Source organism: Mustela nigripes, chromosome 1, assembly GCF_022355385.1.
Source record: "Mustela nigripes isolate SB6536 chromosome 1, MUSNIG.SB6536, whole genome shotgun sequence".
NCBI lineage: Eukaryota > Metazoa > Chordata > Mammalia > Carnivora > Mustelidae > Mustela > Mustela nigripes.
The window spans coordinates 261,844,665-261,988,843 of NC_081557.1; the positions used below are offsets into that span (position 1 = coordinate 261,844,665).

The 144,179-nt window shown below is 40.2% G+C and overlaps 4 protein-coding genes and 2 long non-coding RNA genes across 12 annotated transcripts; 5 read left to right on the plus strand and 1 right to left on the minus strand.

Annotated features, from left to right (window-relative positions):
- The first annotated feature begins 2,466 nt into the window (after positions 1-2,466).
- PPBP (pro-platelet basic protein) lies at positions 2,467-4,337 on the plus strand. The gene is made up of 3 exons (XM_059396856.1): positions 2,467-2,805; positions 3,128-3,263; positions 3,404-4,337. The coding sequence occupies exons 1-3, from the start codon at positions 2,688-2,690 to the stop codon at positions 3,504-3,506; spliced, it is 357 nt and encodes a 118-aa protein (XP_059252839.1). The 5' UTR covers positions 2,467-2,687; the 3' UTR covers positions 3,507-4,337.
- A 4,271-nt stretch (positions 4,338-8,608) lies between these two features.
- On the plus strand, positions 8,609-9,647 carry LOC132015953 (platelet factor 4-like). The gene is made up of 3 exons (XM_059396867.1): positions 8,609-8,776; positions 9,089-9,224; positions 9,424-9,647. Exons 1-3 carry the CDS (start codon positions 8,674-8,676, stop codon positions 9,509-9,511), a joined length of 327 nt encoding a protein of 108 aa, XP_059252850.1. The 5' UTR covers positions 8,609-8,673; the 3' UTR covers positions 9,512-9,647.
- A 15,154-nt stretch (positions 9,648-24,801) lies between these two features.
- Positions 24,802-27,172, plus strand: LOC132015959 (growth-regulated protein homolog gamma-like). The gene is made up of 4 exons (XM_059396881.1): positions 24,802-25,210; positions 25,319-25,442; positions 25,552-25,635; positions 26,432-27,172. Exons 1-4 carry the CDS (start codon positions 25,105-25,107, stop codon positions 26,460-26,462), a joined length of 345 nt encoding a protein of 114 aa, XP_059252864.1. The 5' UTR covers positions 24,802-25,104; the 3' UTR covers positions 26,463-27,172.
- Positions 27,173-42,432: 15,260 nt separating this feature from the next.
- On the plus strand, positions 42,433-50,864 carry LOC132015965 (uncharacterized). The gene is made up of 2 exons (XR_009403838.1): positions 42,433-42,516; positions 50,635-50,864. It is a non-coding gene; the product is annotated as an uncharacterized LOC132015965 (long non-coding RNA).
- A 22,539-nt stretch (positions 50,865-73,403) lies between these two features.
- Positions 73,404-94,659, minus strand: LOC132015968 (uncharacterized). Of its 7 annotated transcripts, XR_009403846.1 has the most exons (7): positions 94,530-94,659; positions 92,152-92,232; positions 84,580-84,642; positions 82,017-82,119; positions 81,323-81,387; positions 78,965-79,110; positions 73,404-73,825 (listed from the first exon to the last, which is right to left on the minus strand). It is a non-coding gene; the product is annotated as an uncharacterized LOC132015968 (long non-coding RNA). The 7 variants fall into 7 exon arrangements; XR_009403843.1 differs by lacking the exon at positions 81,323-81,387 and having other exon boundaries at positions 73,407-73,822; XR_009403840.1 differs by lacking the exon at positions 81,323-81,387 and having other exon boundaries at positions 73,407-73,825.
- A 25,610-nt stretch (positions 94,660-120,269) lies between these two features.
- On the plus strand, positions 120,270-122,364 carry LOC132015978 (growth-regulated alpha protein-like). The gene is made up of 4 exons (XM_059396937.1): positions 120,270-120,718; positions 120,827-120,950; positions 121,060-121,143; positions 121,588-122,364. Exons 1-4 carry the CDS (start codon positions 120,613-120,615, stop codon positions 121,601-121,603), a joined length of 330 nt encoding a protein of 109 aa, XP_059252920.1. The 5' UTR covers positions 120,270-120,612; the 3' UTR covers positions 121,604-122,364.
- The last annotated feature ends 21,815 nt before the right edge of the window (positions 122,365-144,179 follow it).

Here is a 144,179-nt window from a genome sequence, read left to right on the forward strand (position 1 = left end):
TTTTTTTTTTTTAAGATTTTCACTCATTTTTTTTTTTTAAGATTTTATTTATTTATTTGACAGAGAGGGTTCACAAGTAGGCAGAGAGGCAGGCGGAGAGAGAGACGGAGAAGCAGGCTCCCTGCTAAACAGAGAGCCTGATGCGGGGCTTGATCCCAGGACTCTGGGATCATGACCTGAGCTGAAGGCAGAAGCTTTAACCCACTGAGCCACCCAGGTGCCCCAAATAAATAAAATCTTTAAAAAATTTTGGAAAAAATAATTTACTGTATCCATTCTTTTGATTAAAAAATGTAATTTTGTACATTTGGATATTTTGAGAGTTTCTTCCAGAATTTTAAAGTTATAAAAATTAGGCCAAAAAATGGGAAGTTTAAAGAGTAATGTGTAAGATTCATACATATTTGTAATAGGAAGACAGCTTATGGCCCAAACTTTATCCTTTATTCGCAGCCTTCTAAATCACCTTTTTTATTTCGTAGGTACTTGGGACAACATGGAGTTTGGTTTGGGGATTGTGTCTGATTAAAAAGGAAAGAGAAACTTTCCTTCATGTGGTACACAGGCACTGATATACTCACTAACACTGTTCAGGACCCACTGTATATTGCATTATCCTACATCTCAAAGGATACTTACAGCATGCAAAGAAACCTAGGGCATGCCTTGGCTTTGGCAAGTCTGCACTCCAGCTGAGGAGGCAAGTCTTATAGAAGAAACAGAGATCCAGACAATAACACACACGAATGGGCATGTGATGCGTAGGTCCGCCCCGCGTCTCTGCAGGGCTTTGTCTGTATCCTGCAGGGTCTGAGATAGAGAACCATAATTAGGGTCTGAGAATCGAGGAATAGAGGTTTTATTATAATCTGTAATACTGCAAAACTGGAAACACCCTCAAGGTCACCAATAAGACAGAGGTTGGACAAAGGATTGCACATGTGATAGAAAGTCATGCAGCCATTAAAAAAGGATGTAACATTGTATATTAACTATACTCGGGTTAAAATTTTTAGAAGACTTTTTTTTAAAAATTATTTATTTATTTATTTGACAGGCAGAGATCACAAGTAGACAGAGAGACAGGCAGAGAGAGAGGAGAAGCAGGCTCTCTGCTGAGCAGAGAGCCCGATGTGGGGCTCGATTCCAGGACCCCGGGACCATGACCTGAGCTGAAGGCAGAGGTTTTAACCCACTGAGCCACTCAGGTGCCCCACTTTTTTTTTTTTTTTTAAACCTAGCATGTGATCCATCCTCGAGAAAGATTCATATGCATTTAAATAGAAGGTGTACTATGATGCACTTGGGGGCATATGTCTTTTAGGGCCATTTAGTCTACAATGTTAGTAAAGTTCTGTTTCGTTACTGAAAAAAACAAAAGGATGGGACAAAACTACATTGAGGATACTGAAGGCGTATGTTTGAAGGACAAAAAGTAAACTACATAATGACCCCATTTCTATGAAAAATTCTGCGTCTACCTCTATATATGCACTTCTCTACCTATGAGTGATGTGTGTTTGTCTCTGTGTATATGTATGTGTGTGTATATAAGTGCAGATAGAATAGAAAACTAAGGTCAGGGATGCCTGGGTGGCTCCATCGGTTAAGCATCTGCCTTTGGATCAGGTCATAATCCCAGAGTCCTGGGATCGAGCCCCTTATTGGCTCCTTGCTCAACGGGGAACCTGCTTTTCCCTCTACCTGCTGCTCCCTCTCCTTGTGCGCTCTCTCTCTCTCTCTCTCTTTCTGGCAAATAAATAAAATTTTTAAAAGAAAGAAAGAAAACTAAGGCCAGATTGTTACCGAAGTTACCCCTGAAGAAGGATGATATAGAATAAAGATGAAGAGAAAGTTATGACTTTTATTGTACGTACATCTGCAGTGTATGAGTCTTTTACAATAAATTATATTATGTATTTCCCTGTAATATTAGAAGTAAAAGAAAAAAGTAAATGTGCTGGGGCTTACTTTTTAGGGCAGGCTAAGGTGTCAGAAACAAGCAGTTTATTTTATAACACAAGGGGGGGAAGAATGAGTTTTTCTTCTACCTTCCGGATGAAATGGTAAATACTATATTTGGAAAACAGAAAGCCGCCTATAAACTAGTACACAGACTGAGCCTTTTATGGTTATTGGCTCATATTTTATCCACATACTAAAAACAAATCCTAACATTTGTCAACAATCAAGTCAGGAACAACTGCTTTCCTTGTCAACCAAAAAGGGCGGCATCTTTATGTTTTCAGATACTCATAAAGTGTCTTTTAAGCCTATTAATTGCCTTATCAGGGCATCATCACATAGTTCTACAGAGAAAATATGTACAATACTTCAGTCTTGTTCTTACCTCCCTAAGTGGGAGGTTATATTTGTCTAAAGGACATGGGGAATGAGGAAGGGAGGGGGTGGTGTGAAGGGAAGGAAAAATGAAATTTAGCAGGAGCCCTGCCCCGCCTGGTGTTTATCTGGGCTGGGCACAGCGTGACCACCCTTCCACTTGTGTGTCCCTCTATCCTCACCTCTCCTTCCCTATCTTTTTCCTCCTTACTGGCCTTGAGGTAGCTTGTATAAAAGGCATCAGGAGAGCAGGAAAAACCCCATTGCCGCAAACTTCTAGGCAACCCTACACTCTCACAGCGAGGTCTCCTGTCTCGAGGAACGACTCCAGCTTAGTCTTCTCCACCATGAGCTGCAGACGTAAGGCCACCTCCTCCTGTCCCGGCACCAGCCCCCTCCGGGTCCTACAGGGGCTGTTCCTGCTATCCCTGCTCCTGACGCTGTTTCCCTGGACTGCTGGAAAAAGTAAGAGAAACTCAGGGAAAACTGAGTCGAGTGTCTGCTGCCCTGCAGCAGTGTCTGGGGGAGAGTCTGCCCTGGTTCTCCTGGGGCTGGAGATGGGCATAATATTAATAGCTCGTAAGTGACGAGGGGATGTTGCAAGGACACTTAAGATGTGCCCCGGCACTCTGCTAAGGTACTTCACAGAAGGCTTGAAGATGATCGTAGACACAGTGGCTTTATGAGAGAGGTAGAGTTAACAAATAAAGGGACTAGGGAAACACGTCAAGAGATAAGATCTCCGCTATAATCGTGACCACTAACTGAGCCACACTTTCTACCCTAGCTCCCAGTGTGGACAAGAAGCGGTTCGTTGAACTTCGCTGCATGTGCTTGAATACCGTCTCTGGCATTCATCCAAGTAACATCCAAAGTTTAGAGGTGCTCAGAGCAGGACCCCATTGTGCCAACGTCGAAGTGATGTAAGTCCCTGCTTCTGTACCATCGCCTTATTGGGTTAGGGAAACTCTCCACTTCCACACCCACTGACACTATTGTTTCCAGCCCTGTGCGTCCCTTCTAATGCCCGGGCACTCACAGAAAATTCCATTCTCTCTTGCAGAGCCACACTGAGGAATGGGAAGGAAATCTGCTTGGACCCAGAAGCTCCCAAAATCAAGAAAATAGTCCAGAAAATTTTGGAAAGCAGTGGGTCAACAGCTTAATCGGTTCACTTTCTGTCCAACCTCTTTATCTCCCAAGAACAGTAAGAGTTTGAAGGCTTGACTTCCTGGAGTTCTTATTTATCCAAAATACCTCTTCATATTGTATTAAATTTTGGATGTGTTTTCCATTCTGCCCCCCAAAGTCATGACATTCTGAGAAGACCGGTTAATAGATGACAGAGAGAAGGTGACAATAAGCAAACTTACTTTCAACATATAATGTGGGGCTTGTTCTCTAACTCTTGGTTAAATGTGGCACTCTGTTTTGCATCCCTTTATCTAAAATTTTCTCTTCAAATACTTATATGTGCATTAAACCTATCTTGCTCTATACCTTTCTGTTAGACTAGCTATGCTCATGATGATTAATAGATTTCAGAATGGTTGATGATTTTCGGAATCACACAGATCCCAGAAAGGAGCACTTGCTCAAGAAATGTTTGTTAATTTATTTAGGCACTTAATAGAGTTTTTCAATGTCTTAGTCTTAGGATGTCTTGTTTCAAAGCATTTTCTGAAAGATTTTTCTAATGTTTATTTTAGGCTTCAAACTGTAAAAATAATAAAGTTGTAGAATGTGAGTCTTGTAAGCAGTGGTTACTTATTTTAAAGAGAATATATTTAATATGAGTAGAATAAAAAACACGATGAGGGGCGCCTGGTGGCTCAGTCCATTAAGTGGCTGCCTTTGGCTCAGGTCATTATCTCAAGGTCCTGGGATGGAGTCCCACATTGGGCTCCTTGCTCAGCAAGGAGTCTGCTTCTCCCTCTCCTTCTGCTGCTTTTCTCTTCCTGTCTCTGTCAAATAAATAAATAAATCTTTTAAAAATATGATGAAAAGCTCTAACGTTTTCTATTAAAAAACTCCAGCATTTTCAATATAATAATAATACAGGTTCTATATAGTGCTAAATGTTTTAACCTGACATGTTTGTATATATTTGCATTTACTTAATATCTCCATGGTTACAATTTTAGTATTAGAATCAACCTTGTAAATAAGTAAAATGAAAATGTAAACTTTATCACACTTCTAATTATTGCTTTATAATCAAGAGAACTTTCATTCTTTTAAAAATTGTTTTTATTTGAATATAGTTGACACCCAATGTGGCATTCATTTCAGCATAGTGATTAAACTTCCCGATACCTTATGCTATGTCCACCAAAAATGTAGGCGTCTCATTACAGCATTATTACAACATCGTTTCCTGTATTCCCTACGCGGAGCCTTTATCCCCATGACCTCCTCATGCCGTCACAGGAAGCCCGAGCTCTCTAGCCCTCTTCACCCATTTTGCCCTCTCTTCCCCTCCTTCTGGTATTTCTTAGACCCTGAAATGTACATCCACGCTCACCTTACACAGTGAACACGAAATCAAAATTGTTATTGCTTTGTTGTCATATATTACTAATTTTCACCAAACTGTTGGGGGGAAAATGCCTTCATTACCTTTTTATTATTATTTTTTTACACTTCAGTATTCCACAATCTAGCAAACAAAATATCTCATTGACAATTTATGACATTTTAATTTATTATAATAGCTAAACTTTATTGATAAATTTTAATACGCCAGACATATTGAGTGTTTTGTAGGCATGAATTATATAATTTTCACAAGATAGCTATGATCTGGTTAACACGACATCCTCTGCAGAGAGGATAATTGGGTTTAAATGGTTCTGTCAGGGGTGTCTGTGTGGCTCAGTGGGTTAAAGCCTCTGCCTTCAGCTCGGGTCATGATCTCAGGGTCCTGGGATTGAGCCCCGCATCGGGCTCTCTGCTCCTTGGAGAGCCTGCTTCCTCCTCTCTCTCTGCCTGCCTCTCTGCCTACTTGTAGTCTCTGTCTGTCAAATAAATAAATAAAATCTTTAAAAAAAATTTTTAAAAAATGGTTCTGTCATTTGCTAGTTGCATAATTTTGGGCAGGTTGCATAACCTCTCTGTGCCTTGGTTTCTTCGTCTCTAAAATGGTATAATAATATTGCTTATCTCCCAGAGTTGATGTGGAAGTTAAGAGTTAATAAATTCAAAGGCTAGAAGTAGTGCATGTCACACAAAGACGGGTATATAAATGTTAGCGACTATTTGTTATTGTTACTATTCGTATCCACAGCATTATAGAGAAGAAAACTGAAGTGCAAAGAAATTAGGAAATTTGCTCCAAGATCAGATAACTAAGTAAGTGACAGAGTGGGGATTTGAAACTCTGCTTTTAACCACCGCACTACTTTCCTTCATTCTTCTTTCTCTAATAAAGAGATTACTCTGTATATTATACAATGTTATTGGCACACAAAATACAATCTCATCATAAGTAGCATACTGTGATGGCTATAGGAGAAGAAGTAAGATCATTAACCCCAAAATGCACATGGACTTTGGAGAACACTCACGTATTAAGCATTCAGTTCATGAATTTTATATATTACAATCTTCTTTTATTATCTCCTCACCATAAGTTCAGTGCCTTAAAATAAAGGCATTTAATAAGTAATAGTTAACAGCAACAACAAATTTATGTGTATGTTTATATTTATATTTATATCAAAGCAGTAAGTGGAGATTACAGTCGTTTTCATTAGCTTTTCTCCAGTAATTCAAAATGGGGGCACTTGGGTGACTCAGTGGGTTAAAGCCTCTGCCTTCATTCAGCTCAGGTCATGATCCCAGGGTCCTTGGATCGAGCTCCGCACCGGGCTCTCTGCTCCCCGGGAAGTCTGCTTCCTCCTCTCTCTGCCAGCCTCTCTGCCTACTTGTGATCTCTGTCTGTCAAACAAATAAACAAAATCTTTAAAAAAAAAAATAATTCAAAATTGCTCAGACATCTTGTTTATTTCCCTAGTGGTTTGCTACTAAAAATCAACAGTGCCAGCTCCTGAGACATGACACAGTTTTTTCACTAAGCTATACCTCCTCAGAGGCAGATGTCTTTTATCTTTGTGCATGGATGTTGAACAATTTCATTTAATGCAGAGAAAGCATCATTTAATGGTCACTTACCACTTGCTGCAAATATTGAAATCCAGGGGTAAGGTCGCACAAAGCCAGGGTGCTGCCCCTTCATCCCCCAAACCATCCCTTTTATCTCTTCTCTTTGTCACTAACCCTATTTGGGATCTCAAGTTTTAAGGCAATACACTTGTCTAAGTCATAGCATATTCTGTATGAATCATTGCATTGGATGCTGGGTATTAAAAAAAAAAAAGTGTAAGTCACACAGAATTGTCCTTGAAGAGATCATTGTCCGGCAGAAGAGGCAGATAGCTTAACAAATCATTACACCATGTGGAACACACACTAATATAGAAACAAGCTCTAACTACATAAAGAAACAACTCATCAGTAAGTCAAAGCCTCAGAATCATTTTCAACATGTATTATCTTCTTGTTTGTAGTACGTTATATCAAGTCCCTACCCATGTGCTAGAATAAGGTTAAACGTTATGATGTCTTACCTCGTAGAGCTTTCCATTTAGGAAGAGAAAACATCTAAACACTTCCAAATAGACACACAGACACACAGACACATGCATATACATCTGGTACATGAGTGCAGGCTGCCTGGGTGACTGTCTGTTGAGCATCTTGATTGACTCTTGATTTTGCTCAGGTCATGATCTCAGGGTCTTGGGATGGAACCCCATGGTGGGGTCCATGCTCAGTGGTGAGTCTGCTTGAGATTCTCCCTCCCTCTGTCCTTCCCCCCACTCATGTGTGCTCTCTCTCTCTCTCTAAAATAAGGAAATAAAATCTTTACCCCAAAATGTACAGGTGTGCGTGTTTGGAAGATGTGTGAGAAGTTGCAAAGGCAGAAGGTGCTAAAATACCCAATGGGAAACACAATTAGCTGTAGCCATCAGGAAAGGCCTCTCTGAGGACATGATATTAGGCTAACACCAGAAATTTCAATAGGACTTAGTCAGTTGAAAGGCAAGGGGTGGGATCCTAAGAGAAAGAACACTGGAGGCCCAGAAAGTCAACTGCACACCCTGCAGAGGTGTGGTCCTGCTGAGCATTCGGAACCAGCTAGTTGCCCACAGGGGGCTATGATGCCCTTCACTGCTATTAATCAGCAGGAGGGAAAGCCTCTGGCTTTGAGATGAGGTTGTCCTTTGCTCTGATCAAGAGCCCAAGTCATCCTTTTTCAGGAAAGGGAGGATGTTCCATATTGACCTCTTGACCTTTCCTGCATACAATTATGTCGCCTGCCCTCCACCCGCTCTTCTGAATCTTCCCCACACTCCCCTCCAGGTGCTCTGTGTCCTCCTGAGAGCATCACTGCTCTGGCGACAGGACAGCCTGCCTTAAACGGCCTGGGCTGGGTCACAGGAGGCTCTGGGGAAAGTGGCCTGGAAACTCCTTCTCCACCTCATTCTGGGCCCAGCCCCATGGAGAAACATCTAGGCACCAAGTTTTTAAAGAAAGAACGCGTTCAAATATTACTTCTGCAATTTTTCTCAGAGGACCATTTTAGCTGAGAATAACAGACTTTGCTCCCTAGAGTATACAGGATGAAGGCTCCTAGCGTGGGAGAGATCAAGAGACTGAAGAAGACTTCCACATTCGGGCGAAATTCAAAACTGAGTCATCATCTAAAGATCAAAATACCACATTCAACTTTTTACCAGCAAGAAAACAATTACTAAGGACACACCTTGAACACCCACAGCCACCCAACTCAACTGTTAATCTATAACTGGAAATCTGTAGGAAAGGCAGGGGAGAGTATGCGGTGCTTGGAAAGTTGAGAGTTGAGAAGAAACAAAAACTGCCTCCAGTCGGAAGGTACTAGCCCTGTACACTGCAACATGGTGACCACGGAGAAGTCTACGGTAACAAGTGACAAAGGCAAGACATGTAAGCGTCAAGTACTGTTTCTACTGCACCCAGGAGCCTGTATATGAGTTCATGTTGGGGTTGTGGATCCTGCTTTCAGTGCCCAGCCAAGACAGATGACCTCAGGCTTCCTCCCCACCCCCACTAATCTTAGCTGGCCAGGGCCTAGCTCTTCCCAGAAGTATCCCAGCTTCCCCATCCTCCAACCCAAGCTTCCGGACCCTGGGGATAAAACAGGCCTGGAGAGTCTTGGGAGCCACTGGCCTGCAGAAGCCCCAGCCCCGACTGCCTTGCACTCTCCGCTTCTGCTTGTTTCTGCTGGACATGAGCGTCGGAGCACGTTCCCGTGCCCCCAGCCCCTGCCTGGGCCGGGGGCTGCTGCTCCTGGGACTGCTGCTCCCGCCAGCGGTGGTCGCCCTCCCCACAGGTGAGAGCTGAATAAGGCATTGTGGGGTCAGAGGGAAGCAGAGAGAGAGAGAGAGAGAGAGAGTCGGGGAACCCCTCGGGATGGGGCTGAATCTCTCACTCTTTGAGTTCTTTCCAGTGTGTGGGGGCTGTGCCAAGCGCTGCCAGGGGCACTTTACTATGCAGTCAATAGCGCTCCCCCGAGGGGGTATGAGTTGTGGGGGAGGACATGAAAGCCACTTTAGTACGGTTTCCCAAGAAAGAGCCCTAAGGTAAGTTTGGTGGTTCCCTGAGTCAACACTCTTCTCTTCTGCTGTCCTGTCCCTGACCCAAGCCCCAGTGGACCTGGAGGGAGGAGACGAGGACCTGCGCTGCGTGTGTCTGAAGACCACCTCCCTAGTCCGCCCCAAGCACATCAGCAGCCTGGAGGTCATCGGTGTGTCAAGCTACTGTCCCACCCCCCAGATGATGTGAGTCTCGCCGCCTGCTTCCTAGCGCCTGCCGGCCCTCTGCTCCTCTCCCTTCCCCTGCGCGCCTAGGAGCCCCCCTCGGGCCGCCCCTCCTCGCCGGCCTTCGCGGGGTCCTGCGTCCGCACCCTCCACCCCGCGTCTAATCACTCCCTCGTTCAAATCCAAGCCCTGAAAGGCGGGTCTCTTCTCTCCCTGGCAGAGCTTCGCTGAAGAATGGGAGGAAAATATGCCTGGACCCGAGTGCCCCTGTGCATAAGAAAATAATTAGGAAGCTTTTGAAGAGCTAGTTACTGGCTGCCTGACCCTGTACCTTTTCGACAGAGCATGTTTTTTATTTTAGTTTTTCCATGTTCAACCTAACTGTGGAAAAATCTTCTGAAGTTTTTATGATACTTCAAATTCTTAATAAACAAAATAAATCGACTTATGGTATAGTCAAGTTATTTCTTAATAGAACGAAGAAATAGCATCCACACATCATTTCATTAAAAAAAAAATCTCCTGGGGCGCCTGGGTGGCTCAGTGGGTTAAGCCGCTGCCTTTGGCTCAGGTCATGATCTCAGGGTCCTGGGATCGAGGCCTGCATCGGGCTCTCTGCTCAGCGGGGAGCCTGCTTCCCTCTCTCTCTCTCTGCCTGCCTCTCTGCCTACTTGTGATCTCTCTCTGCCAAATAAATAAATAAAATCTTTAAAAAAAAAAAAAGATTTCTTTAAAAAAAAAAATCTCCAAAATTTTAAGCAAAAATACATTTGAGGTAAAGTTTGGCTTAGTAAAGACTGGCTTCACTTGGTGTTATGCCTTGACAGATACAGATTTGCATATTTACGTACTGCATTACTTCATTCATTTACATATTAATGTTGTAATTAGATCTGCCAGTAAAAATTAATCACACTTAACTGTTATTGGCTTTTTAAATCAGAGAAAGGTAACTATCATAGGGTTTCACTCACGTGGAATGTAAGAAACAGCCCAGAGGATCATAGGGGAAGGGAGGGAAAACTGAATGGGAGGTCACCGGAGAGGGAGACAAGCCATGAGAGGCTCTTGACTCCCGGAAAACAAACTGAGGGCTGTGGAAGGGAGCTGGCTGGGGGGATGCGGTAGCCTGGGGGTGGGCATGACGGAGGGCACCTGATGCAATGCGCGGTGGGGGTTACACGCAACTGATGCATTGTTGAACACCGCCTCTGAAACTAATAATGCATGTTATGATGGCTAATTGAATTTAAATTAAAAAAAATGTTTGGTTAAAAAAATAAGTTACTAGGTTTTTTTTAAATCAATCAATCAATCAATCAATCAGATACTACTTTTATCCTCTTAAGATTTACACTCTACCCTAGTATTAGACAAATTAATAAAAATGAAACTAAGATTCTCTACTACTTAAGAGAAATATGTGTATACTTTCCAGAGAATTACATTAAAATATTTTACTCTTTATCCATGCTTTGATAACGTTGACATTTCACAAAAGTGAAATGCTAAAAAATGGTTCTTATACCCACATTACTACCTTTCGTGAATCCTATATCTGGCAGGCCTACAGAGTTGGCTTTTATTACGTTCTATTCATATACCATGAGTGTTGTTCTCAGACTGAAAATGTTTTGAATGGATTTTTTTTCCTTGGCATTCTCACGGTCAGTAACACTTTATTTGAAGTCATCCCCCATTCCATGAATCCCTTAACACTGGAGAAATCAAGATTGTATGTTAAACAGCTGTCAACGTAGGAGGAAAAAAAAAAGAAAGTAGGAGAGGTTCAAGTTTATACTTTCCATTCACGCTTCAGGAAGATACTACTACATTTTGGGGAGAAAGAAGGTTGCTGCAAGATGGGCTTGTTAGTTACCTATTGCTTCTATAACAAAGTACCACGAACATCATGGCTTCAACAACACAGATTTATTATCATCTGGTCCTGGAAGTCACAAGTCCAAAATGGGGCTTACAGTCTAAACTCAGGGTATCCTCAGAGCTGCGTTCCTCTGCAGGCTTTAGGGGAGAATCTGTCTCCTTGTCTTTCTTACCTTCTAGAGCCTATCTGCTGTCCAGGGCTGGTGGCTCCTTCCTCCATCTCCAAACGACATCACTCCAACCTCTGTCTCTGTTATCACATTTCCTCTCTCTCCTCTGACCCTTCCACTTCTTATACCCTGCCGGTCTCTTAAAAAAACAAACAAACAAACAAACAAACAAAAAAAACCCAAAACCTTTTGTGATGATATTGGGCCCACTTGAATAGTCCAGGAAAATTTCACCTCAAGATCCTTAACACATCTGCAAAGTCCTTTTTCCTCCCCTTGCCATATAAAGTAACATTTTCACACATTCAAGGGATTAGGGCATAGGAATTTCTGGGAAAGGGTGGCACTATTCAGCCTACCATTGTGGGCAGGGATGTAGAATCTAGTTGAGGCAGGAGAACACTACAGACCCTTACTCATGATTTCATGTCATTTCAACCTAGTCCAACCATATGTAGAGGTAGGATTGGTTTGCTGAGAAACAATTCATTCTCTTTGAGGGTGGTTGAGGGCCTCTGAGATGACCAGCTATTTAAATAAACACTATTTATAGAGGTTTTTAAAGTGCCAAAATATCATCTAAATTTCCACACCCACTTTGCATGATGGGAAATATTATTCCTATTGCAAAGTTGAGGTAAGTCTCAGAAATGTTCAGGAACCTCCCAAAGCCACAGCTGGGTAGAGGTTGAACAGATGCGTCTGACCCTCAGTTCCCTGTATGCTGCCTTTCACCCTGGCCATGGCCCTGTCTGCTCATTCTTCAGAGAAGAACTGTCCCGTGAACCACCCTTGGAGTTTACAAATGAAGTTTCCTCGCTCTTGGAGGAATACGAATGAACTCTGGGGGTAAAGGGAGGAATAGAACTGCCACAGGATTAAAAAAAAAAAATGAGTAGAAAGACACAAGACATTAGCTCCTTAGCACAACTGGAGGGTAGTTTGTCATTCTCGAGAGCTGATGTGTCTTTTGGGAGCAAACGATGTCTTCCCACTAGTTTTCACCCATTTGGTGTTTTTCACCTTCAGTCTACCACAAGAAGGTCACCTGAATTCTCATTCCAAAAGTACAGATACTTTCTTGCATAAAACCTTCAAGGTCCAAATCCTTAGCATGGCTCCCAATGATGGACACCGACTTCCTCTCTGTGCCTGAGTTTCTTCATTTCATTTGTGAAGTGAAATTGTATGAGCATCTACTTCATCAGTGACCACAAGGGCTTAAATAGATGACGCAGGCAAAACACTTCGCATTGTTCCTCCTGCAAAGGCTGTGCTTAAGAATTAGCACCCCATCCCAGCATCCCCATCCCAGCCAGTCCAGAGCGTGGACAAAGACATTTAACAGAGTGTCTCTTGGTGTGAAGTAGCAATAGGAGTAAAAGTTCCTTAAATCCATGAACTTTGGGAGGCAAAATATTGGAAGTGGAGTGTGGCTGGTAAGATTGTTTTTATCTTTGTTTATTTTCCTTTTAAGGCCCTCTTCAAACAACCTACTTACTTAGAGTCCATAATCTAAGTGTGACTCAAATGGCCCCAATGCTTTTTGCAAAAGTCACCCCATGCTAGTGCTTTGCAAATCTTTCCTTCAGAATTGCCAGAGATGACTTTCAAGTAGCTGCCTTTATCAACAATGGCATTGGGGGAAATTCCCTGCCAGGGGAAAGCCCAAATTAGAGAGCAACTTACTGCAGCTTCCTGCTCTTGGAACATTTATGGAGTGATAAAGTTTGAATGTACTTACTTTATGTTTTTTTGTTCCTGCAAAAAAGGTCCACACACTAGGCACTTACTGCACAGTCATGGACCTTATCAACCAAACAAAACCACCAAAGGATATTTTGCTCTTGGAAGGCATTCTGCATTTTTCTAAGTATTGTGTCTTTTTCTCCTGGAAAGGCCTTTGTTTTAAAAACAGTTTCCTCTTCATTGCATAGATCACCGAGGGTTTAATGGGCTTAAAAGATACATTCAAATGCTTTTTTTCTTATATAAGACAAGGAACACATTCTCATTATGGATGACGTTGAAAACATAGTGGAAAATATGAGGAAAAAATTTAAAATGAGTGTAATTTTGCCATTCAAAAATAATCTGTTTTTCAAAATACTAGTTATTGGATATTGGCTATAAAGTGAACTATTAATTTTCAATAAATCATCACTATAATTACAGGAAATTAAAGGAAAGAGTAATTACTTTATTGTTAGGGAACATTCCTGTCCCAATTTTGCAGGTAGGAAACCAAGTGCTGGGGTAATAAAATAAGTTATTCCTTGGTCAGAGAAAGAATGTCAGACTCAGATTCACTTTCATATTTATGGGTAATGTGTGTGTAGCTATTCACATTATGTGTGTTTACACACACCACTAGAACAAGTTCACAATACACTTATACTTGTTTCTTTCGGTGTGCTTTGTTATTTTATTTTCTATACTGTTCTATTTTTCCCACTTTTTAGAAATTGGTGGCCACATGCTCATGAAGTATTTCATAACCCACTAATGGACCATAATGTATAGCTTTAAAACCTTGCTGTAGTTCTCTGATTAAAGATGTGAGTTTTAACATGTCCTGTTGGAGGCCATATTCCAGTTGGCGCTTCTCAAGACACTCAGGTAGGGACAGGAGGTTCAGGACCAGCTGGATAGTCATGTCTCCTTGCTTGTGGTCCGTTTTCAATCTCAATCTGCAGGTGTGACCTGGGGTTGGAGTCTTTGGAAACCCCAAGAGGAGCCAGCTTTTGAGTAGCTATGACACCACACAGGGACTTGTCTCAACTGTTGAGATTCTCTGTCTTTTTTTCAGCTTGGGGCTTCCTCTTATACTTAGTGCTCACTGCCCATTCAGCTTCATTCATGCACATTCTGTGTGGGTCTTCATGTAAACTGAATCGAGGACAGAAAACATTGCTTTCCAGGAGTGCTTGGAGAAAGTAAACACATTCAGGACATTCAACTTGTTGTTTTATAGCCATTTCTTCCTCCGTTACAGTTCTTCTCCTTATCCCTGGAGTAGCTGTCTTTAGCTCAGTGGGCTTTTTGATAAGGCAATCTTGGGTTACAGAGTTCCGACTCTGTGTGACCCGAGTCTCCCAGTTTCCTCATCCAAAAAACCAGGGCAGTAAAATCCACCCCACAGCTTGCTGGAAAAGGGTAAATCTCCCTTAGAACAGGACCCAGCATGGCTCTGACTTGGAAGTGGAAAATAATGACTAAGAGTTACTTTTGTTCTCGTTCATTGGGAATTTGACCCCATAAAAGCACGTACCACTTCCTATCAAGAGTGGCCACATCCTTAAGCTAACAAGTGAGCATTGAAAACACGGTGGACAAGCCTGAACTTACCCCACACAGAACCGCAACTCCAAGCGTGGGTGCAGATAACTACAGCAGTGACCCCTTTCTGCAGTTTTGTGTTCCTTGGTTGCAATTACCCACCCTCAACCGTGGTCTGAAAACTCTGAAAGCAGATGGTCCTACTTCTGACTTAGCATGGGAAGACCCAGAGTAGCCTAACACTAAGTCACCATGTGCATGCTCTTCACCTTGCTTCTTCTCATTATGTAGCCATTTTATCATCTCACATCATCACAAGAAGTAGGATGGGTATAATACAATACAATATTTTGAGAGAGAGACCACATTCAGATAACTTCTATTATAATATACTGTTATAGTTGTTCTATTTTGTTAATTCTTTTTATTTTTTTAAATGATTTTTATTTATTTATTTGAAAGATCAGAAGCAGTCAGAGAGGCAGGCAGAGAGAGAGAGAGGAGGAAGCAGGCTCCCTGCTGAGCAGAGAGCCCGATGCGGGGCTCGATCCCAGGACCCTGAGACCATGACCTGAGCCGAAGGCAAAGGCTTTAACCTACTGAGCCACCCAGGCGCCCCACTGTTAATTCTTTTTTAAAAGATTTTATTTATTTGACAGACAGAGATCATAAGTAGGCAGAGAGGCAGGCAGAGAGAGAGAGAGAGGGAGAAGCAGGTTCCCTAATGAGCAAAGAGCCTGATGTGGGGCTCGATCCCAGGACTTTGAGCTCATGACCTGAGCCGAAGGCAGAGGCTTAACCCACTGAGCCACCCAGGCACCCCTATTTTGTTAATTCTTACTGTGCCTAATTATAAGTTAAACTTTATAAGTTTTGTCTTTATAAGTTACGTCTGTATTAGAAAGAACACAGTGTATATAGGATTCAGTACTATCTGTCTTCCAGGCAACCACTGAAGGTCCTAGAACTTATCCTTGGTGGTTAATTGGGGGGTGGGCAGTGACTGTGGTTAAGAAACAAGTTTAATGTGAAAAATACAAGTTGTGTTTTCCACTTAGGATAAGAATTAAAAGAAATTAAATAACAAAACCACAATGTTTATCACCCAGCATTATCTATAAAATATTTAGGAAATCTGGTGAGTGGAAGCCTGGCATAACTGTTTATCCTGTAAAGAAAACAAGGACAAGAAATAAACTTTGGTTGTCACCTTGTGTAATATTTGTATCTTTGCTGAAGCAGAGCCATGGGAATCATGCATTATTAGGCAGTGTTGTGATGAAAGGTAGTAAATCTTAAAGGCAGAGCAGTCACCCAGCAGAGTTGGAGCAGTCAGCTCTTACTTACCAGCTGTGCTGGAGAATTGGTGAATTATGTTCGCAGTAATCCTGGGGACGAAGACAGGATCAATTGAGGAAAAAGGGAATAAAGCAGTGTATATCAGTCTCCAACGGAATAAAGATTAGACCACACTGTGATTATTTATCTGTTCCTTCCTTCACATCAAGGAATAAGGGTCTTGCCTCTTCTCTTCATTCCCACTTCCAGAAAAGTGCCTAACAGAGTGGGCACTAAATAAATGTTGGTTGATATTTATTCACTACGTGAAGGGAGGCAGTAATGCAGTTAGCACCATAATACAATGGTGCAGTTGGGGGCTGGATTAGGCACCTTATCAATAACAAGTGGGTTGAACAAGAAAGACTCTGTTTTCCCACACCTGACTTTGTTAAGCTCAAAGATTTCACCAAATTATTCATAGACGTTATAACACATCCACGCCATTTACCCTATGGATGACTCGTATGACTCTTTAGTTAGAGTCACAACCATAGCTGTTAGGGAATCTGCTAAGATTTCCCCTTGTCTGTCCATCCACAGTCTTCCATCACACACAGATGCTATAATATGTACTCATTAAACATAATTTTACTGTGGATACTCACATTCAATGTGCAACCTATGCACACGTAAAGTACAAACAACCAAGTCATCCTTTCTTCACTTCTACCATATTGCCACCATATTTAATTGGATCTCATATTTCCTTAACGCCCTCCACCACTTCAGAAACGTCCATCAACAAACTGGCTCGGGCATACACCAGCAGAGCCACCCCTTTGAAAGAAGTATCACGCGGAATCCTCTGCCTCCAAGATTGACTGAGTATATGGACAGAGTCTAGGAAGCAAAAATAAAAACAAAACATTTCTGGCCAAAAAATTGAGAGATAATGAATATTGGAAAATACTGTGGACAGCATGCTCATTATCTAGTCTTTATGATGATTCACATTTACTACTTGAAATCTGTATCTTTATGCTATGCATTTTCTTTTGCAGTTTATACATTCATCTTTTGACTTCCTAAATTTGGTTTCCATAATACGATAAGGTCATAAGGGTGTTGCCATCTCCAAAACAACTTTCTTATGTGATTATTTCTAAGAAAAGTTTTCTCATTTCCTTATTCTTTTGCAATTTTGGCAATCCTCTGCTTCTTCCTGTTACATGTGTCATCATGATGCCATTGATTTAGTGAGCAGAACGTTCAGGGAACAATTTTAAGAAAATGGAGATAAAAAGCAATTTATAAAACATTTAAAATCAATAAACCTAAAAATAACCTGATAAAAACTAATATATCAAATGGTTCTCAGTGTTAACTAAATGATATTAAGTATTTGTAGACTGATTAAATCCATGGATGATCACGTCAGGAACAGGAAATTAAATGATCTTCCATTGCAGAAGAAAGCAGACAGGCTAAATAAATTTGTGTTAGAAACTGAACTTTATATAATTTCATATCTCCTACTTTAGCTATCACTGTGCCTTACACATATAGATGAACCAAAAAATATATGGGATAAATAGCTATTTTCCATTCACCACCTGCCCAGATCTTATACCTTTAATTAGATGGATCTACCCATATACCATGATGCAGATGGTCCTTAAAGTCCAAACATTCTGCTCCAGTTCCACTTGTGGCAGTCAACTTGGACTTCCTTTATTTAATTCCTGACCTTGTTCAGGTGCTCCGGCTTTGAATATTTTTGTAGGTCTTCCTGGTGTTCTTTGGCCATGTTGGCAGATCATGGCCTCAGAACTTTCTAGAGATGTTGGTTCAGATTCATTTCTCTGGCTGCCTCAGTTAGATACTCTTCCTGAACTCTTTCACTGTAATTCGAGTGCTCGCTCATCTGTATTCCCTTACGTCCCCAGAAAGGCTGATGCTGAGTGGTCAAAGCAGGCCAATGTAAGGAAGTCTAAACTGTTGCCAGTCCTTCAAGGATGGTTTCCTGATGTCCTGACCTCAGGACACTCTAGTTACATACAACATTGGCCTGGAACCATTTGTTCATGCATTGTCTCAACAAACATTTGTTGAATGCTTTGTATGGATGAATTCATACTGGAGATGAGGACACAGAGAGAAATGAGATATGATGGCTTCTTTTCAGAGTGGGAGTATGTAAACCAGTGGTTCCAATAACACGATCAGTAGCCAAGGGTCAAGGTAACCTTGTTATGAACTTTCTGATGGAAGTGCCATTTGAAATGGCTCCTGAGTGTCAAGTAGACATCACTGGGCCATGCATGTCTGCCTGTTCTGTATCTCTGCACTTCCTGCTTCAGCATTAAACTTGGAAAAAAAAAAATAAACTGCTTATTTTTGTAGTCATGTCATACCACAGTGCTTCTTCTTTTTATGCCTTCGGTTATTCGATCCTCTTTTTCTGGAATGGTTCCCTACTCACTCACCTTAGATAGCATTCTCCTCCAGAAAGCTTTCTCTGATACCTCCCACCCTTCCAACAAAGGGAATCAGATGCCCCCCTCCTCCCAGGGCCTATAAATCTCTGTGCACTGGGGCTCCCTGGTTGAGCTCAGGGAGTTGAGAGATTGGTTGAGAGATGGAGCCCTGCCTCAGGTTCTGCCCTTGACGCAGAATCTGCTTGAGACTCTCTGTCTCCTTTCCCGTGTGACCCTCCTCCTGCTCTCCCTCATTCTCAATATAAATAAAATCTTAAAAAAAAAAAAAAAGCGCTATGCATTGGTAAATATCATGGACGTCCAGACAACTCCATTTTTTTTTTTTCTTACTCCTATAGATTGTGAATTTGGTAGTGACAGAAAATGTCTTTTTCCTCTGTGTAGCTCAATTTGTTTCTTAGCTTATAAGCAGTTGATAAATGTTGAAGGAATAAATGGTTAAATGGATTAGAAATAGAGTCAATAGAACTAACTACTTGTGTTGGCAAGTTACCTCTAGCAGAAATGTGGAAGATGAACGGTGTTGAGCCAGGCAAGAAAGAGACATCTAATTTAAGTGGCGAGAGAGAGAGAGAGAGAGAGAGAGAGAGACAGAGAAAGGAAGGAAGGAAGGAGAAGTGAGAATGAAGGGAGAGAGGGTGGGAGGGGGATCTGTTGGCTGACACAGCATCCATGAATCAATCAGAGTCACCTGGAGGACATGGGTGTCCAAACCATGTCCTTTGTAATTTGTTTGCATTTCATGTGCTTTCCTCTGTGCCAGCTTCATCCTTAGGCAGACTCTCCCTGAGCACTGGGTCACCTCTGGATCCCCTCTTTACCAGTTTGGCAGCCTAGGAAGAATTAAACAATTCTTTTCAATTCTTTTTCAATTGTTTCAACAAAAATTCAAGGGACTGTTTCTCATTTGAACAGACCTAGTTCACTTGTCCATCTCTGAATCAACCAGCAGGGCTGGGTGGCGAACTAAGAAATAGTTCATCCCCCTGAACTTCATGGACTGAGAGGGAGTAATTCTAGGGTGTGTTAGCAGGAAAAAGAGAAAGGGGAGCCCAACATGCAGTTTCTGAGGAGGCTGGATAGAGAGGCTGACCTATTCCTGGTACACCCTAATGCCTTTGGCCTCTAGGGCAGATGAATCCAGGAATTTAGTGTCATTTTCAGACATCCTCACTCTTCTCCCCTCAGAGCTGGAGTCAGTCCGTCAGAAGAGGTCATTTTGGGCAAGCTGGGAGTAGTCAGAGCTCTTCTGCCCATTCTTGCTTGCCAACAGCATGGGTGGTTCTCAGGATGGAGCAGTGTCTCAGCTTCTGTGCCCCCCAAAAAGGCAGAACCTGAGTCATCAGCCTGCCATACAGGCAGATTTATTTGGGGGAAATGTTCCCAAGTTTGGGGCTGGAGAACTGGGAAGAGTGAAACCGAGTGTAGGCACCTTTGGGGTTGAGTCCTCCTGGGGATCTTGTGAGAAGTCATGCAGAATATCTGCCTAAACCATGACAGAGGAGGAAATAGTTACCATTGCCTCCTCTTCCTTATTGGCAAGAGATTTTCCATGTCAGTGACAGAGAAACTTTGGGGCAGAAAGTTACCTGGTGTGGCCAAGATAAGAGGTGTAAGTTTACAATGGTTTGCTTTGGGCTGCTGCAGCCACGACCAGGGCAAAGCAGTGAGCCCAGAGGGTGTGAGCATTCTGGATTTTATTAACTGTCAATCCCAAAAGATTTGTAATAATTACAGGGGGCAAATGGAACTTGACCACCAGAGATGTCTCTTAAAGACTCTTCCATTCCTTAAGAGTTGTTGCTTGTCCTGGCTTAAAGAGTGTTCATTAAAAACTTGGTGTTTAGGGGCACCTGGGTGGCTCAGTTGGTTGAGCCTTTGGTTCAGGTCATGATCCCAGAGTCCCAGGATCGAGTCCTGCATCAGGCTCCTTGCAACCGTGGAGTCTTCTTCTCTCCCTGACCCTCTCCCCTCTCAAGTTCTCTCTCCCTCAAATAAACAAATAAAATCTAAAAAAGCAAACAAACAAACAAACAAAAAACAAAAAAAAAAAAACAAAAAAAACAAAAAACAAAACAAACAAACAAACAAAAAAACCCAACACACAACTTGGTATTTAACTCTTGCAGAAGTAATTGGCTTAGAGAGGCACATATTCAAATAAGAGAATGGACTTGTTTATTGTAGTAGGTTACAGCAGTCCTGTGCTTATAAACATATCTGCATTTCAGATGAGAAAGATTCATGGATTTAAGTGGCATATTAAAGAACATATAACAAACAACCCTTTCCTTTTTACCTCATTTCCAAAAACAGGTGATGTGAGGTTATTCCTGGAAGTTAAACTCCACAAAATCTTCAAGTGTTATTGCTTCTTGACATGCTTCATTTACTCCCATTTTTTGGCAGCTTCTGTAGATAAATAAGAGTTCTGATCTCCCTGAACACCCTCATTGACGTCAGTCTTGGGTTGGGTCTGGAGATCATGTCTGTTTTTCTTTAGTTACATGAAATTGAGAGATTCATGCAGCATGATTGGTGCTGAAGTCAAACTCTTTAAGCCTCTAACACATGACGAAGTGTCCGATCTGGAGCAGTGGGTATTTCAGCTTTTCATAGCTGAGCAAATATGAACTCAACAAATCTGAGCAAATATGAACTCAACAAAAATTCTTTTTTCCCCCCAGGAAGCTAGCAGTAAAGCACGCATGTCCACTGATTTCATTTGGGTGATACTCTAAATAGATTTTAAAAGAGCAAGTTTAAAAAAAAAACACCCTTTTTTGTGTGTTTTGAAATAATTTTAAATTGACAAAATTGGTTAAAATAGTAGTTTTCTGTACTCTTTACTCAGTTTCTCCTTTTGCAAACCTTAGTAAGGTGACATTGCCAAAGCTACGAAACCAACATGGGTACATTTTTACTAATGAAAACTCCATACTCTCCTGGACTTCGCCAGGTTCTCCCCTCACTGTCCTCTTTCTCGTCCAGACCCAACCCAGGAGACCACATTGAAGTTCACTGTCACCTCTCATACTTCCCTCTGAACTGTGACTCTTTCTGAGTCTTTCCTTATTTTTCATGACCTTGACATTTTTGAAGAGCTCTAGTCAGCCATTTGATATTCCTCAATTTGGGTTGGAAAGACTTTTTTTTCCTGGTGAGACTGGAGTTATGAACTTTTGAGGAAAATACCAAAGAGTTGAAGTGCCCCTTTCATCATATTGTATCAGAAGGCACATGATATCCACTTCACACTGCATTACACCATTAACCTTCATCCTTTAGTTAAGGGGATGTTTGCCAGATTTCTGCATGGTCGAGTGACTAGTTTCTCAAAATTGGACAATTTAAGAAAATAAAACAAGCTATGTGAAAGAGTTGTAACAGGAGAGTTATGTAGAGTGAAACAAAACGATGCAGGTGCATGATCATTCTGTTATGTCTGTATTGTAGAAAAAGTAAATTTGAACTATTCAGCTAAGGGAATAACAGTTTTTTTTATTTTTTTAAATTTTTATTATTTTTGTTTATTATTATTTTTAAGATCTTATTTATTTATTTATTTGACAGAGGGAGAAATAGAGCACAAGCGAGTGGCAGGCAGAGGGAGAAGCAGGCTCGTCACAGAGCAGGGGGAGGACAATGTGGGACTCGATCCCAGGACCCTGGAATCATGACATGAGCCAAAGGCAGTTGCTTAACCAACCGAGCCGCCCAGGTGCCTTTTTTTTTTTTTTTTTTTTTTCAGAGAGAGTAAATACATGGGGCAGAGAAAGGGCAGAGGGAACGGGAGGAAAGAATCAAGCTCAATGAACCACATAGAGCCCGATGAGGGCCTTGATCTTACCACCCTGAGATCCTGACCTGAGCAGAAACCAAGAGTCCTATGCTTAAACGACTGAGTCACTCAGGGGTCCAAAAGCAGCTCTTTTTTTTTTTTTTTTTTAAATCACTCCTCTCTAGAAATTCTTAACCACGTATCACAGAGCATCTTTATCATAGCATAATGGTTCAAGGCCATTCTCTCGGAGTTTGAGTCCCGGGCTCAACATCCTGGGATGGAGGGAAAGTTACTTCATCTCTCTTCACCTTAGTTTCTCTATTTGTAAACTTAAAGCCCCATAAAGATAACTTTAAAGTCTCATATCTACTTCACAGCGTTGTTTGGAAGATTGAATGAGTCAATATTTGTAAAACTCTTAGAAAAGCTCCTGCAGTTTGCACAAAACAAACATGCTATGCCTTGGGGTGGGTGCAGGGGCTTAGTAATTTGCTCATGGTATGTGGCAACTAAATAAAGGAAGTGGCCTCTTTCATATTTACTCAAAATCCTGTAAACCCTTCTTTGTTCGCCACTATGTTCATTGACGGAAAAAGCAATTTTTTGGTGATTTTCTTAAAGTTTGTTCTGTAGAACAAACAAAAGAGATTATAGGGAAAAAGAAACTCTTCATGTCTCTCTGATTCTATAAACTTCATAAAATGAAACTGTTTTACAAGTACAAGTAAAAAATACATTTTTCAACTTTTAAAAAATATTTTTGGGATTCTGAGCCAGTTTCCCATCAAATCCCACAAAACAATTTATAACAAGAGAAGAACCACAGCTTTAATTATTCATAAGCTAGTAACATATTGACAACTTTTTTCTCACTTCTTACTGCTTAAGACAAATTTTAATCTTTTAATATTCTAATTTCCCTCATTTTCCCTCTCAGAAGCTAGAATGTCTTTGAAGGTAGGCATTCATTTTATGAATCTTTTCCAACCAATGACATGGAGAGTAAGTCAAACTCCATTTATAGATGAAGTGATTGAAAACAGTGTTGCGTTTGGCTCAGGTCCTGGGATACAGACCTGTATGGGCTCCCAGATCAGCAGGGAGTCATCTTCTCCCTCTATCTCTGCTTCTCCCTCTGGTAGTACTCCCTCTCTGTCAAATAAATAAATAAAATCTTAATTAAAAAAAAAGAAAAGAAAAAGGAAATAGGACTACAAAATTAAATCAGTCATAGATCTCAACAGTAATTTTTTTTTTTTTTAAATCCTGTGTATCGCTTAGAAGAGTACAGATGTGCCTTCTTTTCAGGAATCCTAGTACAGAAAATTTTAAACGTGAAGAGAAAAATTAGGGAGTGACCCTTTCCATTACATTTTTTTTTTCTTTATGGAAGGATTTACAACAGGTTGAGTTTCTGTTTAGGCAATGCTGGGAAAAACTATCTCACTTAACCAACATTTATAAAGTGCTTAATCTGTGCTGGCTCCCACAAATGTTGACTCATTTCTCATAATTACCTTGGGGTAGACAAAGAAATGTTTAATAACTACAAGTGATAGGTGGCAACCCGAGGAGGTAAGCAGTTTCGCTGCGCGCCCAGTGGCGGGCTACTTTGCGCAGGCGTGTTCCCTTGGTGTGGCCAAGATAAGAGGTGTAAGTTTACACGGGGCTGCCTGGAGCCTGGTTCTTAGAGACCCACACCCCCGCCAGATGCCATTCCTGTCTGCTCCCGGCGCCCCCCACCCACCCCAAACCCCAGCCACGCTTCCCATCGGATTCCACGCCTCCAAGAATTCTGAGCGCACCCTGGAGAATTATTACACTCCAGACCTCTATACCTCATAGTGAATTAGTAAGAGTTCTCTAACACTTCTGGTGCAAAAGTAGTCAAGGTGTCAGGTTCAAAGACTGAAATCCCTAGTCAGAAGAGAGACACGTCATCCCTGCTAGAGAAAGGGGGACCAACATCGAAGGTCCCCTAGCACCAGGAAAGGGATTCTGAGCGTGATCTGACGGTTCGTGCTTGATCCGCACACAGCGGGACCAAGGGAGCTACACAGCCGGCGCCCACTCCCTGGGAACTGGGTGCCGTCTTGTCCAGAGAAGGACCAGAGGGGGCGAATCCCGCCAGCCTGCCCGACTAGCCCCTCTACAGCTTTGACGGCCTATTTCGTAGATCAAATCTGAGCCCTTCTTGCGTTTGGAAAAGGAGATGTCCCCGGAACCTGGGGGGTTCCCGCCTCTCCCGGGGAAGAGGGGCGCTCAGCAGGGTCCAGAAAAGAGGTCAGGTCAGCCCTCAACTCTGAAAAAAATCAACACTGGAATCAAGTTTAGACCCTGATCCCTCTTCCCACCAAGTGGAAAACGCGAGCAACAGGATCTGAGCGTGGTTTGAAAATACACCAGAGCCAGCTCGGACACCCCCTCCGGGATCCGAGACCGCCGTCGCTTCGGGCGCGCGGAATACGCCCAACGACATCGAGAGACAGTACGTAGAGATAAAGGATCGTTCAGCAAATTTGCCCCCTCACTGTCCTTAATTCCCCCGAAATTGATAACTATAGAGGGAGAACTCTCGCCCTAACGCAGTGCCGCAGCCCTTGTCCGGGGCGCCGAGATCCTCTCCCTCCCCGCGCCCCGGGACCGCTGGGCGCCCACGGTGCCCCCTGCGGGCGGCAGCGGCACGCGACGGCCACTCCCGCCCCCTCTGGGGATTCCGGAGGGAGGAGAAGGCCCCCGACTCGCGGGGACACGCGGGAGGCCGGGCCGGCGGGTGGCCGGGCGGGTCCCCCTCCACCGCGGGGCGGGGCCGCCACGGCCATTCCGACCCCGGAGCGACCTGCGCTGCCGGGAATTTCCCCGGCCCCGGGCTCGCTCACCTCCCCGCGCCGACCGGGCATAAAAGCGGTTCTCGCGGCTCCGGGAGCCACAGAGCCCGCTCGGCCCGCGCCCGCTCCCGCTCCGCAGCGCCCGCACCGCCGCGCCGACTCTCCGAGCTGAGCCCCATGGCCCGCGCCGCCGCCGCCGCCCCCCGCGCCCCCCGCGCCCTCCGGCTCCTCGGCGCCGCGCTGCTGCTGCTGCTGCTGCTCCCCGCCGGCCGCCGCGCCGCAGGTGACACTCGGGGCCGCGGCCCCCGGGCGGGGCGGGGCGGGGGCGGGGGGCGGGGGCGGGGGGCGCCCACCCGGGACGGCGCGCTCACCCCGTGCGCTCTCCCCGCAGGGGCGCCCGTGGCCGCCGAGCTGCGCTGCCAGTGCCTGCAGACCGTGCAGGGGATTCACCTCAAGAATATCCAGAACGTCGTGCTGACGCCCCCGGGACCCCACTGCGAGCAGACGGAAGTCATGTAAGTGGACCCCCGCGCCGCTGAGCCCCGGCCGCCCCCCTGCCCCGCTGCCCCCGCCCGGCCGCCCGGCCGCAGCCCCGCCGACGCGGACTCTGCCTTCTCTCCGCAGAGCCACTCTCAAGAATGGGCAGGAGGTTTGTCTCAACCCCGAAGCCCCCCTGGTCAAGAGACTCATCAACAAGATGCTGAACAAGTGAGTTGTGCCTTTTACTCACACGTGGGATGAGACCCATAGGTCACCACTCCTGCAAGTGCCCCCCGGCAGTTTTTTATCAAGGATTTAGCTGAAGGACTGAAAATCGTTATTGTTTCACAGTGGGATTTGCTAGTAAGATCATTCATTTGCTCTAGTGCCAGAAGGATATTTCCAGTGCCTTCAGTCCCCATGCAAATGAGTGTGGGTACACCAGCTTTCATTAAATTCTGATTGGTGTTAGTTATATTAAAAAGTTTCCACCTGTTGAAAAACCCAGACCTATTCCTCCCCCCCCCCCCCCCCCAGTTCCTTCTAGGCTTCACATCTGAAAAGCAGAACTCTTGGCTTTTCTGCACCATGGGCCCTAAAGCTTAGAGGTCAAGAGCAGACACTTTGTAGTGACCCTGCTCTGGGAACAAATCTGGATTCTACCATCTATTAGCCACGTGACTCAAGGACAATTACTATTGTCCTTTCCGTCCATTCTGAGCCACGTGACTCAAGGACAATTGCTATTATTACGATGATGATGATGATGATGATGATGATGATGATGCTCTAAAGCTTCAGTTAGGCCCCACAGGCCCCCACCTGCGTTCCTAAATAAAAGCATCCAAGAACTTAGAGGTCTCTGCTGCACAGCGTAGGGAATAATAGCCTTTGGATGCTAGGCTGGGGAGACTAGATTTAGAAAACTCTGGAACCTCAGGGTCAGGACAGGAAAAGAGGGCTGTGCTGGTGGTATCTTCCCTTAGCAGCTACAAAGGATGACATTTCTCTCGTTATTGGGCAGCTCCAACCGACCAGAGGAAGGAGAAAGCTGATTGGTGGCTAGACCCGGATCAGGCCCCGCCCTAACAGGAATCCAAGAGGGAAGGTGGAATCATCAGCTCCCAGTTACCAGCTCCACCTGAACTGGGCTTAATATGTTTGAGCATCTCTAGGAGAGTTCTCCTATTTATTTATTTATTGGTTGGTTGGTTTATAAAGATTTCCATGTTAATATTTTACACATAAAATAATTAGGATGTAATTGAATCTATTTGTGTACTGTACCGCTATTTTTATCTATTTTATGTTAAACCCAATTTAGCTCGACCTGGATTCTTATTTAATTTGAGGGTAAAAGACTTGCAAATATTCTCCAATCATTAAATTAATACTTCTGGTGGGCCCACGGAATGCCAGTCACTGTGACGGAGGATGGGGAGAGAGGGGGATCCGAGCAAAGAGACGGCGAGTTCATTGTCAATTTGGGGAATATATGTGTACATCTACTTTTGTAATTGTTTAAAAGAATGTCAGCTATTTATTGAAATAATTTCACAGTATGTGGTCAACATTTCTCATGTTGAAGCTTTAGGAACTACAATGTTCTAAATATCCTTCGGACATTTTATGTCTTTCTTGTAAGGCATAATGCCTTGTTTAGTCTTAATTATACATTGTTTTTCTATGTCTTCTAACAGAGAAGTTCAAATATTTATTGCTGTTTTTGCAAAAGAACTTGAAAATAAAGTATCTCAAAGTAAAAAAAAAAAATGCTTGTTTCATTTAGTGGGAAAAGGCTATTTTTACTGGATAAGCTAATGATTTACACCAATATTTCTCAACCTTCTAAAAAAAATTTTCCTCCTGGGCATTTAATATGCTACATTGAGTAAAGGAAATAATTTAGGCTTAACTTTATCTGATGGTAGATATCACTCACCTTGAGTTTCCTATACCCAAGAATGGGCTTTTTCAAAATGCGGGTTTCCCTTTGCCCCTCAGTGTGAGAGTTACTGGTATATATTACCGGTTTTTGTTGTTGTTGTTGTTGTCTTCGTTATTTAGAGAGACAGTGAGACAGCAAGAGAGCAAACACGAGCAGGGGGAGAGGGAGAAGCAGGCTTCCTGCTAAGAAGCAAGCCTGAGGCCATGGTCTCAAAGCTTTATTTGAAGACACTGGGATCATGACCTGAGCTAAAGGTAGATGCTTATCCACTGAGCCACCCAGGTGCCCCTATTGCTGTTTTGTTTTGTTTTGTTTTGTTTTAATAAGGCGCTCCTTTCTACTCTACTACCTAATCTTCTCTCCTCAAAAATATTTACATTCTTGTAGCACTCTTAATAAGGACCCTTATTTCATTGCTTTTGCTAAATGATTTTTCAATTATTGACAAGTTAGTGAAACTGGCTGTGAAATGGTGATAAAGTGGATTTTTTCCTTCAAAATTCAAATAATTTGTGTCACCCATAGAAGCACAAAGAGTGAATGGTTGAGTACTTCACCTATGAAAAGATCTAACTGACTTTGGGGTTCAATTTTCTAACTTTCATTTATAAGTAACACCACTGAGTTTAATGTTATTCCAATTCTTTATACCAATTTGTCAAGTAGAACAATTTTGAGATTTGAGTCCCTTGGTTCCCATCCGTCTTAGTGCGTTTTTATGGAACCTAATAGATTGTCTAACCTGAGAAAGTTTTCTGGTCTTGGTATTCAAAACTGTCCCCTGGAAGATACCAAAACTCAGTATTCCAAGACAAAAAGGAAATTTTTTTTTAAATTTTTTTTTAAGATTTTATTTATTTATTTGACAAAGAGAAATCACAAGTAGACGGAGAGGCAGGCAGAGAGATCGGAAGGGAAGCAGGCTCCCTGCTGAGCAGAGAGCCCGATGCGGGACTCGATCCCAGGACCCCGAGATCATGACCTGAGCCGAAGGCAGCGGCTTAACCCACTGAGCCACCCAGGCGCCCCAAAAAGGAAATGTATATGTAAAGAGAAAAATGATCCCTATAATCTGAAACCACACTCCAGACCTGAAAAGGAAGAATATTTGTGGATGTGCAGAGTGTGCTTGTCCCTGAGTAGAGACTTATTCAGGAAATGGTGAGCCTTACTTCAGCAGAGGCAAGAAGACAGGGCTTGGTCCCCTCAACATCTGAGATCAGGTTCTAGTTTGCCGAGCAGCTGGGTAAATAAGGATTTTAAGTAGCAAGAAACAACCTCTGTGAGCTTTTTCTCTTTGAGGTTAAAAATGGCAACCTCTTTATAACTCCAATGTTCTTAGTTATCAATGAGATCAGAAGGAAGAAAGTTTGTGAATGGTGCAGAAGTAAATAAATGTCAACCATTCTAGGGGGCTCTACCAATGCTAGCCTTCCCTAATCCCCAGTGAAGGGACATTGGAAATTATTTATAAGGGGAACCCCCGAAGGCTTCAATAAAGCCCTCACTCCTAAGACTAGCCCTTATATTCAAACATTGGCTTGAGCTTGTCGTACTGGCCACTGAGCTCTTTCTTGTCAATAAGGAACATGCAGCATGGAAAAGAGAAAAGAGATATTCTCTTCCTATGGTGGTTAAGGACATAGTTTTCAAAGAATCAGATAGACTTTGGATAAATCCCAGCTGTATCGCTTGACCATGTGCTCTTGGGTACATTTCTTGACTTTACCCAGTCTTGTTTCCCCTATAATAGAATGGAGATAATAACATAATACAATTTCCGAAGTTATTTTAGGGACTAAACATGATTGGTGGCTCCAGAAATCTGCCATTGGTCCTCAGGCCAGTTCCATGAACATCGTCTTAATGTCTGTCCTGGGTCAAGAGGATATGTGCTATGCTTTTCACACCATACTGCCCTGAGACTTTGCAGGTACAAGGCAGTCTCCCATTGAGGGTGTTACGGTAGGAAATGGGACACAAGGGTGGTCATGAAGTGAAGAAGGGAAAGGATATGGGGTGATACAGCATAGTTTCCAAAGGTCATCAGCAGAAAACAGCAGTGACAACATTGACTCAAGTTTCTTGAACAATGTTGCCTAAGGAGGTAAACCCAGAAAGAAGGAAATATGGCTGATCCTACTATGTCATTATGAGTCCTTCTTTTGAATGCTATTGAGATATCCTCTCAGGACTTCCAGACATGACTGGAAAGACAGTGGGGGATGGTGAGGTAGCACACCTCAGTAGTACAATGGCCAATCCAGAATAACAGGTGATCTGTTTCTCTTTCTTTTTTCTGACTACCCCCACAAATAATGAGAGGAAGATCTTATCCTACCTTCACCGTTGATGCCCCACTCCATATTTCCTTCACATACCAATGACTTCCACAGTTGCAATGGGCAGCATCTGTTCTTGCTGACAGCTTCCCAACTCAAGCTCCCCTATCCTTCTGTTCCACTTCCTGAGGGTTTGGGGAGGCGGGAATGAGGGGGAGAGTTTGCTTAGCTCAGAGACAAAATGGCCCCTGATATTTATTTATTTATTTATTTATTTATTTATTTATTTATTTTTAAGATGGCCTCTGATTTACTGCCTTCAGAGGCCAGTCTCATTGAGGTGCAGGGCTTACTGGATGAATATTCTATTCTCCAGTCCCTTGACTGGACAATTCCAGAAGTTACAGTGTAAGTGTGTGTGTATGCATGCATGTGTGTTTGTGTGTGTGTGTATGTTTTATGAGGATTTCTTTCTATCTTGCTACTTAAATTTATCTCCTCAAAAACATTTACATTCTTATAGCTACCTTGACAAGGACTCTTCATTTCATTGTTTTGCTAAATGATTTATTTATAAATATATTTATTTTATATATCCTCTCTTCATTATGTTCACATTTTCTTTTAAATACTTCTTTCTCTTAAATCCTTAAATCCTTCTCTTAAATCCTTGAGCATATTGAGTGCCAGGGTGACTCAGTTGGTTAAGCATCCAACTCTTGATTTCAATCTCAAGGTCATGGGATTCAGTCCCTGTTGGGCTCTGCACTCAGTGAAGAGTCAGTTTGAGATTCTCTCTCCCTTTCCCGACCCCCCACCAAATGCTCTTTCTCTCTTTCTGTAAAATAAATAAATAAATCTTTAAAAAAAATCCTTGAGCATGTTTATAATGGCTAGTTTAAAATCCTTGTCTACTAATTCTATCATTCTGTCATTTTTATTTCTATTGACTGAACTCCATCCCCCGCCCCCCATCCCATTACAGATCATGGTTTTCAACCTGGCATGTGTAGCATTTTTTATTGGATGCAGGAAGTTTTGAATCTTATGTTGTTGCATGTCAAGATTTTTTTTTTTTCCTTTAGAATCTTGGCTTCTGTTTTGGCAGACTGTTAAGTTACCTGAGAATTGGCTTGATCTTTTGTAGGCTTGTTTGGAAGCTTGATGAGGATGATCTAGAGAGAGTTCTCTACGAAATCATGCCCCTTCTGTGTCTCTGCTGAATGCCCTGAGTACTTACAACATCCCTCCACTCTAACAAGTCCAACCTCAAATATCTCCCCACTCCATGTGGTCAAAGAGTGGCTCAGCTCACAGATTTCTGGCCACTCTCTGCCTGACCATATACATGAGACTTAGTGTTGATCAGAGAGACCCAATGGAACCTCAGTGCAGATTTACAGAGCTCTAGCTTCCTCCATGGATCTCTCCTTTCTACAACCTTACTCCATAACTTGTAGTCATCTCAGTTTCCCTGAATTCAAATCTCTGTCTCCTCAACTCAGCAAAGGATTGCTGAGTTCTGCTTGGGATCTCCCTCCCAGTGCAATTTGCTCCAGCAAAAAACCCAGGGGGATCATGAACCTGATCTCCTTTGTTTTCCTTTCTCAGGGATCCTAGTCTTCTGCTGCTCGTTATTCCAATGTCTAAATGCCGTTGTTCAGTGTCTTCTATCGAGTTTTCTAATTGTTTATGGCAGGAGGTGAGGACTGTTCCCTTTGATTTTAGTATGGCTGGAAATGAAAGTCTCAGTGAGACAATTCTGAGGAACATTTTACAAGATTTCTCAGAGTTCCATAGCAAGATTAATCTCTAGTTACTTATAGTGGTAGCACATTTATTACATGGATTTTATTAGTGTTTTTCTCTTCCCTACCCCACATTCCCCCATTCCCTCACTTGCTCATCTATGATTCTTCCCAAGCTAAACTACGACACACAAGTCTCAGTATCAGTATCTGCTTTCAGGGGAACTTGGTCACTTGGATTCCCCGGAAGTTCGATCTCACTGCTAGGACTTGTGTACAACTATTTTATTAGGGCATATAATACCAGAGGACCAAGAAAGAGGAAAATGTGAAGTGGGACAAGGAAAATGTCAAAACTGGAAAGTTGGATCCATTAGGCCCTAAAATGTATCTGTGGAGAAAACAGTCTACCAAACCCACATTCAGAACCTTATTTTCCCCTGTGAAGAGGATGGTGTGCATATTAACATTCTGTCCTCAAAATTAAAATTGATAATTGTTTTCTTTTTAAAGTGAGAATTAGTTGGGATTGTTTCTTTGGCTTTCAGTAGTTCCCTGGGGGGAGGACGAACACATAATTTGGAAAGGGATAGACAAGTCACGTACTAAAACTGGAAACTTTTTTTTTTTTTAAGCAACCAAGCAGGAGATTAATTCAAAACCTGAGAGATCACACAAAAAATCAATTCTCTCATTTTACAGATGGCACTGCAGAAGCTCAGAGACCACCAAGAAATTACCAAATGTCACAGAACTGTCTTATTTCAAAATGGACTAGGACTTAGCTTTCTGATATTCAGTACAGGACTGAATTTAATCAAATTTCATTAATTAAATTAAATTTAATGAATTTTTATTAATTAGATCATTATCAAATTAAATTTCTTTAGTTTTGGTTCTAGGGTTGGCTTTCTAAAATTTGTAGAACCAGTCTCAGATTACTAATTAATAAGTAGTAGTCCATCCATACCACAGCTTCTGTGGGGTGTTCTAAAGGAAATACGATGAATATTGTAGCCAAACAATCTGAAGTAAAAGCCACATTGTGTGATCTGCAAAGTTACTCTCTGTTATCTATCACCTCCCTGAAATGTAGTGGCTTAAAGCGACAACCATTTTATCCTGGTTCATGATCCTGTAGGTCATCAGTCTGGCCTAAATGGTTCTTCTGATTGTCTCTGCAGTCATCTGTGCCTTGAGCAGCACTGCTTGCTCGCTTCTCTGGTCCTTGGTGCTGGCTGTTGGCAGGGCTTCATGTCTCTGGTAGATGAGCTCTGTCTTCTTATAATGGCAGCAGCTTTCCAGGAGGGCAGGATTAGAAGCTCCTAAGTGTCTCATGTTTTCTTTCCATTTTATTTTTTTATTCAAATATAATTAACATAGGGTGTTATATTAGTTTTGGATATACAATAAAGTCATAAAGTGATTCAAAAATTCTATACATTCCTTAATGCTCATCGAAAGTGTACTTTTTTTTTTTTTTTTTTAAAGTAGGCTCCACATCTAGCATGGAGCCCAACACGAGGCTTGAACTTTATCCTGAGATCAAGAACCAAGCTGAGATCAAGAGTCGAATGCTTAACTGACTGAGCCACCCCAGTGTGCCATGATAAGTGTACTCTTAATCTCCATTATCTATTTTGCCCTTCCCCCCACCCACATTCCCTCAAGTGTACTGGCATTTTTGCTTCGAAATATTCATATCACTTCTACCACATTCTACTGCCCAAAGCAGTATCAGCGTAGGGTCAAGAGGTTTGGCAAATGAATTCCACATTTGAAGTGAGGAGCTGTTCAAAATTTGTAGCTCTTTTTAATTTTTCGTAATTATTTAATCTCTCCGGGATATTCAATTTTCTCATCTGTAAGATAGAAACGTCTCTGGTAAAGTTTCCAGATAATGTCATAGAGTTATGCTGACACAAAGCAGAACTCGATAAATGGTTGTTACTACCATTACATTATGTTGTTGTATTTCTGTTAAGGTGGGTAAATATTTTGAAGAAAGAAACATAAGATTATGGTTAAAAATGGATTTTTTTTCTTGGTGACTTGCATGTATATATAAGTGTCAGGTTTGTGGGAAAATTTAACTAATGAAATAGATGTCTATAAAACTTAAGCTGACAATATGAATATTTTAAACAATCTAGGTCCAACTGTACATTAATTCTGCTCCATATCTGGCAGAGATTTTAGTAGGTCTAGAATGAGAGACCCACATTTGATAAGGAAGTTCCCCGGATCTTTTATCACTCTCTTTAACAAACTTCTTAACAGCCATGATGTCTTAAGCCTGTTTTTGAAATTTTGGAAAGCTAAATTATTTTGAATCTTTCAATAGTTTATTATCTTTGTATTATCTTATCTTGTTCTCATCATAATATCTAGGTATAGCATTTCACTTGGTGATAGAAAATGAAACTCAAAGAAATTAAGATTGCATCTCAATGGTTTTTCTAACTGATGTGCAGTTTTTTGGTTTCTATAAAAGCCAATATCTGATCAGTCCATTGAATGCTGTCAAGATAGTAAAACTTAGCTGATTTTGAGATTGGAATCACTTTTTTCTCTTCCTTAACCGTGCCAAGATCCTTGTCTTGGTCTGTCCAGGCTGTTGTTACAAAATACCATGGACTTGTGGCTTATAAACAACAGAAATTTATTTCTCACAATTCTGGAAACTGGAAATCTGAGTTCAAGGTGCCAACATGGGTTAAGCAAGGGCCTCTTTTGGGTCCCAGACTCGTCCTGTCTCACTTGGCAGAAGGGACAGGGGGAGTTTGGGTCTCTTTCACAAGGTCACTCATCTCATTCATGAGGATTTCATCCTCGTGCCTTAATTACCACACCTTCTAACACCACCACCTTGGGGCTTAGGATTCAAACACACAAATTCTGAGGAGAAGCCAACATTCAGACATAGAAAACCTTTGTGAACCTGTGCTCTGGTGCATTTCTCTGTCTAGAATATTTGCCAGTCTTTTGCTGTGATGAACTTCCTTTCATCTGGAACAACTCCAGGGTGACTTCTCCAGTGAATTCTCCCAGCTGCCCCACCCTCCCCTCCAAGTCCCCCTTCTGCCTGAGAGGGCCTCAGGTTTACATCAGACTAATAGTAGTTTCCTCTACCTACATGTTTGTCTCCAAACAGGCTGTGAATTCCTCAAGAACAGAAACTCAATTTTTATTCCTTGAATGTTTAATGGCCAGCAAAGGTCTTGGCAGGTAACAGATGTTCAATTATAACTGCCAAAAGAAAAGACCTTTTTATTTAAGTTTGCTTTACCTTCAGACTATATCAGCCCTTAAAGAAGTACTGATTCTTCAGTTAAATGCTATTATGAGTTGAACTGTGTGCCCCACAGCTACTCCTCAAATTCGTAGGTTAAAGTCCGAACCCCCAGTACCTTGTTGTGAGGTAAGGTCTTTATAGAGGTCACCAAACTAAAGTGAGATCATTAGATCCTCACTCAACATGACTGGTGTCCTTACAATAAGGGGAAATTTGGAGGCAGACGAGCACACAGGGAGAACACTGTGTGAAGATGAAAACAACCATCTATAAGCCAAAGAGGAAGGCTTGGAGCAGCTCCTTCTTTCCCTGCTCCCAGTAAGAACCAACTCTACCAACACCATGACTGTGGGCTTCTAGTCTCCAGAATCTTCAGAACTCCAAGACAATTTTTTGTTGTTGTTTAAGCCACCCAGTCTGTGGTTCATTGTTATAACAGCATGAGGAGAGCAATGCCAATGCCTTGATATATGATTTGTTAATGCAAATAAAAAAATGTGGCCACTATGAAATAATAATTAAGGTCATTTATAAAATTGTTTAAGGAAAAAGTTCATGGTTCACTGTTGCTTATTATAGCTTCAAGCCCATTAAAACTGCTGCCTTCAAACCACAAGTAAACTGTAATTTGCTCTTTTTGACAGGATAAGGGTTATCGTAGTCCGAACTTCGGTTCCTTTGTAGGTTACTTAGAGGTGTAGTTGGAGCTTGGCATTCTATTAACACCTTGAGTGGGATTATGCAAATAGGAACAAATGCTAAAAGCAAATACTTGTGGAGGAAAACACATTTTAATTACCTACTTTGTACAAACATGACCTTTAGAAAGTGTATAGACATTTCTGACTCCATTCTGTAAGTTACTATTAACTAACTGGCATTGAACTCTTCAGGATTATGTAGTTTCCCTCCCCAGGAAATAATAGGTTCATTTCTCCTTTCAATAAATTCATATCCTGACCCTAACCCTCAGCCCTCCTCCAACTAAAACAACACTTGAAAAACAAACCCCATTTCCTTATCAGCTTGTGACAAGCACACTACTTTAGAAGCTGCTCCTTTCATTCTTTAGTGGGAAGAGAGTGCATGAACAACAAATAATTTTCAGAGATACAGAAGACACATAAAAGAGGGCTGCTGTGTTGATTCCACCATTCAGACCAAGGTCAAGACTGACCACAGACCTGGCTGCCAAGAGCCCACAGACACTCCTCCTGCTGTCTGTCCTTGGCCTGAGCATCTTTGGTAAAGCAGCTATAGCTTTTATAGTCTCCTTTGCAAAATTTAGAAAAGATTCCAGATCTAATGTAGCAAATGTAGAAGCTGTAAGATTAAAACCTAAACAGAACGTATGTTTACAGTGTGGAGTGTCAAAGAATTTCTTATTAAATTAATTTAAAAAATTTTAACTTCCTAGAAAATGGTTAACTGTAAGGGTCTGTGCTTGTCTTACTAAAGACAACAGCAGGAGCATTACTGCAAATAGGTGTAGGGTATTTATTCTAATGATGGTAGGCAGATAGGAATCACCGCTTTCAATAGAAAGATAGAATTCACCTAAAATATTTATGTTCCCAACTTTTCATAGGAGGAAATAAAGTTGATTTTGCCACAAAATAAGTTATTTTATTGACCAGGCATAATTTGAAACAATGAATTATTGGTCTAGTGTACTTAACCATTACTCAAACATAATAGATGCTCCTTAAATGTGTACTGATCTTAAATAGAGCAGATGATTAGATTTGTATGATTATCTCTCTAAGTAACCCGATTGGTACTTATTTTGTGAATTGAGGCTCCTGCTGCATTGATAAATAAAGGATAAGCGTTGGGGGATAAGGCAGGATAAGTTGTGGGGGAGAATGGAAGCCACTAGTACTGGGCTTCTCAAAGCTGATGACATTTGCATTAAAAGTGTGCTAGATGGAGGGGCACCTGGGTGGCTCAGTGGTTTAAAGCCTCTGCCTTCAGCTCAGATCATGATCCCAGGGTCCTGGGATCGAGCCCCGCATCTGGCTCTCTGCTCAGCAGGGAGCCTGCTTCCCCCTCTCAGCCTGCCTCTCTGCTTACTTGTGATCTCTGTCAAATTTAAAAAAAAAAAAAAAAAAAAAAAAAAGTGTGCTAGATGGGGGATGCCTGGGTGGCTCAGTTGGTTAAGCAGCTTCAGCTCAGGTCATGATCCCGGCGTCCTGGGATCGAGTCCCACATCGGGCTCCTTGCTCCGCAGGGAGCCTGCTTCTCCCTCTGACTCTGCCTGCCTCTTTGTCTGCCTGTGTTCGCTCTCTCTCTCTGACAAATAAATAAATAAAATCTTTTAAAAAAAAAAAAAAGTGTGCTAGATGGAGAGTACAGGAGACCAGGGCTCTGAACATTATTCATGTACATCAGGGGAAGATCATTGTCCAGTGTTTGTGTTCTCCTTTCTGAAAACATCATGTACCCTTTCCAGAACAAAAAGGCACTCGAATGGGAACATGATTAGGATATGAAGACTTTTGAGTGGCCTTTGATGTCAATGAACATGTACAACAAGCAAAGATACATGGTCTTCAGTAAGAATACATGGGTGAACCTTGATTGCCTAGAGAGCTCTCTATTAGGTCCTCGGGTAACACAATAAATCCAGTATGGCCTAATGGCTTTCTAAGCTAACTTGACAGCTTTTCTGAACCATCAGCCTACAAATATAGCACTTAGTGGCTGTGGGGAACACTTCTGCATTTTACGGAAACTTTTTAAAATTTGGAACTGTATAATGCATACTGTTTCAGTTCATTGCTAAGTAACAAGTCAACCACAACTTAGTTGCATAAAATAAACCCATTTGTCATCTCAACAATACTACTGTAAATCTGTAGTCCAATGGCTTGACTAAGGTTCTTTGCTTAGAGTTTCATAAGACTTAAATTAGGGTTGTCAGCGGGGTTGAAGTCTCCTCTGGAGGCTCTAGGGGGAAACCACTTCTAAGATTATTTGTGTTGATGGCTGAATTCAGTTCTTTGCAGTTGTAGCATTGAGGTACTCATATTCTTTCTGGCCATTGGTTGATGGTCACCTACAGCTCCTAGAGGCTACTCTCAGTTCCTTCCACATAGCTCCTTCTGTATCAGCAGCTGAGAATCTGCCCCACACTGAACCAGTCTCAGGCTTCAAATCTCTCTTTCTCTTTTGCTACCAGCCAGAGATAACTCTCTGCTTTTAGGACCCATGTGATTACATTGGGCCCACCTGAATCACCTTTATTTGGATTAATGTATGTAACTCATCAGTAACCTTAACTGTATCTGCAAATCCCTTTGCCTCGGTCCTGTGACATAATCATCATGGAGTATCTCATCACATTCCTGGAGACCAGGGAGGAAAACTTGGTGGTTCTTCTTAGTATTCTGCCTAACAAGTATACAAAAGAGTATATGAATATATACACATACAGTTTAAAGATCAGTAATAAAACAAACATCCATTCTCTTGGCACGCAGGCCAAAATCTGGAACATAATTAGTACCTCAGAGGCCTGCACATGCAAAACACCTATTATGGGCTGAATCGTATCCTCTCTAAATATTTATGTTGAAGTTCTAACACCCAAAAGCTCGGAGGGTGATCATAATTGGAGACAGGACCTTTAAAGAAGTACTTAAAGTTATATGAGGTCACAAGCCTGGGCCCTAATCCAATGTGACTGGTGTCCTTAAAGAGGGAAAGACACCAGAAAAGCATACACATAAGGACACAGCAGGGAGATGGCCATCTGCAAGCTCAGGTGAGAGGTCTTAGAAGAAACCAAACCTGCCAATACCTTGACCTTGAACTTCTAGCCTTTATAGGGAGGTAGTAGGTTTCTGTTTTTAGGCTCCCCTGTTTGTGGTACATGTTATGGCAGACCTAGCAAACTAATCAAACTAATACATTCCCCCATCATATACCCGTCCCAAACTAAGAAATAACTACTATTTGAGCTGTGGTTTCTTGCTTTTTAAAAATAGTTTTACCATCTATGTTTGAAATCTAAAACAATTACAATTTTGCCTGTGTTGTGAATTGAATGTGTGTCCCTGCTCCCCAATTCATATGTCGAAATCCTAAGCCCCAGTGTTACCACATTAGGAGGTGGGGCTTATGGGAGGTGGTTAGATCATGAGGGTGGGGCCCTTATCACTTATCAATGGGATTAGTTCCCTTGAGAAAGAGACCCTAGAGGGGCGCCTGGGTGGCTCAGTGGGTTAAGCCTCTGCCTTTGGCTAAAGTTGTGATCCCAGGGTCCTGGGATCAAGCCCCACATCAGGCTCTCTGCTCAGCAGCAAGCCTGCTTTTGCCTCTCTGCCTACTTGTGATTTCTCTCTCTCTCAAATAAAAAATAAATAAAAATTTTTAAAAAAGAGTAGTAAAAAAAAAAAAAAGAAAGAAAAGAGAGAGACCATGGAGAGCTCCCTAACCTTCCAACATGTGACCACAGAGTTAGAAAGGGGCCTTCAATGAGCCAGGAAGTAGGTTGTCCCCAGACACCAGATCTGTGGCACTTTGATCATGGACTTCCCAATCTCCAGAAATAATGTTTGTTGTTTAAACCCCCATCGATGGGGGTTTCTGTTGTGTTTTTTTTGCTTGTTTGTTTGTTTGTTTGTTTATAGCAGCCCAAATGAACTAAGACAGCCTGCTTTTTTAAAATTTAAATTCAAGTTAGTTAACATATAGCATATTATTAGTTTCTGAGTAGAGCTCAATGATTCATCAGTTGCATATAATACCCAGTGCTCAGCACATCAAGGGCCTTCCTTAATGTCCATCACTCAATTTTTCCATCCCCCCATCCCCTTCCTCTCAATCAACCTTCAGTTTGTTCCCTAGAGTTAAGAGCCTCTAATGGTTTACTGCTCTCTATAAGACAGCCTGCTTTTGAACTTCAGGATGCCATGCTGAATATAATCTTCTGTGACTTGCTTCTCTTATCCAATATTTTATTCTGCAGTACATGCACTCTGATATCTGTGGCTGTAGTTTATTCAATTCAAATGACATTTAACATCCCATCATAGGAATACTAAATCAATAAATATCAAATTTGTTTATCCAGATCTCTATTGGTGCATATCTGGGTTCTTTCCAGTATTGTGCTATTATCAACATTCTCTATATAAGATTCATGTATATAAGAGTTTCTCTAGGAATTACTTGCCGGGTTTAAGGTTTGCACACCTTTGACCTTACGAGATTATGCCACACTGTATTAATGTATTAAGATACCATAGAACATTCCATCCTACATAAAACCATCTGCTGCTCCACATATTGGCCAATATCTGGTGATGGTAACATGATGGGTTTAAAATGGTATCTTTTAATTGTTCTTTTCATTTTCATTTTTCCATATTAATGAGGCTGAATATTTTTTCACATGTTTATAAGCATCTGTGTTCTTCCTTTAGTGAAATTTCTGTTCCTTTCTTTGGTTCTTTTCCTACTTGGATACTATCTTTTCCCTATTGGCTCATAGGTATTCTTTATATATTCTGGATATTGATCTCTCTCTCTCTCTCTCTCTATATATATATATGTAATATGCACATGTTATATAATATATATATTATATGTAAATATAGATTTACAGATAGCAAAGCCCATTTTACAATTTGTGGCTCAGATTTTCCTTCTTTCTAGTATGTCAATTAGCATAAGTTTGCGGATTTAATATACTGAGTTAGGCGATATGCTTTTTTTTTTCTTCTGATTAGCACATTCGGTGTCTTGTTTCAAAAAACTTTCTCCCACAGACTTCACAGAAATATTTTATATTGGCTTTTATATGGTATTCTAAAGTTTTTACAGTTTTTTCTTTTGTATTTAAGACCTTAACCCAAGTACAGCTGATTTTGTATGCAATGTGATGGAATTATACAATTTTATTTTATTTTTCTATACAGTTCATCAATTATTCCAGCACTGCTACTTGTATCATAAACTGAGTACCCCCAATGTGCAAGCATATTTCTGACTTCTCTATTCTGTCCCATAAATCAAATTGTCTATACTTGTACACCATCTTCATTAACATTTTATTCTAATTTCTTGACATCAAGAAAGGAAAATTCTCCCATTGTCTTCAGAGCAGATTTTCTTAGATTTCTGCTTGCTCTTCCATATAAATAAAAGAAGCAGCTTGCAAATTTGTACTAATTTAACTATAATTTTGATCGAATTTCTTTGATATTTTAGATTGGTTTGTGAATTATTAACATCTTTATAGTTCTGAGTTATTTCAATTTATCAAGGGCTTCTCTAATTTTTTTTTTAAGATTTTATTTATTTATTTGACAGACAGAGATCACAAGCAGGCAGAGAGGCAGGCAGAGAGAGAAGGGGAAGCAGGCTCTCCGCTGAACAGAGAGCCCGATATGGGGCTCGATTCCAGGACCCTGGGATCATGACCTGAGCCGAAGACAGAGGCTTTAATCCATTCGCACCCAGGCATGCCTTCTTTAATGTTTTTAAACAAAGTTTCATAATTTCCCCCAAAATTCCATGTCTTTTTATTACTTAAAAAAAAAAAACCACACATTTCTAGTTACTTTATATTTTTTGATGTTTCCCTTCCATGTCCTTTTTATTAGTAAAAAAAAAAAAAAGCACATTTCAAGTCACTTTATATTTTTGGATGTTATTATAAAGAATAGCTTTATAAAATTTTATGTTCTACTCATTATTAGGATTTAAACATAAAATTTTAAGTTGACTTTGTGACTGTCAGTTCCTTACTTGGGTGGTCCCGTCATCTGGCAATAATGTCCATTTAGATTCCTTCTTTGGAATTTTATGCCTTTTATCTCTCTAGCTTTGTGGAGATGGCAGGCCCTCTAATCTTCTTTCTGCACACAGAGGAAACACTTTCAAGTTTCCACTATAATGCTTGCTGTTTTGTGGCTATCTTTGTATTGGTAATTTGTTCAAGGGTTATTATTACATTATTAACATTATCATTTTTTTTAAAGATTTTATTTATTTATTTGACAGAGAGAAATCACAAGTAGTCAGAGAGGCAGGCAGAGAGAGAGGAAGAGAAGCAGGCTCCCCGCCAAGCAGAGAGCCCGAAGCAGGACTTGATCCCAGGACCCTGAGATCATGACCTGAGCCGAAGGCAGCGGCTTAACCCACTGAGCCACCCAGGCGCCCTATCATTATCATTTTTATTATGATCTGGTCTTCATGTAATGAACTTCAAAGAGGTAGAGATTTGTGGTTCTGTGAAGTACAGTTGAAAACTAAAGAAACAATTTAAACTACAGAATTACTTTAAATAAGCAATTTATGTTCTCCTTCCCTCTCCCTATAATAAATGAGGTTTCACTGAGGTCCTAAAAGCTAACACAATTAGCACAGGTATGATGATAAAGAATGTATAGGAAGTGGTTGATAACTCTCAGATTGGAAGATATTACATTTATCTAGATTTTCCAGAGTCTACCACCTGTGTAGCATAAACCCCAAAAATGCTACACCTGTGTAATAGAAGTCCAAATAAGAAAAAAATTATTTTAGTTGATTTTTAAAATTCCATGATGTACATTGGTATGACTGATAGTCATATTCCAATAATATGATTAATGTAGTTTGAGAAATAAATCCATATGTTCATTTTAAGCATAAAATTTCATGTTGCTGAAATTTTAATCAATAAACTTAAAGCATTATTGAATTACATACCATTATCATTTAAGCAAATGCTCCTTTTTTTTTTTTTTTTTTTTTTTTCAGAGTCCCACTGAAAGATGGGGCATTAATTTGTTTGGATCCTGAGGCTGAATGGGTGATGATTGTTATCAAAAAGATTATCAACAGGTAAAATTAATGCCAAGGATTCTTGTATTCATACTCTCTTTTTTCTTTTAATTAAAGATATTTTTGAATGTATAAAAACTCTGCTATATGTTAGAATAAAATTATAATAAGATCCGAATGAGTCTACACCAGAAAATCCAAAAGTGTTGTTCCCAAGACCAGCTAGGAACTTGTTAGAAATCTAAATTCTTAGGCCTTAGCCCAGATTTACTGGATCAGAAATTCTAGGGATGGAGCCTAACAGTCTGTGTTTTAACAAGCATCCCAGATGATTCTGATGCATGACCAAGTCTGAGAACAATTGGTCCATGCATTGTATTTAACATACTATCCGACTGACCTGTGTTATAAACATCCCCAATAAATACAAAAATGATCTAAAAGTCCTAGAAACTGCCTTATGCAGACCAGCTAGCCAGGCATTTGATGAGAGAAATTTTCCAGAAAAAATAATTCCCCTTTGAAAAAAATTTATCTCCAGCACAACATTTCTAGAAACTAGACTCCAAATAGAATTTGCAAATTGATGAATGGAGAAGGTACACTAAGTATAGGCAGGTGATAATGGGAGTATATTTGGATTAACTTCTGGAAAAAAAAAATCAAAGTAGGATTTTGTGGGGGATATTTTTAAGACATAGCCGTATATAAGAAGAGAGTGGTGACCAGTCATATGGAAAAATTAAATTTTCTGGGATTTTTAGTTAAAAAATCAATAGGAAAACAAATTAAGGGTATGTGGAGCTATGACATAGCTAACTAAAGCAAAAGTAATGGATCACCTTGGCAGTTGAGTGGTATAATGTGGTGGGAATAACCTGGGTTTGCGAATCCTATAGCTATGGCTTAGTGTTCCAGATCCACAGCTAAAAGTTATGCCATTTTGGTTAATTCACTTAACATTGGGATTTACATGATTTCATTTGTTCTTACTTTGCTCTGTCATGGAAGAATTAGAGATAAAGTAGTTAGTTATGGCTGTTATTAATTTTCAGCTGACCAAATACATAGGCTTTTATCTTTATTTGTCAAGGTCTTTTCTTTTTTCTTGCAAGGCACCACACATGGGTAATCCTGCATATCTGTATAGTTACATGTGGCTCTGATTGTATTGTGGTACTTTTTTTTTTTTTTTTTGTAGTGCTCTTAACTGATGGCCACACAGGGAAAGTCACATCCTATGGGTGTCGAGAGCCCTTGGTATCATGGTGAGCTTGGACATCCTCTAGAATTTTCTTTGAGACTAGCACTAATTGGGGCACCTGGGTGACTCAGATGGTTAAACATCTGTCTTCGGCTCAGGTCATGATCCCAGGATCCTGGGATCTAGCCCCACATGGGGCTCTCGGCTCAGCAGGGAGTCTGCTTCTCCCTCTCCCTCTACTACTCCCACTGTTTGTGCTCTCTCGCTCTCTCTGTCAAGTAATCTTTTTTTTTTTTAATAAAATAACACCAACTTATGTTAATTTATGACTACAATGAACTGCCTCCTTTGCTCATTCTAACAACCTAAATATTGTTTTCAGGCAGGTGATTGACTACTTGTGTGGGAATAATGGAAGGAGAAGTAATGAAATTTCTATTATGTTGGGAGAATAAGCTCCCAAATCCATATAGTGGGTGAGATGTTTCCTTCTTATGCTCAATATACCATAACAGAGTCTACCTGTTCCATGTTGTACCCAACCACTTAACTTCCCTTGGTTCCCCTTGCCCTGCCTCCTTCCCCTGCACCTGACCTAACATACAAAGGAACTAAGATTTGAGGAATGGTCTTTGTATATCACCTCCTTCAGGAGGCCTTCCCATACATACCTCTCCAGTCTGGGTTATTGGCTCCACATCTATATAAACTGTCAAAACTACATTTACTTCTCATTTTATCTCATTTCACAGGGGAAGCTTTTAAATCAACACAAATAACTAACTTGTCAAAGATTATAAAACCAGATAGTGGCAGAGAAAAGGTGGGATGCCAGGAATCGTGATTTTTATCCTCCATTACTCTTATCTCCATTACTTTTGCTTTAGTTAGCAGAACCGGCTCCACCCTGGTTACACCCAGACTACAGGATGCTGAGACATAAAACCTCTAGAAAGAGACCCTCTGTGGGTTTCTGGGTGAGGTGCATTTCTTCCCCATGACACAGTAACTCAAGGCGCTTAAGACATCCTCTTGGCTACTCCCTCCAGCAATACCAGCCTTTCCCCACTGGATCATCAAATGCTATCATCTTGGTCTGGACTGATGATACCTGCTTCCGCATTTTCTTCTTGGTGCCAACAAAAATATATTGTTTTAATTTAGCCAAACCTCCTTCCAGAACCTCAAGCTTTCCACAGTTTCCCTGAAATAGCCTTCTAACTAGTATCCATGACTATTCCTATTCCAATCAGTCTGATTCACCACAAAGTGACTGTTCTAAAACATGAATATCAGCATTTAAGAAGAATCCCTCATCTATGAGGCAGGCCAATCATTCAGAACAACCATTAATCAGAGCCTTCCTGAAAATTATCCATCGTTCTTAATATTTGCCTCAAAATACATTGGATGGACCCAATTCTGACCCATTTTTCCTGGAGTCATTCAAATTTTGATAACCCTGGGCCAAATATGGGTCAAAAAGGACCCATATTTCTACTGTCACTTCATTTTATTTAATTTTCTATTTTTTACCCATGGGCCGAAGTTTACATCAGCAAATAGGTAAAAGTGTTAGAGCTATTGAAAGAAAACATGGATGGTAAAAATGTAAATGGTGTAAGGGATTATATCCTTTTTTTTAAAGGAAAAAATAAATTTTCCCCCCACCCTAAATCCTGAGTTGTCTGGTTTCCATCCCTAGGAGTGATAATAATTTTTTAAAATTTTATTGCATGTAAATTACGCTAATGACTTTATTTTATTTTATTTTTTATAAATTTATTTATTTATTTTCAGGAAAACAGTATTCATTATTTTTGCACCACACCCAGTGCTCCATGCAATCCGTGCCCTCCACAATACCCACCACCCGGTACCCCAACCTCCCGCCCCCCCCCGCCACTTCAAACCCCTCAGATTGTTTTTCGGACTCCATAGTCTCTCATGGTTCACCTAGTGATAATAATTTTTACCAGCTCTGGTGGGTATATATTCCTAGAAATGTTCTCTAGATGAACCAGTATATTTGATGACATGAATGAGAGCATTGTCTCATTCCAGTACATTTATTTACTTATTTACTTGCTCAGGATGGGGAGTGGTGATAGAATATTTTATTGCAGGTATGTACCATTGTTCAGTTTACCTGTCGATTCTGATGGACACTTAGGTCTTTTTTTTTTTTTTTAAGATTTTATTTATTTATGAGACAGAGAGTGCACCAGAGAAAGCGAGCATGAGCAGAGGTAGGAGCAGATGGAGAGGCAGAAGCAGGCTCCCCACCGAGCACAAAGCCCAGTGGCGAGGGGTGCTCCGGAATCATGGACCTGAGCCTAACGCACTTAACCGACTGAGCCACCTAGATGCCCCCATTTAGGTCTTCCCAGACTCTATTTTATGTGAGAAATAATCCCTTAGTGAATATTTATATATTCATTTTTTGTGTATTCAAGTTATGCAAGTATACTTGTAGTATAAATTTATAGAATAGGAACATCTGAATCAAAGGGCCCATGCATTTTACATTTTACTAACATTGCCCAAACAGTTCCAAAGAATTTGCACTCATTTAAACTCCCTCTATTAGACTATGAAAACAAAAGGCACTGGTGATAGTACTTTGTCCTACTTTTCGATCTTTGCCAAACTGATTGGTAAAAACTACCATCCCATTGTTTGAGTCTGTATTTCTCAAATAATGAGTAATGTTGGGCTTCCTTTCTTTTCTTTTTTGCAGCCATTTATATTTTGCTCTCTAGGAAATTTTTCTCCTTATTATTGGTCTTATCATTTATTTGTAAGCTACATGTACACATTAAGAAAATAAATATTTTTCTGGAAATAAACCCCAAAATGTTTATTTTTTATTTTCCATTTGTGTTTTCATTTTATTTTGGCTTTCCCTCATGGAAAAACATATTACTTTAGTGTAGTTAGTTCACTAAATTTGTTTTTAATGGCTTGTGTTTTGCCACCGCAGCACTTCTCTGTCTTGAAACTCAGTTTGTTCAAATCGAGAGGTTTGAACCAACACTCTCCAAGATAAATATTCTAAATTAGGAAAATAGGCTTCCTAATGAGTGGGCCACATACATCACATAAGAATAATAACTTTTATTTAAAAAATCTTTTCAATCTAGAATACTTAAAAGTAGGTCATGTCTTAAATTGAATTGCTACATTACAGCAATGTCATCTTTTGGAAAGAACAAAGGTAAGTTTAAGCTTTAAACATAGAAATGTGTGTGTGTGTGTGTGTTGATGGACACACTCAGCACAGAAATATATGTGCATGTACATGTATAAATATTCAATAAAACTATATATGTAGTATTTTTATATTGAATGTATGTACATAAACATTTTGTATATTATACAAAAATACTATATATACTTATATACAAAATATACTAATATTTACTTGCATACAAAAATTATATATACATATATTGTTTTTTTACTGAAAAAGAAATTTAACCACATTACAACATATTTTGGATAATCGATGAGAAAGTTATTACTCAAGTCCCCCTATATCAATGTAATCACTGCCATTATTTTAATACATCTCCTTTCAGTCTGTTTTCTCATGTGTGTATAGTTATAAATATAATGGCTAAGTCATCTTTAAGAGACTCCATAAAGGACACTTCTGTTAGATCTAAGAAACACCAGCAGAAAGAAATTAGAGGTATAGTGACTTAGAAGCAGAATTTAAGGGGAGGTGTTCATCAGAAGTTGGGTGAACCGGCATCCCATCCTTGCCCACACCCCGAATCAGGGAGCAGAGAGATGCAGGCTACCTCATGTAAGAACAGCTGGAGAACTAAGCCACATGTCCATAAAAAGGCAGCATGTGTAGCCTGTTAATTTCTGTGTTGCTTTCTTATGAACTGTCAACTACTCCTTCAAAATATAGGTCAAATGTCACTTTCTTCCCTTAGTTTTTACCACTAACCAAGTAGTTAAAAGCCATATCCTCTATGTGCCCACAGAATTATTTGTGTACTTCTCAAACCTCCTCTTGCTGTGTGTTCACATTTTAAATTTCTCTTCTAATTATGAGTTCCTTCTGGGTTAAGGACCATTCCTTATTACATGTTACATGGTACTTGAGATATAAGATACTTAAATGTCTCATGAATATATAAATTTGCAGAGCAGAAAAAAAAAAAATAGTGCATAGCCAGCCAGTCATCCAAGGAAGAACCACAAACAGTACCAATTAAATTAGAAAAAAATCACCCTGTATCCTTCAACACTTGTTCTGACCTTGGAAAATGCAGAAGCAGTACAAAATGAGTAGGGAAGGAGAGAAAGAATTTCAAAGTAGAGAAGTAGAAAAGAACAGACCCTGGTGATCTCATCCAGTCTTATGACTACACATCATCTCTGTGTCAATGATTCCCAGGCTTCAGGCTCCACACTTGAACCCTCCCTGAACTCCAGACTTGTGCATCTTCCTACAGAACATGACCACTTCAGACTCCAACAGCCATTTCACAGTTACTAGATCCAAAATGGAACTCTTGGTCATCCCCAACAATCTGGTCTACCTGCAAGTCTCTGTTATAGTGGATGGCAACTTTACCTTCCCAATGGTCCAGACCAAAAAACTAGAGGTTTTCTTGATTTGTTTTAACTTACATGTTAGAAATTATTTTGGTCAGAAAATCCTATTGAATCCACCTGAAAAGTATATCTAGACCTTGACCATTTTTTACCATCTCAACTACTACCACCTTAGTTTGAGCCAGCCTTCTGTCTCACCCGGGGATGCTGTCATGTCCAAATTGACTTTTGTTCTATACTTGCCACCCTCACATTACCCGTCTGTTTCAAAACAGTAGCCACAGCAGCGTTTTTAAAACATGGATCGGGAGGGAGACAAACCACAAGAGACTCTAAATCTCAGGAAACAAACTGAGGCCTGCTGGGGAGTGGAGGGGTAGGGTTAGAGTTGCTGGGTTATGGACATTGGGGAGGGTATGTGATATGGTGAGTGCTGTGAGTTGTGCAAGACTGATGATTCACAGACCTGTACCCCTGGGACAAATATTACGTTGCATATTAATAAAACAAAACTTAGATCAGATAGTATAATTCTTTTATTCAAAACTTTCATTTCGATCACTTCCCATCTCACTCACAGCAAAGTCCTAGTTCTTGGAATAGCCAACAAAGCCTCCCCTACACCTCACCCCCTGGTTCAGTCTGCTTGAGCTTCTATAACAAAACATAGACTAGGCGGCTTAAACAATAAGCATGTCTTCTCACCCTTCAGGAGGCTGGAGCATAGGCCAGCATGGTCAGCTTCTGGTGAGAACTCTTTCTGGCTTATAGACAAACACCTTCACACTGTGTGCTCACATGGCAGAGAGAAAGAGAAAGAGAGAGAGAAAATGAGCTGTCTGATGTCTCTTCTTATAAAGACCCTAATCCTTTTGGATCAGGGTGCCACCCTTATGTCTTCATTTAACCCTAATTACTTCCGTAAAGATCTTATTTCCAAATACACATTGAAGGTTACTAGATTACGTCTTCAGCATTCGAGCATTGAGAAGATACATTCCAAATACACATTGAAGGTTACGTCTTCAACATTTGAGCATTGAAAAGATACATTCAGTTCATAATACCATCACTCGCAATAGGACCTCACTTCTACCACGTCTCCTTGCTCCTCTCTTCCTGCACATTGACCTGCTTAATGAGCCTTGAACAACTCATACATATGCCTGCCTTAGCATGCATATATATATTATGAATGCATATATAATATATATAATGCTAATATTAATTACATATATATTATGCTAATTTCTCTGCTTGGAATATGTTATTTCCAGATATCCCTGTGGATAACTTTCTCACTTCTTCAAATCTTTGTTCAAATGTCAGCTTCTCAATTAAGCCCACCCCAATCAACTTATTTATAATTGCTACCTACCCTCACCAACACCCTTGGGCCTCCTTATCCTGCTGTCTCTTTTGCTGTTGCATCAAACCTTCTAAGACCCATTACAAGATGCTGGTCAAATCATGGCAACTCAGACAGGTGGAGCAGGGCAGTGAGAGCCTGGTTAGCTTTCTCTTCTGGTCAGAGTGGCTGCTATTGCCCTGGGGACGGGGTGGGGAGTGGGTTTTAGAGAGGAGGCCACACAGAAGCTAAGACTAAAGGCAACTGGGAGCTTGATAAAGTAGGTGTTTAGTAGTGAATGGGCAAAAACTAAATAAACCTTATCTCACCCGGAAATGAATGCAATAGTAGAAACTCGAGCATTATGATAGAGCAATGAGGCAGAAAATTTAGGGGCAGGTGGAGAATTAAGCGGAAGAAATGAAGGAAAATTTGGCCTTACTCTATATTTGGGCAGAAAATTCTGGCTGACTGGAGGATTATATTTCATGAAGGTAAATCCCCGGCCTGTTAGTTTAAAGAATGGAATGTCACCTCATCCGACTTTGCTATTGCTAAGTTCTCTCTTTTATGTGGGCATTGTTTTAAGAAATATATCCTAAACATCTACCCTTTAACAACTATGAAAAGACTTGTTTCTAATCTTGCTGGTGGATAAATGAAGGGGTGCTCTATTGAATCCAATGGGGATCTAGAAAATGACCAGCTTTCTCCACATGTAAGAGGTAAGCACTATTCAAACCATGGTCATCCCAAGGCAAGTCAAGTTTGCTCTCTGACTCCATTTCTTCTCCATCCCTTATCTTACACTCAAAATGGGTGACTGTCAACACTCTACACCACTATTTCTTACATTTAGGGATTCTGTTTTCAGGTGAGTATGTGCAATGTTGTCATGTTTCTGGGAAAAACTCCTCTTCCATCTGTTAGGTAGCTAGTCAAGTCAAGGCCAAGCTGGAATTTCAAGTCTGTGAGTCTAGTTGTATGGCCATTAAGCTGACAATTTTCACCTTGCATTAATTGATTATGGATATCTTTTTTTTGGTGGTAGAAGGGGACGGCCAAGAAGGAGAGAAGGAGGGAAGACAGAAAACAAAGCCAGCGGAGAAGATTAATGTCCTCTGTCTCTTGCTTGAGATGTTGTTGAGGACCTCAGTGGAGAGAGGTGAGGGAGCCAGAAAACAGCCTGAGAGAGCTGGGAAGACTCAGTACAAACAATACCTAATGAGCTCATCTCTCTATTATTAAAGAAAAATAAATAAAAGACTATATTTACCTCTATTGATATGATTTTTTTTAAAAGATTTTATTTATTTATTTGTCATAGAGAGAGAAGCGAGAGCAAGCACAGGCAGACAGAGTGGCAGGCAGAGGCAGAGGGAGAAGCAGGCTCCCCGCCAAGCAAGGAGCCTGATGTGGGACTCGATCCCAGGACGCTGGGATCATGACCTGAGCCGAAGGCAGCCGCTTAACCAACTGAGCCACCCAGGGGTCCCTATTGACATGATTAACTTAGACAATGACAATTTTGTTGTATGGCAGAATTTTTTGTAACAAATCAAAAACAATGGCACAGAAAAATAGTTATGTTCAAAGATTAAGAATGAAGACTTGATTCAGGATTGGCCAATTATGAAAGATCACCTTTCTGGGATTTTATTTTATTCTTCATCCTTTAGGATAATTTCCAAGAAAATTATATAAACCAGTTTTCAACAAAAAACTAATCTCAGGAAGTGGTCAGTGAGGACAGTGAATGTAACAAAGAAGTATATTTGTATGCAAAATGGTAAAAAGCTGATATTCTTAATTTTTATATATTTAGACAGTAAAATATATGTCTAAGGAAAAATATTAAAAACATAGGTAAGGCAGAAGTAATATATGGATATATAAATACAGACATATCACAAAGGAAGATACATAAAAAGGTGTATGCTTAAAGATAATTTATTATTATGATAAAACAGCAAATGCAACTATTGACTTTGACATTGATAATGTTTATAGTGAATGAAAAAAAAAATGTTGCCCTCAAAAAATGTATTTATTCTGGTGCCCTGTTTTTCAAACTGTGTTCTCTACTTGTGAAAATGCCACATTTGATATGTCGTTCTCTAAATTCATTCAGATTCTTAGTGTGGAAGGGGGTATCCAGGGGAAAATAATTCATATGATATGCAAATACCTAAGATGTTTCCTAGGCACTGTAATGTTTGAAAACTAGAGATCCAGTAGGCCATTGTTTCATCTAATCCTTCTTTCAAGGTAGATTGAGGTTAGGCATACTGGATGACTCATGACCTCTGAGATTTGAGACTGTAGGTTTAGAAATCCAAAACTGGACAGGAACCCCACCAGCACACACACACACACACACACACACACACACACATGGGAAAGGTGGATAATGTTCTAGAGATAGAAAGAAAGAAGCGAGTATTACTGTATCAGCCACTGTTTGCTATCTGGACATGTCACTGCAGAACAACAGTTCTCTATGTCTTATAACATTGATTCCATCCTTAGTCCACAAAAGTGTTTGGTACATAGGAAGCACTTTATAAATAACTGATAAACAGACAGAGAGATCAATTGATCAATCATGCTCTGCTTTCTCTCAATCCAAGAACAACAAAATCCTTTACTATCCCTTATATTAGGAAATGTTTCCCCAGACCAGCTTAGATGGAAATTTATGCAACTCTCTCTTAAATCACCTACTTTCTTTGGCTAAAGTTTACATTTATTTCTAATGACAACTGAGTATACAACCTGGAGTTACATTAAAATTTGCATCCGCAGTGAGAGTGATATTGTCCCTAATGAGACAAACAATTGGTTTAGGAACGTAGATTAATCTTAGAAATTACACTTGTTCATGACCTTCCAAAGGGCCACATTACATGAACAGATACATGGTATGTTCATGATTTTCAAATTTTATGGAAGAGGAATGACTGATCAGAAGAATCATGTATTAAAAAGGTCTTTGCAGATCATAATAACCAGTAATATACAGCAATAATAACCATATGAATACTAATATTGAGAACCACTGCTTCAAATCATGGAGAATCAATGCCCAATACCCAACTCTTCCACAACTGATTTACATTTTACAAAAACCCAGTGCTGAACCTACTGATGGGATATTCCCAAAGAGTTCATGGGGAACTAGACAGGTTCACAGAGAAATAACACAAGTGGTTTGTCTCTCTACAATTCCACTGTGAGATTATTTAATGAAACTAAAAGCAGGTTCTTTAAAAAAATAAACAAAATTGGAGGTGGTGGGGGATGGACTAAATTGTGATGGCGGTTAAGGAGGGCACTTGTTGTGATGAACACTGGGTGTTGTATGTAAGTGATGAATCACTAAAAATTCTACTCCTAAAACAAATATCACATGATATGTTAGGTAACTAGAACTTAAATAAAAATTTGAAAAAAAAGAAAAAAAATAGTAAATTTTATTTTTATTAAAAAATAAAAGGAATGTAAACATTAAAAAATTACATAAACAAAACAGATAAACCTTCAGCCAGACTCATCAAGAAAAAAAGAGAAACCAAATAAATAAAATCAGAAATGAAAGAGAAGTAACAAGATTATTTTACCTTTCGGTAATATAGCAAAGACAAAAAAAGAACAGCCACCATAAAAAGCTCTTTCTTTCTTTCTTTCTTTCTTTATTTTTAATTTTTAATTTTTTATAAACATATATTTTTATCCCCAGGGGTACAGGTCTGTGAATCACCAGGTTTACACACTTCACAGCACTCACCAAAGCACATACCCTCCCCAATGTCCATAATCCCACCCCCTTCTCCCAAAACCCCTCCCCCCCAGCAACCCTCAGTTTGTTTTGTGAGATTAAGAGTCACTTATGGTTTGTCTCCCTCCCAATCCCATCTTGTTTCATTGATGCAACATGGGGGCTTAAGTGGGTAGGAGAAGAATCTTTCTTTTTTTTTAGTTAAAGATTTTATTTGTTTATTTGTTAGAGAAAGAGAGAGACAGAGAGAGCACAAGCAGGGGGAGTGGCAGACGCTTAACCGACTGAGCCACGCAGGGGTCCCCATAAAGAGCCCTTTCGTAGTTATACTGACACAAAGAAAAGTCAACATTTACACAATGAAGAGTAAAATGGGTACAGCACAGAAATATATTCTCTTGACTCACAATTCTGGAAAAAAAAAATGCTAACACAGTATTAGCCTAACATACTGTCAGCTCTTGCTTTGCATGATTCTGGTTCCAGTAGGCACAAATTTCTTTTTTTTTTTTTCCTGTTTTGTTTGTTTGTTTATTTGGTTTTTAATTTCTTTTCAGCGTAACAGTATTCATTGTTTTTGCACCACACCCAGTGCTCCATGCAATCCGTGCCCTCTATAATACCCACCACCTGGTTCCCCCAACCTCCCATCCCCCCGCCCCTTCAAACCCCTCAGATTGTTTTTCAGAGTCCATAGTCTCTCATGGTTCACCTCCTTTTCCAATCTCCCCCAACTCCCTTCTCCTCTCTAACTCCCCATGTCCTCCATGCTATTTGTTATGCTCCACAAATAAGTGAAACAATATGATAATTGACTCTGCTTGACTTATTTCACTCAGCATAATCTCTTCCAGTCCCATCCATGTTGCTACAAAAGTTGGGTATTCGTCCTTTCTGATGGAGGCATGATACTCCATAGTGTATATGGACCTCATCTTCCTTATCCATTCGCCCGCTGAAGGGCATCTTGGTTCTTTCCACAGTTTGGTGACCATGGCCATTGCTGCTATAAACATTGGGGTACAGATGGCCCTTCTTTTCACTACATCTGTATCTTTGGGGTAAACACCCAGTAGTAGGCACAAACTTCTTAAAAAGTCATTTGGGGCCCTACATCTCTGTGCAAAGTGAAGACAGAGCAGCCTGTATCAGATACAGTAAATATTACAGTAACATTTAATGAATGTTTCCATATGCAAGATATGGAGAGTAAGAGTAATCTATTACTGGTTAAGAAGGAAACTCTAAATTTAAAGTAACAACAATAATCTTAATGGCAACAGATAATACTTATTAAGTACTTACTATATATGTTGGTCCCCTTAAAACACTTTTTTGGCTTTAAGTTATTTAATTTCCACAGCAATCTTATGATGTAAGCACTGTTACTATCCCAGAAGCAGATATAATGGGATAAAGGATTTAATAATCTTATTATGTAAGGAGACCTGGGTAACTCAGTCAGTTAAGTGTCCAACTCTCGATTTCAGTTCAGGTCACATGATCTTAGGGTCATGAAATGGAGCCCGGCATTGAGTCCCATACTGGGCTCATTAGGCATCAGGCCCTGCACTGAGCTTGGAGTCTGCTTAAGATTCTCTCTCTCCCTCTCCCTCTGTCCCTTCTCCACAACACACACTCTCCTTAAAAAAAAAAAAAAAAAAAAAAAAAAAGTCATATGGAATGAACAAAGAACCTTTTACTTGAGTTTAACCAGTTTCCAAGTCCAGATTCTAGAAAATGGAGAGTAAAGAGGATCTTTCATTTTCTTGGACTAAGCCATCTTTAGCTCGTTAGTAAATGTAAATCCCTTTCCAGGTCATTGAAGAGCCTGGAATACTGGTGTTCATCCATTTATGTGATGAGTGTCTCCATATTCTGGCTTATTTTCCAAAAACCAAAGATATGGTAAAGCTCTGGCCTCATGGAGCTTGTATCATCGTGTCGGACACAAGGCAATCACAAATAAATATATCACAGAATATCAGGTTATATTATTACATATTCTGAGATTTACATCAGAAAAATTAGATCGGGCAAGGAAGAAACATAAATGGGCAAGGGAATTGCTAGGATGGTCCAGAAAGTTTTTTTTTTTTTTTTCTGAGAAGAGGACATTTCAACAAGAAACCAAGTAAAATGTAAGAGCAAGGCCTTTGAATGGTGGGAGAATATTCCTGGCAAGTGAAAGAAGAAGAGCAAAGTTCCCAAAATGAAATTATGAATGGCACACTCTAGAAAGAATAAGGAAAAAGGAAAGGTTGACATTGTGGCGTGAATGAGAGGAACGGTCTCAAACATAAAGCTCAAGAGGTAGCCAGGGACTGTGATAAAGGACTTTGCAGGCAAGGAAAAAATTTTAGATTTTCTTCTTGGTGTAATGAGGAGACATTGAAGGACTGAGAGCAAAAGAATGAAATATTTTGTTTCACTTTAAGTATCACTCTGGCTGGAGTGTCGAGAACAGTGAGGGTTCACCTGTTTACCCCAGGTGAAGAGGCAAGTTCAGTGGCTTTCATGGTGGTTCCCATGAGACTGTGATGGTGGCTTGGTCTAAGGAGGTAACCATAGGGAGAGTGAGAAATATCAAATGAGTGATATATTCTGAAGATTTGCTGATGGATTTGAGGCAGGGTATGAAAAAAGAAAGTGAGGAATCAGAGCCTTCAATGCAGTTTTGGTCTTAGCAATTGAGTGAATGATGGTGGCTTTTACCAAATAAAGACAAGGAATAAGTAAGTTGGTTTCGGAGGGTAACTAGAGTTCTCTTCTGGACATGCAAGATTGGAGATGTGTGTTGGACATCTAAGTGGAGACACTGAACCGTTGCAACATCTGTCTCGATGCTCAGAGGAAAAGTGAGAGGTAGAGACATCAGTGGAAACGTCCTCAGCGTACAAGGGATAAGGAAAGCTTAGGTAATGAAAATCCAAGTAAGTTAACCTAGGTCTCGGCTGTAGATAAAATTGAGAAGGGGTCACAGGACGGACTTGGACACACACGAACTCTCAGGAGTCAGAAAATTGTGAAGACGATCCAACAATGGAGACTGGGAGAAAAAAAAATACTTTGTGTTTTATACTCATATTTCAAATGACTAATGATGTTGGCTACAATATGCATATCCCAGATATGTTACGCCTTACAATAACCCAAACTACTGAAGGAAATTGTCTGTCACACCTATTGAGAAAAATTAGCTTTCTTATTATAAGTTCCCAAAGGACATTGATCCATGATTAGCATATTTTGAAGACAGAAATTCCTTGAAAGGACTCACTATCCTTACTACGATTAGAATAAGAAACCATTTCATGCAAGAAAGATATGAAATACAGGGAAAATACTGAGCTGGATATTCTTGACTTAAATATTCACCAGTAACTTAATTTGAGAAAATCACAAATGCAGGCAGATTCTTTGTCTTTAAAGATGCCAGTTTCAAAATGTGGTAATTTATAGTGTAATCACCCCCCCACACCACACACACACACACACACTTACACAAAGTTAGTAATGTCCGTGTCTGTATGGATGTGGTCATATCCTTACCAGCAGCAAAGTATTTTGACCTTGAAGATAGTGTATGCCTGCTTGCTGGTCATTGCCTATCCCCAAGTTGATTTGTATTCCAAATCTCTATCAGGCCAGGACCACCTTAAATCTTTAAGTCTGAAGTTTAATATTCCTGGACTTAGCCATTCAGTGTGAAATACGGTTGAGGGCTGGCTTACACCTGGGTCTTCTTTGGCCTGTGTGTGCAGTGTCCTAGGTTATGAACTCACCGACAGCTGTTTTCTATTAGACTGGCCATTATATGTGGGTCAGCAAAACTAAAGTTCAGATTTGGGGGAATGAGCAAGTCACCTTATAAAAGTGTCTTTTATACTCCACTTATTTGTCTGATTTCTTGATTTTCTTCAAATCTTGATCTAATGATTCTTTATTGCTTTGGTTGTTTAACTTTTAAAAGAGTTTTTAAAAATATTTTACCTACTTTTTAAATTTGTTTTCTGTGAGAGCGGGGCTCCAGATAACCAAGACTGCCATTATTAGAAACCAGAAGTCTCAGTCACATCTCAAGTTGAAAAAATGTCACCTAAGTTTTTGCTTAAGTGATGTTTCTCTTGATTCTCTCAGACATACATAATTTCTTCCTTCTTCAAAACCCTGTATCACCTATCTGACCCTCTCATTCTTCTATTGGTCTTGACTGCAGTCCCTGTTTTTGTCATATTAGGTTCTCAGTGGCAGGTGGCATGTCCTATCTCCTGAAGCAACCAGTTCACACTTTGCACAAAGGAGACACTTATGATTTATTTAACTGAAAAAATTCAAAGCCTTGCTTGAGAAACCAACTACGAAATAATCCCTTGTTATTTCCCACATTTCTTGATTGCAAAAGGGAATAGTCTTAAGCAATAAGAAAAGTTCCCTCGCCTTTTCCCTCACATTCCACTTGAGTTGACATCAAGTGTCAGCCCTACAGTTTGTTCTTCTAACAAGGCCCAGCTGCTGAAACATTTCAATCACCATCAGTCCAACTTGTGATAATGATATGTTTCATCAGTCCACTTCATAAAACTCATTGAGAAGCCTTGGTTCACAAAAGAAGGAATTTGGCTCCCACAGAGCATAATTCTGTACAGATGTGGTCAAGCAAGACTGAATGCCAAACGGCATGACAATATGTGAAATGCTGTGGGGAAGGGAGGAAATCATTTGCATAGAACATGAAACACACGTGTTGCCTTAATTGCCTGAATATTTTAAGGGAAAAGGGTTGTGGGTCAAAAAATAGTCTGAAGTTTGAAATCACACAACCCAAGTGACAAATTTGAGGCTCGTCATTTATTAACTACTTGTTCATTCTTAGACACTATAGATTGCAAGTCATCATTATTTTACATGCCATTGAGAAGAAATATCAGTCAGCTGATCTGTGTTTCCCATTAGTGGTAAGCATATCATGACTGTGGAGGTGTTAAAATGTGATCAAATATGAATCCTAGAATCATTGAAATAGTATATATCTTATCTTTGAAGCTTTCTTTCTCCATTCAGTAAACAAATGGGTATAAAAAAACTTTCTTTAAAAGTTTTAGTTTCCTTGTCATCCTTTCCTTATCATTCTCAATACTGACCCAGGAAAGTCAAAATCTAGAGTGACAGAGCGAGCCAGAGTGTGAAGGTAAGGTATCCCGCAACAAGCCTACCCACAACAAAGAGATGACGGGAGGGGCGGGGGTGTCCCCGTTGACCTGCAGGTTGTACAGCTCAGAAAAAGAAGGTCTTTTACCTGTAAACTTGGTTTTACTCCCTCTTGATGTATCTGCTTATGGAAAAGAAGGTGTATTAAAAAGTGAATTAATCTGGTCTCTGCTTCTGAGAGGAAAATTAAGATTATTTAGATGGAGGAGCAGCACCATTGTGGAGCTTAAGATTCTCTATATCCCTCTCCCTCTGTCCCTCCTTCCTCCATTTACATGCACTTTCTCTCTCTCTCTCTCTCTCTCTCGAAGAAGAAGAAGAAGAAGAAGAAGAAGAAGAAGAAGATGATGATGATGATGATGATGATTTGGATGGATGAGTTTGCAGTGAACCAAGTAGATCTGCATAACATAACATCTCCCTCTTACCTTTCTCCTGGGAGCCACCTGGGCACCTATAGTGAGTTATCTGCTCTGTTCTCTGTCATGTGTGAAAGCAGCTTACCCCACAGGGATGTCTGCGATTTTTCGACCCAACTTGTTGCGAGGTATATAAATCTGCCTAATTCTGAGTTTCAGTATTAAGGAGTACATCAACCGATAGATGTAAATTGTGATCTTTAATACGAGCTTTATTAGTAGTAAGGGTGGTATTTTGGTCTTTTATCTAACTTACTTTTTCTTGTCTTAGTTGAATCAACACTCATAATTCAGGAAGTTGTAAGGAGCACTATCTGTAGGTTCCTGAAGAGCACCTAGCATTCCTGACCTTGACTCTGATGAACAGCAGGCCTCTGTACTAGAACACAAAACTATGATAAAGGTTGTCCAATCCGGGTGCCATTGGGAGATCCTGCTCATCATGTAACCGCCCCTTCCTCATCCTGTTTGACAGTCAGGATTAGAACCCAGGTGACATCTGAATGTGTTCTTTCTTGTCTGCCAAGGAAGAAGACGACTCCTTTCTTCTTCCCTTTCTCTGGGTTCTCTTTGTTTCCTTCCAGCAACAGTGTTGTCTAAGGCTTTATTTCTGACCCAGGACGGACTTGGCTGACCTCCCTTTACCACTACAGAGCAGAAGAGCCACCTAGGCACTGATCCAAACCAGCCAAAGGGCAGGCAGCTGCAGTCTATTGGAATGGCAGTGACATTACCTAAAGCCCCAGCCAAAGCATAAATTGACTCACTCTGAGCCATCAGATTAGGAGAATAAGGAACTTTATCAGTAAAACCACAACTTACTTTGCTTGGCCACATTCTTAGAGACCAACAAACTGGGAACAAAGGGATACCAAGTTGTTCAGGGATACCAAGAAGTAGGATACAAGAACTGTCAGAACATTGGACTGGAGGAATCTTGCCTAGCTCTATACTCAATTTATTTCCTTGGATATTTGTCTGTATCCAGACAAATAAATCACATTTTTCCCAGAAAAATTCATCCAGAATGCTTAGTTTTGTTTTCTGCACCAAGAGAACACATTCCCACACATAGATTTTGTATTACTTCCTATAGTATATACTATACTACAATAATTATTTGTAATTATTGTATTGGGTTGTGCCCTGCCTCACATCCTCCACACTCACCCTCTACCCAGCCATTCGTGCAGTAAGCCACTCTGAGTCGGTATTACCTGACCACACCTGGCCTTAGCTACACAGCATGTCTCTTGCTTTATGCCCTGGAACTTCTGTGACATGCGAGCACCCACAAGGTAGAGGCAGCTGACTCTCTTGTTGCCACCAGTGGATATTGGAGGATGCTAGTGGTGAATTCACCCTGCGCTTTTTCCCTAGGGCAGACAGTTGTGAGGTACCTCACAGTGACACTGTCACTGTCTCTACCCCTGGGATAAGCTGTAAATGTCCCATCCCTGAAGATCAGGAGGAGCATGATAAAGCATGGAGCTCCCCAAAAGGATAGAACAACATTTGGGGGTAGTGAATTTGGAACGATGCAGCAGGAAATGGTCAAAGGAGTTTGTACTAACTTTGATCTGACATCTTTGCAGAGAAAGGCACTTGGCTCTGGTGGGAGGATGTTTATGTAACTCTTTAAAATAAGAGGATGTTATCATCCTCAACCAGAAAGAGAGACAGAATGCAGTCGGGAAGCAGAAGCAAGATTCAGTGCATACTGAAAACAAAATTCAGCCTACGGCAGACTCCGCTTGCAATGATTTTTTAAAATACTAGCTTTGAGTTTTTTTAGAAGGTTTACAGCACTATTGGATTTAACCCATTACCACATCCTCTCTAGACATCATAATTTGCAGTGATATGATTGTTCAATAAGCAGCTTAATTCACAAAGCCTCACCTCTTTCTTTTCAAATCAAGATGGTCACACTATCCTATGATGCGGAGCACAATAACAGATTATATATCTATTTGTGAAGTTTTTGTAAGTGATACATTTCCAAAGCAAAGTTGGGGCAGTAACTAGATGAGGTCCAGATCAATGACAGAATAATTATGCTTATTCCTGGTCCTATCTGAAGTTGGGTTACAGTGAGGAAGGAGTGAAGAAGGGGTTCAGAAGGCTGTTCTGAATCACAGAGGTGATTCTTTCCCTTCAGGTTATATGTGAGGAAGGGCCCCCTCAGACTGCTGCCCTCACTGGTAGCTCTGCTCAAGCGCTGAAAGGAGCTGTACATGAATCCCAATCAACCCAGCAGCCCATCCAAGCAGCATCACTCAAGAAACTTGCCTTGGTGGCCTCGAGAGTCTGACTTGTTCAGAATACACACTTGGCTTACTTAGAAAAAGTCTTTGAAAACTTTGAAGCTGGTTCTATCTAGAAAGGAGAGGAAGAAAACAGGACTCAGTCACTGACAAGAGTAAAGAAACTATTTGTGAGTAACTTCTCTTGTCAAGAACTAGCAGAGAATCATCAGAGGACAGGGGCAACAACTTCACTGGATGATGCGTTTCACCAGCCTGGCTCTACCCTTTACCACTGCAGGGGGATTTCCTCCTTTCCTGTTTCCTCTACTTACATATCTCAGACATCATGTGCTTACATAAAGAGACACCTTAGCAAGGGGCAACTTGGGTCACAGATACTAATAAAACCCATGGAACCTTTCGTAGGTTGTTATACTTAAAATCATCCAAATTCAGATCATTACCAGAATGGAGATTAACAAATTCCCAGAAAAGATCCTGTTTTTATTAAAGACATTTTTGCAAAGTCTATTATGGTTAGCCTCTTACAAGGTGCTTTGTCAGCAACTCCATTTTACTCTCGGGAATAGTACACTGGCAGAGAAGTTGTTCACTCTGAAAGTTCAGGATGATTATTGCATTGTGTAACATTTTGACATGTTTAGAACCAATAAGCAAAGACTTTTGACTACTTAGTTTAAAACCAAACATTATGGAACCATTTTAATGGTGCTTATACTTGGGTCAGATTCAGGACTTTGAGATACAGATAGATATAGATAGATATCTCTATATGAACTTACCATTTGTGCTATATAATGACCTTTCAAGAGGCCCTTACTAATATGGCAACATGATGGCAAACACAAATTACATTGGGGAGAATTCGAAGTATAAGTATCAAGCTGCTGTCTGGGGTTATTCAGCCTGGGCCACTGTGAGTCTGACGTCCGTTTAGGAAAATTTACTGAGGTCAAAGCAGAGAAATCACTAACACCCACTTAATCCAAACTAAAGCTAATCCACTCATTGGAGTAGCTGCTAAGCCTCCATTTGGTTAAATGTATTCCCACGGTGAGAGAGCCTTTATTTTCTCCCCCTCAAAGAAGTCTGACTTTGATTAAAAAAAACATTTTTTTTACTTCGCCCAACATTTAAAATCATCAGGACGTTGATTTTTGATTGGGCAAAATAAACACCAGAGCATTTGGAAGAAAAAGGGAATAAAAGAACTAGGTAGGGGTGCCTGGGTGGCTCAGTGGGTTAAAGCCTCTGCCTTCGGCTCAGGTCATTATGTCAGGGTCGTGGAATCAAGTCCCGCATTGGGCTCTCTGCTTGGCAGGGAGTCTGCTTCCTCATCTCTCTCTGCCTGCCTCTCTTCCTACTTGTGATCTCTCTGCCAAATAAATAAATAAATAATCTTAAAAAAAAAAGAAAAAGAAAAAGAACTAGGTAGTCACAGAGTTATATCTAGTTAGTGGTTTTCGAAATGTGATCTGGGACTCTTAGGAGACCCTGAGATCATTTCAGGGTGTCTGTCAGGTCAAAACAATTTTATCTTAGGATGTTCTTTGCTTTTCCCCTCTGCAACCCTCTCACAAGTGTACAATGGGGTTTTCCAGGGACTATATGATATGTGGTAGTGTCATTACTCTGATGGCTAGTGGAATGTAAGTTGGTTTAAATTTTCTCAGTTTTAATTCTAATACACTATACATCTATGGTTATAATTCATATTTTAGGGGAAACTCTTTGGGATCCTCAATAATTTTTAAGAGTTTGAAAGTGTCTTAAGGCATTTAAAAAATGAAATTGTGTCATTTGCAACAACATGAAGGGACTTCGAGGGCATTGTGCTAAATGAAATAAATCAGAGAGAGAAATACTGTATGACCTTACTTTTCTTTGAAATCAGAAAACAGAAAACAAAAACAAAGAAACGAGCTCATAAGTGGAACAGACTGGTGGTTGCCAGAGGCCAAGGGGTAGGAGGTAGAAGAAATGGGTGAAGGGGGTCAAAAGGTACAAACTTCCAATTATAAAATAAATACGTCCTGGGGATATAATGTACAGCATAGTGACTGTAATTAATAATACTGTATTGCATATTTGGAGTTTCTAAGAGAACAGGTCTTTAAAAAGTTCTTATCACAAGAAAAAATTTGTAATTACATGTGATGATGAGTGTTAACTAAACTTATTATGGTGATTATTTTGCATTATATACAAATATTGAATTATTATACTGTATACCTGAAAACAATATAATGTTGTATGTCAGTTACATTTTAATCTAAAAATAAAATAGAAGTTAAGAAAGTGAAACACTTAAAAAAAAAAAATGTTTAAAGGGTTTAAAAGTGTCTTGAGACCAAAAAATTCCTGGTCTAGAACAATACTGTTCGGTAGAATTTATTACAATGATGGACATTGTCTGTGAATTTGCACGTCTCATATTAGACACATGTGACTGTTGAGCATCTAAAATGTGGCTAGTGTGACTGAGGAACTGAGTCTTTTTAAATTTATATTTAAATGCAAATAGCTACCATCCTGGGCAGTGCAGACCTAGATCCTGGGCACCCTGACTCCTGATTTACTACCATTCTCAATCTTCTACACCAGACTTTACAGCTAGAGATTTTTCTTGTGCTAACTACTAAAGTCTTGGCTTGGCTGGTGTGTGGAGGCTTTACCGCAAATATGCAATAAGAAAATAATATGCATAACTCTAAAATATTAATCAACCCCTGATCTAATCCTGGACTCAAACAAAGAAAAAAATAATAAAAAAATCTTGTAGTTGCTTCTTTGGGAGTTCCAAAGACTGTTTCTTTGTGCCCTAGTTTGATTTAACCACCCAGGCTTTAGAGAGTATCTTTAAAGTATGAACAGCTTTTAGGCTTTGATCCTTTTGTAGTTACATAGAGATAAGAATGTAAGTGTTGCAGGTGCACAGAAAGTCCACTGGGTGTTCACACCAAAACCAGTCTGCTTTGGTGTGGTCATAATTCACTAGGATCTAAATTTCAATTAGTGGAAGTCTTGGATCTCTCAGTTAGCAGAACTGTCTGAATATTACGCACACAGCTCTTGCTAACCATACTCTCAAGAGATATAGGACCACAGGAGAAAATCTCAACTTGAAAATATAAGCTTTGAACTAAGTTAAACTGTATGGTTATTGAACTTCCCTAAACCTCTGTTTTTCTAGTAAACTGGGATTCTGATATTTTCAATGGCTTCTCTGTGTGTTGTTGGGAAGATTGAATAAAATAATGTGTGTAAAACACTTAGTACAATTTTTGAAAATAGTAACTATTTAATAAGTGACCATTATTGCCCAAATTATTACTATTAGCTGTATTTTACTTCACAAATCTCTTTTGGGAGCCCCCTATGTGCCTGACAGTGCATTAGTGCCGGTGAATGAGCAAATGCAGTCCTTGTGCTCCTAGAGCTTACGATCCAGCAAGAGGGAGAGATCAACAACCACATCAATAAAAAGAGTTCCAGAAGGCCGTGATCTTCCTAAGAGAAAAGAGCTGGATCGAAGAATCCACATGTCAGGGAAGACTGTTTAGACTGAGAGGCTGGGGAAGACTTCTTCAAGAATGGAATAGTTAAGCTGAGAGCGAAATACCAGTAGGATTTACTACTGATAGAAGGTGTTCTGGGGCGTATTAGTTGGGGTTAATGGTTAATAAATAGATTCGAAAATTTAATGACTAAACAAAACAAAAGTTTATTTCTCTTTCACATCACAGGCCAGAGTTGGCCGTCAAGCTGTGTTCTATAAAGTCATCTAGGGATCTTGGCTGAGAAGGGCAGTTCTGTCATCCTTCACCGTGACTTCTACAGTTGCTTCCAGCCAGCAGGAAGGAAGGAGAGATGGTCATCTTGGAAGATCTTCTTTAAACAGATGACTGGAACGTTGCACTTGTACAGGAAGTTTGGCTGGATGTTCAGGTATTTGGAGTATTTGGATAGGCTACCATGGAACTAACTGGCTTGCCTGGGTGCGGTCGTCATTCACTAGGGCTTGGTTTCCAATTACAGATACCCCACAACTGTCTGGATTTTGTGCACCTGACTCTTGCAAACCAAACACCTCAGATACATGAGGGTAGAAGTGTCTCAACTTGAAAGTATAAGCTTTTAATTAACGGAATTATGGAACCTCTGTAAGCCTATATCTTCCCTGTGATGTTGGATAATGATAATATTAGTGCCATCTCTATCTGTTGGAGATAATTACTTACACTCATATCCTGTTGGTGTCATATCGTTTTGCAATATGGCTACACCTAGGTGAAAGTCCAAGTAAGAAATGTAGTCTCTGCTCGGTAGTCATATTAAAAGAGAAGAGAGAAGAAAAGTTGCAGTTTCCCCTAAGCGTCTAACACACAGGCAGAGAAAACCAAAACTTTAAAGCCCTAACATTGGAAAGAACTTGGCACACTAAGGAGCTGGAGGGACGCTAGGATAACTTGGAGAAAGTGGTATAACACGACACCAAATGCGAGGACCCCCACCTGCAATTACCGTATAAGCCACTAGGAGAGAGACAGGAGTAGGCAAACATGATTAATGTTATTATAATTGCAAAAAACACCATGTTTTCATAAGAGAGAATAAGAGTAGATTAGTTTCCCTCTAGAAAGTTTATGGCGAATGGAACATTTTAGATGGACCTCTGCGACTAAGAATTTGGGCATGATGTGATGGGTGGGAGCATGGTGAGGAAGAGGAACATTTGGATAGAGAAAAGGCAAGAAGCCAAGAAATTTATAGGGTGTTTCCCAAGAGGGGGAAAAGCTATCGCTTAAAGCATTATCAGAAAGAGTTTGCCTCTGCTACACTTAAATCATCCCCAAAGATAAATCCTATACCAGTAGTAAGATAGCTAGAAAAGTAGTACAACCAAAAGTCATGGGGTTAAAATATAATATCAACTTCTTGAGTTATATTTTGGAAAAACTAGAAAAAACAGTGCTCTCTACCTCCACCTAACATCAGAGGACCAACTCTATTCATCCCTCCAACTAAGGAACAACTCCTTTCATCAAAGTCTTGTTGAGCACGTTAGCAACTCTGATGTGCTAATTCTATCAAAACCAGAAAATATTGCTATACTCTTGTCTTAAAAATGCATGCAATACAGAAATAATTTTTATTAACTCTGAAAGTTAATCTAGTTCCACAGCACTCAGAAATTCTACTGTTTTTTTTTTTTTCCTCAAAGTTTAAAACGTGTTCAACACTTTCATTCACTTACAAATATACTCATTCACTCCGCAGTATTCATGAAGCCCAGCGATCTGCACTAAATACAAGGCACAGTTATGGGCATGGTAATAAGACACAGTGCTTGACTTAGAGAGATCCAGAGTCTCATCTGAATGGGAGAAGAACAAACACCACAATATGACAGAAAGATAGTGTGAAAGACTGTTATTATGTAAGTATACACAAATCCAGAAGGCAGCAAGTGTAACTATGTGAAGAGGAAAAAAGGAAAGATTAGTAGGGAAGAGAGTTATTAAGAGAATATGAACATTGATTTGGGTTTTGAAAACCAAAGAAATTCCCAATCTGAGAAGAAAATCATGAGTAACTGAGTATGACTGGTTAGGTGAGTTTAAGGGTGGCTGCTGGTCTAAGGTAGACAGAGCAAGTGAATCAAAAACAGAAATGAGGGACGCCTGGGTGGCTCAGTTGGTTAAGCAGCTGCCTTCGGCTCAGGTCATGATCCCAGCGTCCTGGGATGGAGTCCCACATCGGGCTCCTTGCTCAGCAGGGAGCCTGCTTCTCCCTCTGCCTGCCATTCTGTCTGCCTGTGCTCGCTCTCTCTCTCTCTCTGATGAATAAATAAAATCTTAAAAAAAAAAAAAAAAAAAACCCCAGAAATGAAAGTGGAATGGCAAGAGAGAGCAGAATTGTAAAGAGCTTTGAATGACAAGTAAAATATTTTTAAATTTGTCTCATAAATAATGGGAAATTGCCAGTCTCTAAGGGGATAGACAAGACTGGATCCAAGTGTTAGGAAAAGAGCTCCAGCAGCAGTATGCATAAGAGGCAGCTGAGCTCAGTGAGCGTAGAAGCCTGATCTCTGAGCAGAGTCCTGACCCTCGATGGCTGTATGACAGGCAAATGAGTTACCCACATGGTGCCTTATTTTCCTCATCTGTAAAACAGAGATGATAATGATAGCTACTTTCCAGGATTTTTGTAAAGATTAAATTAAGGACTTCCCACCCAGAGTTTAGAACAGTGCCTGGCATTTAATAAGCACTACCTAAGTATTTATATGCACACAACAACATATACCTCTGGCAAACAAAAACATCTAGTTCGTGCTATGCCTATAAAGGGCCCTTGGGAGATGGGAGTAAGATATTTGGGATCAGATTACCTGGTGTCTAATCCCAGGTAAAAACTACTTTTTAATCTTGCTAAGGCTCTTTTCCCTTCTCTGTAAATTAGAAAAAACAACAGTATCCATTTCATAGAGTTGTGAGGAATTAGTTTAGACAACGCATGGAAGGTGCTCAGCAAAGAGCTCGGCACTAGTGATCACTCCCAAGAGAATAGTTTCGTTATCAAAAAGTATGAGCAAGGAGTTTGTAATCCCATAACTCCTTACTTGGGGCAACTCCCAGCCCTTGGGTTACAACTGACACAGAGCAGAAAGCAGACTTTGGAATCAGGTGAACCTGAAATGAATTCTTATTCTGTCATTTACAGCAATGTGAATGTGGGCATTTTTCTACAACTAAATCCACCTGGTTTCCTCCTGAAATAATCAGAATGCTTCCCATCTCAAAAGATTATTGTGAAGATCAGAAATAATTTATGTAAAGTAGTTAGACTGGTACACACAAGGCACATACCAGCTGTTGCGTCTCTCCCTCCGCTACCTCCTCTTTTTGGAGCTCCCTCCCACATCTGCCCTGAAAAAGGAAAAGCCACACTACCTGACCTCAGCCTCTTGCTTGGCCTCAAAGACAACCATGGCGACAAGCCAGGCCAAGGATAAGCCACGATTCTGGATCATGAATTATGGGTCTCAGAGAAAGACAAAGTAGAACCAAACTAACCCAAGCTCTCCACTTGCCAGACCTCTTGCTATTTGACTCCCACTGATGTCTAACCAAAATTAACCACAGACCGCTAATGAGCCAATGAACCCTTGTGCAATGTTGTCAACTGGATACAGTGTGGAAAACTGGGAAAGAAGGAAGGACCAACAGACAGCTGGGGTTAAAAGTAGAAAGGATGATCATGATGGCACTGGGACAGAAGACCGCATATATGTTAGTTTGGAGGAAGAGGTATTTTTTTGCTGTTGTTTTGTTTTTGGTTTTTTTCACATCAAAAGACACAGAATTAAACTACCCCAAGTGAATAAGCTTTCTTCATATTTGGGGGTATGATGGTTAAGAGGTATTAAATGGTTAAGAGAGCTGCTTAAGAACAGTGATTGTTGAGTGTAACCCTTGGACCCACAACTTGTGAACAGTGTACGCCAGTGTAATTCAGTAATTCAGTGGGCAACTTGCTTAACACTTCCAAGTTGAAGTTTCCCCAGTAGTCCTAAATCATTACATTAATGCAGTAATTAAATATGATAATCTATTTAAAGCAGGTAAGATAGATTTGGGATATAGTACACATTAAAAATATTTGCTATTTGTAGTTATCATTTAGTCTTTTAGCACAGTCAGTACAATTCAAAATAAGGAAGGCAAAGGGGATTTTCTATTTATTGTCAGGAGTGCAAACAAGGTGAACCGGACACTTACCTGGCTGCCTGAACCATCTCATTCTTAGATTTATTTCATACACCATTAACCTAAAATTACTCACCTGAAAGTGATTTTCCTGCTCAACTTCATCTTCTCCCATTTTTAAAAGATAATCTTCTTCTAAGCTTCTGACAAATGGCACTTCTTTGTTTCTTATGAAATTACTATTACTAAAATTTTGTATCCAGTGACTTGCTCCTCGAGTGCCTTCAGGCTGGACTACTGCTCATAGATGATCTTTGCTCTAGTTTGTTCCATTCCCCTCTGGGGTTTGCATCTTTTCTGCTTCTTTCTCAATGTGGTCATTATAATCTAGATAATACCCATTGTTTTCCACATCCTTTATGAAGGGTGATTTAATCCAGAGAGTAGCTGAACCACAGAGTACTAGAGTACATTAATAAGTTACATTTTGTAGGACATTGCAATGTAAAAAGAACTTTTGCTTACCTTACCATTAAAGGCAACAAGCCCATTTACCTTCTGGCTTTATGATAGTGTTCTCGTCACCTGGAAAACCCCTCCTGCTCTTTACTTAGCATCTGCTAGGTATTAATTTTGTGTCTAGAGTTGTGCTAGATACTCTGATCTGTAGATGAGAAGGTGGGTCTTTCTTCCAGTGGTTTAGAATGACCAAAGAAACAAACTTCATGTGCATGGTATAACTAGAGAGCAGAGAGCTATGAAACTTTCATGACAGTTTTAAGGGAAGTTATGAAAATAAGGAGGATAATATGGTAAACACAGGCCCACCGAAGGAGGGAGAATAGACAGACATCGCTTTCTGGGAAGCAGCCATCACTACAGCTGGGAAAGGGAGGGGAGACAGTGAAGAAATACTTGTTGGCCAGATGGCTGGCTGGCAACACCACAGCTGGGGGAGTTAGTTTCCTGACGTACTATAGCCCATTTTAACACACTCTGCACTTTCTTCTATAGAAACATTTTAAATAACATTTGTTTTCCACATCCTTTATGAAGGGTGATTTAATCCAGAGAGTAGCTGAACCACAGAGCACAAGAGTACATTAATAAGTTACATTTTGTAGGACATTGCAATGTAAAAAGAACTTTTGCTTACCTTACCTTATGTCATGCTTACAACCAACCACCCTGTGAAGAAGTTAACCATCCACCTGTATGAGGAATTTATAATTATTTTTCCCTCTCCTTCCTTCCTTCCTTCCTTCCTTTCCTCTTTTCTGAGAGAAAGAGAGAGCATGCATGAGTGAGAGGCAAGGTAGGGGAGAGGGAGAGAGAATCCTAAGCAGGCTCCATGCTCAGAACAGACCCTGAGACCATGACTGGAGCCCAAATCAAGAGTCAGATGCTTAACGAATTGAGGCACCCAGGTGCCCCTGTTTTTATTTTCAAATAAATAAAACAAAAATGATAGAAATTAAGCAGTTTTTCTAAGGTCACTAATTCCTCCCATGATAACTCCTGGTAGGTTATTACCATGTCCCATTAATCAAAGCCTGTGCTGTGTCATGTTGCCGCATACTTGAAAGTGTGGATTTGTGTGTATGTGTGCCTGTGTATGTATGTATTGGGAATGTGTTGGGACAGGGGTTATTCAATGAAGTATAACCCACCATTCACAACATCATTTCTAGAGGAAAAACATTTCAAATACTAGCAAAACAACTTTGTTCAAAATTATTAGAACATAATCTAGGAGAGGGAGAAGCAGGCTCTCCACTGAGCAGGGAGCCTGGCTGGATGGCAGGACCCTGGGATGGTGTTCTTAGCCGAAGGCAGACACTTCACTGACTGAACCACCCAGGAGTCCCTGGTCTAGTTTGTCTTATCTAATATTGAGTGTTTGATCCTAGACAATCAAGCCATGTTTGTCTCAGTGATTTTTAAGTCTTCCAAGCCCATGGCTATCTGTCCCTAAAATACTCCATCACCTCTCTGCTGTGTTCCCTGACCCCTCGGGAAGCTAAAATACTTTCTTTGCTAAGAAATTTCATTAACCGTGAGAAATAAATATTAAAAAGTGTTTTGAAAAAGATGGACTCTCTTTTGTCCAGATTTCTAAAAACCTTTCAACACGTAGTTGACAGAATGAGCCTGTACTTTTCTTCTTTTGGGAAATGAAAAAATCTAAGAGATGCAAAGTCACCAGGTCTTATTTTCACAAGGCTTTGATTTCCATCACTGCCTCTACCACTTGGCCAACATTTTAGGATGGTTTCAATGTTATATTCTAGTAGGTATTATTTTATTATTTCAAAATTGAAATATGTAAATATGTAAATATGAAAATTGTAAATATGAAAGCAGCAGCACACACACTTAGAAGATGGCATGGGCTGCAAGTTGAGCGGTGACTTCTCTCTAGTCCTTCTTCTCTAGATGAAGAATTAACTAGATGGATTGTTTCGTCTTTCCCCTTACAGTTCACACTTGGTATTGTAATGTCATCTCTCTCCTATTAGCACTTCCTGTTGAGAAACAAAAGTCAAAATAACTTGTCCAAATATGTGAAGTCATTGTCATGGCTGGGATTGAACCCCCAAATTTTCTGATTTCTACCTCCTAGTCCTCAGCTAAATACATGGGACTCGACTCACCTGATCTCTGTTTCTATAAGGCCAATACCAGTACTCATTGAAAGAGTGAGCTGTCATGGACAATAGAGTTCGTCTTTCATGGTCTTCTGCAGGATCCCATTGTCATCTTTGCAATTCACAGAACACTTCTCGATCCTCTCATTAAAAAGATGAGGTTTGTTTACCAGCTAACTTGTGTTAACCTGTCTTTTGTTTGCAATATGGGTTTAGCCCCAAGTGTGCAAATGAAAAGTGGAGCTTATTTCCTTCATAGTGAATTTGCTAAGTGTTGACTTACAGTGTTGAGAATAGTTACAGTTCTACTTATGTCCAAGTTCTACTTATGTCAATTCTTCTTAGGTCGTGCCTGAGAGACATTTTGTAGATTGGAAGATTATTCCTTTCCCTCCTACCTAGAGATGATATGTTACGCAATCCCAAGTAAAAGCCTGGCTGCAAAGCCCAGCACCCAAAGGAAGTCAGGGACTTAGAAGGATGGGCAGCTGTCTTCAAATGCAAGATCTGGTGGCTCAATAAAAGCACACAAAGTACAGAAAGCTTCCAGCCACCGGAGAAACTAGGAAAGCAATAGCTCTAGTTGAAATGGGGAAGTAGAGGCCACCTTTGAATAATATGCTGAGGCAGAGTGAATATGAAAGCATGAAAGAGAGAGACTGGGAAGACTCCAAGAAGACCTGGACATTCTAGAGTAAGTGGCATCACAGACAGAACTCTCTAGAACTTTCTGGAAAGCACTAAAGACTCCAAAGCCTGTGTTTAAGGAGTGAAATGGTTGACTTGGGAGAGAACACTGGGTAAGGGTTGCAAACACTATATCAACTTGTTAAACTTATATCTGTTGAAGTGAGTAGCTGGCTCCCATCTGGAAAACAACTTGTCCTCTAAATGAGAAGAAAGTTGGAATTCTTCACAGGGTAAGAGCTGCTATAGAGAAGTAAATAAGGGGTTCACAGGTAAAAAGAATAGAAACTCTCGTGAGAAGTTCTAAATAAATTTTCACTCAGTGGACTCTGGAGCTTTAAAACAAAATCATGCCTTTGACATAGGAATTACACTTCTAGGACTATATCCCCAAAGACAGTCATAAATAATTGAATAAAAAACATTAAACACAAAGATATCAATAAAATGTTTTTATGGTTAAAAATGAGAGCTAGATGAATTCTTAAAAACAGTAAAATCATTAAATAAATAATATATACTATAGAAAATGAAGTCATAATATTCAAACAACTTAAAATACTTTAAGTTGTGCATTATGATACATCAAATGAAAAAATGAAAACTTTGCACTGGTGTAATATTTTATATGTGCACAAAAACATGAAAATATGGACAATGATTTGCTCTTAATGTAATCATAAGTGACATTTATTTCTTAATTATTCTCAAAATTTTCTAAAGACCATGGGAAGTGGTCTGACACAATACATAAAAACTCAAGATCTGCATTTAGCTGTCTGACTTCTCATTTTTACTAGCTTTACAACCTCAGATACTCTACTAGCCATGTGATCTTGGATGTTTTACTTAAAATTCTTGGACCCTCAGTTTCCTCGTCTGTGAAAATGGGATAAGAATAATATCTACCTCATAGGGCTGCTTTAAAGATTAGTGAAATAATGTAAACTATTAAATGAAATTAATTAAATGAAATAATGTACTGCATGAACAGTCCTAGCAAGTAGTTAACTGTTTAATCAATTTTAGCCATTCGTTACCTTATAAAGAAAAAATACACATGCGTGTGTATGTGTGTGTGTGTGTGTGTGTGAGTGTGTACACACCCACTCAAGCATACATATTCAAGTTTTAAAACAATAAAAATAAACACAGCTGATCACATAAAAAGGCAGTTGAGTATTGTTAAAAGCCCACTTTAATCATGCTTGGTTTGCTGAAGAAAGACCCAGGGAGGACCCTGACACAGGGTAGGGTCCTCAGGGCAGCGAGTGTAGGCTCTGCCCCAGCAGAATGTGCTTCTCCCCTGCAACCTTGTTCATCGCTGTTCCTCATGGATCACGTTTGTTTGGTCCTCTCTGGACTGCTCAGTGCTTTGGGATGAACGGGACATGATAGATGTTTTTCTTCTAGAAATAGAAGTCTTTGTACAAACCATTGAAAGTGGGAGGTCTAATGCTCAAATACTTTTTCTTCATTCCATGAGGGCCACAAACTCCATCTTCTCTACAGGCCTGCTGTAGAAAGGGAGAAAATATTAGAACAATTCTTTGAATTCACTTTGTATATTTTTTCCAGTACCCTGCAAGTTATAGTAGATCTCTATCTCAACATAAAGACAGCAAAGGGTACATGGAAAGGGCCAGCCCTCCAGACAGTAAAACTGCTGGAGACCTGAGCAGTCATCCCAGTTCTCCATTAATGATCTTCGTCCATGGTGTGCTTTAGAAGAAAAATATAGATCAAATTTTAGCTCTGGATTTATTAGAGCTGAGTCAAGCAAATTATTGAGTTTCTGAATGCTAAATTTCTCACCTATAAATTGGGATTATAAATAGTTACTTCAGAGAGTTATGGGAAAGACTAATAAAATATTACTTGGGGTAAGATATGTGAGATAGGGGGCTCCTGGGTGGCCTAGTTGATCAAACGTCTGCCTTCAGCTCAGGTGATGATCCCGGGGTCCTGAGACTGAACCCCATTAGGGCTCCCTGTTCAGTGATGAATTTGCTTCTCCCTCTCTTCCCATCTTGTTCTCTTTCTTTTTCTCTCTTTTAAACAAACAAACAAACAAACAAAAAATCCTAAAAAGAATAAGATATGTGGTATCCAATAAGCATCCATTAAGTAGCAGCTACTACTACAGCAACTAAAGAAGAAAGGAAAGTGTGGAGTTTCCATGATGATAACAAGTGCTAACAGTTGCTAACATTTAATATGTGTGAAGCACTAGTGTGAACATTTTATCTACAATAATGCATTTGATCCTCACAACAGCCTTAAGACTTGGGTAATATTATTAATCTATTCAATATTAATTTGTACAATATTATTTCTCTCTGTTTTATATATATGGAGACTACTGAGTATACTGAGTATAAAATGTGGTTATACTGAGTATAAAATGTGGTTTGTAGATACTTTGGAGCTCCTTGCAACTCTGTTAATATCCATATTATAAAACTCTCTCTCTAGATTCTGAACTCTCTCTTTAATGACAGATCTCTGTATTCCCACATTTGTTTGGTTTATGGAAATTATACAATAAGTGTATTTTAAAGAGAACCACTCTGCCTCCAAGGATGGAACTTAGTTCTACACTCAGTGCAGTAACTCAGTTCATTTAAGATTTCAGGGGCTACAAAGGAACAGACAAGTTGTCTTCTTCACCTACAATACATATTTTGAGATCAAAGTTTTATATTAATGATCAAGATCATTCATCAGTTGGCATTAAATAACAATTCACAGAGATCATATACTGGGTGTCAGGGATTATACTGCTACTTTGGCTCTCTGCTGCCCATTGTGTTTTGGGTACTATCTGCTATTTCCATGAGCCGACCAAATCAACCACAACGTGGTTCAGTCCATTTATCTGGTTTTGCTCAAAGCCGATGTCCACACAATTAATCAACTCACATGTGTAGAAATTTGAACCAGCCTTTAGATGATAGAAATAACCAGGGACCAGGCCACAATCTGAGGAATTTGGTTAAGTGACCACAAATAAGGCTGAAGTCAAAGACATTGGGATGGGTACATCACTGAACTGCAAGCAATCCACTAGAATGTGTGCTAGCAAAAGGTCCTGATCTGAAATTCTCCTTTGCATTAGGACATCAAAGGAAGCAAATGGCAAAGAATGTTTACTGTCATCAGAATAAATCTGTTGGAACTCTACAATGTTCTTCAGCGTTGCATTTTTTGAAATGAGTGAATTTCCTTGAGATATTTCAGGGAAGAGTGAGTGGTTAAATGACTTTTGCACAATTTATTTCTTCTCTAATTATACAAATATTTTAAAAAATAGGACTTTTACATAACTTTAAAACATTCATATGTAAGTGGTTTGTGGCTTGGGTATTTAACTTTCTGAGTCATCATTTTATTGGCTTATGGAAATGCTGTGGTTGTTCAGGAATGCGTTTTTATATTCCAACAGCGACATGAAGTAGTTAGAAAAGCCTTTAATTTCCTTTAGACTTTTGTTCTTCGGTGATACAAAACGACCCTCATTTAAAGACGCAGCTACCATGCTAACGGCTGCCAGAAAACATCTCCTTTGGAAGAAACATGCAATCTTTCTTTTAGAGAACGGTTTTGATTATTGTTTGCAAGCCCTGTTAATGTTTACATCACTTTCTTTTTGCCACTGTTTTATGGATCTTACATAACTTTGAAATAAACATTGGTCAAATGTTGATTCTGGTACCATAACAGAAAGATGGAGGGCAGGGAGAATGAGGCTCTATAAAATACGTTACACATTCTGTATCAGAATGCTCCGTAATTAATGCATCCATCTCCTGAGAACTTCAGAGGGAGATGCCATATAGGTAGGAGTATTATTCACTATAGGCCACCAATTCCACATTCTAAACTGAATGGTCAGAGATAATGGAATGTAGAAAGTCCTGCACATTTTAGCAAAAGACTGTGATATATAGGACATGATTCTAGACAAGTCAAGCTGACTGGTAAGGACATAAATATATAAATAAAGATTGCTATCCTGAATATAAACACCAGTTTCCTGGCAGTCTAAAGATACATAACCAGGGGCGCCTGGGTAGCTTAGTAGGTCAAGCATCTGACACTTGATCTCAGCTCAGGTCTTGATCTCAGGGTCATGAGTTCAAGCCTCACATTGGGCTACACACTGGGCATGGAGCCTACTTAAAAAGCAAATTATTTATTTATTTAAATAAGGTGCCTGGGTGGCTCAGTCGATTAAGCATCGGTCTTAGGCTCAGGTCATGATCTCAGGGTCCTGAGATTGAGTCCCATATTGGGTGGGGAGTCTGCTTCTCCCTCTCTCTCTACCCCTCCCCCTGCTCTCTCTCTAGCTCTCTCCCTCTCTCAAATAAATAAATAAATAATTTTAAAAAATTTTAAGGAATAGATAGATAAAGATACATACCCAACTACTAGTGAATAAAATACTGAGAGGTAAGGCAAAGGTAGGTTAATGACCTACTGTGGAAGGGGAGATGCCTGTATCTACACAATGAATAAAAAAATAGTGTAGGGTCTCAGCCAGACAGATGCATAAAGAGAAGTCATGTATTCTGCAATTTCCTTTTTTGGAAAATGTCCATCAGGTCCTTGAGGGATAAACGTGCACTTCCTAAAAGCAAGGGTGATCTGTGGCTTCCCGGGAGTTTTAATGCGCAGTCTCAACCCAACCTGGAGGTAATTGCATCACCTGCCGAGACTTCTGGGGTCAGCATGGATTTTGTAAAGACAGAGTTCACTTGGCTCCATGGTCAGATGAAATCGGGTAATAGAAGAGTCAAGGAAAATAGAATTTCCTCAAAGGACTCCCACAGAACTGCTTGGGCCTCATGTGTTACCTGAGGCGTGCACACAATTGCACTTGGCATTCGGTTCTTTCCTTTTCTGAGGATTGTTTCTAAATTAGGAGTTACACACAGAACAGAAATCATAGGATGTGCTGTAAGTCCTGGCAGGTGGTTTTTCTTTTTTGTAATTCGAGTGCCTGACTTAAACTTTGATCACCCAGCAACCTTCAGTGAGGTGTCCTCTTCAAGGATGGCTGTTTCCAATAAACACGCTGCCCGCTGCAGAACTAGATAAAGAACTGGGCACCTCCCTTTGAGGCCTTATTTTATTTTATTTCATTTTAATTTAATTTAATTTAATTTAATTTTATTTTATTTTATTTTATTTGAGAGAAAGAGAGAGAGAGCAGGGTCAGGAGCAAGGCAGAGGGAGAGAGAGAATGTTAAGCAGCCTCTGCACCCAGCAAGGAGCCTGGAGCCAGGCTCCATCTCATGACCCTGAGACCATGACCTGAGCTGGAATCAAGAGCAGGTCGTTTAACCAACTGAGCCACCCAGGCGCCCCAAGTCTCCCTGTTTTAGGTTTCTTGGTTGATTTTGTTAACTGACCATTTGGGCTGCTTGTTTTTTTCTCTTCTCATGCTTTAAATTCCTGATCTTATGTTTAAAATTTACCAATACAGAGTGAGCCTACAAATCCCTAGGCTCTTACCCTTGACCTCAATAAAAATTCCAGTCCCATGTCCTCCGTGTGTGTACGTGTGTGTGTGTGTATAATAATATAATGCATCATTTTTGACAAATGTTTGCCAATTTTTGCCATCTACCTAAAGGTTGTGTAAAAGCTATTATGCATAGTAGGATTTATATGATAAATGTGTTATATATAAATGTATCAAAAATTATTATGAATAATATGATTTACATTATAAATGCTAGAGATCAAATTTCATTTATTGGATTGGAAGGCCCTGTTCAGATATAATTGAGTCACCTTATCTGCCACGTTATCTCCCAAGGGACTAGCAGTATGTTGTGTGACCCCAAGTACACCACAGAGTTTCCAGGACTTATAAGTAATAAAACGTTTATTTTTTTCCCAAAGTTTCTTGATGATTGTTACTGAGGGCATCTTGCAATCATACTAAGAACCATAGAGCTGATCCGGCCACAGCATTAGTCACTGATAGGCTGAGACCAGCACACAACATAAGGTACCCCTCTGCATGTTAATGTTGTCTACTCAGCATCCACAGTTACGCATACATAAGAATAATATAAGGATTCACTGTGTACTTGAGATTTCATTCAATATAAATACATATGATGAGAACAGGCATATACTCTTTGTGTTTCTTCCTCTTCCATCTGAGGGTAGAGCTAGCATGTCCCAGGATTTTTGTCCTATTGGTAGGAGGGAGAACTACGAGGGAGGCTTAGAAGGAGATAAAGCCCTAGAGAACAGTGAACGTATCCAAGGAAAGCCCACTGAACCTCAAAAACTAAGAACGGGAAGGATCAAAGAATTGAGAAGAACGCTATGGGAGCCAGTTTGAAAGGCTTTTTAATAAGGTTGGGACTGACAGAGAGAAGAGATTCAGGGGAAGGGAGTATTAGGAGGGCTTTAGGGAGATGAATGAGTGGAATAGATAGATTTCTAGGTTTTGCTCTGATCCAGGCCCTGTGATTCTCCTCTGTGACTCTGTAAGCACATTTTGGTACAAACGAACATGATTCTCCAGCTGGAATGTGCCAGCTCGGGGCTGACACTCCAAGACTGGGGCGCTGGCCTTCAGGACCTGGCAAACACATACATGGACAGGGGAAACAGGGCAGAGGAGGAGCTCTGACCTCTCCCACCATCAGGTCCTGCTTCCCACTTGCAGATTTTGTCCTTCTGGAACTCATGAGGCTAACTGAACTCTGACGGCTCACTCTGGTCTCCGGCTCGGCAGTTCACAGATGAGCTGCCAGCATCCAAGGCCTTGTCCTGGGTTCTGATTTTAGGAGAGTGAAAATTACAACAATTCTTTCAAAGAGGGAGAATGCAAAAAATTTCTTTGTCTATACAAATACTTGTCTTTCTAAGTATTCTATAGATAATAAAACCAGTTATCTGTTATTTAGTTTCTCACTGTAAAGGTCTTCGGTTTGCATTTTTTTATTCCTATGTTGTCTTCTTTTTTGGAAATAGCAAGTTAGCCCAAAACACTCATCTTCATTTAATCTCAGGATGGTGGTAGTGTAACCCCTGATGTTCTGCCCCCCATTTGCTCTAGTTCTCTCTTACGGTACACAAAGTTAACATAGCCCCCGAATTCTGGGATCTGTTTAACACTTGCTCAAGAGTTTACAGCATTTATACATTTTTCCCGAAGGGTCTGACTTCCTCACAGTCCCTGCGGTTGGTTTTGTTTGGAGATTTTTGGCTACAGATTTAAACATCTAAGTGTGGTCTGCCTTTAGAAAACACTGGACTGAGTCAGACACCCTTGATCCCTTTTTATGATCCTACTCAATATGTTGAGAAACCTCCCGTCCTCTCCAGGCAAGTTTTTCCATCTGTAACAGAGTCACCCAGCACTTAACTGTATTCCAGGCTAAAGGGAACAGAGTTAGGGGTGCCTGGGTGGCTCAATGGGTTAAACCTCTGCCTTCGGCTCAGGTCATCTCAGGGTCCTGAGATCGAGCCCCACATCGAGCCCCACATCGGGCTCTCTGCTCAGCAGGGAGCCTGCTTCCTCCTCTCTCTACCTGCCTCTCTGCTTACTTGTGATCTCCATCTGTCAAATAAAATAAATAAAATCTTTAAAAAAATAAATAAATAAAAGTAGCAGAGTTAATTGACCTGGGAGCCTCTTGGTTACTGAAATCAGGGATGCGCCTAATTCCGCCATACTTCCTTGTGTTTGTAATCGAAAGTATTTCTATTAGTTACTTTTATTTTGATACAGTTGGAAATATGCTTCAACTACAAAAGAAGAAAGAACGACCTTTCATACTTTCATTTAATAACTGAATTCTGATACAGGCAAATTAAACTGTAAGTGAGAGAAACAAAATCACTGGAAGTACTGAGTGATATATAAGTTCTTCACACCTCTTTCTGAACCTCATTCTGATCAAGTCAATACTATGTTGCCTTCTAATACCATTGCTTTGGATAAAGCAATGCATGAATCTACAGGACAGTTCCAAAAGAGAAGAATGGCACCTAGGAGCACTCACAAAGAGACACATAAACCCTTTCTACACTAAGGCTCTGGATATGAAAACGTAAGTTGGTAGGAAGAGGAGGAGTGTGGGAGGGTTGCATGGGACTGCAAAGCTCATTTTTTGCCATAACTTCACTTTTGGCGTGAGGAGGGGCTGGGGGGTGAGGGGGGCTCGTGTTCGTGTGTTGTTAGCGTGTTGTTAGGAGGCAGTCTGCAATGAAATATAACCATCACGTATTTTCCTTTTAGAGATGGCTTTTAGTTCTGCAGATACTTTTTAAGAAAAAGAAAAATTATTTAACAATTGTGACTGCCACTTTGCCTGGTGAATTCACAGTAATATGTCCAGGTGTGTACAAAGATGACAAAATGTCTCCCTATTGATTCATCCCGGCTTTCCCAGTCATGTGAGGTCCCCAACTGGAAAAAGAAAGGGGTTCCTTTTAAAAAATTGTGAGGAAAGTGTATATGTTTCTCTACCCTCTCACACACATGAGTGTTTGAGTCCGTTTTCCCCCTCATTTTTATTTACCAGTATATTAAAAAATTGGGATTTATATCCCCAAATATTTATCTTTTATAATTATCATGCAATATGTTAAGAAATGCATGGAAGAAATTGATGGTTCAGAGCAAGAGAAATGAGAGCTAGTGCAGAGTTATCTGAAGGATGGGATTAATTACAAGGAGGTATTTTTTTTTTCTCAAAGATTTTATTTATTTATTTGACAGAGCTCACAAGTAGACAGAGAAAGAGGAGGGAAGCAGGTTCCCTGCTGAGCAGAGAGCCCGATGCAGGGCTCGATCCCAGGACCCTGGGATCATGACCTGAGCTGAAAGCAGAGGTTTCAACCCACTGAGCCACCCAGGCGCCCCTACAAAGAGGTTTTTGATATAAAGTAAAAGGTTGTAAAAAAATATTTCCTACACTGAGGAGTACATACCTTTAAAGTTAAAAGGATGATTTAACCACCAGTTCTTATAAATTTTATACCTCAATAGCTTTTGGATCCATGCCAGTCACTCGAGCTGCCTTGTCCCTGCCCATGTATCTGTCACCTGGAATATTATTAAAAGCCACCTTGGAAGTTATCCTCAGCTGTTCTTTTTTCCTCACGTTCCATATCCAATACAGCAGGATGTCTTGGTTCACTTTCAAAGTTTAATCAAGTGCGCTGTCACCCTCTGGTCTGGGCCGCCGTCTTCAGCCGCCTGCATGACCGCAGTGACCTCTTCCCAGATACCCTTAAGCTCACCCACGTCTACTCTCGATGCCCTTCCAGTAAGGTCCTTTCAGAACGCACCAGACCAGGACTCTCCTCTGTTTAAATCCACCATTAGCTCCCCTCTGTCGGAGTTAACAGCCAAGTCCCTGGAGATGAGTCAGGAGGTTTTGCCTGTTGTGTCTTTTGCTCTTTCTCCGACGGCATTTTCTACCATTTTCCCCCTTGCTCGCTCACTCAGCCACGCAGGGCTCCATACTCTTCCTTTAACCTAAAGCCGCCACACTTCTGTTTTGCGAATATTTATTCTGCCTGGAATTTTCTCCCACCAGATATCTGCTTGGCTTAATCCCTCACTTCCTTGAGATCTTTGTTCACACCTTCCCTTCCTCAGGAGGAAGGCTTCCTGAGCTAGCTACTTTGTCCTTTCAACAAATCCCTCTCCGTTTCTAAGCACTTCCTCACCTTCCTACGTAAGCAGTTCCTCCAGGCTCCCTCCATACTGTTTCTTCAGCTGCTCTCAAGCTCATCAAAGTGCCACGCATCTGTGTAATTCAGGGTGTGGATCCTGTTGGCCACAAAGGATGACATGGGAGGGGAGATGCCCAACATCCACCCTTCCACTGACACCTCCTCAAGGCCGCAGCTGCCAGTCACAAAGCGTCATCATCCCGAATTTCAGATACGCACAGCACCTGCATAAACTCCTTAAGACTCCATTACTTTCTGGATTCCATTTGTTGTTGCAAATGTTTTATTAAATTAATTTAAAAGTAAGCACGTTCATTTATATCCTCTTGATATTGCGTGGGTTCCTGGCATCCTTGGATCATACACCCTTGCACATTTGAAGCCCCAGATTTGGGTATAGTTTCCAGCACTTATTGGGTGTTTAACAAATATTTGATCAAGAAAAGGAGAGAAGGGCTATCTTATCCATTCTATCAACAATTCAGATAAAAAAAAATAGGGAATGCTTCACTCTGCAGATCCTGTGGCCAGTGCCTGACAAGTTGCTGGTATATTACAAGTGCAACTAAAGTAAAGTTAAAGAGTTTTTCACAATCTGCTCGTTCTGAGATAGAAGCAGTAGGATTTTTTTTGTGTGGTGTATTGTCTTTTCAATATTCCCTTTGACAACACAATAAACCATTTAAAAAATTATGAGAAAGCATACTTGATGTTACTCCTGTCCAAACCCAAATTTTGGTGTTTCAAGAAAATTGTTTTATAAAGTGTAATGCTAAATTGAATTTTCCTCATTGAATCAGTACAAAGTAAGTGGTGGTCAAGAAATGATGCATAAATATGAAATGAAAACCACAAAACCAACAGATGAATTCTGAACAGGCAGTACAAAATCCGAGAATTATGCTTACCATGTTTATATGAGTCAGTGACTACCAAAACATTGATGCACTTTTATGCAAACTAAAAAAAAATTTAAATAAATTAATATCTAGACTGGGCTTTAGAAATAACTCCACTTATAACTATAAGAGAAAAGCAAAGTTTAGGATTGTAATTGACTCTGGAAACAGAAACAGAAGAGTGGAGGAACATAGATATATTTGATTATACTGATAAAGCTCTAGATCCAATACCCATGAGGTGTAATCATGAAAATCTGTTTGTTTTTTTTTAAGATTTTTTTTTATTTATTTATCCGAGAGAGAGAGGGGCAGAGAGCGAGCACAGGCAGGCAGAATGGCAGGCAGAGGCAGAGGGAGAAGCAGGCTCCCTGCTGAGCAAGGAGCCCGATGTGGGACTCGATCCCAGGACGCTGGGATCATGACCTGAGCCGAAGGCAGCCGCTTAACCAACTGAGCCACCCAGGCGTCCCGATGAAAATCTGTTTTGATTATGCTTTTTATTGTGCTTTAAACCTTATATCTTTAGTAAATGGTTTTGTTTTGCATGTATTGATTATTACATAATAAAATAGTACATAGTCAATATTTTGAAAACTAGTGGTCTAGTATATTAAGTCTTTGGTTTTCTCATATGTTAAATGGGGACAATAATCCTCATTAGATTGTCTTTAAAATTATATGAAATAATATATAAAAAATCTGCAATGTGGTACCTGGCACATATGTATATATTATTAACCCTGCATGTATGTATATAAGTGATTTATGCTAATCTTTGTTCCAATTTTTAGCTTTTAAAAGTGTAACTTAGGGGAGGCCTGGGTGGCTCAGTTAGTTAAACCTCTGCCTTTGGCTCAGATCATGATCCCAGGGCCCTGAGATCAAGTCACGCATCGGGTTCCCTGCTCAGCGGGGAGCTTGCTTCTCCCTCTGCCTGCCTCTCTCCCGCTTGTGTTCTCTCTCTCTTGTTAATAAACAAATAAAATCTTTTTTAAAAAGTGAAGTTTAGTTTTTGGTAAGTTTCAAAACATCATATAAAATAAACATTGCATTTGAATCCATCTTGAAATGTTTTAGACATATAACTACTTGATGAAAGTGACTACATCAGTAATATATTTATCTTAGAAAATAAAGACTAAACAGCCTTCTCTAAAATGCGGGAAAAATATCAAAATATGCTCTGCATCTAGTGTTACTGCTGTCCTGATGGCTAGCTGCAAAAGTCCTTGCCACAAATTAACTGACAATTGAATATTAACAATTCATGTAAAACATTAAGCTGGAAATTTTGGACATAAGATGAATCACGTTTGATTATGAATTGTGATGTAGTCACACAACAATTAGACTGTCTACCTTCTTACTTACAGGACATTTGCAGGAAAGACTTTCTAGAGTAAGTTCTACAATTCTGTCTTATTTCTGCATCTGTTCCTGAGATTAAAAATCAAATATGTAATAGAGTGGACACAATCAAATCCAGTCTCTCTCATTTACTTTGAAAAGTCTGTGAATTCACTCAAAATATAATTTGCTATATTTTAACCAAAATATATACTCAGATAAATAAGCTAAAAATAAAAACAAAACAAAACAAAATCAAATAAATAAACAAATAAATAAACGAGAGAAAAATATACATATACTCAGACCATCCAGTTGAGTTCTAGGCTACACTCTTTCAAACGATGCTGGGCTCTCCTCCCTTCTGAACTCTGCAAAGACAAGGAAGATATTGCTCCTTTTAGGGCTGGGTTTGAGGCTCAGTTCAGAATCCATTGAGAAAAGTCAGCATGGATATGTTTAGGTCTTTCCATTGAAGATGAAATTAAGCATTGTCATCATCCCATGATATTGTGAGTAAAAGCAGTGATGTTAATGAAAGTCATTATTATGTCCTTACCACATATCCCAGGCAAGATGTTCAGCACTTTACGTATGATCTCATTGAATTCTCACAAAAACCTTCCTTCATTAAGCAAGTATGATTATCTGGAAATGACTTATCCAAGTTACACTGCTATTACGTTAAACTAGAATTCCAGACTTCTGACTCTAGCCCTAAGACTCTTAACTGCTAATACTACAATATGGTGGTTCTTAGATGCTCTGTTCCACCATATTAATTCTTTTACCATTTATTTAAATATTATGTGTCAGTTGCAATCAATCACCAAGAATTTCTTCTAGCATTACATTACATAGCCTAGAAAGACTTTTTCATTGTCTGAAAGGAAATTTTTGAGGCTCCATCTGAAGACTTCAAGGATTCTGAATTAGTCATGATGGGACAAAAGCTTTAATCTGACAGGATCTTTCGACAGGATCTTTCCTGACAGGATCTTTGAGATTGTATAATCTGCAGTTTTGCTCTGTGTTTCAGGTGGAAGAAGAGGAGGAAAAGGTTCTGAAACTGGTTTGTTAAGTGCTCAGGTAAAGCCAAAAAATGATTAATTGTTAACTAACCAATTTCTAAAAGCAAGAGAGAGTAGAGATCAGAGATTTTTCTCAGCCTAGCACGCCAGGCCATGTACTATTTGAAAAGTTCAACGTCAATAGGATGATTTATTGACCTCCTTCATTCAAACGAGTCTTGAAGAAAAATATCTTTCTTGCCCATTACAAACATATGACGCTTGCTTTTCTCTCTTCTAGCCAAAAGCACGCTGATTATTAAATGGACCATCTGCACTTTGGATTATTATCACCATGGATTTTTGCTGCAGAATCTCCTTGTTGTTTGATTTATTTTCCATGAGTGCAGGGCCATGAAGGCTGTGGGTGTGGGGCCACCTGGTGACAGATGAAGAGAAGTCCTGGAAACTGAACACTGAGATTAGAATTTGGGTTTCCATTTCTAAACTGTTCATTTTCAACAAACACCTTCTGCAAAAGGGTATATCCTGTGGCAATAACTGGTTTCTGCTCATGAAGGGATGGTTACTATTATTACCATATACCCAGTTACATTGCTGGCCTGTTTCTACGTGCCAGCCACTGCCATAAGCAGTCTGCACATATTCTATCATTTAATGCTCAGAGAGATTCTAGTAAGTGCCATCATATCACGATTCTACAGATGAGTCAACGGAGACTTAGAAAAAAATAAGTAATTCATTTAATTAATGAAGAGAGTAAGCGTGATCTGAGGAAGACTCAAAATATTCTGCTTGAAAATGTGGAAAGAAATGTCGTTCTATATGAAAGTGCAAAATTACATGAAAATAATAAGAAGTAAGTCAACATATCTACCTTTTTGTAACATTTTAAAGCTTCAAATTGCAATTTTCTTTAAAGATTTTATTTATTTATTTGACACAGAAAGAAAGAGAGCCCAAGCAGGGACAGAGGGGTTAACAGACTCCCCATTGAGCAGGAGCCCAACTCGGGACTGATTCCAGGAGCCTGAGATCATGACCTGAGCTGAAAGCAGATGCTTAACTGACTGAGCCACACATGTGCCCCTCAAATTGCATCTTATTAGTGTATTTTGGATTAGAGACTGTTTTTATAAAAATACAAAGGATTAGGAAAACATTAAAAATGTTCAAATAACCATAAGAACTGATAATATGAATAAATTCAATAGTATGGAAATTTAAAAAGCATAAATATATTACATTCCCCATACCCCTAGCCCTATGATCTTATTTTTTACCTTTATCTATGTTGTGTTACAAGAGGGTGTGTGTATATGTGTGTGTGCATGTGTGTGTGTGAAAGCAAAAAACATATTTTGTGGCTAAAATAAATACTAAGTGCCCTTGGATTCTATTTTCAGTGTGCTGAAATTATTAGTGAATCATGTGCTCTGTTTCTGTATTTCTATAGAAATCCCTTCAGGGATTTCAGTCATTACTTTCCCCTTATGTCGTTATCTGTATTTCCTGTCTCCAACGATAGCAGCAGACATGGAGCTCCCCTGCCCAGATGCCACTTCAAGGAAGAACTTGCTGTTTCAGCTGCAGACACTTGCCGTGACCAAAGTCAGACCCTCGCTGGAGAACACTGCCTCCAGTGGCTCAGTGAGGGTATAAAGATGGATCATTTCAGCTCTAGGTGGGGGGACAGTATTTGCTTAGGGAGGGGATGGGGGCTTAGCATGCTGGGTTGTTTAAGTCTTAAATAGGGTCTGCATCGCAATGCACCTATTCTTTTCAGCCCCATCCTGTTGCCTTTCCCTTCTTTTCATAAGTTTTGATCCTTAACATGTCTTCAAATTCAAAATCATTTCACAATCTGCTTCCTATTTGTGTATGTGTGAGTGTGTGAGTGTGTGGTCACAAAACACATAAAATCTATTACCTTAACCATGTCTAAGTGGACAGCACAATAGTGTTAACTGTATGCACTTTGTTGTACACCAGATCTCTAGACCCTTTTCATCAGCATCTGTTTCTTGAGAAGCCAATCCGTGACACCACTTTAATGGTCTAAATCCAGATGTTTTGGCATGCGGCTCTCATTTCTGGTCATAGCCTGGAAGGTCTGCCACATGAAAATGCGGTGGTGAGAAACATGGCGGACAACATATACTGCAGAGTTCTTGCAATGATCACATCCTTTTCTGTGGCATCTGTGAGAATTCCCCATACCAATTGAAGATTGGAGTGTTTCTTTTTCTAGCCCACATGAGAAATAGATAGGAACTGGAAGGCTTTGTCCTGGGAACCTCTAAGCAGCCTGCTAAAGGTTTTTGCTTGTTTGTTTATGTTTTTGTTTTTGTTTTTAATTAGAGAGAGGCCAAAAGCAATGTGGCAGCTACCAAAGTTTTTGACTGAAATCTTTCCTGAAGTCTTGAGCATGATATTTGGAGTTTTGGAGTAAATTATATTTATTCCAAAGTGAAGTCACATCAAAACTCCATGCTTTGGTATCTGTATCTCTAAAATGGTGAGTTTGGGCTATTATAATCATTTCAATTTCAGTGTGGTAATTTAAAGATGCTGAAAAATTTTTTGCTACTCCTTCTTGAAAAGAGGAATCTAATCCCCATCCTCTTGATTCTGAGTCGATAGTAGTGACTTGCTTAACAACTAGGATGAGACACAAGAAATGTGGCATGAATTCTGAGCTAGATCAGACAAAGCCTGAGGCTGTACCTTGATCTCTAGGACCATTCTCTGTCGGAGCCTCTGTGCAAACCAGCATTTTTGGAGGGAACAGATCAGCACTTTTCTGAGCAGCAGGGTTGGAGGGAGAAATTACAAAGGAACAGGAGGAAACTTTTGAGGGTAATGGATATATATATATATATATATATATATATATATATATATTCATTATCTTGACTCTGACGATGGCTTCAGAGATGAATACATATATCAATGTTCATCAGATTATAAATGCAAAGTTCTTGTAGGGAAATTATACCTTAATAAAGATATAAAATGAGAGACATTGATGAGCTCAGAGAATTTCCCTAGGAACCAGAAAGTTGGACCCAGTAGATCCAATAGCTGGGGGAGGGGGCACCTGAATTTCACAGTAGAATTAGGCTGACAAAGGTAACGCAACTATCCCTCGTTGGACGGCAACACCACAAATTGTGTAATTGACCTCTGGACTCCTGAAAAGTGGTTACTTTTATGAGAGTGATTTTTTGGGTACTGCCTCTGACAAGGGATGCCTCTGCGCTCACCCATTGCCAGGTTAATTCAGCTCTTCCAAGTGAGTCTCACCACAGACCACCTTGTTTGTTGGTACTGAACCCTACTGGGACCTCTTAGATAAGTCCAGAAGCATCTATTTAATTTCATAAAAGCCTTATTGAGCAAGTAAAAGTGGTTTTCTCCTTATCTTCAGCTCTTAGAACCTGGCAATATCATCTCACCAGCCAACCATGATACCCTGGCTTCAAAGAAAGCTGAACCAGTCATGAGAAAGCATGGAAGTTAAATATTTATCAGCCTGAGTTGATCAATAAGAGTAGGGAAACCCACAGGCAACCACATTTTTCTTTTCAGGACTTTTTGCACTATGACAATCTGAAAGACGCTCTGATAATAAGTAGAATAACTGTACTGGCCAATGTTCTTTAATAGGTGTTCTTAGACTATCAGTTTCTAACAAAACAAGCCTCTAAGGTTATTGGCCTTGCATTACTCAGTGTTATGGTTTCTTGCTTCCTTTGTACATATCAAGTGTCCTTTTTATCCAAACAATCTGCCTTGACTCTAGCACAAAGCTTCTCCTCTAATTTGTCCTTCTATTTCTCAGGTACTTAGGTTTCCCCTAAATAAAAGCTGTTTTGAATCCTACTCATGGGGCTTTCTATAATGATGACCAGAAGAGAAAAAGAGTGTGCTTTATTTTCTTTTCTCCCTATCTCTATCTTGTATTGAGATAATGAATTCTCACTGGTCTACTGTGGCACTATATGTCAGGACTTTTAAAAAAAAAAAAATAGGAATATTCTTAGCTAATGCTCTTTCTTCCTGCCCTATTAGTCACACAACCAGAGTTACCAGCTCCATCCTAGTCTTTCTGAAAACAGAGACGATTCACTTAACTCATTCATTCATTCATGCTTGAGTCCAAGATCATCGTCAAGTTGCTGGGACGAACCATGCTGACCAGGTTCAATCAGGTTATCTTTTGCTTGCGCATATGCCTGGCTTCTTTTCTACCCTTTTGCTACTCAGATAAACTTTAGCAAGTTATTAAGCTTCTTTGAGCATCAGTTTCCTTATTGACAAGATGAGGATACCAACTACTTTGTGACATTATTGTCAATAGTTAGTAAGATGTAAACTATATGAAACAAATTAGACATACAATAAAAGTGGGTAAATTTATCCTAGATCGTGTATCAGAGGATTTCCTCTGCTTCATTTAGGAAAATTTCATTTCCTTATCCAACTGATTAAATGATCAGTTGTATTTTTCTCCCTCCTTCCACTGAAAGCCTAGGAAGTCTAGTCTTGCTGTACACAACCACTTGTTGATGGGCAGTCAAAAGTCAGGCTCAGCAACAAGTACCTAAACAGTAAAGCACTAATGCTGAGGACTTGAGAAAGAAAAAATCCCAAACTAAGAGACTCAAATACATAAATCTTCCCTGAATTGGTTCTGTTCTGTATTTTGAAAACAAAGGTATAAAAGGTGTAAAAAAATTCCATAGAAAATTTTCAACTTTCTAAGTCAAAATGTGATGGGTAAAATAAAAACCTTCTAGGAAAGTTTACATCTGCGTGTTAAGAGACAAGGGAAGGCAGAGGAAAGGCAGGATAGGAGGGAGCGAGGAAGGAAAGAAGAGGAGAGAATGGAGCAAGTTTGTAGAATTCCCAACTGCCAAAATGGTAGAGATAAAAGAATCCATCCTCGGAGCATCCGAAGAAGCATCTTTTTAATTAATTTATTTTTTAAAAGATTTTGTTCATTTATTTGACAGACAGATCACAAGTAGGCAGAGAGGCAGGCAGAGAGAGAGGGGGAAGCAGGCTCCCTGTCGAGCAGAGAGCCCGATGCGGGACTCGATCCCAGGACCCGGGGACCACGACCTGAGCTGAAGGCAGAGGCTGTAACCCACTGAGCCACCCAGGCGCCCCAGAAGCATCTATTTTAAAGTTAAATAAATAAAACCTGGTGTTGACCAAACATTTCATTTAAATAAAATAATGACAGCCTATGGTACGTAATAAATAATTTTGACCAACCAACAGTGGCACTGGGTACATTGTCAAGTGAATCCTTGCATTTTGTTTTTCAGATGTAATAAAGCCACAACAGGGATGCTTCTCTAGCATAAAAGCCTCATGGTTAAGCTGTAATTGAGAAAAGGTGAAAAGCAAGCTAAGCAGAGTACCAGGAAAGATGAGAGCAGTAGCAACAGAGCTCTGTAATATAACATCAGTGAGTCTAAAACAAATAAGAACATTCTACCAGACCCTCATATTATTGTCTTAATATTTTTTTTCTTTGTAATTTGGTTATATTCAACATTTGGTTAATCTATTCATTACCAATATATGTATATTATATTATATTTGAACTAAATTACATTGGAAAGTAGTCTTTTATACGACTATTGAAAAGCTTTAAGCGTCTTACGTGGCCTCACCACTCGGTGTGATAGGAAGTGGCATATTTTTACCTCGCTTTCAAAATTCAAGACACTAAACCCACTGGTTCCTTTTCAGCCCCACAGAGTACTCCCAGCTCTTGCTTTCGTTAGGGTCTTCCTAAGAGCTGTCACTCAGAGACAGATTCAAGTGTAAATAGTTTATTTTGAAAGTGATCCCTATGAGCACAGGAGGGATAGAGGGAAGGAAAGAGAAAGCACTTGGTCAAATGTTAGTTGTCAAACAAGTTATTGCTGTGAATTAACTGGAACTTCACTGGATCCATGTGAAACATGGCCATTGGGGTTATCCCACCTGAGGGGCAAGGGAGCTGGGGTATATACGCTACTCTAGCAGGTCATTAGTTAGAGACTGCAGAAAGCATCCATTTTCCAGTATTTCCAGCCCTTGCTCTGCTGGTTTACTGGGCTCCAGTGGCCAGAGAAAGCCTCCTGAAGACGAACTACAGTGCAGGATGCAATAGTGAAGAGGAGACAATGTGGGGGAGGGGTGGGGGGGACCCGTCAACATGGCCAGAGCTCTGACTTCATTTATTTGAAGTTTCATTAGCAGGATCACTAAGAAACTTGGGGAAATAATGGAGGAATTATCCTATACTTTTGGTATCTTTGATTTTTCTCATCCCTAAAATCAATTAAAAACAAACAATGGATTAAGAAAGGGTAAAGAGGGCACCTGGGTGGCTCAGTGGGTTAAGCCACTGCCTTCAGCTCAGATCATGGTCTCAGGGTCCTGGGATCAAGTCCCACATCTGGCTCTCTGCTCTGCAGGGAACTTGCTTCCTCCTCTCTCTCTGCCTGCCTCTGTGTACTTGTGATCTCTGTCTGTCAAATAAATAAATAAAACCTTAAAAAAAAAGGGGGGGGGGTAAAGAACTTTCTGTTGTGTTTTTTTTTTTTTTTTCAGAGACATTAATACTCTTAGATTTACTGCTTTGCTCTACATTTTCAGTTATCAAAAAGGCAAAACTGTTATTGCTATTCTTTTTTTACCACTGAAGAGGCAAAGACATGAATGAAACCTTTTAAGGAGCAGGAAAAAAGGCTTAGTGCAATTCCAGCAAGTGATTGAGCTGACATCTGAAACCTCTTTTTAGTTGCATGAGAAATGAAGAATTTTAATTGAGAAAAATCAACTCACCTCCTCAAAACTATCTAGAAACTTCTGGATCCATTTCCACTGTAGAGCCAGCTAGAGGTCTCTTCAAGAATAAGCTTCACACTAAAATAATGAGATTTTTGAGATGAATTATTTCTCTGCTTTTAGATAGTCCTTTGCCATGATCCTTTGGGGTTCCCTGGTGAACCCAAATGATCCCAACAGGATTTCTTCACCATTTTCCAGAAGCCATGGGCATCTCACTTATATTGCCAAAGGCCGTTGGACCCAGTCGTCATGGTGAAAGGAACTCCCAGGTTATGTGGAGTCAGATTGCTGGGGGCCAGCCAACATGTGCCTGGGGCTGCTGCAATCACACTAGCTCTGATTCGAATTTAATTCTTATTTCAGAAACTTTCTCCTGCTTCTCTAATTATTTTAACTCTGCAAAATGGATGTTAGCCTGCTCTCCAAACTGTGTCTTGGAGTTTGCTTCTATGAAAAAATGAAACCTTCACTCTAGAATTCAGAAGCAGAGGGTCACAATAGCTAAAACAAAACTGATGTCTTTAGCATGTAACCTTTCATGGGGACAGACATTTTTTTTTTCCTTACTGTTTTGTTTACCATGAATACCCAGCACCTAGGCATTCTACATTTGCAGAAGCATAATAACAGACATTTTTAAAAGCATTTACATGATTTCCCAAAGCACATACCCTCCCCAATGTCCATAATCCCACCCCCTTCTCCCAATTTTTATAACATGAATTATTCTGAATCTTTCTTAATTCTTTGATACATTTGGGATGGAAAGAAGTAGACTGTGTCCTCATGCACTGGCTTTGAGATGTTATACTCACACTTGGTCCAATGGAAACAAGTGGAAACAGTAAGGGTATAGGGATTGGTTTCATCAAAGGACGCAGCTCTGTTAGATACCCTTTAAAATCCAATGTGATGATCTTGGGGACCATGGAAAATGTCTTAATTTTAAGAAAGAGTTTGCAGCAAATAAAGACCTAATTTTTGGCCAGCCCTTCATATCAATCGTTTTTAAGAAAAGTGACTCATTATCACTGACTCTTTTAAATACATTTCTATATAAAAACTAATATTTGTAGTTTTTATAATAAACATGGAAGCTCCATATGGCATTTTTCCTTCTATTTGATTTTGCAGAATCTTCTGGAATACCATAACACTATTTATAGGAGGTAAGCTATATCTCATCAATAAAGAAGTCACCTTCAGAAAAAATTAATAGAAACCTGCAACTATTTCACAGTGATATCATATATATATATATATATATATATACACACACACACACAAATATATATATATATATATATATATATATATTAATTGATGCAAATAAAAGAAAAAGAACAAATTAGAAACCACAGGCTAAAAATACAATATTATTGGCATGCCTGGGTGGCTTGGTTGATTGAGCATCTGCCTTCAGCTCAGGTCATGATCTCAGGACCCTGAGATCTGATTGAGTCCTACATCGAGCTTCTTGATCAACAAAGAGCATGCTTCTCCCTCTTCCTGCTGCTTCCCCCCACTTGTGCACTCTCTCTCTCTCTCTTTCTGGAAAATAATTATAAATAAAATTTAAAATATATATATATAAAATATTTTTTATAGAGCAGGATTTTATAAAGCAGGATCTCAGGAGGGTCTAGGATGCATCATGGGTCTTCAAAGCCAGCAGGAGATGACAATTTTCTGAGCCTTTGTTAACAGAACCCTGAATAAAAATATATGAGTTCAATATCTGGTTCAATATTAAGAGACAATTTTTATGAACTATGGCTCTCTAATTATATGTGGATATAGATACACATAGTGAGACATGGGCCTATAAAATTCAGCTAGTATTCAGACATATAAATATATTTCTTATAGAGCAAGATCTGATTTTTAGCAACCAGATGTCTACATCAATTCAAATCTTACTTTCCTTAGAGGTCTAGAGATAGAGACTAAAAAATTCCAAAATCTAATTCATATCAGGGCCAGCTGACTTATGCATTAGGTACAGTAGACACAGTGCGTAGCCCCCACAATAAATTTGTGACCCATAAAAATGTTCAGTTTCTTTTAAGATGAAAATAAAGATGATTTAGAGTTAGACTTGCTATTTTCTCACAAAAGAGAAAGATGCCTAAAACAAAAGAAAAAGTTGAAGTACTTCAAGTTATGTCAAAGATAATTTTTACTATTGAGATGATTAGGATGGGAAAGCCCCATAAAGGTAAGAGTGTCCAGGGCCCATGCAAGTCCTTTGGCAACCCTGTCAACACTCAACGAATGCAAAGAGAGATTTGTTTGTTTGTTTGAGTACAATTAACATTTGTTATCAAAGCATCAGACAAGGGAAAACTCTGTTGATCAGAAGGTGTGCCTACCTTCACGCAGTGCAACAGAAAGCAAGAAACTGCCAAGAGAGCAATAGAGCAATGGTCAGCTTGGAAGTTATATTTACACTGGATCTCTTCCTCCAGCTCCCCACGGCCCCTAGACTCTGTATACTTAGCTGTCTCTGAGGACTTGGGCTGGCTGAAGTGGCTTTTTATATTATTGCAACACTAACCATGTGGGGGCCTTCATCCTTGTACTATGTTACTGGAAATGACACCAAACCCAATACGCCCCCCTGCCCTTTGAAACGAACCCTGAGAGAAACAAACACTCTTAGGACTCTTAACAGGTTTTCAGCATGCTTAAATATTAACCTGAGTTCATATAAAAACTACTTGTTTAATGTGTGTGTCTTATTCTGTTTGGGCTACTATAACAGAAACAGCATGGACCAGGTGGCTTGAACAATAAACATTTATTTCTCAGAGTTCTGGAGCCTGAGAAGTCCAAGAGTAAAACACTGGTAGATCGTGTCTGATGAGAAAGTCCGCCTGGTGTAGAAGGCCGCCTTCTTGCTGTGTCCTCACATGATAGAAGGTGCAAGAGGGCTCTCTGTGGTCTCTCTCTATCTCTCTCTCTCTTTTTTTTTAATATTTTATTTATTTGATAGAGATCACAAGTAGGCACAGAGGCAGGCAGAGAGAGAGGAGGAAGCAGGCTTCCCTCGGAGCAGAGAACCCGATGCGGGGCTTGATTCCAGGACCCTGGGATCATGACCAGAGCGGAAGGCAGAGGCTTTAACCCACTGAGCCACCCAGCTGCCCCTGGGGTCTCTTTTATAGGAAAACTTACTTTTTAAAAAATCTCATTCAGGAAAGCTCCACCGTCATGACCTCATCACCTCCCAAAAACCCCACCTCCAACTACTATCACGTCGGGGTTAGGTTCAATGTATGAATTGGAGAGGGGGCCACAAACATTCAGCTCATAAAAGTGCACATGTCTCAATTTGATTATCTGTATTTATAACTCCCAATTTTATAATATTTTATTTTGAAGTACCTTTAAAGTTACAGAAGAGTTGCAAGAAAAGAATAAAGAATTCTAGAAAATTCTTCACCCAATTTCCCAGGAACTCCTAAAAACAAGAAATTGTTCTTTTTTACCCAGAGTTACAATGATCAAAAAGAGAAAATTAATGGTGATTGAATACCATTATTTAATCAATAGACTTTATTCAGCTTATGATAATTGCCCCAATGATATTCTTTATGTAGACGGATCGCTGGATAGGTTGGTAGATGGATGGACAGCGAGAGTGATGCTGAGGTAAAACTTCAAGATTTAAATCTAAGATCACATATAGCCTTTAGTTGTCAATATCTAAGAGCTGGTCTCCTTTATTCTGGAATAGAGTCCCCTCAGTTTGGATTTGTCTGAGGTTTCTTCATGATTAGATTCATTTTGTGCAACAATATTTCAGTGTGAGATTGTGTACTTCTCAGTGCTTCTTCTAAGAGCCTTACTTCCATATGTGCAAGTAATAATTACAAGGATTTTGAACCCTAGCAAAAGTTTCAATTTATGTCTGGGGGAAAAAAAAAACAGTTGTTGAATGAAACTGCCTTGATCGATTCCCACTGCCGTTCTTATTTTACAAGAATCATGTCAGATTCTGGGTATATATAATGAGCACTGTCCGAGAGCCCTTGCCATCGTTATAATTAATAAACACTTGATTCGGGGCGCCTGGGTGGCTCAGTGGGTTAAAGCCTCTGCTTTCGGCTCGGGTCATGATCCCAGAGTCCTGGGATCGAGCCCCGCATCGGGCTGTCTGCTCCGCGGAGAGCCTGCTTCCTCTTCTCTCTCTCTCTCTCTACCTGCCTCTCTGCCTACTTGTGGTCTCTGTCTGTCAAATAAATGGATAAAATCTTTAAAAATAAAAAATAAACACTTGATTCTAATAGTACTTCTGTCTTCCAGAGCGCAACGCAGCAGTAAGCAGTTGCTCACAGAAGGTGGACGCGTGCGTGTGTGTGTGTTTGTGTGCACGTATGTTTGGGGGAAGGAGACGTGAAATTTATATTAAAGCACCCACTAATGAAACCAGGCAATTGTTTTAAGTATTTGTTTTTTCCTGTTTTTAACTTTTGTATTTTTTCCGAATTTAATCATTTATTAACTTGATAATGTCACTTAATAAAACCAGGGTTATTAATTATTTAGTTAAGTGCTTTTTCATCATGTTATGTGCCAGGCATTGTGGTACATTCTGTGAATACAACAGGAATAAGATCTAATCTCTTTCCCTTAGACCTTGCAGTCTAGTGAGCCACCGAACAGAGGAGTCAAGTGCAGGGGTAGACTGCTGTAATGGGGAAGTACAGTGGCCATGAGAGCAGGAGAATGGGACCTTTCAACCATCTTGAGGGAACTGATATATGAACTAAGACCTTGGTCTGAGTGTCGAGTCCATAAGGCAGTCACGTCATGGAGAAGAGATGGGAGAGGAGAGGGTTTTTGACTAACATGGTCTCTGTCCTACCAACCCTGCCTCTCCTCAGAGGCAGTTCTGACACCGGAAGTGACTACAGAAAACTGCAGCCACTAACTAACTCTCCTTGGAAAGAAACCACGCCCAAAATGTGAACTTTTGAATACCCAGTGAAGCTATTGACCCTCTCTAGCAAATATATTGTATTGCCCACTTTTATCATCACGGTCATCAGTTTTATTAATATAGTGATGGGAATTCTGGTTCCTTTTCTAAAAGCTTAGAAAAGAATAAGCAACTGCCAACACAGTTAATGAATGGCTATGTACCACAGTGTTCTGTTTTAGCACATTCAAATTCTCAACAAAGGGAAGCAACCAAGGCATCAAGTGCTCTGAGTCAGGGAGGGGCTGGACAGAGACTGGGCAGTGCTGGATGACCGGCCCCAGCTCTGACTCAGCAGGGCAGCGGCTACCCAAGAGATCAGTCTCAAAGACTGCTGCTCTCCTCAGCTCAAATCTGTGTAGCCTCCCCAGCAGTCACAGCTAAGCCAACGTTCAGTCAGGAGAACACAGCTTGGTTAGTCTCCTACCCCAGCTCTCATCCCTTGTTTACTCCCCCGTCTGCGATACATCAGCCTGGATGCCATAGTCTATAATGCTCATCTTGTAGAAACTTCTAGAATAGGTTAAGTTAAAGAAGCTCCTGTGAGAATCATAACTCTCTCTTTATGGAACCATTCTTACTTCTCGTATACCATGAAGTACATCTTCACAGCTTTGAAATGTCTCTTTTCTTCTTTCCTCCTTTTTCCTTCTTTCCTTCCTTTCTTTTCTTCTTGCCATTTGACATAGTTCTACATCACAAATACTATTCCTTCTGAGCATAGAAAAGTGTGAAAAAGAAAGTAAAAATGATCCCTCACCTCACTATCTGGAGACAAAGGCTGTTCAGATTTTGATAGATTTCATCTCAATCCGGTGTGCTCTGTATATTCTACAATTTTATGTTCTGGTTATTTCACCTTCTATTGTGTCGTCAGTATTTCTTAACATCAGTCAGTACTGAGGGGCGCCTGGGTGGCTCAGTCGGTTAAGTGTCTGCCTTCGGCTCAGGTCATGATCTCAGGGTCCTGGAATCGAGTTCCGCATTGGGCTCCCTCCTCTGGGGGGGTCTGCTTGTCTCCCTCGCGTTCTGCACCCACCCCCCGACTCGCTCAAGCACGTGTGCATGCACTCTCTAAAATAAATAAATCTTTAAAAAACATCAGTCAGCACTTCTACTGAATGATCGTCCTGTCAGCATTTTTACTTCTACTTCTACTTGCATTTGTGACATATTCCAACACGTGACCTTTTAAAAATTCCATCGTGAATCTCTTCTCCCTTCCTAGGCCTCCCGCACTAGACCGAGTCCTCCTTCCGTTCACCCAGATTACCACAGAAATCTCTTTCATGGCCTAACCTCCAGCTTTCCCCCTCTTTACCCTCCTCAGTTTTGCCAAGTGAACTTTCTAAAATAGGACTCTGGTCGTGTCTTTTCCCAGCTTTAGTCTCCAGTGTTCACCCCTTGCTGTGGTCTTTGGGATAAGTTTATATTTTCATCCTGATGAAAGTGTTTCTCTGCTTGGCCCCTTCTGGCCACCTCTCCAGACTCCTCTTCGGATCTGTCTCTCTTCCCTGCCTCAGCGTCCATCTTTTAAATTCTCATACCTCTGAGTCTTTGCTCATACTTTTCTGTCTAGTATACCTTTTCCATTTCTTTGCATGAGAAGAAATTCTTTACATCCTTTCAAATTCAACCGAGATAGCACCACTGCTTGGAAACTTCCCGAAAGTTCTTCTTTCAACCTCCACCTCACCATATGGGCTAAGATCTCAAGGTTTTCTCTTCCCTGCCTGTAAACAGTCCTATTGCCAACTGAAGTGACTTTGGGGTATTTTTCCCCTTCACAACAGGAGCTAGATTTGAATCACAAGCACCTCACGCAGAGTGAACCCTCAAGACAACTCTCCTGAAAAGTTATCCTGTCCCAGCAGCCAAGAGTTCCTGGTCTGAGGCCAATTTCCTTCTGTTGACTCCGTTACAATGTCGCATGCCTAATGCATGACTCATGGAATCTTGGACCATGTCATTTCTCCAAATGGCTATGAGGCCTTGTCCACTTGCGGAATTTCCCAAGGATTTCAGAATCTCCCTTTAAAATCCCTTCTCTCCGACATTTCTGTCACAGATGCCTCTAGAGAAAAATAGTGATAGGGCGTTGTTACCCTGAGCATAAATCAGTACTGAAAAAATTCCCCACATTAATTTTGCTTTAAGAAAAGGAAGCCAAATGAAAGTTTGTTTAGAAATACAATGATTTAAAATGTTTACATGCAAATTTTATTGTAGTAAATGTGAAAGTGGTTTGGGTGGAGATCGGAAGGACTGATAGAAATCAAAACGTCACGTTAGTGTCAAGGAAAAAAAAATCTCTTTAAACCTAAGCTGATGATACTTTTTCATAAAATCATTCTGGTGACCTAGACCTGATTCACCCGTTTTTGAACATACAACAGAATCTTCTCATATTTGTCACAGTTACCAGTTACTAGGGGCCCAGTGATTACCCCAAACCGAAAGATGAATATTGGTACAACCTTTTTAAGAAATGATGTCGCCCTCACTGGGGAAGATGAGAACTTTATGGCAACCATGGGCGGATGTATCATGAAGCTACTGAGCTCGAACTCCAGGACCCTTCACTAGGTCAGCCTTTTTTCAAGGCTTTGACAGGGGCCCTAGCACGACTTCTATATTTTTATAAAATGTCCCGTTGTATTTTAACCAAACTGTTGCAGACCGCTAATTTTCCTTGCTCCCATTTCCCTTTTTCCACCTCTTGTTTCAGAAAATGTTGATGTTTCATTTTTGATATCTGACTAAGGGGAAGTTGAGATGAGGATATTAGTTTAGATTTGGCGACATATATATATATACTAGTTCACAGTCACGTTATAAATGCTTCTGTTTTTACTAGGCACCCCGGCACGAGCATAGCTTCTAGGAAAATCCTTCTCTTCACTGTGCCTGTTCACCCGGACTCCTGCGGTGGAGAGCGGGCTTTAAAGCACACACCACCAAAACGCTGCAGGCATGGGAGAAACAAGGTTGAAATACACAAGAGGCAGAGTGAGTCTGGGGAAAATTCTTCTGGTCATCAGAATGGAAAGTTGCACCAGAGGACTCAGTTCACAAAATAAAACCCCCACCCCATATCAGGACTATCTTAATAATGTAGGGTATATGGTCGAAAATGTTTCATATCTTTTTTTCTTTTATTTGGCTGGAATCATGTTCCATAGAATCTATCAGATTCTTGAAAACGGTACAAAAGCAGTAAGTACGTCTGACAAATAGGACGTCTGTACATGGTCACATGCTTTATGCAACTAACTCTCCATGATAAAAACAGACTTTGATCAACCCCCCAACAGAAAGAAGAAAACATCTTTCTAGTATTTGTATAGATGACTGTCTGAAATGTCCTTGTTGTAGAAGATACGACGAGTATTATAACCACAAATGTAGAGTCAAAGTGTTTTAGAGATGCTGCTGGTAGTTACTTAACAAGCATATTCTATTTCACCGGATTTTCTCTTTGTGGTATTTTTCAGCTTTATAAGTTTATAATTTGGTAGGATTACTTTTCTTATTTAGGATGAATGTTTATTCTTTTTTTTTTTTAAAGATTTTATTTATTTGACAGAGTTCACAAGTAGACAGAGATGGAGGGGGAAGCAGGCTCCCCGCTGAGCAGAGAGCCCGAAGCGGGGCTTGATCCTAGGACCCTGGGATCATGACCCGAGCCGAAGGCAGAGGCTTAACCCACTGAGCCACCCAGGCGCCACGAATAAATGTTTGTTCTCACACTGTAATTTGTCTTCCCTCTTTTAGACCATCTCGATAATTGCCCGAGCTTCAGGCACTACAAAACCTGGATCTGCCTAATTCATGATTTTTTTTTTTTTAAGTTTCATGTATATATTGTCCTTCACTGTCTTCCACAGAGCACCCCTTGTCCCCTCACTTGGAGTCACATGGCATTAGCCAGCACTCAAGAGCAGCACACACTAAAGGCAGTTCTCCTGGGTTTGAACCACAGCTACTGCTTACTCACTGCAGGACCTCGTGGTTCTCTGTCTCCCTTTCCTTACCTGGAAAACGAGGGTGACGGAAGGAATGCAGAAGAGAGGGGTGAGGGCTAATTAAGGCAAAGTTTTGAAAACCACTTAGCCCACTGTCTAACACAAAATATGTAATCAGCTAAATGATAGATACCATTATTAAGGTGTTCCAGAAATTTGATCATACTTTTCATATGTAATATGCATCATTTTTGCAAGACTTAGATCTACTTAATCAGAATAACTAAACAATAGGGTTTTTTTTTTTAAGATTTTTTTATTTAGTTATTTGAATTAGAGAGACAGAGATAGAACGCACTGGAGAGAAAGAGAGAGCACAAGCTGGGGAGGAGAAGAGTAGAGAGAGAGAGAGAAACAGACTCCCTGCTGAGCAGACAGCCCAGTGCAGGGCTCAATCCCAGGTCCCTGAGATCATGACCTGAGCCGAAGGCAGACACTTAACCAATTAAGCCACCCAGACACCCCAACAATAGTTTTATACCAGATAAATATTTGAAGATGAAAAGGTCCAGAGAATCTAACACATGAGATAATGATCGAAGTTGATAAGGTTGTGCTATATAACTAAAATTTGCAAGAGACTAAAATGTACATGCTCTCAAAAAATTGAAAGAAAAAGATAAATATATGATGTAATGGATATGGTAACTAACTAGATAGAAGAAAAAAATTTTAACAACACTTACATATATTAAATCATCATAATGAACACTTTAAAAATCTTAGTTTTGTCAATCATATCTCAACAAAGGCAAAAACAACCCCCCAAAAAAACATTATGTTCATAATCCAATAAATTTTTTAAATTTTTTTTTTTTTTAAAGTAAAAGAAATAGGGACACCTGGGTGGCTCAGTTGGTTAAGCAGCTGCCTTTAGCTCAGGTCATGATCCCAGCATCCTGGGGTCAAGTCCCACATCGGGTTCCTTGCTTAGTGGGGAACCTGCTTCTCCCTCTGCCTCTGCCCACCACTCTGCCTGTGCTCTCTTGCACGCACTCTCTCTCTCTCTCTCTTTCTCTCTCTCTCTCACAAATAAATAAAATCTTAAAAAAAAGAAGTAAAAGAAATAGTTCTCATATATGTTTAAATATGCTCAAAACATCTCCTCAGGTGGGGGGGAGTCATTTTCTCTAACAATCCAGTGAGAGCAAACTCTTAAAAATCTTCTGTGTCTGCAAGTTCTTTAAATAGTGAAGCCCAAGAAAAATCAAGAATGAAAAAGAAAACCAACTAAAGGAGGAAAAATGTCCAACAGATCTGAACAGAGGGCAGCTAGGTAGCAGAGGCTATAGAAAGGAGGAGGGAAGAGGGGAGAACATTTACACAGAGCAGAGAAGGATTATATGTAGTAGTGTGTTCTGAAAGCAGCTTTCAAAAACTGAAGCCCAGATTTGTAGCATTTGCTAATTTCCACTACAACCAAATTTATGTTCCCCAAAATTAACAACTGGCTAACAGAATTTTCAACAATTCAACATTCCACTCTCATAATGATTTGAGCCCAGCAATGACTGTAAGCGACAGTGGGAAACACTAGCTGACTAAGGATGAGCTCCTATGGGACCTTTGGGATGGTACCTCTCCAATTACAGGCTTTTAATAAAATTTATGACTATGTTTTACTCTAGGACATCAGTGTGCATATCCTGTGCATCAAGAGGAGTTTTTTGAGTAAGCTTTTGAATAAAGCAAAGTGGTTTTACCCCTCAAATTCTGGGCACCGGTTATCCAGTTAGTGAACTCAAACCACTCCAAAGTGGGAGGAAGAGAGGGAGAAAGAAATAGAGTATCAGGGAAAGAGCCCTGTGTTCTCTCCCTGCCCTTTTGCCTCACCTCCCCGACCCCCGCCCCCTCATTCCCAGGCCTGCATGTAAAGCCTTGGCCTCTCTGAGAAATAAACACTACTTGGCCCTGTCTTAGAGGAAAATTGGAAGAGCTAGGCTCCAAAATAAGCTAATATTATTCACAGTCTAGGACAAAAAAACAAAACAAAAACAAAACAAACAGGTAATATTTGGCATGAAGAAGTTGTCTTTGAGAAATTATTTGCCATGACGTATTTGAATAAATTTGCCATAGGCCTGCCATTTCAATAGAAGGGGGAAAATGGCCTAACCTTGAGTCAGCTGGCATCCCATTGTCCTTTATAGCACCAAAGTCAGACTATTTCATTTCTTGCTTTATTTCTGCTCTTAGTGGACTCAAGCCAGGCAGATCTGACATTGCAGGCTGAATCCTACTGATTTTTTGTCCCTAATGCTGCATGCTCTAAGTAATGTCTGTTGTGCAACAAGATTTCATTTTGCTGATTCTTGTTTTGTTGAGTCATGAGTCCAACATGTCGTTCAAACCAGGAAGTAGCATTTCCTGTGGCAGTTCCAGTAGGAGAGAAGCTGTGGCCAAAGATCAAGTACCAAAGATGCACTTGGCAAGACTATCTGACTCCACATTCTTCCTCTAAAATCCAAATTCCTCACTACCCAATATTGTTCCTACAAGTTTCCCATGAGGATCAGCCAACTGACAATATATCCCAAGACATGATGACCAGTTCAGACTTCTGTCCTAACTGTGAAAGTCTTCCACCAGGAAATGACAATGGCTGTCCTGCTGTTAACGCATGAAGAATTTGAAGTCTCTTGAGTCATAAGAAGTTGAGAAATGAACTTCCTGCTGTTGAAATTCCTACACCTTGGAGTACTTCAATCAGTGGAAGTAACTAGTGTTTTTTACTTTAATAATGAAAAGAGATTTGCTGAAAACAAGACCAAATTAACTGTCTTAGAACAAATGAGCAGAATCAGGTTCTTCAACCACTGAAAAAATAGGCCTATCTCTCATTGCACAAGTTGTCAAGAATAGTTTGAGGCCCTACTGAAAACAAGATGATAATTCTTTGCTTTTCCTAATAATGCCACATTGTGTTATGTTATCAAGATTGATCATAGTTAAAATACCATTTATTCATTGGTCAAGAAGTTCTACTTGAAAGAAAAACATGCATTTCATCCCTTGGTGTGGCTTTGCCAATCTGAGGTCTCAACCATCAAATTTTATCATCTATACTCCATTTCTCTTCCTTCCCAAGAAGAACTTATTTCAACTTATTTAGCACTGTTGCATTCCAAGCGCTATAAAATGAACTCTGTATATATAAAAACATAGAAAATAAATAATTTTTGTTTCCAAAAAGCACTAAATCCTCTGAGGGGTCATCAAAATAAGCACAAATTTGGGTAATTATAAAAATACTTAACTTTTATCCAAAATTCATCTCCAATGTTTTAGCATGTCTTTCTAAAATTCCTTCCCCAAATGCACACTCCCGATATCCATGAACTCAGGCCTATATTTAACAGTTGTGAGGTCTTGGGGGAGATTTCAGAGATTCACATTTTTCTGTCTAAATGTTTAAAACTTTCTAAACAAGCTAATAAAATGTTCAGAGAATAGTTCTATCCTCCTATCTTGACAAATATACCTTGATAAATAATATTTTAAAAATTTTTAAAGCTATAGATTTTATATGATTAAAGTAGGTAAAAGAGGGGTGACTGGGTAGCTCAGTAGGTTACACATCTGCCCTCAGCTCAGATCTTAATACTGGAGTCCTAAGATTGAGCCCCATGTCTGCTTCCCTGCTCAGTGGGGATCCGCTTCTCCCTCTCCCCATGCCACACCCCCTGCTTGTGTATATTTTATCTTTCTCAAATAAATAAATAAAATCTTCGGAGAAAAAAGAAAAAAAATTTTAAAAAGAAAAATAAATGAAAAAAGTAAGAAAAACATCAAAGATTACTAAATTTAATTACTCCATGTATCTGGGTGTTTTATTATGAAGGCCATATTTGAATGTGTATAAAATAAAGACATATATCCTTTATTATTAATGCTATATTTATGGTTAAAATTCATTCTTCCTGAATACAAACTTCTCAGCAAAATTAATTCTTAAGTTTTCATAATTAAAATTTGTGTTCTATAGGCAGTCAAGCAAAACTTGATGTTATCTGAATCATTAATCTTTAGATAACTTTATTATTAATTTAAATTTGGAAGTTTCACTCTGCTAAAGTAGTGACTTGAATTGTTAATAAGATTCCTAAAACATTACTTAGATTCAGAAATGAACCATGAATTTCACATCATGTTCATACATTGTAATGAGCTGCCTTTGATAAACTATCTAGACACTGAGAATAAATGAGAAAACATACAATGGATGGATTCCTTAGGTTTTATTAACTGCTATTAACTGATCTCTGAGTGAAAGGAAAGGGAAATTATTGGTCATAAGGGTTCTTGGCCCTCTTGACTTCACTCAAGCTTCTTAGGCTGTGAATATTCTGAGTTTGTTGTTGTTGTTGTTTTAAAGGTTTTGTTTTGTTGTAAAGATTTTATTTATTTGAAAGAGAGTGAGAGAGAGAGAGAGAGAACACAGCAGGAAGGGACAGAGGGAGAGGGAAAAGCAGCCTCCCCACTGAGCCAGGAGCTAGACATGGGGCTCCAGGATCATGACCTGAGCTGAAGGCAAACGCTTAACCTACTGAGCCACCCCTTGTTTTTTTTTTTGTTTTTTTGTTTTTTGTTTTTTGTTTTTTTTTTTAATACACCTCCAGCTCCTCCTAGGTATTCCAGGTCAGAAGAGACTAGAAGAAAGCCTAACTGCCACGTTTATTTTTCATTAGCCTCTCCGGAGCTTGGGACACTCAGCCTTGGATCTAAACTTTGTTAGTCAAGAGGGGTTGATATTTAGGGTGTTTAAGATGTTAAAGGTCATTTGATGCCACACAGTTCTCTGGCTCCTCATGTGGCAGAGGTACTCATATGTTCTCCAGTACATTTATTTTTCTATATGCTTGTAATAAGGTCTTCTCAGACTTTGGCTAAGGAGAGAGAGTCATTCTTCCCTAAGTCTAAGGGCATATAGAATTTGCCTGATACACTTTTGTTTCTTTATCAATCCTAGCTTTTAGAATTTAAGCCCTGTAAGAATAGGGATAGTATTTTACTCCTCTTTCTATCCCTATTTCTTTATATACATAATATCTGTCAGGATTTTTATTACCTGTTGGCATCCCTATAGCTCTTGAAAATGAAGGGATAGATTATTTTGATTTCTGGATCTCAGTGTCACCCAATCCTGGAAACGTGGTCACTCTTTAATAAATGAGTCCATTAATGTGTGTGTAACCTTAGAACTGTACCCTTACTCTGGAAAAAAGGAAACAGTATAGTCCATGTCCTGCATGGTCTTATCAGTTTGAAAACATCCAGAAGAAGCACAAAGAAAATGTAGAAAAAGAAGTGCACTAGAACCAAAAGCCGCGACTAGTGCCCTTCCACCATTTTGGCTACCCAGGCCAAAATTTTCTGTTTCATAGTCATCCTTCCTGAGTCTTTTATTCTCTTTTTCTTACCTTCTTTTTGAATTCATGATCAATCCTCCACCTCCACCTAGTTCCCTGCTAGATACCACAGAGACAGAAGAGTGGAAAGGGAAAGGATTGTCCCAGTATCGTTCACACACTGCCAAGATCAACAATGTTGTTCTTCTCTAGCTCTTTCTTTGCAGGAAGGTAAGAGGACTTTGGAAGAATGGCTGTAATATGTACTTGGAAGACCAGGAAGACCTGGTCCTACCAACTTTAGCAACAGTTTCTGTGCTACAGAACAGAAGAAAAGCTACTCGGTGCTGCATCTCAAATGACCATGCCAATGTTTGTCCTTTTATAGAAGATAAGCTCGAGCCGAAGTCCAGAGGAACACTCCTGGGTGTTTTGCCTTGAATAAATCCTTTGCACTACAGAGAAGTAAGAACAAGGAGACACAATAATAACCGATAAATAATTTTCTCCATGGTGGAATGAAGGCATAAAGGCCCATTTAATCAGTTTTAAAGAAAAACAATTTAAATGCTCCTGAACACCTGAGTTTATAGGGCAAAATTCAGACTTATTGTCCAGTGTTTGAAGACTCAAGAAAGCCACTTGAAGGACGGTAGAAAGTAAGGTTTTTGTATAAGAACAATTCAGAATTTAAAATATAACCACTGACTTGTTTTAATTGTTTATCATAAGCATATGAAAGAATAAATTGCCTCTTACCTCATAAAGATTTGCCCACTTTTCATTTATTTTTATGATGGATATGAATGCAAGATAGAGGAAAAAATAACTTAAAGATGTGACAGAAAGAAATTCACCCTAAATGAACATATTACTAAAGAAATTCTTCTGCAACCTAAAGATTTTCAACTTGTTTCCAATGACATTTTATGTAGAATTATATTGACTTTAATAAAGTTCCATAACAAACAGAGAATATCAACATATTTATTATTTTATGGGATTGAAATTTGTCCTGAATAATTCAAAGCACAATTTAGGCTCAAAAGTAGAATTCTTTCAAGAGTATTGCTTCAGTGCAGGGGTCAAATTTTTAGTTTTTTGTTTTTGTTTTTTTGGGTTTTTTAAAGATTTTATTTGTCAGAGAGTGAGAGAGAGCACAGAGGGGGTATGGCAGGCAGAGGCAGAGGGAGAAGCAGTCTCCAGGCCGAGCAAGGAGCCTGATATGAGACTCAATCCCAGGACCACAGGATCACAGCCCCAGCCAAAGGCAGATAGATGCCCAGCTGACTGAGCCACCTAGACATCTCACTGGGGTCAAATTTTTAATCCTTGCTTAAAGTGTATTCTGGATCCATGCTAAGGAAGTCTAAAATCAAGCCTTGAAAATATCAAACTGATCCTAAGTAGCCTAATTGCATCCCAGGGCAAATTGCAAAAATATTTAAAATAATATAAAAATGTATCATTTAAAAAGATCCAGTCCTGGGCCACCTGGGTGGCTCAATGGGTTAAAGCCTCTGCCTTCGGCTCAGCTCATGATCTCAGGGTCCTGGGATCCAGCCCTGCATCGGGCTCTCTGCTCAGCAGGGAGCCTGCTTCTCCCTCTCTCTGCCTGCTGCTCTGCCTACTTGTGATCTCTGTCTGTCAAATAAATAAATAAAATCTTTTAAAAAATAAAATAATAAAATAAAATAAAAAATAAAAATCCAGTCCCAACATAAAATTCACAATATTTAACATCCAATCAAAAATTACTAAATAATCAAAGAAGCAGGAAACTATCACCCTAACTAGCAGAAGAGAAAGACATGAGAATGGCACAGATAATAGATTAGTAGACAAAGATGTTAAAAGTTATTATTAATAAAATCCATTTTTCAAGAAAATAAAAGGAAGGGTGGGCATGATGAGGAGAGAAATGGAAAAAATAAAAAACACCCAAAGCAAACACTTAGACATTAAAAATACCATAGGTGAAATTAAAAAAACAAACAAACAAACACTGGATGAGTTACCAGTAGATTAGACACTGCAGAAGAAAAAAAATTGGAACTTGAAAACATAGCAAAAGAACTACAAAATGAATTACAGAAAGGAAAGACTTTTAAAAACAGACACCATCAGTGAACTGTAGGACAATATCAAGCAGTCTAAAATACTTAGAACTGGAGTCTCAGAAAATGGTGAGGAGGAATGAAAGCCAGAAAAATTATTTGAAGAAATGATAACCAAAATTTTTCCAAATCTGATAAAATTTATATCAGGAAATGTAATAACCCCCAAGAAGAAAAAACACGAAGAAAATCAAACCAAGACACAATATAATCAAACTGTACCAGAAAAAAAAAAAAAAAGTGATACAGTCAATTTTAAAGCAACCAGAGCGGGGGAGGGGAAAAGAACATTATGAACAGAAGAACAAAGGTAATATGACAGCCGACCTCTCCTCAGAAACTATCATCCTAGAAGACAATAAAATACCATCTTTATAATTCTGAAAGATAGTTATTAACCTAAAATTGTAAACTCTAAGAAGACTTTTAAAAATGATGAAATATGGGGCACATGGGTGTCTGAAGTGGTTTGGGCGTCTGCCTTCAGCTCAGGTCATGGTACGACTGTCCTGGGATTGAGGCCCCTGCTCAGCGGGGAGCCTGCCTCTCCTCTTGCCACTGCTGCCCCCCTGCTTGTGCTCTCACTCTCTCTCTCTCAAGTAAATAATTCATCAATGTCATCTATGTAGATAACATTTCAGTAAAGTTATGAAAAAAATCCACAATTCACTGATCATAGTTCTATTCACATGCAGTGTTGAATCTGTCCCATGCTCTTTCTAAAAGCTAAATAAACGTAATATTCAGTGAAACTTACTGTGTTTCATCAGTTTTCATTCTGAGTGTTGGACTGCTCCTGCTGCTTAGGCAATGAGTGTTATACTCATCAACTCCTATAGGTCTGCCCATATAACTTTCAGATATTTATCCATTCTCTCTATTACTATCCCCAGGATAGGCCCACATCATTCATTTCAACAATAGTCTATGGAGGTCATCTCTCTCAGTGCCAGACATTGTGCTATACACGGGGATTGGAAATGAGCCTCTGGGGGCGCCTGGGTGTCTCAGTGGGTTAAAGCCTCTGCCTTTGGCTCGGGTCATGGTCTCGGGATCCTGGGATCGAGCCCCACGTAGGGCTCTCTGCTCGGCAGGGAGCCTGCTTCCTCCTCTCCCTCTGTCTGCCTCTGCCTACTCTCTGTCAAATAAATAAATAAAATCTTTAAAAGAAAGAAAAAGAAAATGAGCCTCTGCCCCTGCTCATGAGCTAATATAACTCAATCTAATGTGTCAGTTGTTTATGTAGGTTAGGAATAATATGCCATAAGAGATGGAAACGAGAATGATTCATTCTGGGTGACTTTGGAAAAGCATAATTATAAATGGTATCAGCACTGGGGTACCTGGTGGCTCAGGCTCTTAGGCTTCTGGCTATTGATTTCAGCTCATCTCATGATCTCAGGGTCATGAGATTAAGCCCTGGGTCATGCTCCATGCTCATTGCAGAGTCTGCTTAAGGTTCTTTCCCTCTCTCTCCTTGTCCCTCCCCTGCTCACGTTCTCTATCTTTCTTTAAAATTTATAAATAAAATCCAATAAATAAATACACAAATAAAATAGTACCATCATGTAAGTACTTCTTAGATGCCAAGGATCATAGCTAATGCCCCCAATAATTCTTCAACGTAGAGTATTATTTCCATTTTACAACTGAGGAAGCACCACAAAAACCCTTAAGAAACTTGTTCAAGGTCACACATGTAAAAAGCAGAGGAAATCTGGCTGATTCCCAACCCACTAGATTTTTTGCCATATCATGCTATTTGTACAGGCAAATAGAACAAAGTAATTGCTTCATAGAGGAACCAACACATGAGCTTGATCTTGAACAAAGAGCTGTAATTTACTAGTGATAGGGAAGAACATAACTTCAAAAAGGGAGACAAACACACTTAAGTCTAAAAAATCATAGCATTTTTAGAGAAGAGTTTATCATTCTGTGTAGGTGGAATATGTGTGTAGGGGATGGGGCAGACACATGCCAGAGACAGTAGATAATCGTTTCTTGAAGAGTTTTGTCCTCATTTTGTGTTTCCCTCTTAGCATTTCACTTCAGTGACATTAGAATCATCTTGCTAAATACAGATAAAATTATGTCACTCATCTTGCACAAACATTCAAGATTTCTCTTTATCCCAGTGTAAGGTCCAAATTTATAAGCCTGGAACACATGCCTTATTTTCCTAACCTTTGAAATGGGTATATTTTGAATTTCTATTTCTTCGGTTACGATTATAAGGAAATTTTACACACACACACACACACACACACTCACACACAATCTCAGTCCCATGTCATATAAAAAATATACAAAATGGTGTGTTTTTACTAAGTGTTAGTGATTATTAATAATTATAATTGTTACGTTATTATTATCACTATACTTTGTGCTGTCATAGTCTGGTGGGTTGAGTTACACACAAGCAGAGATGCTTCCATGAAAATCAGCTGAGTGTCAAAATAGAAATGCCAGTCGTCCAACAAATTTTTTGAAAAGTTAGCATGGGAGGTAAGGAATTACAGTTTTACTTTTTTTCCTTATTTCTCTTCTGAGGCTTGCCACCAACATCTTTAGTTGGATATCATAATCCGTAAGTATGACCTAACAGGCCAAAAGACTGAAACAAGTTCTGCTTGCTTTCCTCTTTGTTTTAGATTAACTCTGCTGAGAGCATTGTAAGGCTGTCATCTTATCGGCAAGAACATCTAAAGACGGCATTTCTGTCGAGAAAAGCACAGGTTGTATTGCAATTTACTGTAGGTCCTTGTTGTGCAAACTTTCAGGGAGTGATGAAATTAAAATGGCATTACTTCAATTTTTTTTTTTCCCTCACTGAAAATTCTTAGCAGACAGTATCTACAAACAAAGAACTTGTATAGTCACAACCTGGATTAATGAAACAATTACTGAAGGGATATTTTTGTTCATAGAGGTCCGTTTCCTATATCTTGTGCATTGAGGATTTAGTTTTACAGTGACCCATGTATATAAGCAACAAAAGTTATACAAAATAAGACAAGCTGATCATATATGATGCATGATGGTATATTTTTTATTCTGTCCTATTGTATTTAATTCCACTATATTTCCCAATACTAGTTATAACCCACAAGATTGATTTTGCAACCTACTAATGTATCATGACTTAAAACTTAAAAGCACTACTGTAGTCTCTTAATGACAGAGTCAAGCTTTGATGGTCCATAGTAGAGTCAGCCTCCTTGTTGAGCATTCCAAGATGTTAGAAGTGTCACCAGAGGTAGAAACCTTAAACTGGCTAGGCCCTTTGCACACCCTGCTTATCGTCTACCTCCAGATTATATGATCTGCAGATCCTAACCTCGCGTTGGAAGTCTCTGGGAACTCCATGGGGTGAAACATTTGGAGTGGAGATGGCACAGTAAGCAGAGAATCTCTGGGCTGTTGAAACTCCAGAGGCGAGCGGCTGTCATTACCCCAAAATTTCTGATTGGCTTCTAGTACAAACTTGATAGAGCATTTCAAAATGCACTGTTGAGGCACCTGGGTGGCTCAGTCAGTTAAGCGGCTACTTTCAGCCCAGGTCATGATCCCAGAGTCCTGGGATCGAACCACCTTACCTGCTTCTCCCTCTCCCTTTGCCCCTCACCCTGCTTATGCTCCCTGTTTCTCTCTCTCTCTCTCAAATAAATAAATAAATCTTTAAAATAAATAAATAAATAAATAAATAAATAAATAAATAAATAAATATGCACTGTTTTCCAGAGCTCCCGGCTGGCTTACTTGGTAGAACATGCCACTCTTGATCTCAGGGTCATGAGTTCCAGCCTGTCATTGGTTGTAGAGATTACTAAAAAGTCAATAAATAAACTTACCAAAAAAAGCTTATAGGTAAACTTTTAAAAAATAAATAAAAATGCAATGTTTTCAAAGAGGGTTTGTAAAATAAAATGCACTCCATAGACTTAACATTTACATGGTCTCCTTATTTCCAATCTGAGCCCATGGACTTCTAAGTCAGAGGGTCTTGAGTTTTAGTTTTAACTCCACTTTTAAGATTTTCTATCTCAGTCTCTTTGTCTCTAAAATGAGAATAATAACATCAACCCCATAGCATTCTCGAGATGATTAAAAAGACATTATAAAGTCCTCACACACAGCATCCGACCCAGAATTGGGGCCTAAGGAGAATTACTCTCCTTCCCTTGCCGTCATGCTTAACCCCAGAGCACACATTTCCAAACAGCAGTGACCACATCCCTGAGCCACTAAGCAACCCACTAAGGGTACAGCACAGACAAGCAAGAATTTTTTTTCAACAGAACCACAACCCAAAGCCGGGGTGCTACAGTTAGTAAAGAAAAATAGAGCACAGTGAATATAAACCGCATTTCCCCAAAAATCAAACAAAAAACTCTGCAAAGTTTATCAACCACTGTGTTTAAAAAACTAAGACGTATACAGAGTATCTGGTGATTGAGATCTGGCCTTAACTTTCCCTTTGGTAAAAAATAAGAAGAAGAAATAAACATAGTATGTATTCATGTTAATTATTTGTATCTTCACTGAGTCAGACACAAAAAGGGATTGTAACGGCGCCCAGTTTTATGTGGGTGGCCATAAAGCTTGAAAGCAAAAGGAGTCCTCAAACCTAAACAGAGTTAGGTCAGTCAGGTCTTAATTATGAACAGTGTTGGGTAATTTGTCCTCTACTCAGTGATTCCAAAGCAGCATATCCCAACTTCCATCAGCTCTAACTCCAAAAACTGTTGTACTTACTCGTTTGTCCTTCTGATTTGTTCCTCTAGAGGAGCAAACTTTATCCCCTAGAGTACATCTCCATTCTAGAAAATGCCAACCGCAATAAATGCTGAAAACTATATTTTTCAAATCTGAACCACAGGGAGGAAAACAATGTGATCACTGTAAAAGTTTTGGATGAGGAGGTTTTTTTAATTGCTGGGATAAGCAACTCAAGTAACCAAGAATAACACAAAATGTGCTCACTAAATGATATTTAGCTGTGTAAGTACACGTTTAATGTAGAGTGTATCGTATGTGATACATAACCAAGCCATTCTCCTTCCGCGTTTCCTCTAGATTTTCCACCCAGCCGTCCTAATGGGATCTCCTGTTTCTGTGACCTCCTCTATCTACTTCAGAACATTCGAACGATGCTAGCTCGTCATCTGCAAGCAGAACCATGCCTTTGACGTCATCATATTCAGAGCAATGCCACGAGATTATCAATGATGAAAGGCTCTTCTGAGACCAGAACCCTTTATCCTTTCAACACTCCTACTCTCAAACTTAAACTGAACATACCCGGCATCCATGGGGACCAAAAAGTCCCTCGAAAACCCCACCACCATCGTTTGCTTCTGTTTCTCATGCCTTATCCTCCCTCATTCACCTTCCAGCGCACCCTGGACTCCGTGGTTCATCATTTCTGCACATTACTCTCTGCGCAGTTCAGACTAGGTGAATCCCCCATTCTAGCTCACTCCCGTTGTCTTTCTCTGCTTTGTCCCTGAGCTACAAAATATGGCGGAAGAAAATCAAGTCCTGTGAGTTGGGATCAGTGTCATTTAATGCTTTCCAGTTCTAGGTGAGATTCTCTGATATTTTCAATGCTTTTGTTCTTTAGCATGAACTACCTTTGGACTTTCACAAACTGTGGTCCCAGATCCGCCTCGCTTCTGTCAAATACACAGCCCTGCCATCAGCCCTGACCCCTCAAGCAATGACCTGTCTTCCCACCTTACTATGACAAGCCCTAAACTTAGCTCCTTCATCCTCAGTCTCTCTGGATCTTTACCTTTTTCTCCTTCTGCTCTTTGGTATTAAAGAACGTTAATCCCATCCTGAACCCACTTCCTAAATATAAACAGTCAACAATACTTATTACTGGAGCACCTGGGTGGCTCAGTGGGTTAAGCACCTGCCTTCAGCTCAGGTCATTATCCCGGGGTCCTAGGATTGAGCCCCACATCAATGCTCAGCAGGGATCCTGTTTCACCTTCTTCCTCTGCCTCTCCCCCTGCTTGTGCTCTCTCTCGCTCTCTCTCTGGCTCTGTTTCTCTCTCAAATAAATAAATAAAATCTTTATAAAAATAATACTGATTATTTAGCCTTAACTATGGAAGTACAAATTTTTGCACAACTTACTCACTTCAATTTGTAAAAGCTATTCTTAATTTTAATTATTTCATTATTTTATTATTTTTTTCTTTATTTTATTTTCATTTCATAAATTATTTGCCTTATTTTATATAGAATTTACTTTCTGGCACATTTTACACATGCAAACCGATTTGTTTTTCATAATAATCTTATGAGGACTCTTTCCAAGACCTTAAAAGAAGTACAAATATTTAGGCTGGCTAAGCCAGTGGGACACAGAATACACAAAACATGAAGCAGACACAGAGAGAAATGCCAAAATGAGAGATTGCATGGTCCAAGAAAAACAGACAGAATAAGCTTTATTCCTGAATTTCTGCTTCTCAGTTCCAGCCCCATCTAATAATTTGCTATTTCCTGCCCTGGCCTGACTTATTGGCCTGCTATTTATACCAAATAAGTCCTAAATACCACCACCGTGGCGCACAGGATTTTTTGTTTTGTTTGTTTTGTTTGGCTTATGCTGGTTTACTAAGATTTCAACTGCTTGTTAGCAATCACATGTAGGTATGCAAATCTCTGCATGTCTCTGTAAAAAATAAAAAAAGAATGCACACAGTCAGGAAGAATAGAAACAAGGGCGCCTGGGTGGCTCAGTGGGTTAAAGCCTCTGCCTTCGGCTCAGGTCATGATCTCAGGGTCCTGGGATCGAGCCCCACATCAGGCTCTCTGCTGAACAGGGAGCCTGCTTCCCCCTCTCTCTATCTGTTGCTCTGCCTGCTTGTGGTCTCTCTCTGTCAAATGAATAAATATTAAAAAAAAAAAGAAGAAGAAGAAGAAAAACAAAAATATATATAAAAGCATTTCTGGTGAAAAAAAATACATGAAGGTGCAGTGAAAAACACTGAAAAAGGTACTATGGACAGCATTTAAAAATCAAGTTTTTTATTTTTTATTCATAATTCTCCCGGCTACAATACATAGTGTGACACTGTGTGTGACACTTTATATTAGTGGTTTATACAGTCATCTACCGACTTCCTAAATTTTGCTTCCATAATGCCAAAATCATCATGATGTTTTCATTCTCCAAAAACATCTTATAACATAAACTATTTCCGTGGGGAAGTTTCCCCTTTCTTGTGTTTACTTCCCTTTTGTAAATTGGTCATACCACCCTTTCTTCATGCTGCATGATATGATCATAGCAGTATTTATTTCATCAGGACTATCTCCATGAACATTTAAGAAACAATTCACCCATTGTAAGAAAACAAGTGAGAACTTAGATTTTTTTTTTTTAATTTTGAAATTCTTTAAAAATGTTGAGTGTTTCTTGGTGTGACCCAAAATGATTTTAAATAATTGCAAATTGCTCAAATCACCAGCATCTTCACCACACGGGCAGCAACAGCAGAAGTTAATTAAGGGAGTATATTGGATAGATATTAAAGAATGTCAAGTCAGGAGTCTGGCATTAACCCAATTTTGCATCTCATGTAAAACCTGCCCTAGCACCTTATATACCAGGAAGGCTTAGTAAAGGTCTACTGAATCAACCCACTATCTCCTCATTTCCTGCCACACGCTTTGACTTCTATTCACTTGCATCCCACACTACATGATGAATCTGTGCACGTACAGTCATGCAAACTGCTTCAGATGGGTGTAAGAGCATTCCAATGGCGGTAACAACTGAAAGGGATCCACACACAGCCTTCAGTGACTGGGTTCTGCCTCCCGGGCGAAACTCCAAATATATAAGCCATCGGGAGCTCCCAGTCCACACAAGGCTCATTCTAGCCTCTCTGACTTTGTGTATTTGGTCATCGCATTCTAGAATGCTTTCCCCACCCTTCAATCTCCACATTCACCTGGGAAAATCCATCCTTTCCGACTTAGTTCAGGGGCACACTTGGCCTAGAGAGGTTTCTGCAAAGAACTCCGAGAATTCAGGCCATACCAATGAGAATCAAGGTGAGGGATTCCACTTCTATGCCCCTCTCATATCCTGGACATAGTCTATCATGTCATTTACCAGGTTACTTCATAATATTCTATTTATATGTCTGCTTCTCCTATGAGCCTAAAACTGTGGTGGTAGTACAACTCATCTTACGCTTTTTGGTATTCCTGGGAACTAACTCGCTTCCAAATTCATAAATCCTAACTTATGAATGAATAGATGGAGAAAGGAAGGGAGGGAGGAATCTAAATAGTGAAGAAATCACTCTGTGGTTGATAATTTTAGCAGCAATATGAAAGATGGAGGGGCATCTGGTGGCTCTGCTTTCTGCTCAGGTCATGATCCCATGGTCCTGGGATCAAACCCCACATCAAGTTCCCTGATTGGCAGGGAGCCTGCTGCCCCCCATTCCCCGTGTGCTCTTTCTCTCTCTCTCTCTCTCTCTCTCTCTCTCTGTCAAATAAATAAGATCTTTATATATATATATGAGATGGAAGTATTTTTCAGGACTCTTTTATCTTAAGTGATGGCAATGTGACTCAGATTCGCTTCCTAAGGAAAGAAAATCAACCACTGTATCATAATGAAAGTCCGTGGGTTAGGTTGGGCAAAGCTAGATTCAGGTGCTTCAATAATGTCCCAAATAATCCGAGGTCAGTGAGGGCCCATGCCTTCCTCTGTGGCAGCTCCATGCTCCGGCAGACTCCCCCAAACAGTGGCAAGACTCCAAATTTCAATCTTACCAATTTAGCAATCCCAGCAAGAAGCAAGAGCCTCTCAATTTCCTTTCTTCCAACACAACTGGCATCTTCTCTGACTCGACCAATCTTAAATCCCTGGCTCCACTCTGAGCCCATACTGGCCTGGGCGAGCAAACAAGCAGGAAGGAGGGACCCACACTGCCAGAGGGTCACAAACTCCCGTCGGGAGCTCAAAAGCCAAGTCATCTCACCTTAATCATGTGGACTGATAAGAGCAAGGATGAGGATTCCTGAAGGAAAACTAGGGTTCTGTTTGAAGGAAGAGTGGGTACCAGACAGGTAGAAATAGCAGCTGTAGTAGAGATGCGAAGAGGGGGTTAGCACAGATGTGCAACTGAGGACCCTTAGACAGAGTGATAGCTGATCTCATTAGTGACAAGCTCCCTTCAGCAGAACCATTACACAACAGGCTAAAGCTGTTGGGAAATGGGAGGGAGAGGGTGGCAAATCTGCCAGCACAGCTTTCAAGCAAGTCAGGATAAAGCAGAGCCACAAGACTCACTCTTTGGGGTCGATTAACAAGACCATTGCTGAGGGCAAAAGGGCGACACAAGCTTTTACAAGCATATTGCAATGTATTTGTCAGATCTGAAAGCTACAGTAACAATTATAGGGTAAAATAGAATTTAGTAAACTGAATGTATATTTTAGAGAAAACCTCATTGCGCATATAAAAGTAGCATTCAGCATATCTTAAAAAAAGCGATTTGTTTATCGTGGCGGGCTTTATAACACTGGTGCTCTGAAAATTTTCTGAAACTTAGTAGGGGGTGAATTAAATGAATTAAATAATGGAAAGTGGTATATTATGAAAGGAAAAAAATACCTTTCTACTTACTTCCTGAATGCCAATAATTCTGATTTAAACAAGTCTTATAAGTCACACTGTAGATAATTCCACAGATAATGAGTTAATTCTTGAATGTCTCATCCTTTTGGCTGCTACCATATGCAAATTGAAATTTTACTCTTCCTGTGTATTTTCTAACGTCAATACTTTGGGTTGGGCAAGGGAATCATTACAGAGAATACTTTCTATAGTTTGGGAATCCAGCTGCTAATGCCCAAGGCATAGAGACAGTCATAACTAAAACGTTTTCCCATAAATGGATTGGGGAGACTTTTTATTCTTTTTCCCATTTTACATACGAAACTAAAATTTCAAACAATGGATTTTAAAAATCTGTTCTAAGAGCTTGAAAGAATATAGATGTACCTTCCTTTCATAATTCCTGATGCTGAAAATTTTAGAAGACAAATTGAAAGACGTTTTCCCCCTGTTTACCTAAGGATTCACCGCAGGTAAGTGCCTTCATCAGTTCATCAATACCATACACCGGCTGGCTTAAATAATAAACATTGATTTCTCATTGTTCTGGAGGCAGGAAGTCTAAAATCAAGATCGGCAGATTCAATATCTGTGGAGCTCTCTCTTCTAGTCTTGCAGATCGTTTCGCTGTACCCTCACAAGACAGACAGAGGGATCTATCAAGCTCTCTGAGTGTCTCCTCTTATAAAAGCATTTAATTCCATCCTAAGACTCCCACCCCCAGAACCCATATAGACTTCATTACGGCCTAGAGTCCCTACTCCTAATACATCATCACAAAGTATAGGGCTTCAACACTGGAATTTGTGGATGGCATATTTAGTCCATTACAGGAAGGTTTTAAAACACAACTTCTATTTTAACAAGTATTTATAGAACGCAATAGGTGCTGATGTTTTGCAAATGTTAACACATTTAATAGTCGTAACAACCCTGTAAGGCAGGCATTAATTACTTGTTCTCCTTTACAGAGGAAAACCAGGAGCCCAGAGAGAGTAGATAAATTGCTCACAATCAGAGGGTCACAGGGTAAGAAATGGTGTAGCTGAGGTTCCAGCTTCTCCCTGTTCTGGAGGCAGACCAGCTCCCTCGGCCCCCAGCCCTTGCCACTGGCACTACGGGCATATCTTCCACATCTGTGAGGTCTGGGCTACCTTGGAGAGTCTACTGAAGCTATCCACTTTAATCTAAAAAGAGACATCAAAACTGATGCTGAAAAGTGCATTGCCCCCGTGAGAAGACCTCAGCTACAAAGACTGAAAAGTTTTATTGGCATTCTTAGAAAACTAAAGTAGCTGGGAGTTGTTTCCCTGGGCGATCAAATTCAGGAGCCAGATACATTCAGATGACCCCGCGGTGGAACAGCCTAGCAACCTAGTATTTACATACTCAGACACCTGTCTGTTGGCGACTCAGAGGAGTCAAGTGGGATTCGCGAGGTCCCGGCTCTCCGGTGTCCGTAATCCTTCTGCCAGGACTAGAACAGCGGCACCTCCTAACCCAGTCCTCGGTGCTCCCGCACGCCTGCCCCGAAACACGGGCTCCTAGACGACCCGCGCGGGGCTCCGGGAGTTGCTGGAGTGCGGGAAGTCCCAGAATTCCGAGAAGAAACAGGGCAGGTTACCAAGTGCGTCCTCAAACAAACCCGGGCTCAGCTCCAGGCCAGTCTGTCCCCGTCCCCTGCAGCCGCGCCCCGCTGCGCCAAGCACAGGACTAAGTGCGATGGATCTGCACTGATAACACACCGAAGAACACCAACCTTCTTACATGTCATCTGAGATGACACTTTCAGAGCTTTTATCCCGGGGACGATACCATCTGCAAAACCCAGTTTAGAGTGAGCGGATGTGTAGCTAAGAGAGGCTGCCATTCCCGCCTCAACTGTTCCAACTGCAACAGAGTTTGTTCTCTCCCCTGAAGGATCGAACTGAAGGGTCCGACCAAACCTGCCCCACGCCCCGGGACCGCTGGGCGCCCACGACCCCCGCAGGGACAGCAGCAGCGCGACGGCCACTCCCGCCCCCTCTGGGGATTCCGGAGGGAGGAGAAGGCCCCCGACTCGCGGGGACACGCGGGAGGCCGGGCCGGCGGGGGGCCGGGCGGGTCCCCCTCCACCGCGGGGCGGGGCCGCCACGGCCATTCCGACCCCGGAGCGACCTGCGCTGCCGGGAATTTCCCCGGCCCCGGGCTCGCTCACCTCCCCGCGCCGACCGGGCATAAAAGCGGTTCTCGCGGCTCCGGGAGCCACAGAGCCCGCTCGGCCCGCGCCCGCTCCCGCTCCGCAGCGCCCGCACCGCCGCGCCGACTCTCCGAGCTGAGCCCCATGGCCCGCGCCGCCGCCGCCGCCCCCCGCGCCCCCCGCGCCCTCCGGCTCCTCGGCGCCGCGCTGCTGCTGCTGCTGCTGCTCCCCGCCGGCCGCCGCGCCGCAGGTGACACTCGGGGCCGCGGCCCCCGGGCGGGGCGGGGCGGGGGCGGGGGGCGGGGGCGGGGGGCGCCCACCCGGGACGGCGCGCTCACCCAGTGCGCTCTCCCCGCAGGGGCGCCCGTGGCCGCCGAGCTGCGCTGCCAGTGCCTGCAGACCGTGCAGGGGATTCACCTCAAGAATATCCAGAACGTCGTGCTGACGCCCCCGGGACCCCACTGCGAGCAGACGGAAGTCATGTAAGTGGACCCCCGCGCCGCTGAGCCCCGGCCGCCCCCCTGCCCCGCCGCCCCCGCCCGGCCGCCCGGCCGCAGCCCCGCCGACGCGGACTCTGCCTTCTCTCCGCAGAGCCACTCTCAAGAATGGGCAGGAGGTTTGTCTCAACCCCGAAGCCCCCCTGGTCAAGAGACTCATCAACAAGATGCTGAACAAGTGAGTTGTCACCACTCCTGCAAGTGCCCCCGGCAGTTTTTATCAAGGGTTTAGCTGAAGGACTGAAAATCAGGGATTCTGCAATGATTCCCTGCCCTAAGGGTAACGTAGGCTCCACTTTGGATTTTTCCTGTAACCCCAGGGAGAGTACTGAATCTCTTTAAGTCTCAATAATGTGGAAAAATAAAAACAGCTACTATAAGTGTTTGCTATGAGGTTTAAGTGACATCCCGAATGGAATTTTTTAGTCCACGGTGACATCACATTCCAGCTTTTTGAAGCTAATAATACCATTGGGATCACAGGCCGCTTATTCCTAATTAGGATCCAGGAGCCTGGAATTTTCTGTCTCTTGGGGCGGTGATGTAGGTGGTGGTTACATGGCAGGGGGTTTTGCAGTCAATTTATCGAATCCTATTAATGGCAACAATTTTCTCCTCACAGGGCCAGCACCAACTGAGACAGAGAGAAGGCAGAAGCCTCTGGCTCACTGTTGCGGACTTAGTGAAATGGGGCCAGAAGACGAAAACCTCCTGAGACTCCCTGGGCTGTGTTTTAATGTATTTGACTATTGCCGCAGAGTAATCTTCTATTTTTTTTTTTTTAAACATATGTATTTATTTATTTATTTATTTATTTTCTCAAAGCTAGCATATTAATGTCCTAGCTAATATTTAAAGACACGAATTGGGTAATTTGCTGTACTCTTATTTTAAAATTTTTAAAATGACCTTTTAAAAGGTTATTTTCATGTTCCATCAAAGTTGGTTCAGCTCTATTATTTAATTTGTAGATGACAAATCTTAAATATTCTTCATTCATTTAAGTTATTATTTCCGGGGGGAACCGTGGGGGGAAACCATGCCATATCATTCACCGTGGTAAAGCCTGGAGATAAGTGGTGTGGAATCCAAGCAAATACATCCCTGTTAAGGTCGTGGGATGTGGGCGCACATCTGCTTTTGTACTGTTGAGTAGAATGCCGGTTGTTATTTATTGAGAGAGTTTCACAGTGTGTGGTCAACATTTCTGATGTTGAAGTTTTAAAAACTCCAATGTTTTAAATATCCCTTGGACATTTTATGTCTTCCCTTGTAAGGCATAATGCCTTGTTTAGTGTTAATTATGTGGTGTTTCTCTATGTCTTGAAATAGAGAAATCTAAATATTTATTGATGTGTTTTTACAACTAGCATGAAAATAAAGTTATTTACAAAAGTTTCTTGTTTAGTTTATGTTTTTTTTTTTTTCTTTTTTCCTTCTTGATTTGTTGTTCCTTCTGAATATCCAAGCACTGGAAGTTTGTAACTGTAGCTCACACCCACCTAGAGACTGCTGTGAGCGCGGGCACTCCTTAGTTCTGTTCACAAAGGTGTATTTGATGCTTTTTCCAAGTCCTTGCAGTCCTCCACCTTGAGAATCTCCGTTTTACAGAAAATACTCATTTCGTTTCCGTATAAACAGCGGTTATTCAGTCAGAGCTCTTTAAAATTTTGCAAATGTTAATACATGTTTTTTAAAAAAGAGCTCTCATTTAAATTATCTTGTGAAATGGTTTTTCAATTATACATTCTTTTCCCTCTTAGTGAAGCTGGGGGCTAAACTGTACATTACATTCTTCCTTAGAACTCGAACAATTTGTGTAATGGGGGGAAAAAGCAGGAAAAGTGAGTTGGCTGAGTGTCTCAACTGCCTAGGGTCTAAGTGAGAAGGTCTTATTTCCTTATCTCAAGACGTGGACCGATAACAATCACCAAGTGTAATGTTGTGCCAGTGCTTCACGAGTATAGTGATGGTTCAAATATTTCTAAACCTGAAAGTTTGGATTTAAATGCCCCCTGGGACAGTGGGAGTGCCTCCAGCTTTCACAGCAGAAACAAAGGCTGTCATCTCATGACTTGGATAGCATTTGAGCTGCCTGGAAGAGAACATATTCTCAATCTGAAAGGGAGAAGAATTTGTGCACCTATGGGGAGGGCCAGGTAGGGTGTGTGCCTGTCTCTGACTCAGGACCTATTTCCCGGGCACATTCATAGCCTTCAGCAGGAGGAAGTGTGGCACAAGCCCACACTTGTCTTAAGTTGCTGGGTAACTGCAGAAAAGAAACAGTGACTTGGAGCCTCTATGCTCTACCCTGAAAATTAATTATCTTAGTCTCTTCCTAACTCCTTTGGTACTTGCTCAGAATGAGGGAGATGGACAGGACAGCGATTTTTAAATATCGAGGTAAACACATGCAAACCATTCTGGAAGATCCAGAAATGCCAGCGCCAACTCCTTCCTTAACCCCAAGTCAAGGTCAATGTGTTTTAGGCTGTGGGGAAGAAAACTTCCTTGGGTTTCTCAGTGATCTTGTAAAAGTTCTTACCTCTTCACATACCATAAGTGTTAATCTGTCATTTGTCTCATGAATTGCTCTGATCCTGAGAGATGATAAATTTTTTCTAACCTCCTAAAAGAGGACCTAATGGTTACATCCATGCATCAGGTTAAGCTTCAGGGTGGTGGGAGACTGGAAGGCTAGCCCTGCAAACATTTACAGGTCAAAAGAGACAAAGCCACAGACTTTGGAGGCACCTGTAGGTCTTATCAGTGGAGAGGAGGAGTAATCTGACTCTTGAAAAGATTTACTTATATAACACGGGGTTAGAGTTGGGTTTTAGTTTTAGCAAGTTATGGAGACCCTTCAAGGAGGACCGTGGAACAAAGTCCTCCTTCCCCTTTATAAGCAGAGAAGATTGTATCCCCCAGCTCCCCTTTTTGGAGTGAGACAACTCATCCCGTTTTTTGTCACATTACCCCAGGCGTAAGGCCTGAGGCAAGCAGGAAGTGATACTTCTGCTTTATTGCCTCACTGGGAGGTAATAAGAAATCTGTCTGAGGCAGAACATCTCCATATACATTCAGGATAAAATTTTAAGATATGAATACGACAAGCTCTACATAAGCCTTGTTAACTTGAAAAGTTAACAAGGTGACTGAAAAGAAAGATGAAGAAGCTTCAGCTGGTTCATGCATTGTTTGAGAGAAGAGGTTGTGAAGAATCAGACTGGTCTGACCGTGGCTTTCCATTCCTAATGCCTTCTGTGTGACTAGAGGTCAAATTTCTCCCTTCATCGAAACCTCATTGCTCCTCTCATAAAAGGGGTACAAGAGTAGAACCTCCTGCATGTAGTTGTTACAGAATGAAGCATTATATTTTGAGTAAATTGCTAAGCAGTGCCGAAGAGATGATGGTGACCCCTGAATTTCTGGAAAAGAAGGGGAGCCATCTGACCCAAGCACCAGTGTTCTGTTGCTATTGCAACAAATTATCACAACTTTAGTAGCTTAGGACAATACAAACTTACACTCTTCTAGTTCTGGAGGTCAGAAGTCAGAAGTTAGTTCTACTGCACTAAGGTCAAGGTGGGTTCAGTGCTGGTACCTTCTGAAAACCTCAGGAGGGAGTCCATTGCCTTGATCTTTCCAGCTTCCAGAGGCCATCAGCCTTCCGCAGATCATGGCCATCTTTCTGAAACTTCCCAGCGATCAGCATGGCCTTCTCAATCTCTTTCTTCTCCTTCTGCACTGCTACCTCCCCTTCTGTCTGATTCTGACTTCTGCATCCCTTTTCTGAGAATCCTTGTGATTATATCAGGCCCACCCAGGATAATCCAGAATAATCTTCCCATTGCAAGATCCTGAATGTAATCACACCAACAATGTTTATTTTACAATGAAGGTAGAAGTTATATACGAATTGTGTAGGTTCTGGGGATGAGAATGTGGACATCTTTGGCAACCCATTATGCAACCTTCCACAAGAGACCTGAATTCCAGTGTTCGAAGCACTTTTCATTAGACTAACAAAATGTACCTGTTGCAGAAGGGCAGTTTGAGGTTGTGGGAGGAACCAAAATGGTACCAACACTGGCTAATGGTCAATAAATGCAGCTACTATTAATGTTCCTAAGTTAAACCAAAGGAGATTTAAGTCTTTTCTTCAGATTTCTATTACTGGAAAGCTTCCAAGTGAACCCAAATATATTTATCACACAACGGGAGGGAAGACATGAATGACTAGAAGAGCAAGAGGAGGGTCTGGGTCCGCATCCACCGTGGGTCCTCTGGCTTGCTCTTGTGAGAATGTGTACAATTTCTGGACACGAGCAGCTCTGTTTCAAAGCTCCATTTTCCTTTCCAATGAACTTTTGAACTGGACAAAAGTAACTTTAAAACTGAGCCAGTCAGGGTGATTGTTTTGCAAGCAGTTGTTGGTAAAACCAACAGGACGGTTGGTGGCCAGAAGAAAAACTAGTGGTCTGGCTATCTGAGAGCAAAGTAGTTCATGAGTGCATACCAAGAGTGGTCTCATCAGACAACACCAATGTATCTGATCAATGTGTGAACACATTTGGCTCAATCTACCAGTCATGACTTTTTCCCCTCCTCCTCCCTTACTCAAGTCATGTGACTGCCCCTCCCCCAACCCTTCTTCCTCTCATAAAATCTTTGCTCCCTCAGCTTGGGTGCGGCACTTTTCTGGTTACACTGGACTCTGCCTTCCCTCCTGGAATTGCCGTTCGGAAACTCCAAATAAAGGCCTTTGCTTTTCAGTTCTGCCTCCTTTTCTTGGTTGACACTCATAGATATGAAAGCTTTCCTTTAGCAAACTAAAAAGGTGAGAGAGGGTATCACATGAAATTGTCCACATGAAGTTGAGATTTGGCATACCAGACAGCCTCCGCTGGGAACATCAGGATAGCAAGTGGAAGACGGAGTATTTGAGAGGACGGCCACCGGTCGATGAGGGCAGGAACGATGTTCTTTCTTCAGATCAGTCTTAGAACAGTGAGATGTAGTGTGACCATTGACTCTGAGAAACCAGATTATTAAAATATTAATGGAAGCAGCACCTGAGGTTTCCTGGGAAAAAAGCCAGGACCGAAGAAGAGGAATGATGGGTGATCCCATTCTGTGAAGATGATTCCTTGTTTGGGAGTTCTTCTGAGATATCTCTAGAGAATTCCAGAAACTGACAAACTGTGAGCTCTATGAGAGATAGACGTCCAGCAATACCAATGTAGATTGGTGGTATCTCTGCTGGAACAGAAAAATTTTAAGATGAGAGTCCTGTTTTATCTAAACATCTCCATAAAATAGAGGCTGAGGCAGAAGTCTTCGGGGTAGCATTTTATTAAATTCACCAGCCCACATCTGGGACCTTATCTTCACCTGTGTGCATGGCGTTCCTGGGGGAACGTTTCATCCTCTGCCCTCAGAGTGATAGTGACAGGTGACTAGGACTGTACCTTTTACTTTGAGCAGTCCTCTGAAAAGAAAATGAGGCTGACCTGGGCAGTCCTGAACAGATCAAATGGACTCAGATCTGATGAAGCCAATTAGAATTCAGAGAAGTCTGCTCTTTGGACCACAAAACACACAAGCAACAAGCACACAGACCACCTAACTCAGTGCCCTCAGAGCTATCTAAGTACAAAGCAAGGAGGAGAACCAAGGTTTTTGAATATTAGTCCAATCTAGAGGACCATCAAAGAGGCCTGTGGGTTGACCGTGACGCTAGCCTCATCTGTGAGCATAGGGTAGAGCCACCATTTCCCTTTGCTTCTCCAGAATCCCCTCAGACCTCTCTCCATGAGCCACTGCAGTGTGGGCTAAAGAAAAATTACGGCCACTGTGACCAAACACACTTGAAAGGAAAAAACAGTCTCTTCCTCGTCTTGTGACCTTGCCAAATTACTTACCTCATCTGAGTTTCAATGTTGTCCTCATCAGTAAAATAAAAATGATCCTTGCAGCATTGTTGTAAGGTTTCAAGATAGATACACTAAAAGCTGGGCTTTTATCAGTCTTTATAGACACAATTCAAGGACACCTCCCCTTGTGAGGACAAATGAAATATCCTGATTATTGAGGTTATGCACATAGTGGTACTGTATCAGTAACTATATTATTTAAGGGATTTGACTTATTGGTGCAGAAAATAATGTTAAATATGACATAACCAAGGCCATTTAACAAAACAATGAATAGAACTTGAGCTCATAAGCCACTGCCAGTAATTCAGTTTTGAGAACTTTTGAAGCTTAACATACTGCTCTTGACAGGACAAGAATTATTAATTTATCAGTCAGTGGCAGATTCCATTAAGACCTTAAATACGATTGGGCAAGTAGACATAAAAGACAAAGATACATGAAAGCATATTCATTTCCTACTTTATGCAAACATGGTTTTTAAAAAGAAGCACAGACTTTCTCATGACAATAGTCTCTAAATCATCATTAGCTGAAAATGACATTGGATATGCTAAAAAACAAAATTCAACTGAATAAATTTGAAGATCTACTTGGCTTCATTAAACGATTAATGAATCAGGCAGCATTCCATGTAGCAAGTAGAGGGGAGCTCCGCTGAGCAAGACAACAAGAAAGGTTCTTTAAAAAAAAGATTGTATTTATTTATTTATTTTTGAAAAAGGAAAAAAGAAAGAGAACCTTCCATCTTACAATCCTGAGATCATGATCTGAGCCAACATAAGAGTCCAAAGCTCAACTTACTGAGCCACCCAGGTGCCCCCAACAAAAAAAGTTCTTGAAGGTAGAAAGAGAGCATTAAAAAAAAAGAGAAGGAAAGTTAGAAGGGAGGGAGGGAGGAAGGAAGGAAGGAAGTTATTTGCAAGGAATGCGTTGTTTAGATAAAGCGGTCCTAGAAGACATCTATCAGTAAATTTCTGAGTATTGACCTGGAGATTCCATATTGACCTGGAGATTCCATTTTGAGTGGTTAAAGATTACAGTATTCTGGGAATGCAGTTGAAAACTGCATTTAGATAAGGTAGTAAGTCTTGGTTTACTGATTTGAGGTTTTAATCCAAGTGATGTCATGTGAGGTTTTTTTGTTTGTTTGTTTTTTATAGATCACTCTAAGTTGCACAGTTCCACTCTCAAAAAATAATAAAGCAAAAAGTTTATATCTCTGTTAATAAATTTATGACATTCTGTACTCCCCATCCCCCCCAAATAAACAAACAAGAAAAATAAATTTTACTTCCTTATTGACTTGGAAATACCCCTGAAAGGAAAATATCTTTTCCTTTCAGTCTTCAACAGGGAAAGAGAAAGCCATAAAAATTCATCTCCAGATTGCAGTCCATAAAGAACAGTATTGTGCTAAATCCACCGAGGTCTGAAATCAAAGATGCCTACTGAGACCTTACAAACTTTTTTTTTTTTTTCCTTTTAGCCTCTGGACTGTTTCATAAAAAAGAAACTAGATCTAAAGAGATTTTTTTTTTCTTGGCTTTAAGCAAAATAACTGTGAAATATCTAAAATTAAACCAGACATACATGCAGATTGTCGAGTATCAAAGAAGTCTATGCAGAGGCAGAGCAAAATCTATTAATTACCTTGAGATACTGACTACAATGGTTTGTACTTCTTTTATTAAGGATGACAGTAGTAATATGACTGCAAGACAATCTCAGAAAGTTATTTTAAGGGCGCCTGGGTGGCTCAGTGGGTTAAGCCGCTGCCTTCGGCTCAGGTCATGATCTCAGGGTCCTGGGATCGAGTCCCGCATCGGGCTCTCTGCTCAGCAGGGAGCCTGCTTCCTCCTCTCTCTCTGCCTGCCTCTCTGCCTACTTGTGTTCTGTCAAATAAATAAAAATTAAAAAAATCTTTAAAAAAAAAAAAAAGAAAGTTATTTTAATGTCGGGTTGCTGATGAAATTATTATATTCACCTGAGATCTCACATTTCATTATCATATTAATAAATTTTCAGAATGAGACAGTTAATTTTATGTTTCTATAGGTTATCTTGATGACATTACACTGTAGGAGCTAAGGCAGGTTGCCCCAAAGTGTGCCACTTTGGCACACTGATTATTTGAAATAAAACTTATTTAGGAGCCAGCATATTTAAGGACATTCAGCTTCTCCTCTGTCCTCCTCAAAGTAGGGAATAAATTCTTCCACATGAAAGGTACCCTCCCCGCCCCAGTAAGTGAAGACACAGCCTCATCAGCAGAGATGGGAAATTCAGGGCCTAGAAGGTTGTATATACACCTTCAACTTCATCCAACAATGCAATTTTACAAATGGTTGTACTTGACTTAGTCTGCCTACGATTTATGAATGTTCCTCTTCCTCCCCCTACTGGCCGACACTTGTTTTAGCAGAATTACAAAATTGTTGACTAATGGTATCTTACTGTAGTTTTATTTTGTTTTTCTGTTCCCTCTCTTTATTTTATTATTTTTTGAAGACTTCATTTATTTATTTGACAGAGATAGCACAAGCAAGGAGGAGAAGGGGACAGGCTCCTTGGAGCCCCATGGGGGGTTTAATCTCACATGACCTGAGTCGAAGGCAAACACCTAACAACTGAGCCACCCAGGTGCCCCATTTCTCTCTCTCCTTTATTTTTTTTAAAATCTTTTTAAATTAATTTTTAAATAAACATATAATGTATTTTTATCCCCAGGGGTACAGGTCTGTGAATCGCCAGGTTTACACACTTCACAGCACTCACCATAGCACATACCCTCCCCAATGTCCATAACCCAGCCACCCTCTCCCGAACCCCTCCCCCCGGCAACCCTCAGTTTGTTTTGTAAGATTAAGAGTCACTTATGGTTTGTCTCCCTCCCAATCCCATCTTGTTTCATTTATTCTTTTTCTACCCCCAAACCCCCACATCGCATCTCCACTTCCTCATATCAGGGAGATCATATGATAATTGCCTTTCTCCAATTGACTTATTTCGCTCAGCATAATACCCTCTAGTTCCATCCACGTCATCGCAAATGGCAAGATTTCATTTATTTTTATGGCTGCATAGTATTCCATTGTGTGTGTGTGTGTGTGTGTGTGTGTGTGTGTGTGTTATATAACACACACATCTTCTTTATCCACTCATCTGTTGATGGACATCTAGGTTCTTTCCATAGTTTGGCTATTGTGGACGTTGCTGCTATAAACATTCTGTGCACGTGCCCCTTCGGACGACTTCGTTTGTATCTTTACGGTAAATACCCAGTAGTGTGATTGCTGGGTCGTAGGGTAGCTCTATTTTCAACTTTTTGAGGAAACTCCAAGCTGTTTTACAGAGTGGTTGCACCAACTTGCATTCCCACCAACAGTGTAGGAGGGTGCCCCTTTCTCCACGTCCTCACCAGCATCTGTCATTTCCTGACTTATTAATTTTAGCCATTCTGACTGGTGCGAGGTGGCATCTCATTGTGTTTTTGATTTGTATTTCCCTGATGCCAAGTGATGTGGAGCACTTTTTCATGTGTCTGTTGGCCATCTGGATGTCTTCTTTGCAGAAATGTCTGTTCATGTCCTCTGCCCATTTCTTGATTGGATTATTTGTTCTTTGGGTGTTGAGTTTGCTAAGCGCTTTATAAATTTTGGATATTAGTCCTTTATCTGATATGTCGTTTGCAAATATCTTCTCCCATTCAGTCCGTTGTCTTTTGGTTTTGTTAACTGTTACTTTTGACCTTGATGAAATCCCAGTAGTTCATTTTTGCCCTTGCTTCCCTTGCCTTTGGCGATGTTCCCAGGAAGAAGTTGTTGTGGCTGAGGTCAAAGAGGTTGCTGCCTCTATTCTCCTCAAGGATTTTGATGGATTCCTTTCTCACATTGAGGTCCTTCATCCATTTTGAGTCTATTTTCGTGTGTAGTGTAAGGAAGTGGTCCATTTTCATTTTTCTGCATGTGGCTATCCAATTTTCCCAACACCATTTATTGAAGAGGCTGTCTTTTTTCCATTGGACATTCTTTACTGCTTCGTCAAAGATTGACCGTAGAGTTGAGGATCTATTTCTGGGCTCTCTATTCTGTTCCATTGATCTATGTGTCTGTTTTTGTACCAGTACCATGCTGTCTTGATGATGACAGCTTTGTAATAGAGCTTGAAGTCCGGAATTGTGACGCCACCAACTTTGGCTTTCTTTTTCAATATTCCTTTGGCTATTTGAGGTCTTTTCTGGTTCCATATAAATTTTAGGATTATTTGCTCCATTTCTTTGAAAAAAATGGATGGGATTTTGGTAGGGATTGCATTAAATGTGTAGATTGCTTTAGGTAGCATAGACATTTTCACAATATTTGTTCTTCCAATCCAGGAGCATGGAACATTTTTCCATTTCTTTGTGTCTTCCTCAATTTCTTTCATGAGTACTTTATAGTTTTCTGAGTATAGATTCTTGGCCTCTTTGGTTAGGTTTATTCCTAGATATCTTATGGTTTTGAGTGCAACTGGAAATGGGATTGACTCCTTAATTTCTCTTTCTTCTTTCTTGCTGTTGGTGTAGAGAAATGCAACTGATTTCTGTGCATTGATTTTATATCATGACACTTTACTGAATTCCTGTACAAGTTCTAGCAGTTTTGGAGTGGAACCTTTTGGGTTTTCCAGATATAGTATCATATCATCTGTAAAGAGTGATAGTTTGACTTCTTCTTTGCCAATTTTGATGCCTTTAATTTCTTTTTGTTGTCTGATTGCTGAGGCTAGGACTTTTAGTACTATGTTGAATAGCAGTGGTGATAATGGACATCCCTGCCATGTTCCTGACCTTAGGGGAAAGCTTTCAGTTTTTTTCCATTGAGAATGATATTTGCAGTGGGTTTTTCATAGATGGTTTTGATAATATTGAGGTATGTGCCCTCTATCCCTACACTTTGAAGAGTTTTGATCAGGACGGGATTCTGTACTTTGTCAAATGCTTTTTCAGCATCTATTGAGAGTATCATATGGTTCTTGTTCTTTCTTTTATTAATGTGTTGTATCACATCAATTGATTTGCGGACGTTGAACCAACCTTGCAGTCCTGGAATAAATTTCACTTGGTCGTGGTGAATAATCCTTTTAATGTACTATGGGATCCTATTGACTAGTATTTTGGTGAGAATTTTTGCATCTGTGTTCATCAAGGATATTGGTCTGTAATTCTCATTTTTGATGGGATTCTTGTCTGGTTTTGGGATCAAGGTGATGCTGGCCTCATAAAATGAGTTTGGGAATTTTCCTTCCATTTCTATTTTTTGGAACAGTTTCAGGAGAATAGGAATTAGTTCTTCTTTAAATGTTTGGTAGAATTCCCCTGGGAAGCGTCTGGCCTGGGCTTTTGATTGTTTGGAGATTTTTAATGACTGTTTCAATTTTCTGACTGGTTATAGGTCTGTTCAGGTTTTCTATTTCTTTCTGGTTCAGTTGTGGTAGTTTGTATGTCTCTAGGAATGCATCCATTTCTTTAAGATTGTCAAATTTGTTGGCATAGAGTTGTTCATAATATGTTCTTATAATTGTTTGTATTTCTTTGGTGTTAGTTGTGGTTTCTCCTCTTTCATTCATGATTTTATTTATTTGGGTTCTTTCTCTTTTCTTTTTGGTAAGTCTGGCCAGGGGTTTATCAATCTTATTAATTCTTTCAAAGAACAAGCTCCTAGTTTCATAGATTTGTTTTATTGGTTTTTTTTTTTTTTTTTTTTTTTTTTTTTTTTTGGTTTCTATTTCATTGATTTCTGCTCTGATCTTTATGATTCCTCTTCTCCTGCTGGTTTTAGACTTTCTTTGTTGTTCTTTCTGTAGCTCCTTTAGGTGTAGGGTTAGGTTATGTATTTGAGACCTTTCCTGTTTCTTGAGAAAGGCTTGTACTGCTATATATTTTCCTCTCAGGACTGCCTTTGTTGTGTCCCACAGATTTTGAACCGTTGTATTTTCATTATCATTTGTTGTGATGATTTTTTTTTTTTCAATTCTTCTTTAATTTCCTGGTTGACCCATTCATTCTTTAGGAGGATGCTATTTAGTCTCCATGTATTTGGGTTCTTTCCAAATTTCCTCTTGTGATTGAGTTCTAGCTTCAAAGTATTGTGGTCTGAAAATATGCAGGGAATGGTCCTAATCTTTTGATACCAGTTGAGACTTGATTTATGACCCAGGATATGATCTATTCTGGAGAATGTTCCATGTGCAGTAGAGAAGAATGTGTATTCTGTTGCTTTGGAATGAAATGTTCTGAATATATCTGTGATGTCCATCTGGTCCAGTGTGTCATTTAAGGCCTTAATTTCCTTGTTGATCTTTTGCTTGGATGATCTGTCCATTTCAGTGAGGGGAGTGTTAAAGTCCCCTACTATTATTGTATTATTGTCAATGTGTTTCTTCGATTTTGTTATTTATTGGTTTATATAGTTGGCTGCTCCCATGTTAGGGGCATAGATATTTAAAATTGTTAGATCTTCTTGTTGTATAGACCCTTTGAGTATGATATAGTGTCCTTCCTCATCTCTTTTTATAGTCTTTAGCTTAAGGTCTAATTGATCTGTTATACGGATTGCCACCCCAGCCTTCTTCTGATGTCCATTAGCATGGTAAATTGTTTTCCACGCCCTCACTTTAAATCTGGAGGTGTCTTTCGGTCTAAAATGAGTTTCTTGTAGGCAGCATATTGATGGGTTTTGTTTTTTAATTCATTCTGATACCCTGTGTCTTTTGATTGGGGAATTTAGTCCATTAACATTCAGGGTAACTATTGAGAGATATGAGTTTAGTGCCATTGTATTGTCTGTAAGGTGACTGTTACTATATATTGTCTCTCTTCCTTTCTGATCTACTACTTTTAAGCTCTCTCTTTGCTTAGGGGATACTTCTCAATATTTCCTATAGGGCTGGTTTGGTGTTTGCAAATTCTTTCAGTTTTTGTTTGTCCTGGAAGCTTTTTATCTGACCTTCTATTTTCAATGATAGCCTAGCTGGATAGAGTATTCTTGGCTGCATGTTTTTCTTGTTTAGTGCTCTGAATATATCATGCCAGCTCTTTCTGTCCTGCCAGGTCTCTGTGGATAATTCTGTTGCTAATCTAATATTCTTACCATTGTATGATACAGACTTCTTTTCCCAGGTTGCTTTCAGGATTTTCTCTTTGTCACTAAGACTTGTAAATTTTACTATTAGGTGACGAGGTGTGTACCTATTCTTATTGATTTTGAGGGGGGTTCTCTACACCTCCTGGATTTTGATGCTTGTTCCCTTTGCCATATTAGGAACATGCTCTACAATAATTCTCTCCAATATACCTTCTGCTTCCCTCTCTCTTTCTTCTTCTTCTGGAATCCCAATTATTCTAATGTTGTTTCGTCTTATGGTGTTACTTATCTCTCAAATTCTCCCCTCATGGTCCAGTATTTGTCTCTCTTTTTCTCAGCTTCTTTATTCTCTGTCATTTGGTCTTCTATATCACTAATTTTGTCTTCTGCCTCATTTAGCCTAGTAGTCAGAGCCTCCGTTTTTTATTGCACCTCATTAATAGCTTTTTTTATTTCAACTTGGTTAGATTTTAGTTCTTTTATTTCTCCAGAAAGGGTTTTTATCTCTCCAGAGAGGAGAGAGATAAACCTCCAGAGAGGGTTTCTCTAATATCTTCCATGCCTTTTTCGAGCTTGGATAGAACCTTGAGAATCGTCATTCTGAACTCTAGATCTGACATATTACCAATGTCTGTATTGATTAGGTCCCTAGCCCTTTGGTACTGCCTCTTGTTCTTTTTTTTTTTTTTTTTTTTTTTTTGTGGTGAATTTTTCCACCTTGTCATTTTGTCCAGATAAGAATATATGAATGAGCAAATAAAATACTAAAAGGGTGGCAAAGACCCCAGGAAAATGTGCTTTAACCAAATCAGAAGAGACCCCAAATCATGGGGGGAAGAAAAAGGATAAAAAGAAGTTCAGAAAAAAAAATTTAAAAAAAAGAAAACAAATAATGAAAAAATACAAAAAAGAAAAATATATATATATTAGACTGGTGACTAGAACAGGGTCACCCACTTAATTTTGGGAGCATTTTGGTCCCTTAGAAGAAACTACCTCCCAAAACTTTAAAGAATGAAAAACATATATAAGGGTAAACACAATGAAGGGATGGAATATGCTTATAAAGATACATTTTTTAAAAATTTCTAAAAAAGGAGTTGTTAAAGTAAGTTGGTTGGGAGAATAAAGAAAAAGTAAGTGGAGAGATTTTGCTCAGGCTGGAGACTAGACCAAGCCTAGAGCTAGATTTAGGGTATATTTTGATCTATTAGAAGAAGTTGTACCCCAAATTTTTTAGAAGAAAAAACTCTATGTGTATACAAAAAATAAAGTTAGATACAATGAAGGTTAAAATATGACTATAATAATGAGGGTTCAAAAAGATTATTTTTTTTTTAATGAAAGGTATTGTTAAGATAAACTAGTTAAAAAACATTAAAAGAGGAAAGGGTAAAAGTTAAAAAATATTTGAAGAACAAAAAATGTTAAAAATTAAATTAACTACAAGACTAAAGAATCATGGGGAGAAAGCCATGAATTCCAGGCTTTGCTTTCTCCTCCTCTGGAGTTCCACTGTTCTCCTTGGTATTGAAACCGCACTCCTTGGTAGGTGAACTTGGTCTCGGCTGGATTTCTTGTTGATCTTCTGGGGGAGGGGCCTGTTGTAGTGATTCTCAAGTGTCTTTGCCCCAGGCGGAATTACACCGCCCTTACCCGGGGCCGGGGTGAGTAATCCGCTCGGGTTTGCTTTCAGGAGCTTTTGTTCCCTGAGCGCTTTCCGTAGAGTTCCAGAGGACGGGAATACAAATGGCGGCCTCCTGGTCTCCGGCCCGGAGGAGCCGAGAGCCCGGGGCCCCACTCCTCAGTGCGCCCTCAGAGAACAGCGCCCAGTCACTCCCGTCTGCCTGACCTCCGGCCGCGCTCCGAGCTCACCGAGCCTGCGACCGGTTCAAGGTCACCCCGAGCTGCGAGCTTACTGTCGGCTCTGTCTCTGTAGCCGGCTTTCCCGTTCCAATACCCGCAAGCTCTGCGACACTCAGACACCCCCGATCCTTCTGTGACCCTGCGGGACCTGAGGCCACGCTGACCCCATGTGGGCTTCGCCCAGTTTAGCCTCTGGAGCGATGTCCCTCAGTGGAACAGACTTTTAAAAGTCCTGATTTTGTGCGCGGTTGCTCCGCTGCTTGCCAGGCGGAGCATGGCCATGTGAAGTTTGTTTTTGCCCATTTTTTTCTGTTTTGCTATTTGTTATTTCATAAAAGCTTTTAAAACATGTTTTATATACTAACTGCTGTCATTTATGTATGTGGCAAAAAGTTGTATCTGTGGTGTTTTTTTAAATAAATTTTTTACACTATAACTTTTTTTTATGTGTAGTCTTCTCAAAATAAAAAAAAAAAAACTTTGTATTTCCTTCTAAAAATTGGATAGTTTGTCTTTTATCCTTAGAACTCAGAATTGATTTTTCTCTACAATGTGAGGGAGAAATTCACTTTTTATTTCTCACATATGGATAACGAATTGTGCGAGCACCATTTATAGGGAAGTCCATCATCTTGCAGTCTCTGAAATAAATCAAGATAACATACATTTAATGGGTTTTTTTCTAGACTCTTTTTCTCATTGTTTCTTTAATATGTTTATATCTACACTAGTGCTGTACGGCCTTAACTACAACAGCACCGTAAATGTTCTTGATAAGTGGAAAGATAAGCTCCCCAGCATACTGTTCTTCCTCAGAAGTGTACTTAGCTCTTCTTAGTTCCTTCAAATATACCTTACAACCAGCTTTTCAGTATGGGAGTTTTAGTGCAAGTGCACTGAATTTATAAATCATTTAGGGTAGAGATCGTTGATGCACATTTAAAATAATTTTAATTAGTTTTCACTTTCATTTGGCCATTATGTCATCTGCTTCTAATGGCAGGGTTTTTTCCCCCTTTATTGTAATTTTTTTTTTTTCCCTAGGCTTACTACAACTGGTTAAAATCTTCAGTGCAAGCTTCAAGAGATAGCAGACAGTCTTGTTTTGCTCTCAACAAAGCTCTTAAACATTTCGACACTAAGTATAGTACTTATCAGAGATGCTTTATAGATTTTTGAGGTCAAGGAAGTCACCTGCTATTTATAATTTCTGAAGAGTTTCTTTTTTAAACCAGAAGTGGATATTGAATACATTAGTTTTAAATTCTGGAATTTCCACTCTGAGTTGAAACTATGGTGAGATGGTCATGCCTGGACTTAAGGAACTTCCAGACCCTGGATAAGCAGGTGAAGTCCTGTGGTCTGTGACCAGCCATGGAGACTTCAGAATTAATTTAAATGGGAACCTAAATAGCAACACAGACCACGTTCCTTTTGATTTCAACAACACAGCCTCTCCCTACTCAGTCATAAGCGAGATTTTAGTGAGATTCTGAAAGTAGGACAAAAAAGCAAACAAAAGAGGCCGAAAAAGACTGTTAACCAATATATGCAGGATAGTCTATGGTGGCAACTTGGAAGATCCACTTCCAGATTAGTGAAGACAGAACCTGTGCATAGAGCTACATGTATTATGTACCTATTACATGCACAGTCATAAGTGCTTTCTGATTGGTTATTGCTGAAAGGATTCTATCTCACATCTTAACCAGCATCACTCATAGTCAATGGTAGAAAATTGTGGTAGTCCCTGTGGAATGTTGTATCCTAAATATATGGTTGCTATAATGTCTGGGACACATTTATTTTGATGTGTATTTGTAGTTTGTTTAAACCCATAAATACCATTAAATCACTCTAGAATTTTAAATAAACCATTTTCTAAAAGACAGTACTCTCATTTTTAGTAATCCAAATGGTCTCCTTTCAGAGTTGCATTGAAAGGTGGAAAATTAATTTGCTTGGCTCCTGAGGATGTATTATTAAAAAGATTGAAGACAAGAACCCCACATGTCAAAGGTCCTGAGGTGAAAGTTTTTCTTCTGCAGTAGAGGGATATTTAAATAAAAGTTCTGCTATAGATGGGAATGAATCATGACTATGCCTTTCATGTAATAACTATCCCTACTAAATGTGGAAGTGATCAAATTGGCGTAAGTTATCTTAGGCAGATCAAAGCACAGGTATTTCAGCTATGAGGAATTTTGAGCAACGTTTCTTTTTTTTTCCTTCCCCCTTGGGTAGAAATCCTTCAACTACAAGAAGTGTTGCTGGAAGTCCTACTTCAAGCACAGGTGACAAATCCTTGGAGAGATCTGGGAAAATGAGGACAGTCTCGGGCTTGAGGTGGGAGTATGCATTCGAGAGGTGCGGGAAGCCCAAAGAGAAACCTAAGAAATGTAGGAAAGCAACACTGAGAGGTGACCACTGCCAGGGAGAGGTGCACTGTGAAGCCAGCCTCCTCCCTGAGACATTGACGGAGCTCCTCTGGCCGGCGCTGTCGGAGGAAGATCTGAGCCACACACCTCCACGGTCATCAGACAACAAACATCAGATTCGGGAATCCCGGCAAATCACATGGAGGACAAACAAAAATAATTCTTCAGCTTACCGTGTTGTAGCAGAACATGAGAACAGGGAGGACGAAGAGAAGATCTTAGAGCCAATGTGTGTGATCTTCTGTGGACTGGTGCTCCGGGGAAGAGGCACAGACGGACCAGCTCGTCCCGTCTCCGGATCATATGTAACACAACCACCCAACTGCTAGTCCATTATAAAACTGGAGGTATCTGGATCTGGGGTTGGTTTTGTTTGTAAAATAAAGGCAATTATTGTGGCTTTTTCAAGCTCATTTTCTATTTAGTGAGTGGTAAGTAAGTTTACAATAAAAAACTAATCACTGAGATCTTGTGTTAGTCACAAAATCCGTTTCGAGATGGTTTCTTTCTTTTCTGGAGGACTAGAGTGAAAGCAAGGGTTAGTAGGCTGTTAGTTGAATTATCTAAGTTTAGCTTACTTGCGTTGGAGGTCTGATTCTAATACCTAATGACCCTTGTTCTAACATTCTCTCCTGGATTTTTCTACTTAAGCTCAAGTGAATATTCACTGTGTGACTTTCTAAACACATTGAGAAATATTAAGCCTTTACCACCCTTGGCAAAGGTTTTTTTTTTTTTTTTTTTTTTTTGTTTGTTTGTTTGTTTTTATAGTGCTGTAGGGAGGCTGTATAGGATTAATAGTTTAAAGACTTTATTTGAGGGAGAGAAAGAGCCCGAGCGGAGGGAGGGCCAGAAAGAGAGAGACAGAGAGAGAGTCCTCAAGCCGATTCCCCACTGAGCATGGAGACTGACTCAGGGCTTCATGTGGGGCTCGATCCCAGGACCCTGAGATCATGACCTGAGCTGAAGTCCAGTCAGACACTTAACCAACTGAGCCAACCAGGTGCCCCTAGAACTAATAATTTAATGCAAGTCCTGGTACAGGCACGTTGAATTCACAGATCAGACCCTATTGCTATGTGACCTTGAATAAATTACTTAACTGCTTGCAATTTCTGTTTTCTCATTTCATCCCAATGGAACTCTATGCTCTAGTTGTATCAAATCACTTCTTAGTTCTCTGAAAACAGCATTTTCTGTTTGGGCTCAGGGGCTTACAGATGCTGTTCCCTGTTGCAGGAACACCTTTCACCTCCACACCTCCTTGACCTTTCTTCCGGTTCCCTTTTTATGCATTCTTCAGCTCTTACTTTATAAATCACCTCCAGGGGGCTTTTTCTGAGCCCTCTAAGTATTAATTAGCTAATAAAGTGTCGTAATAACAATCACCTCATGTTTACCCTGATTTGCTAGTGAAAGGAAAGAGAAGTCATCTGACTTGCCCAAGGTTATAAAGCCTGTTAAGGGCAGAGCCAAGGCATAATGCCAGGATCGGTCCATCCCTTTCCGGTCCTTGCTGCTCTTTCCGATGCCACGGCCAGCTCCACCCGACTGCACCCAGTCTGTGGCATGCCGGGCCTTCCCTCCACAAAGAGACCCTCTGTGTGTTCCTGGGTGAGGTGCATTTCTTCTCCGTGACATGGTATTTTATCGGGTGCCGCAAACATCCTGACTGTAACCCCTTGCCAGCTCCGAGCCTTCCCTTGCTGGGTCATCAAATGCTTTGATCTTAATCTGGATTGATGCCTATCTCCTGGATCTTCTCCTTGCCGTTTGCTGTTGGTGTTAACACATCATCACTGTGATTTGGTTAGCTCTTCCCAGAGGCCACATGGGGAGCCCACCCACCGCTCCTGTGTTTTCCCACTTTATAAACAATTCACTTAGAGCTGCTTGGGTGGCTCAGGTTAAGCATCTGCCTTCTGCTCAGGTGATGATCCCAGGACCCTGGGATCAAGCCTGCTTTGGGCTCCCTGCTCAACAGGTTGTCTGCTTTTCCCTCTAGCACTCCCCCTGCTCATGATCTCATCAGCTTTCACTACACCATTGTTGTAACTTCCTAACTAGTCCCCCAGACCCCCCAGCTCTCCCTTCCCAACAATCTCATGTATCGCATAGTCATTGTTCTAAAGAGCAAATTGGTTTTTTATTTTCTTATAGATTTTATTTATTCATTTGAGAGGGAGAGAGAGAGAGAAAGCCTGAGAGGGGGAAGGTTCAGAGCGAGAAGCAGAATCCCCACTGAGTAGGGAGCTGGAAGTGAGACTCGATCCTGGGACTCGGGGATGATGACCTGAGCTGAAGGTAGTCGCTTAAACAACTGAGCCACCCAGGGCGCCCCTGAAGAGCAGATCTTAAAAGGTCCTTCTTCTACTCGAGATTCTTCACTGCCCGCCTATCACCGAGCTTAGGTTGAGTGTTAACTTTGCGCCGGCTGCCATAGCCAAGTAGCTCAGACCTCAGACCGAGTGGCTTGAGCCACAGAAATGTGTTCTTCTCATAGTTCAGGAGGCTAGAAGCCCCAGATCAAGGTGTCCTCAGGCTTTCTTCTGAAGCCTCTCTCCTTGGCTTGCTGATGGTCATCTTTTCCAAGTATGTTTGTATGGTCTTCCCTCTGTCCTTGTCCCTGACCTTAATCTCCGATGTCGATTTTGACTCCTGTTATATGTGTAAGTTGTTATTGTTGTTCTTTTTCATATTTTAGAATACCTATGGGAAAAACACTCTGCCAGCCCCATGGTTCTTTTTAAACTGAACTAGCTCGATTTGCATAACATTCCTGATCTTTACTTTCCCTATTTTATGACTCTCCTGGGAGGAGAAATCACTTATTTGGAAAGAATGAGTCAAGCATGCTAAGTTCAGTACCTCCTGTTCTCCCATGGAAGCGAGTGCTCCACGTGGATGAAACCCCTCTGGTTCAAAAGGTGCAGCTGACTCAGCGCTTGCTGATTTATAGCATTCAGGTGGCATCCTATTTGACTCATACACCACACTGCATCTTTCAATGAGTTTGTAGTCAATATTGTATTAAATATTGGTTTCTGATTCTATACACCATTAATTTCCCATTTTACTTTTTTCTTTCATTTTCTTTTTAAGTGTTGAGGGGTTTTCTTGAGTTCTTTAGACATCCTAACAGCAAGTTTGTAATCATATTTTATTAAAAGCCTTAAAAATCTAGGTGCCTGGGTGGCTCAGTCAGTTGAGTATCTGATTCTTGGTTTCGGCACATCTCATGATTCCAGGGCCATGGGACTGCACCCCTCTTTGGGCTCTGTGCTCAGCAAAGTGTCTGCTCAAGATTCTGTCTGTCTGTCTCTCTCTCTTTCCCTCTCCCTGCTTGGGCACTCTCTCTCTCTCTTTTGCTCTAAAAATAAAATAAATAAATAAAATTTAAAACAGTTTTAAAGATCTAAAATGGATGTTTAATCCATTTTTAACAAAGACTGTGGACAATTTAATCAATTGTCGGTTTATTGATATAGGCACATAGTATGTGCTAAATAAATGATTATTTAATCAAATTTTAAATCATTGTATTCATATATTCCTAAGTAAATGCAACACTATCTTCACTGTTATGTGCTTTCAGATCTGATTCCCCACCTGATTAGCAGTTAAGAACCTTCAATAAAGAGCATCATGAGGATGCAGATTATTCTAGTTTTAAAGGCTAAGAAAGGGTTTCATTTCCACTCAAATACAGTACCAGAAAGGTGTCTCATACAACAAATTAATATACTATAATTATCCATGTATACAAATAGTGTTATAGCTACCAGGATGTAATAGCCTGTGGACAATGAAGGCGATAATAGTCATAAGGGCAAGAGCAAACCACTCCTCACATCGTTATTTAATAAACCAGTGAATTTAAACCAAGAACCTCATCTGTGCTTTGTATTAGGCATAAAATTGCCCTATGGAATTCTTTTCAGGGACTGAAGTTATATCAGTTCTTTCAAATTAATTCTTTAGGCAAAGTTTTCCTTGGGCACAATGTGATGATGTTCATAAAGGACTTTAAAGTAGAAAACAGAAGTCCTGCTTTGAAAGGGTTACGTAAGTGAAGTTCCTGGAAGGAAGAGTGTTAGAGTTAAAAGTGTGGCTGTTACAACCACACTTGAACATCTGTATCTGTTCATACAGAAAGACTTCTGTATGAACCCCAACTTTGGCACAGACTAGCTGTGATGTTGGAAAAAGTCACTTGAATTCAAAGACCCTCAGATTCTGTATCAGTAAAATGAGAAGGAAAATAGTTCCTTGTAAACCGTTACAAAGTTGTTGTAAGGATTAAGTAAAGGTAATGCATGTAACGCAGTACTACAGTACCAAGAGTATGGTAAGTTTCCAATAAGTATTAGCAAAGACTATTTATTTTTAATAAAATTGTTGACATTCACATTAACTCTCTTCCCTTTATCCCTTTCATCGGTTAAAATCTATGTACAACTCATTTGTGCCAAGTGGATTTCAATAAAAGTATGGGTAATTCCACAAACAAGGCCCAAAACTTATGTTTACGATTTATTTCATTGTCCTTTCTAACTAAACACAAGCACATTATTGTTATATGGCAAGGAAAAGGTGAGTTGGAATGTATGTACAGTTTCTTTTCTCCTTGGAAATGTACCATAAGCACAGTATGTAAAAATCCAGAAAATGTTCTTTTCATGAGACTTTTTACTGTTCATAGGTTACATTTTTGTCCTCTTAATATCTCAAGTGGGGAGTGTTTGGGATAAGGGAAAAGGAGTTCTGCTGTCCACTGCCCACCCCTTTTCAGTTATAATGACTCAAGTGGATTTCCTGCATAAGGGAGTCAGAGCCACCAAAGAAATATGGACAAATATTAATAACACTTCATTATAACTTTTCTAGTTGAATACTATTAAAAACACTTTAAAGGAACATAATTAATCATGAACATTCTACATTATGAATAAGCATGTGCTTATTTTTTAATATTTTGTTTATTTCTTGACAGAGAGAGAGAGACAGTGAGAGAGGGAACACAAGCAGGAAGGAGCGGGAGAGGGGGAAGCAGGCTCCCCACCGATCAGGGAGCCTGATGCAGGGCTCGATCCCAGGACCCTGGGATCATTAGCAGAAGGCAGATGCTTAACCATCTGAGCCACCCAGGCACCCCTAAATAAGTATTTATTTTATTCTTCATTTTCATGGCTAGACAACAAATAGTGGTTAAGTTTTAACATTTTGTTCTATGTGATTACAATCAAGCAAAAATAACATATATGGAATCTCCGGAGCAGTATGCCCAAACGTTGACAGCACTCATCTCTGCAGACAGGGATTATGATGACGAGAGTGGCTTCTACTAATTCGTCTCCTCTTCTTCCTCTTCTTTCACTCAGTTTTTCTGTAACTTTCATATTTTCTATAATGAGCATGTAACCAAGAATATAACCTTTATTTAAAAAGAATTCCAAGGTTATGTCTAAATGACCTACAACATCTAGATAAAAGTCAACCTTGAGTCTACTATTTAGATACACTAATGAAAGAAGCTTCATCTCTTCCACAAGCAACATTTTGATTTTCTGTATTATTATGGCCAAAAAATGTTTGAACAAATTTTATTACTAAATTCTTCCAAACCTGCTAGTGAAAAAATTTTCATACATACTGTTCTTTCTTGTGCGTTTACATGTATAGGTGGTATTCAGTATTTATTTAAATTCGGTTAGCCAACATATAGCACATCATCAGTTTCTTTCTTTCTTTTTTTTTTTTTTTTTTTTTAATTGTGTAGTGTTAGTCACCATACAATACATTAGTTTCGGATGTAGTGGTTGATGATCGCTTTTTAAATCATCGCCA

Excerpts from the sequence above, each read along its gene's own strand:
- LOC132015978 (XM_059396937.1), top strand. The coding sequence starts at position 120,613 with ATGGCCCGCGCCGCCGCCGCCGCCCCCCGCGCCCCCCGCGCCCTCCGG. Across the intron at positions 120,719-120,826 it reads CGCCGGCCGCCGCGCCGCAG|GGGCGCCCGTGGCCGCCGAG; the intron begins GTGACACTCGGG and ends CTCTCCCCGCAG. Across the intron at positions 120,951-121,059 it reads TGCGAGCAGACGGAAGTCAT|AGCCACTCTCAAGAATGGGC; the intron begins GTAAGTGGACCC and ends TTCTCTCCGCAG.
- PPBP (XM_059396856.1), top strand. The coding sequence starts at position 2,688 with ATGAGCTGCAGACGTAAGGCCACCTCCTCCTGTCCCGGCACCAGCCCC. Across the intron at positions 2,806-3,127 it reads TCCCTGGACTGCTGGAAAAA|CTCCCAGTGTGGACAAGAAG; the intron begins GTAAGAGAAACT and ends TTTCTACCCTAG. Across the intron at positions 3,264-3,403 it reads TGTGCCAACGTCGAAGTGAT|AGCCACACTGAGGAATGGGA; the intron begins GTAAGTCCCTGC and ends TCTCTCTTGCAG.
- LOC132015959 (XM_059396881.1), top strand. The coding sequence starts at position 25,105 with ATGGCCCGCGCCGCCGCCGCCGCCCCCCGCGCCCCCCGCGCCCTCCGG. Across the intron at positions 25,211-25,318 it reads CGCCGGCCGCCGCGCCGCAG|GGGCGCCCGTGGCCGCCGAG; the intron begins GTGACACTCGGG and ends CTCTCCCCGCAG. Across the intron at positions 25,636-26,431 it reads ATCAACAAGATGCTGAACAA|CTCCAACCGACCAGAGGAAG; the intron begins GTGAGTTGTGCC and ends GTTATTGGGCAG.
- LOC132015953 (XM_059396867.1), top strand. The coding sequence starts at position 8,674 with ATGAGCGTCGGAGCACGTTCCCGTGCCCCCAGCCCCTGCCTGGGCCGG. Across the intron at positions 8,777-9,088 it reads GGTGGTCGCCCTCCCCACAG|CCCCAGTGGACCTGGAGGGA; the intron begins GTGAGAGCTGAA and ends CCCTGACCCAAG. Across the intron at positions 9,225-9,423 it reads TGTCCCACCCCCCAGATGAT|AGCTTCGCTGAAGAATGGGA; the intron begins GTGAGTCTCGCC and ends TCTCCCTGGCAG.